The 127,903-nt window shown below is 38.3% G+C and overlaps 10 protein-coding genes and 1 pseudogene across 10 annotated transcripts; all 11 read right to left on the bottom strand.

The window, feature by feature from the left end:
* Positions 1–6,556: 6,556 nt before the first annotated feature.
* LOC146630980 (polymeric immunoglobulin receptor-like) lies at positions 6,557–12,861 on the bottom strand. The gene is made up of 8 exons (XM_085355076.1): positions 12,825–12,861; positions 12,298–12,624; positions 11,573–11,893; positions 11,151–11,447; positions 8,705–8,734; positions 7,852–7,947; positions 7,671–7,747; positions 6,557–6,709 (listed from the first exon to the last, which is right to left on the bottom strand). The coding sequence occupies exons 1-8, from the start codon at positions 12,859–12,861 to the stop codon at positions 6,557–6,559; spliced, it is 1,338 nt and encodes a 445-aa protein (XP_085211202.1).
* Positions 12,862–20,717: 7,856 nt separating this feature from the next.
* Positions 20,718–23,655, bottom strand: LOC146630979 (polymeric immunoglobulin receptor-like). The gene is given in 7 exon segments (XM_085355079.1): positions 20,718–20,967; positions 21,108–21,139; positions 21,368–21,477; positions 21,479–21,623; positions 21,747–22,067; positions 23,050–23,376; positions 23,585–23,655. Coding segments are annotated over 7 exon segments (987 nt in total). The 5' UTR covers positions 23,622–23,655; the 3' UTR covers positions 20,718–20,952.
* Positions 23,656–24,911: 1,256 nt separating this feature from the next.
* Positions 24,912–32,131, bottom strand: LOC146630978 (polymeric immunoglobulin receptor-like). The gene is made up of 7 exons (XM_085356637.1): positions 32,095–32,131; positions 31,557–31,883; positions 30,624–30,920; positions 29,759–29,818; positions 25,473–25,562; positions 25,305–25,387; positions 24,912–25,064 (listed from the first exon to the last, which is right to left on the bottom strand). The coding sequence occupies exons 1-7, from the start codon at positions 32,129–32,131 to the stop codon at positions 24,912–24,914; spliced, it is 1,047 nt and encodes a 348-aa protein (XP_085212763.1).
* Positions 32,132–35,173: 3,042 nt separating this feature from the next.
* On the bottom strand, positions 35,174–47,979 carry LOC146630977 (polymeric immunoglobulin receptor-like). Its single transcript, XM_085355075.1, has 10 exons — positions 47,932–47,979; positions 47,405–47,734; positions 46,778–47,098; positions 46,362–46,682; positions 45,928–46,227; positions 43,649–43,942; positions 39,035–39,070; positions 38,861–38,941; positions 38,692–38,768; positions 35,174–36,066 (listed from the first exon to the last, which is right to left on the bottom strand). The coding sequence occupies exons 1-10, from the start codon at positions 47,966–47,968 to the stop codon at positions 35,959–35,961; spliced, it is 1,905 nt and encodes a 634-aa protein (XP_085211201.1). The 5' UTR covers positions 47,969–47,979; the 3' UTR covers positions 35,174–35,958.
* Positions 47,980–55,252: 7,273 nt separating this feature from the next.
* On the bottom strand, positions 55,253–56,519 carry LOC146630976 (CMRF35-like molecule 3). Its single transcript, XM_085356636.1, has 3 exons — positions 56,483–56,519; positions 55,952–56,278; positions 55,253–55,446 (listed from the first exon to the last, which is right to left on the bottom strand). Exons 1-3 carry the CDS (start codon positions 56,517–56,519, stop codon positions 55,253–55,255), a joined length of 558 nt encoding a protein of 185 aa, XP_085212762.1.
* Positions 56,520–61,225: 4,706 nt separating this feature from the next.
* LOC146630975 (polymeric immunoglobulin receptor-like) lies at positions 61,226–71,301 on the bottom strand. Its single transcript, XM_085355080.1, has 8 exons — positions 71,238–71,301; positions 70,689–71,015; positions 70,115–70,435; positions 69,735–70,028; positions 64,961–64,996; positions 64,787–64,867; positions 64,618–64,694; positions 61,226–62,353 (listed from the first exon to the last, which is right to left on the bottom strand). The coding sequence occupies exons 1-8, from the start codon at positions 71,272–71,274 to the stop codon at positions 62,246–62,248; spliced, it is 1,281 nt and encodes a 426-aa protein (XP_085211206.1). The 5' UTR covers positions 71,275–71,301; the 3' UTR covers positions 61,226–62,245.
* A 5,460-nt stretch (positions 71,302–76,761) lies between these two features.
* LOC146630974 (polymeric immunoglobulin receptor-like) lies at positions 76,762–80,962 on the bottom strand. The gene is made up of 7 exons (XM_085355078.1): positions 80,910–80,962; positions 80,379–80,705; positions 79,767–80,087; positions 79,387–79,680; positions 77,446–77,490; positions 76,991–77,080; positions 76,762–76,895 (listed from the first exon to the last, which is right to left on the bottom strand). The coding sequence occupies exons 1-7, from the start codon at positions 80,944–80,946 to the stop codon at positions 76,855–76,857; spliced, it is 1,155 nt and encodes a 384-aa protein (XP_085211204.1). The 5' UTR covers positions 80,947–80,962; the 3' UTR covers positions 76,762–76,854.
* A 2,700-nt stretch (positions 80,963–83,662) lies between these two features.
* Positions 83,663–90,147, bottom strand: LOC146630973 (polymeric immunoglobulin receptor-like; annotated as a pseudogene).
* A 4,629-nt stretch (positions 90,148–94,776) lies between these two features.
* LOC146630972 (polymeric immunoglobulin receptor-like) lies at positions 94,777–100,764 on the bottom strand. The gene is made up of 6 exons (XM_085356232.1): positions 100,728–100,764; positions 100,266–100,592; positions 98,734–99,054; positions 95,815–95,910; positions 95,653–95,720; positions 94,777–94,929 (listed from the first exon to the last, which is right to left on the bottom strand). Exons 1-6 carry the CDS (start codon positions 100,762–100,764, stop codon positions 94,777–94,779), a joined length of 1,002 nt encoding a protein of 333 aa, XP_085212358.1.
* A 2,452-nt stretch (positions 100,765–103,216) lies between these two features.
* Positions 103,217–111,942, bottom strand: LOC146630971 (polymeric immunoglobulin receptor-like). The gene is made up of 8 exons (XM_085356635.1): positions 111,906–111,942; positions 111,388–111,714; positions 109,932–110,252; positions 109,527–109,826; positions 108,803–108,856; positions 108,332–108,439; positions 108,179–108,255; positions 103,217–103,360 (listed from the first exon to the last, which is right to left on the bottom strand). The coding sequence occupies exons 1-8, from the start codon at positions 111,940–111,942 to the stop codon at positions 103,217–103,219; spliced, it is 1,368 nt and encodes a 455-aa protein (XP_085212761.1).
* A 3,132-nt stretch (positions 111,943–115,074) lies between these two features.
* Positions 115,075–126,947, bottom strand: LOC146630970 (polymeric immunoglobulin receptor-like). Its single transcript, XM_085356634.1, has 17 exons — positions 126,911–126,947; positions 126,395–126,721; positions 125,893–126,213; positions 125,475–125,771; positions 123,892–123,918; positions 123,479–123,583; positions 123,314–123,390; positions 122,959–123,091; positions 120,809–120,968; positions 120,025–120,089; positions 119,492–119,818; positions 118,869–119,189; positions 118,468–118,764; positions 117,462–117,533; positions 117,087–117,188; positions 116,922–116,998; positions 115,075–115,134 (listed from the first exon to the last, which is right to left on the bottom strand). The coding sequence occupies exons 1-17, from the start codon at positions 126,945–126,947 to the stop codon at positions 115,075–115,077; spliced, it is 2,805 nt and encodes a 934-aa protein (XP_085212760.1).
* Positions 126,948–127,903: the final 956 nt, after the last annotated feature.

Raw genomic sequence — 127,903 nt, 5'->3', positions numbered from 1 at the left:
GTGCAGCCTAGGCGGAGTAGTCGAACGCTGATTCACTGAGCGCAGGGCAAGCTAGCGAGACAGAAGTTAAGCTTTCCTTGCAACATGGCAAATTGAACCTCCCCCACCCTCATTCAGATCTGGCGTTTGGAACTATTTTGGTTTTCATGTGACGTATGACCCTGAAGGTAAGCAGTCATGGACTAAAGTAAAACAGTATGTTGGATGTTCCACGCAATGCTCAATTACATGGGTTGGAGCTAGTGTGTTAGCACAGTTAGCTCGTTAACGTGTTGGCCGTCCAGCCCCATGCAGGGGCCATCCACGGTAGCTCGTTAACGGAGACGTCATTTCAAGGAGATTTACGCTGACAGCACTAGTGGGAACACAACAAATACATGATACATGATTCTCCTTATCGGGACCTGATATGTTTAATATGCTGCTGAGAATAAAGCCCAGAAGAAGCGTATAGTATAGCTTTTATTTTGGAAAGAGCCATTTCTCTGTAATAAACTCTCTTTTCCAAACATGAGTGATTCCTCAATCAGATACAGGGCTCGCAAAATCGCCTGCCCGACATCCTGGGGCTAGCGATTTTTCCAGTCGGGCTACCAAAATCTATCTCTGCCCTGCCCGTTGGCCTGTCGTAGGAAGGAAAAATATATGTCAATGCTTTTGCATTCTTTCGGAAATGTAGCTGGGTAATTATGTCATTGGCATCGGTGAGCCACTGTCAATATGTGACATATTGAAATCACGTTTGAATTTGCGCTTGTTTTTTGCTTTCACTTTGCAATCGCGCACGAACTGTGTATAGAGAGCGACAGCACTGATTGGTGATCCTCTGACGTCGTCTTATCAATCGTTAGCTTACTATGCAAACATGACAAGTGAAATCTCCCGCAGCAAGCTTAAACATGTGAGAGGTTGATCACGCAGAGAATCGCTGAGCATCATGTGAGTGCGTGTGTAAAAGCAGCAGGATATATATTGTAGCGGGTCAGGGCTGTTCGGGGTTCTGTTTTTACAGTTATGTTTTGTTTATGTTGCCATAGTGACGGGTGACGCCCTCTCGCTGCGACCGTTTGTCCTTCCGGGGTCAGAGGGCGCCCTGTATGTTGTTGTTGTTGCTGTGCTGTTGCTGCGCTGAGCAGTTAGCTAGCGGCAGTGTTCTTCTGCAGATGTCAATAAACGGCTGTGCTCCCTGGCTAGCTCACGGGAAGTAAGACCAAACAATACCTCCGTCTCCTCCTTGTCTGAGCTCGCCACATTGGTGTCAGAAGTGGGATGATGGTGGCACGCCATGTTCTGACCCGAGTGACTTTTACCCCGCCGGTCGTGACCGGCCGGTGCGCCAAAAGAAGGCACCTGGACATTTGCAGGACTTTGTGTGGGGTAATGGACCCCTTAGGTGGGGGCTATGTAGCGGGTCAGGGCTGTTCGGGGTTCTGTTTGTACAGTTATGTTTTGTTTATGTTGCCATAGTGACGGGTGACGCCCTCTCGCTGCGACGGTGTGTCCTTCCGGGGTCAGAGGGCGCCCTGTGTGTTGTTGTTGTTGTTGTTGTTGTTGCTGTGCTGTTGCCGAGCAGTTAGCTAGCGGCAGTGTTCTTCTGCAGATGTCAATAAACGGCTGTGCTCCCTGGCTAGCTCACGGGAAGCAAGACCAAACGATACCTCAGTCTCCTCCTTGTCTGAGCTCGCCACAATATTTTAACTCTGCTGAGCCAAATAAGACAGGCCAGGGTGAAGAAGTGACAGCCAAAGAAAAGCTTACCACAAAACGGAAAAGTTATGACAAATCAGACTATAAGGCAAAAAGAAAGTGCAGCTTTATGGTTTCATGGACAAAAGAATTTCTGTGGCTGCAATATGACAAGCGAAATAACCAGGGGTGCACATAAGTGGTCTGCAGGTGCGCATTCGCTGTCAAAATAAAAAACGCGCACAAGATAAGAAGTTGCAATGCGTGTTTGCATACATAAGATTTTCAGGAGGAGGACAGACATATGTTTAGAACTCTTAAAGATGTCAAAGAAGCAAGCTCCTTTAAGCAATTACTGTGATGTTCCTCCACCTCCAACGAAATGTCAGAAGGAGTCCGAACCACAAAAGAAGCACGTATTCTCGGAAAAGTAGTTGCAGGAGGTGAGCTGGCTTCAAACAAATGATGAACGCACAGAGATGTGGTGCGGAATGTGCCGTGAAAATTTAATAAATGACAAATTAAAAAAGCATGAACATTTTTTTTGTATCGAAAAAATATCAAACCGTGACACCAAAGTATCGAACCGAACCGTGAATTTTGTGTATTGTTTCACCCCTAGTATTTAACTATATTTAGTAGGGGTGGGGGGAAATTTTATACAGTATAACATTGTGATTTTATGTGGTGATATTATATTGATACAGGGACACCAAATACCGATATATATATATATATATAAAAAACACCCAGCACGCCCCTGCGGGCGGTTTATCCTTCAAGCTCGGGTCCTCTACCAGAGGCCTGGGAGCTTGAGGGTCCTGCGCAGTATCTTAGCTGTTCCCAGGACTGCGCTCTTCTGGACAGAGATCTCCGATGTTGTTCCTGGGATCTGCTGGAGCCACTCGCCTAGCTTGGGAGTCACCGCACCTAGTGCTCCGATTACCACGGGGACCACCGTTACCTTCACCCTCCACATCCTCTCGAGCTCTTCTCTGAGCCCTTGGTATTTCTCCAGCTTCTCGTGTTCCTTCTTCCTGATATTGCTGTCATTCGGAACCGCTACATCGATCACTACGGCCGTCTTCTTCTGTTTGTCTACCACCACTATGTCCGGTTGGTTAGCCACCACCATTTTGTCCGTCTGTATCTGGAAGTCCCACAGGATCTTAGCTCGGTCATTCTCCACCACCCTTGGGGGCATCTCCCATTTTGACCTCGGGACTTCTAGGTTATACTCGGCACAGATGTTCCTGTACACTATGCCGGCCACTTGGTTATGGCGTTCCATGTATGCCTTGCCTGCTAGCATCTTGCACCCTGCTGTTATGTGCTGGATTGTCTCTGGGGCATCTTTACACAGCCTGCACCTGGGGTCTTGCCTGGTGTGATAGACCCCAGCCTCTATGGATCTTGTGCTCAGAGCTTGTTCTTGTGCTGCCATGATTAGTGCCTCTGTGCTGTCTTTCAGTCCAGCTTTGTCCAGCCACTGGTAGGATTTCTGGATATCAGCCACCTCCTCTATCTGCCGGTAGTACATACCGTGCAGGGGCCTGTCCTTCCATGATGGTTCCTCGTCTCCCTCCTCTTTCTTGGGTTTCTGCTGCCTGAGGTATTCACTGAGCACTCGGTCAGTTGGGGCCATCTTCCCAATGTATTCTTGGATGTTCCTTGTCTCATCCTGGACTGTGGTGCTGACACTCACCAGTCCCCGGCCCCCTTCCTTCCGCTTAGCGTACAGCCTCAGGGTGAATAGGATGAGGGACCTATGGATATATATATATATATATATATATATATATATATATATATATATATTTTTTTTTTTATTAAAAATTCTCTTGGAATAATGTAGGGCTCATCTCATGCACCCCCTGAAATAATGTTTGGTGAGCAAACAGATTATATCAGCTCAATCAAAAAGGCATCCAACACACTTGTCTTGCCAAACTTACCTCCTAACTCAAAGCAAGCTATTGCTCTGTCACACTAAAATAAAACTAGGCCCTGGATCTCCTTTCATCTGAACGACAAAAAAGCTAAAACAAAAACATGTGTCTGCCTTGTGATTGTACTATTTTTTTTCCTATTTTGTAATCAATTTCAAGTTGTGGTGGCAAAATAGTTGCCCAGAGTTTGAGAGTGTTGCACACTCAGTGTCCACTTTTTAATACAAGGTGATTGGACAGATCTTCTGACAGAGGCACATAACTAACTTGGACTCATTGCATTCACTTTTAGAGAGATTTTCATTCTAAAAAAATGAAACAAATACTATATACTCAAGCACAAATATACTCATTGGTGTCTCTCTCCCTTCCCTCCAGGACATTTACAGCACCTGTCTCACTAAAAAAGCCCTTTGCATAGCGGCTGATCCCACGCACCCAATGCAAAGCTTCTTCAAGCTGCTGCCGTCAGGGAGGAGACTGCGGAGTCTCCAGGCCAGGACCAGCAGACTGAAGGACAGCTTCATCCATCAGGCTGTCAGGAAGCTTAACTCCCTCCCGATTCTGCCCCCTCTCCCCTCTTCTCCTCCACGGTCTCACTGAACTCTGTCACACACACACACACACACACACACACACACACACACACACACACACACACACACACTCTCTGACTCACTCACTGGCCTGCACCAGTTACCAGTCACTTTGTGGAGCATTGGACTGCCATTACCTCATAAGACTTTGTTGTTACACTATCTCGTACCGTATATTACTAAATCTCCATTTGCACTATTTGCTTATTTGCACTACTCTGCCTGGTTTACACTCAATGTCATTTACCCTTACTTAAATATTGTATATTGTATATTGCATAGCTTTCTTGTTATACGTAAAATTGTATTGTATTTATTTAAATTTTTACTTTTTAATTATTTTATTTGCATTTTTTAATCACTCTCTTATATTTAAATGTTCATTTGCTATTTCATCTAGGGTTTGAGAGTAACGAAATTTCTATTCTCTGTATGTCCTGTACATGTGGCAGAATTGACAAATAAAGTTGACTTGACTTGACTTGACTTGATAAATCCAGGCATATTGCCAATGTGTTTCCAGCAGATAAAAATTAGTCTTTGTCAGTGTGCACAATTTGAGAAGACTTGACTAACTTGGCTTCCAGCTGGTTGTATTCTGGTCATATTTCCATAGCATAGGGAGACTTCTCAGGATATCACAAAATGTTAAAAATTAGAATAATATATCATGAGTGAAGTATTGTGATAATATCATTTCGTGGGGTGACACACTTTTTCACTCCTTAATCCACCAGGAGAGTTTTGCAGAACTCTTACAAAGAAGCATCAGCTCTCATGGGATCAGGAGGAGACACTCATGAGGGCAGCAATTTGGAACACTCATTAAACTCCATCAGCAGGGATTCTAATCTCCCTTCAGTTCACCTGGAAAATGCCTGATCTCTTGTCAGTAAGAGGGATGAACTGCTGTGCTTCAACAGAATAAACAGGATTTTTTCCAGATCTGCAACCCTGTGTTTCACCTGGCTGGGTGAACACGTCCTTGGTTCATAACTGCTCGACTACTGTGAGCAGGCTGCAATTTGGAGGTTTCAGAAAAAGTGAGGGGAGGTGGAATCTGCTTGTGTCTTCAAGGTTGGCTACAGCACAGTGTTAAAAAAGTTCATGCAATCTTTACTTAGAGAGAATTTTTATTAATTGCAAATCTTTTTATTCACCATGGGAGTTTCCTTCATTTATTGTACTTGGTGTTTAAATTCCATCTGAGGCCTGTGCTAGTGAGGTGTTGCAAAACCTTGTTGAACCCATAACTAAAATGGGGCGCAAATGCACACTCTAACTTGAGGTACAGCCCCCCCCCCCAAATAAATAAATACTTAAAATAAGATAAATCAATCAGACGTGTTCTTTTGATTTTTTTGAGCATTCCTTTAATTATTTTGTTGAAAAGAGAAACAAAGGCACTAAGTGTGGACAGCAACTGTTTTTTTGTTAACATCATGTGACAGGTCTTTAATAAAATAAGCATACATCTGGAAAGTCAAAAATGGTTATCCTGAAAAATAGAAACTTTAAACAATTTGCTTTCTAAACAACAATTTATGTTGTACATGTTCTTATTAATATATTTATAACTTCTCTGCCACACTCCATCCTCTGTCATATCATAGGTATACAAAACATTGACAGTATGAAAAACAGTATAAAATAGCAAATTAAAAAGCAAGTTTTGCAATTAACATACACGAAGACCAGTCCATTTCAAACTAATGAGTGATACAATCTGATGTCTTGTCCAGTATATCTATGCACCATAATTACTGTATTCAGAGTTACACTAACACATCACTTGCAGAGGTCAGTGCCACACTCTAAGAACTGACACTGACAGTATAACTTTTGAAGGAGGACAAAAATCTGGTCTCCTCAGAAGAAGATCAAAGCTCCTGTCATCATGCTTCAATAGAAAAGACTGGGCTGGTTTGAATAACCGACCGAGTCAGCAGTTTTGCGGATGTTTCTGTGTATTTTCTTTTGAAATGTTTTATTTTCTTTTTGAATATCTCAAGAATATATTGCCATGAGTTTGCTGATTACGGCAAAAATGTATGTTCTAATGAAAAACACATCTGATCAGTACGTTTTTTTGCACATCTTAAGTAAACAGCATTACCATACGAACGAACAAACCAACCAACCAACCAACCAACCAACCAAAAACTGACATATTGTGACCAGAAATAGATTTTTTTCACGTTACACTCATGTTGATCATTTAAATTTAGGGGTTTCCACAGTTTATATAAAAAGAGCAAATATTTTTATGAACACTTTAAGCAATATTAATGAAAGAAAAGATATGGATCACAGATACAAACTCTTTTATCTTCTGTTGGCTTTATGGAAGTTTCCATTACAGTAGATGTCTTCTGTTGCGTTTGCGGTCATGATTTCATAGACGCCTTCCTCTCCACCTCCATCTTTGCAGATTTTTTGCTGTACGTATGTCATCACAACTTCTTGATTTTTATAAATCTAAAGATGAATCAACACACAATAAACAGAACAATTAATGACACATGTTGCAGAAATCTGTGTTGTTATGGAAACATTTTGAAAAAAATGTTGTCTACACTAGCTCTGTAGCCAAAATAGCCTCATGCTTTCACCAGTGAGACAAGCTGCAGTGTACATATGTGCCTGTCCAGACTCCAGACATATGAAAACTGAAGAAAATACAACTACAAGTTATAAATGTCATTTGTTTAGAAGACTGGGAGAACAAAACAACAATATTAAAAATAGAGTTGTTGCAAAGAAACAGATTCTAAAACATGAATACTTACATTATCAGCACCACATGAATTCTATATCTTTGGTTGTTTAAGTCCAGCCAATACATGAGTTTAGTCACCCCACAAGCTGCACAGATCTGGGTTATGATGGACATATGTTGGAAAAGTGTTTTTTCTACTCTAACACTATAGGCAGAGTAGCTGCTTTCTGTTGCGTAATTAGCACCCAGCCATGAAAGCTCAGAGAAACCTTGATTTATACAATCACCTAAGCTGTGACAAATTGCAACAGTTTGTTCTGCTGCGGAGTTACAGCATATAACATATTTTTTTCTGTTAGTCATTTGTGTTAGATGGTGGCACAATATGCGCTTAATATAAAAGACGTAAAGCAAATAAAAAAAATTGAGAAAAAAGAAGAAACTCCATTCAAAGAAATGATTCAATTTCCAATTGCATTCTTAGTCATCTCACTGCCCTTGAGTTATTCCACCATTGTAGCCACACTACAGCCTGTGTGAGGCTGTTCATAGCTGTAGCAGGACCTTTATCTGCATTCCCACATCAAGTTGCTATCATTGTGTCAGCATCAAAAATAAAAATGTACACTTAATTACAAATTCCATTTGTGCCAAATTCTTTTATATTTTTATATTTTATGCATACAACTCTGTTAATGCTTTACACTTTAGTTTTCTTACTCCACTTTCTGCAGCCCCCATCACTTCCTCTATGTTTTTTCCCTTGGGTGTATTTCTGCTCATGGTGTCATCGGCTTCTGAAAATACATAGTATACATAGTGGTTGTACTTCATTTGCATCTATATTTGCATCTATATTTGAGTGTAAGCATGTCCATGTGTACATGACTGTAAAAGATACCATTAACTCTTGAGCATCTGTTCTTATAAATCGTAACTAGGAGACACATCAGTAGCAGGACAGGAGGTATAGTGTAAACCACATAGAGTGCTGCATCTGAAAAACAGAAACCAAAAGAGAAGACAATAAAAAGAAACACTTTCCAAAACACTTACCATATTTTTCAGGCTGTAAGGCACACTTAAAATCCTTTAATTTTCTCAAAAATCGCTTAATAATCTGGTGCGCTTTATGTATGAATTTTGGTTGTGCTTACTGACCTTGAACCAATTTTATGTGGTACACAGCGCTCAAAAATCTGTCAAAAAATGTTGTAGTACGACTTTCGTAAGCTACGAAGCCGCACCAATTGATGGATTGTCTGAACTTTACGGACACCGTAGTTAGGAGCTTCGCGGAGTAATCCGGGACTAAACTCCACTTCAGGTCCAAAAGTCAAACGAACACTGCGGCATCACTGAGAGTCAAAATCTGTCTAAATTCTTTCTTCTGTAATAAAGAAGAAGTAAAGCAGTGTTGCTGCTTTACCGAGAAAGTACAAAAAATGAGTTGAGTAAAGTTTGACTTATCTGACTGTTATAATCTGGTGCGCCTTATGGTCCGAAAAATACGATAATAACTTAAGAGCAGAAATGTGGCCCTTCATTATGCTTTCATGTTCACTTTTCTTTTCGTTAATAGTTATGTGTATTTTAACATAACACAAACCCACAGATGTTTCAACATATCGGTGTGACATAGACTTTGTCCATGACCCAAATGTGAAAAGGTACTTGTTCTCACAACATTTCTCAGCTGGCATGCACACTAACAGAAACACATATGCAGTTTATATTTTCTATAATAGCTTTACCTGGGATTTTTCTGGTGTGCTGCAAAAAGACTGTAAGAGAAAAACACTCTTAGTGTTGTTACCACATTCATTTCAAGACAGACTTTGTTTTTTCTATTTTTTTTTACAGAATGGCTAGTAAAAGATGACATTTCATCAGATATGACTTACTGATTAAAATAATTTCAACAAAACAAATGTTATACATTCTTTTATATAAAAAGAATGCTTTACTGTCTTTAATATGTGGCTAGTCAAAACAAGTTATAGCATGTGGATTATATTCTCCTCCAATGATGACAGAAGTCTGCACACACCATCACACTGCCTCCACCAAAACCTTTTACCCTAAGTGTGCAGCAATTACTATAATGTTCTCTATATCTTCTCCATAGCTTAACCATATGACCCGAGTCCCGAAAGCAGAATCTGCACTGATTGATGAACATGATGTTCCTCCACATGTTAAGGCTCAAGTGCACATTTTGCTGCCACCAGTGCAAACAACACTATGAGACAAGATACTGGCTGTGTGCAGTCTGTTCCATATTGTCTGGGTAAGGAGGCGTTGGCCTTTTCTACTCACCCATTCACACGAGCACTATTTTCTATGATTAAATGCTTTCTATTTAATACCAGCACACATTCACACTCCAATGCATGCATCGGAGAGCAATTTGGGGTTCAGTATCTTGCCCAAGGATATTTGGCATGCAGCCAAGGATCGAACCTGATTTAAGAGAGATTAGATTGTGTTTCTGTCATGTAGTGATTGCGCTTAACTGTATGAAGCTTATTAGACATTATGAAACGGTCATGGTCCTGGGTCTTTTGAGGCAGCGTTTTGTGTTTCTTCTTATTATTATTAGGTATTCTGTTTGAGACTTTCCTTTTTTGGTTTTGGTTTCTGTTCTTCCTTGGTTTAGTGTCCAGTCAGTGTTCCCTCTGCTCTGTCAGTTTCATGTCTCTGAGTTCTGTCAGTGTATGTTTCCTGTTTTATTTGGTGTCAGTGTATTTAGTTTGCGTCCTTCCTGTCTCGTCATGTCAATTAGGTTCAGCTGTGTCTCCCTCCTTTGTGCAGTTTCCTTGTTATTTATAGTGTGTGTCCTCTTGTGCTTGTTTCTGGTCCATCTGTGTTGTTTCCCTGAGTCACTCTGTATCCCTCCATGCTGTTCTCCCTCCTTGTCGTTCTTCGTGTTACCTCTGCTCTCCATACCCTCGTATTGAGGTTTGTTGTTTAGTTCTTAGCTTTCCCAGTTTAGATTATTTCTTAGTTCTCTTTCTCGCGCCCTTTCTTTTGGTTGTATGTCAGTCTCCTTAAATAAAGCTCACTCACATCTCAGCCAGTGCCTGCACTTTGGGTCCTTCATTCATACCTCAACACAGCTTGCCCCACAAACCGTGACAGAAACAGCGAATTTTGCCAAAGTGCTTAACTTTGAGAAGCTTCCTAACAGTCTGCAGTCTATGAACTAACCTCAGCTAACAATGTTAGCTTGGTGGCGAGTACCCTTCATTAATAGTAATAAAAATCACACAGCATAGCACATCGACGGTACTGAAGTTTTGCCCATCCCATTCTTCTTATGTAGTGGTGTTGGAAGTGCATTCCTGCCCATGCACTGCTGGCTCTGGGTCCATTGTGTAACTTACACCACCAACATTAACAGGATGCTTAATTTAGAGCCTCTTATTGGGTGTTTTGTTTGGGTTTCCAGCAATCCGAATCAGAGAAACTGTGTTAATCCCCGATGGAAATTGAGCTTAAATTTTTAAAAAGAAAAGAGGCGTGGGTCGTACTCAAACCCAGGCCACCTGTTCTCAGCCATGCAATGTATGACTACATGCTTAGCCAACTGAGTTAAACCTACCCCCGACTGCATTTAGTCACCAAATTTGGAGAAGGCATAGAGAGGGGCTAGCCTAACATATGACACAGGAAATGACTGCCGTGTATTCTATTTATTTCAACAAAGTAACTGTATTCTGATTACCATCCATTTAAATGGTAACTGTAATAGAATACAGTTAGATCGTCTTGATGCATTCTCAATCATCCAGGAAAGTAAATCTCCAAAAGTTGATTCTGTTCATCTGGATGTAGCGTTTTCACTTAAATATGCAAATTGTTCAGATTTGAACGAAATTTACATGAAATAAGCCATTTATGGGGTTGTTACAACTAAGTTTTATTACAAATGCGAGGATTGATTGTATAGTGGAAGTTAGAATATGACTGCTTAGAAGGACAAAAATACTTTTGTAGACTCAGACCACCTGTGGTAAGTGAGCCTCCCAGTAGTTCTATTTTTTGTGCTGCTATTTTTTGTGGTGAGTGTAAACATCATATTGACAGTTTTAGTTTTACTGCACTCTTCAGATAGCGGAACTGACCTAAAACATGAACTGACATAAAACAAACGCGTGGCTTAAATTGTATTATCTTATACAAAAGTGTCCAGCATACCTGACAGCTCAATCTTGGTGTAGTTTCCAACTCTCCACTGTGAGTCTGACCCACACCAGTATGTCCCAGCATCAGCTGCTTCCAGTTCTGTGACCCTCACTGTGAAAGAGCTGGAAGCAGCATCATCTTGCAGTGTGAACCTGCTTCGACTCGTCACCATGTCTGTGCATTTGTTGCGGTGGTCTCCCTTACATAGGAACTTCCTGTTATCCCAGTGTTGTGGAGGATAAGGACACTGCAAAGTTAGTGGATTTCCTGCAGTACCATTCATTTTAGTTGAGTTGACACAGCACCACTCTGTCAGATTGAAAGAGAAACATTATTTTCGAATAATCAAATATTTAAGTTTCTTAGAGACTATTTGACAGCAAATAATGTCTTCTTGGCGCTGGTGTAAAGAGCTATCACTGTGATTTTTTTACCTTCAACTTCCAGCTCAACAGCAGAGAAAACATCCAGCTCAGAGTGTCTTTGAACACCACAGAGGTATGACCCTGAATCATTACGAGTCAAACTGTTAATGGTCACTGTGAATGTTCCTAACATTTTGTCATCATCAAGTCTGAATCGCCCATTTTGTTTGGTGTCAGAGGTGATCAGTGCCTGCTGCAGACATGTGGAGGGCTGGTTTCCTCTGCAGATGTACTTCAGGCTGTTCTGGTACTGAGACTCATACGGACAACTGACAGACTCAGAGTATCCCTCATAACTTTGAACTTTGGTCTCAGTGTCACAGCATCTGTCTGTCAAGAAGGTAAACAATAAACAACACCAGAAGATACGTTACAGCCACAAAACTATTACATATAAGACTTAAGTGTTTTTTCCAAGTTAAAGTGCAGTTTTACAGAAGGTCAATTTTGCAGCAAAAATTCCAGATAGTCCTGCACTCACATACCACTGTTTAAAGAAATTCAAATTTTATTTGTCACACACATAATCGTAGACAGTACGACATGTAGTGAAATGCCGGACCATTAAAGTACACTACACTGCTGTGTCTGTATATCCGTATATTTAAAGAAATACAAACTTTTATTAGCCTGAAACTGAAGTCCTTACCTTTAATTTTATTTGTTATGGTATCTTCTCACTATCAATCTATAATTGACTTTTGCAAAGCCACTTTTTTTTTTTTTTTTTTTACCTTGTACTAATTTCAGCTTGACTTCAGTGTAGATGTCTGTTCCAGTTATCGTCACCCCACACCAGTATTTTCCAGCATCCGTAGATTGAAGATCAAACACAGTTGTTGTGAAGATTCGTGCGCTGTTGTCATCATAAATTGAGTATTTGGTTTTTCTTGCTTGTGATGTTGTAATAAGAACATCATCGCTGCCACAGCCGTCCTTACATAGGTACTTCTCATGAGACTCATAACTCTGATCATAGGAGCAAGAGACATTAACCTCTCTCCCCACATATCCAGTCACATGGATCATCCCCACTGCACTGGTCAGACATCTCAGAGAAACTAAGAAGACAAAATATAATGTGAAAAGATCATGTTTTACTTTGTCAGGTCAGCTTTCTTACTAACTAATTTAGTGCTGTTTAAAGAAATATGACCAATACAGAGCTTCACTTACTGTTGCTTAATACTAAAACATACATTTATTTGTTAGTATACAGCTGACTTTAATCTTTATCTGTTTACTTATTTAAATTACTTACTGCAGAAGATGAACAGCAGATTTTGAATGCTCCACATCTTTGTTCATCAAAATAGAAACGTAACAGGAAATATTGTCAGTACTGAAAAGCTTGTGCAGACACTAGGGTCATTTCATGTCATAGCAATATGAGGGGAGGGGTGGAGCTAGACTATCAGGACATCAACATTCTTAGATGGAAGTTCATATAACGGTATTTTAATAATTTGTAAAATAGCTGACATATGACATCTAGTGGTGAAAGAAGTGCTATAAATGAAAAGTCTTGAATCAAAAGAGTTAAATAATAGTATTTAACTATATTTAGTAGGGGTGGCGAAATTTTTATACAGTATAATATTGTGATATTTTCTGTGGTGATATTATATTGATACAGGGACACCAAATACCGATATATATATATATATATTTTTTTTTAATTAAAAATTCTCTTGGAATAATGAAAACAAGAGGGCTTATCTCATGCACCTCCTGAAATAATGTTTGGCGAGCAAACTTATATTGATTATATTGATTATGTCAGCTCAACCAAAAAGGCATCCAACACACTTGTATTTCCAAACTTACCTCCTAATTCAAAGCAGGCTATTGCTCTGTCACACTGAAGTAAAACTAGGCCCCGAATCTCCTTTCACCTGAAGGACAAAAAAATAAAACAAAAAAAAAACCCAACAAAAATTGTGTCTGGCTTGTGACTGTACTAAATTTTTTCCTATTCTCCAACCGATTGCAAGTTGTGGTGATGAAATGGTTGTCCAGTGGATCGCCACTTTTTCTTACAAGGTGATTGGACAGATCTTCTGACAGAGACGCACAACTAACTTGGACTGGTTGCAATGACTTTTAGAGAGATTTTCACTCTCTAAAAAATGCAACAAATACTATAAATTCAGACAGATTGCCAGCGTGTTTCCAGCAGTGAAAATGAGTCTTTGTCAGTGTGCACAATTTGAGGAGACTTGACTAACTTGCTTGCCAGCTGGGTGTATTCTGGTCATCAGAATACAGGGAGAATACAGAACAGGGAGGCTGCTCAGCATATCAGAAAATGTTAAAAATTGGAATAATATATCATGAGTGGAGTATTGTGATAATATCATATCATAGGATAGCACACTTTTTCACTCTTTCATCCACCAGTGAGACCGCATTTCCTCTCCAGCTTATGAGTTATCTGTTTTAAGGTGCACATTTGAGAGTTATACCAGGGAGTCAAGTACTTCTGATTTGAGGCTCTTTTTCACAGCAACTACAGTATCTAGAGTGAAGAAGTAAAAATCTTCCACACTACTCACCTTGCAGAAGACAAAGGGGAGAACCACTTTTCTGCTCTCCATAAAACATTTATCACCTGGTCATCCGTTCTCCCCCTCTCTCCCCCTCTCTTTCTGGGTGTTAGATCTTCTGAGATGACATCTGCCCTCACACCCATCCAACATTCAATTATTGACATTTAATCACCTGATGTCCAGAAATATTGTGCAAAAATTTGAATGAAAAAAGTTGCGTGTTTATTGGTATCTACCATCATGCAAAATTTGAATATGATATGTTAAAAAACAAGACATACGGACAAACAAGCAAACATAAAAACGAAAAAGGATTACATATTCATACCCTTTGGTGAACAAAAAAATAAGAGTCAATTATATTCAAATGTTGCAGCACTGAGAAAAATCTGCAATCTTTTTTGTCACAATTAGATACGTTTTATTGATTGACTTTCTATTAAAGTAACATGCTGACAGTTAAGAATTAGTGTAAACACTGTGCTAGGTAATTTTATATATTTTAGGGTCTATGTTTTCAACTAAAGTCATTTTTCAAATTTAATAGAGATATCTATAATATTTGTCTATACTTATTTATTAAAAAGGGGAACATCCTTTGTCTTTTATCTACATCTTTTTTTTGTCATCCGGAAGTCAATAAATGTTCATCCCAGAAAATTACTCTTACTAATATACCTACAATTTCTTTGGTATACTCCATCCTCCGTCATTTACGTCATCATTTCATAAAGTTAGTAAATTTAATAACAAGCTTTATAATTAACATATAAGAAACCAACACAATACCAATTATTGGGTGATGCAATCTGAAGTCTACATTTATTTCAAATATTGCACTATAAACACTGTATTCAGTGTTGCACTAACACCAGCAGGAGGCTCACTGTGACACAATATCCAGTAAAAAGGAAGGAAGTTGTTTTAGAGGAAAGGGCTGGATGGGTTTGAATAACTGCATATAACTGCTCAACAAAGAAAACACAGACCAATGAACAGTGCATGCTGCAGGGACCTTGATTACTGATGGACACATTTTGGATTTCCCTCCCCTACATATCACTGCAGGCAAAGTAGGATTATTGACTTACAGTTGCAAACCTCTGCCAGTGAGTCAAGTTGGAGTTTCATTCCTCAGTGTTAAAAAGAAAAATGTGCAGATATTTAATAAAAATAGGAGATATAATGAGCATCCAGCTGTGCCACATGCTGAACAAAATTTGCATATTAAACACAACTAACAGCAAATCAAGTTTTCTTGTATCCCATATATTCATAATTAAATGTGTTGTAGGCCCACTACCCTATTAAGACTTAGGACTTCAGTTTTCTTCCACTTCTTGCTGCACCCATCACCTACTCTGAGGTGTTTGACTTGGGGTTAATTTGCTCACAGTGACCTCAGTTGCTGAAAACATACAAAAATACATGTGGTTATTTTAACTTACACATTATTGTGTAAAGGTCTGTGAGTATATATGATACCTTTAACCCTGGAACATTATAAGTTGTTTATAGAACTTATAAAGAATAAATAACTAACACTCATCAGTAGCAGCACAGAGGGTATTGTGTAAACCACACACAGTGTTGAATCTGAAAAATAGAAACCAAAACAGAAAACAGTGGACACTTCCTCAAAAAAATGAACATAACAAACTTTCAAGGACATAACAGCAAAACATGTTTTGACATATTGGCTTACATTTACTTTTAGTTAAAGTAACCATAAAGCCATTACTATAACCAAAGCCAAATATTTATTCTAACTCCTATTGTGGAAATATACTTGTTCTCACAACACTTTTGTTACTTTTTGTTTCTCTTACCAACTTTTTTTTAAAACAAAAATGTTTATAGCAGTGGGTTTTCTTTAATAGAATACTCTGTCTCTTGTTGTGGGCTGCGTGGGCCAGAATTCAGGGGATTTTTGCAGGAAAGTAGGGCCAAGACAGCAGGGTCTTTCTCACAATAACCCAACCAGATGATATTACAGATATTCTTAGTCAACTCTCTGCAGTATTATTGTGAACTGGGCAAGCACAGCACACAGTTCCAGCCTGGTCACATTGCTGTTTTCTTAGAGCAACTAGATCTAGCAGCCAAGATGATCTAAATGTGGAGGACATTTTGTTTTTTTGCCATTGCTCTAGTGGAAACGGTAACACCTCATAACACGACCCCTGAATAAGGCTCAAGTACCCTGTACTTACGTGCATTTTGCGGGCAACAAGTCAGGTTTTTGCAGGAAACAGTGAAACATTTATGATGTAAAACCAGCCATTAAGACGCAAGTACCCTATACTTGCATGCAGTTTGCAGACAACAAGATTAAAGACTAAAGTGTATTAGAAAACAAAGGCTAGCATAAATACATCTGACCACCACCATGCCAGAGTATATTTAGATGTTGTTTGTGCAGACCAGAGCAAAGACCAGCACAGAGATGGGGAATTGAAACAAGGGTGAAGGTTGGCTTGACCACAGATGTGAAGAAGTGAAATCAGGGTGAAGGTTGGATTGAGTGCAGAGATGGGGACACATAAATAGGGTAAAAGTCATTATAAAGAAATAGGAGAGGCAGGTTCCTAATCCAGATGTGACCTCGTCTGACCAGTGGAAAGAGGAGTGAGAAGAGGTTGTGACCAGCCTGTCCACGAACGAGGGAACGCCAAGTCTAAACCAAGGCCTCTCTCCAGCAGTTTTGATGAATTACATTGAAGCACAATTCAATATATAATCCGGTGTAATGATAAATTAGGCTCATTGTCTTTCAGGAAGCTGGGTACAGCTAACTGCTTACAAACTATGTTTTTTTGACTGAGGGAAAACTGCTTGAGGCAAATAAATACTTAAAGATTGAATTAAGGCAACATCCCACTTTTGTCTCAGAAGAAAAGAATCCTCAACAAGAGACCCAAATTGTACTTTAAATAATTTTAAGTATCGTAGCTAAGTAAGTACTGCTTAAGTAATTTTCTGCATAATAGACATTTGACTATTCAACTGACTTTTTATATTACCTATAAAATTAATACAGTGATAATAACTTTTCTCCATTTCTTATTGAAAATTATACAATGATATGTACAATCAATCTTTGGAGAGCATAGGCATCATCTGAGCATATAAAATGGAGACAAGCTGAGTTATTTTCACTAAACTTGAATTAAAAAAGAACATGAAACACTACATTACCATACAAAACAATGCTTACACTCAGAACCACCATAGAATTCAGTTTTATTTTATTTTCAATTTGAAAAATGTCTTTTAGTTTGCAAATGTCCAAAAACTTCCTCAGACTGTCAGCGTACATTCATCGTGTTGGTTTATATTAGCTTTTAGCTGAGATTCTGAGGTTTCTGTGAATAACACACATGTCGATATTTGCATAAAAGACTTGATGGAGGGTCAAACTGCAGTTCATTATTGGTAGATTTCATAACGTCTACCAATAACAAAAATTATTTTCAAGCTGATAAAGTTTGTATTGAAAACAAAACAAGTAAATTACTGCTATGCATTATACAAAAAAATAAAAAATAAAATAAAATAAAAATGGTTGTCACATATACACACGTAAAAATAAACACATAACATTTATATAAATAAAGTAAGCAATATGCTTATAATATATTTTACGACGTTCAGCTGCTACTTGTGATACTAAATGTTTAGAATTCTGCTTCACGGTGCATTACTTAAGGTAAAACAACATAAATGTGTTGAGAAAGGTGTTGTTTTAATAACATTTTCTTATAAATACAAAATCTGTTAACACATGTAATGTTGATTTTTGTATTAGGTATAATGTATTCAGGTGACTATAGAAAGACTAATAAAACAATTATTATTGCTGCACACATTTCCCAGGGTGTTTTCAGATTTTCAATAAAAACACTTAATGTTTGGTAGCTCCAGTTTCCACATCCTTTATCCAATATATCCACCATCCCTCTTCTGCACTTCTGCACCTTTTCAGCTCTTCTGTTCAAGCAATGTCAGCCTTGCCTGTCTACCTCTATCCATTAGACTCCTCAGCCTGAATTGTCCCTTTGACCTACTCATTTCCAATCCTTTCTATTGTGCTCACTTTGTCTTTTTGTCAGTGCCACGTCTCCAAGTCTTACATCACAGCATGCCTCACTGTGTTGTGAACCTTAATATTCATTATAGCTGCTGTTCTTCTGTCACAAATCACACTTGACACGTGTGCAGCCACTCCATCCTGCCTATACTGTAACTTCACCTCTCTTTTGGACTTTCTTGCTTTGTATGGTTCACTCCATGTTCTTAAACTGATCTACTATCACTAGCCCTACACTTTGCATCTTTACTGTCATATATATCTCCAGCTCCTTCACGCACATGTATTTTTCTCCTCAGAGTATACCTACACCTCTCTAGGCTTTCTTCCATCCACCTGGCCCCTACTCTCACTACAGATCACAATGTCCAGCCATAGCTGTCTTTTTAGCCACTGCCTACATTGCATGCCTAACTCCAATGCAGGCAATTGGCGACAGTGTTGGCTGAATTTGGATGCAGGCAATCCTTTCTTAATGTCCTATAAAATACCTGGATTTTAGGCAAGGCTAAATCACTCCAGAATATGGACTTTAACATCTGTGCCAGAATTTTGAATGTCTGACTTTTAAAGCCCTACCTAATAAATTATTCAAACACAATAATGGTACCGCTAGGCCAGTTAGATGGTTTGACTTTGAGGCATTTAATCAGTGGACTGAAATAATAGCCAAATGTACCTGATACCTGATTTTAACGCCTGAGAATTGCATAAGAATATTGATTTTAGAGACATAAGTGTTACTAATCCAGAACTGGCACTGGGCAGAGTAAGAGATTTCTTAGCCAATGTAATAGACAGGGCTGTGTCTGGGTCTCAACCGGGCAGTGTTTTGAACGTCGTTTTGAGAAGCCCATCCCTGGCTTCTGATGTACAGCCTGTTTTAAATGCTAAAGATGAGTACAATACAGATCTGTTTCTTGATGAAATAGCTCAAATGATACAGAATGATGAATCTATCAGTGATGATGAATTAGAGTTTATTGTCAGTCACGTAGAACAGTAGCGGCTGTGCTCGTTTAAGACTGGCCCACATACCATATGACGAGATACTGTTAAAGAAAGGTAAACATTTGTATACAACAAACAATACCCACAACAAGTTTGAATGTGGTCGTGATAGGGCACTGAAACTCTATAACACCCATCTCATATGGCTCATTCAAAACAATAGGTTTTGCTAGCTTTGTTCTAAAATTAGATATCTTGTTGCCTGGATAAACATGTCCCAAAGCATTCAAGAAGAGGGTCACATAAAAGCCGGCGATGTTGTTCTTTTTATTCACCCTTTCTTCCTCTGTCTCTGCCCAGCGGGGAATAAAAGTATGCAGAGACGGGTCATCTGGGCTAATCACACACCGATGATGTCTTTTTATGGAATCCACGAATTAAAGCAGGGGGGCCATCCTAACCATTTCACTAGCACCAGCCTTTTCTGCCCCACTTTTTTTTCACACTCTGTTTTTATCAATAATCACACATTGTAGCTCAGGCTCATAAAATGTTCCTTTCAATACCTCTTCTGCAAGGTCCGCTAGTCTGTACACTGGTGGCTGTCTCCCTATGCGTTCCTTCACGGTAAAGATCTCATCGGTGTAGGTCTGCTCATACCCTTTTCAAAACATGACTCTCAGTTTTGATATTCGTACAGTGTCACGAAAATTAAATTTAAAGCATGTTTTCTTCTGAGGCTTTGTCTTGTAGAGCGTGTTAAAGACCAATTTCTCATTATCGTTATTCACCTCTGCTGGTGCCATTTGGATAGACCTATGATAAGACTTGTTATATGCTTGTGTGAGATCAAGGATGACATCTACGTATCTCCAGGACTTGGCAGATGTTAAGTGCTTCCACATTCTACCCTCGAAGCGTCGGGTAAATCTCTCCATAACGCTAGATTTAACCCTGCTAGCTGTTGAGAAATGCTTGATATTATATTGCTTCATCAGCTGTTTAAAGGTTGTATTATAAAAGCCTTTACCGGTTTGTAGTTTCATAGGGATCCTTCCCGCAGTAAGCATATCCTACAGCTGCCCTGTCTTGTTTGTGAGACATCTAACCCATGCATACTTTGAGAATACATCTATACATGTTAGCAGGTATCTCACATTATCATTATCTGCTGAATATTCAGGCATATCAACCAGGTCGGCTTGAAACTGTCTGTCGATCTCATTCACCAATAATCTATTTCTGGGAAAGTGTATCCTCACAGTTTTATGAAGAGTGTAAGTGTCATCTCCTTCTAAATAACGTGTCACCTGCAATAGTGGTGGCGTTACACCTGTTGCCTCTCCCGCTGCTATGCGTAGCTTATTTACACCACCCAGCCCTGCAGAATGGGCTGGATCATGATATATTTTATACAAGGTGTTTTTCATGATCTGTTTGAGGCACAAATGACTAAGATGTTGATGTTAAGACATCTTTTTATTTAATTCACATTCACAATGAATACTGAACAGCATACATTAAATCTTACGCTTCCCTATGAGTAATTCATGATCATGCGGACCAGTCTCAGTTTAACAGTATCATCATAATCCAGTATGTGGTTGAGCACATCGTCGATGGCTAGTTCTATGTTTAATGATGGTTTAAGGTCATGAAGAACAGACATCACAATGCATGTGGGATCATTCTTAGCCTTCCAGATGTTGTGTGACCAGAGGAAGAGTCGGATGGCAGGGATGAGCCGTGGCGTTCATAGTCTCTTCATTATCTTGTCATAGTGGTCTGCGTAGAAAAACTCAACTGCGTGTCCTCTGTAAAAAATGAAAACCACAAGGTCTTAATTAACACACACGCACACACACACACATGCTAACCTACCATTTATTTATTTAGTGGTCAGACGGTCTTATGATTTTAGGTCTGAAAAAAGTGCATATATGTTACTACTCACCCCTATATCACAGGTCACACATCTCACAGTAACTATAAAGACAATGTGAAAATATTATGTTTTATTTGAAGCAATGTTAGAGCTGTAAAAAGAAATTAGATGACTGGTACAGTCTGTGCTTAGTGTAAAATATGGTATTGCTAATTTTTTTTCTGATCTAACTGCACACAACTAAACAAGCCACAGCCTTTGTTTCTACAGTGGGGACCAAAAGAAGGAACTCAATTAATTTCATTTGCATCAAAAAATGTTCATCTTACCCACTGACAGCTCAATCTTGGTGTAATTTCCAACTCTCCACTGTGGGTCTGACCCACACCAGTATGTCCCAGTATCATGTACATCTAAGTATGTGATCCTCACTTTGATCCATCGAGATGTCTGTGCATTTGTTGCGTTGGTCTCCCTTACAGAGGAACTTGCTGTTATTTCGGTGTTGTGGAGGATAAGGACACTGCAACAGTAGTAGATTTCCTGCAATACCATTTATGTGTTTTGCTTTGACACAGCACCACTCTGTCAGATCAAAAAATAAATGGTATTATTTAATCATGAAGTATTCAAATTTCACAAAACTATTTGACAGCAAATAATGTCTTCTTGGCGCTGGTGTAAAGAGCTATTACTATGAACTCTCACCTTCAACTTCCAGCTCAACAGCAGAGAAAACATCCACGTCAGAGTTTCTTTGAACACCACAGAGGTATGATCCTGAATCATTATGAGTCAAACTGTTAATGGTCACTGTGAATGTTCCTAACACTTTGTCATCATCAAGTCTGAATCGTCCATTTTGTTTGGTGTCAGAGGTGATCAGTGCCTGCTGCAGACATGTGGAGGGCCGGTTTCCTCTGCAGATGTACTTCAGGCTGTTCTGGTACTGAGACTCATACGGACAACTGATGGACTCAGAGTATCCCTCATAACTTTGAACTTTGGTCACAGTGTCACAGCAGCTGTCTGTCAAGAAGGTAAACAACACCAGAAGAAGTGTTACACCCATAAATGGCTATATATAAGGAATAAAATTTTCATATTTCAAGTCATTGTTTTAATGTTTTTTGGTTTTGTTGAGGTTTACTTCTTCTTGACCTCATCGATCTGTTTGATATCCCAGCTGGAGAAGAAGGGTCAGATGAGGCTGGAGTATTTTTCATCAAAGCTTTATTAACAATGCACACTGGGAGATCCCCCTACATGCAGCCACAGCAAGCACCAAGTGGATCTGAGGAGCACCCCTCATACACACCGTTATAGAGTAAGTGGAGGGGCTGCCCTGTGCCACCCCTCTTCAGTAGTTTTCCACTAATTCTATTGTTCAGTCAGCTTTTACTCCTCATTTTCGACAGGCAGACCCCCACTGTCAATAAATTCCTTATTCTACACAGTTACACACCAGAACATATAGCTAAACCAACTAGTTGACAACAAAAGTCCACTATAGTCCTCTGAACAGGGGTTGACAAAGTAATCCCAACAAAACACAGTTATGAATCATTTCCCGTTCTTCTAATCTACAGTCAGACCGTATTATGTAAGTAAACCTAAGCACATTCTATTCTAATCATTTTTTTATTCTACTCACAAATGCTTCACATAGATTTATAAAGTTGTGACTTTTTTCTATCTTGCAGTGCTTGTATGATGGTTTAAATATATTTACTATTTGCATTTATTATTTTATCTCCTCATCAGTTTTTTAAGTGTTGTTGCTACTGGTCTGTAGATGTTTATCTATCAGGCTAAATCAGTGGGATGAATGAATGTGATCTTAATTAAAGATTCAACTAAACCCAACCAGTGACTGTTGAGTTAAACTACAGTTAAACAGTATGTTGATGCTACAGCAGAATTAGCTGGTAATGGCAGTATGTTTAACTTTCTTTATATAATTTTTAATCACTTTAAATGTACAATTCATCCTGTCCATGTCTTTATTTACCTGGTACTAATTTCAGCTCAACTTCAGTGTAGATATCTTTCCAATTTTTGGTAACTCCACACCAGTATTTCCCAGCATCCGTGGATTGAAGATCAGCGATGGTTGTTGTGAAGATTCGTGCTGTTTTGTCATCATGGATTGTGTATTTGTTTTTCATGGAGTGTGATGTGGTAATAAGAAGATCACTTTCACCACAGTCGTTCTTACACAGGTACTTTTCATAAGATTCATAACCCTCATCATAAGAGCAGGAAACGTTAACCTCTCTCCCCACATATCCAGTCACATGGATCACCCCTGCTTCACAGGTCACACATCTCAGAATAACTGTAAAGACATTTTGAAAATATTATGTTTTATTTGAAGCAACGTTAAAGCTGTAAAAAAAAAATCAGATGACCAGGACAGCCATCTAACTTTTCATAACTGGTCCTGCATACTGCTCCTTAACAGTAAAACAGATAAATCTACTGTTTAATCTACATCTGCCTTTGACCTTTATATGTTTATTTATTTATTCTTTTAAAATACTTACTGCAGAGGATGAAAAGCAGGTTTTGGAGGCTCCACATCTTTGCTTTGGCTGATTGAAATTTAAGATTTGAAAATGTTAAGCAGACACTGTGGTCTTTTACAGCAATGAGAAGGGACGTGCAGAGCTGAACTATAAGTACAGAGGGGATGGCGCTTTCTTCGATGTCTCTTCCTCTAAATGTATTTCAGTAATTTATAAAATAGCTGACATAGGCCATCTAGTGGTGAAAGAAGTATTTAGAAGTTAGAAGTGTTAAGAACAGCACTGCCAAAAAAAAAAAAGTTATAACATCTAGGAAATTGTACTTACAGATTTGAAAGTCCAAGCTTTCACTGCAGAAAAGTAAACCTCAGAGGTTTTGTCTTTTATCCTGTTGACTTTAAGCATGCTTTAATATAAAAGCATCATTAATCTCCTGATTTTGTTTCAGTTCCAAAGCATGAATTCAAAATGGGGAGAATTTATAGAGGCCAATGCCAACATGTAGGGAAAAAATCATCTGCACCTCGGGACCTGCACAGATTCTTCTATGCATGGATAGGATAGACTGTCTGTGAGATCGAGGAGCTTCTTCCAAATTCTCCTCTCAGACAACTCAACTGGAGTCTAAAGTTCAGTTCACCGACTCCTTTGGCATTGGCTGCCTTCACTCTGCTGCTCTTGCAAACTGCCAACACATAGTGATAGACCTTAACAGATCCCAGTCCTCATAATAATAATAATAATAATAATAATAATAATAATAATAATAATGGATTGGATTTATATAGTGCTTTTCAAGGCACCCAAAGGGCTTTACAATGCCACTATTCATTCACTCTCCCATTCACACACTGGTGGAGGCAAGCTACAGTTGTAGCCACAGCTGCCCTGGGGCAGACTGACAGAAGCGAGCCATATCGCGCCATCGGCCCCTCTGGTCAACACCAGTAGGCGGTAGGGTAAAGTGTCTTGCCCAAGGACACAACGACCAGGACAGAGAGCCCGGGGATTGAACCGGCAAACTTCTGGTTACGCTTCCCAACCTATCTATTTAAAAAAGTAAATGAAAGTACAGATGTAATCGGAAAAGCAGTTGTGGTGATTATAGTTTATTTAGTTAAAATAAATGAAGATGAATAGAAATCAATGTACTATTAAATGTATTATTATGTGTCGCCAGACTGTATTTTATTTTACTTTGCTTATTTAGTTAGTTCACACTCATGTTGATAATTTACATTTGGAGAATTCTACATTTTTATTTTAAAAAGAGTAGAAAGTTTTATGAACACTCTAAGGAATACTAATGAAATGAAATATATGGAACCACAGTTGTGAACTCAATTCATGTTTTTCTATTATGGAAACTTTCATTACAGTGGATTTCTTCTGTTGTGGGCATGTTTGCGTAGACCTCTTCATCTCTACCTGGATCTTCATGGTGGCTACAGGTGCGTTGCTTTTTGTAGGTCAAGACACTTTCTTGATTTTCATAAATCTAAAAAAGAATCAGCACACAGTAAGCAGAACAATGAACGACACACGTTGCAGAGACCTGGGTTGTTGGAAACATTTTGAAAAAAAATGTCTATACACTGGCATTTCAGCCAAATAAATTTTACATGTTAAAGGTTGTTTGGACTATGAGTAAAATCAGTCATTTCTTTTATTGTAATTATTTATAGTGGAGTGTGTTATAGACGCACAACTCTATTAATACTCTTTCTCTAAGACTTACTCTGCTTCCTGTTGCACCCATCACTTCCTTTGAGCTCTTTGCCTTTGGTGTATGTTTGCTCGTGGTGTCCCCAGCTTCAGAAAATACACAGCATTAGATGTGGTTATGCTAGTTTTTCATGCACATCTGAGTTTAAGGGTCTCTGTTTGTATATGAATGTAACAATACCTTTGAGACATCTGTACTTATAAACAATTACTAGAACACACATTAGCAGCAGCGCAACGGGTACTGTGTAAACCACATAGAGTGCTGCATCTGAAAAATAGAAACCAAAACAGAACACAGTAAAACTGCAGTTTCAATAACAATCTTTCATGGACCTAACAGCAGACCCGTGGACTTACGTAATGGTTTCATGATCTTTGGTTTATACGTTATGTGTGTAACTTAACTGTGGTTACTGGTGCACACACCCACAGATGTTTTAACATATTGGCTTGACCAAAACCAAATGTTAACCATAATTCATGGTGTAAAATGTATTTCTTGTCACAACACCTATCAGCTGAAGTACACAGTAACAAACACGCACGTGTTTCCTGTATTTGTAAAAGTTTCACCCCCATTCTCTGCGACCTGCTGGAGCAGGGGGGCTAGGACTAGGAGGAGGAGTTGGCCGTCCGACTGCGGTCTGGAGTGTGGAGCCTTCCTGCTGCTGCGGAGTCGGGGCGGTCTGCCTCCCCCCACCGCAGGGAAAAGGGAAACACCACCTGGGTCTGGGTGCAGTTCCCCCCTCCAGGGGCGGGGGCACCTAGACCCGGTTTGTAGAGTACGCTTGGGGAGTGTGATCATGTGTACAACGTCTCTTTATGTCTGTCTCCACGTTGGTTGAGTGTGGAGTAAGTGCATATGAGAGCATGAGGGTGGGAATGGATGTTTGTATCTGTGTGTGCCTGTATGTCTGTGTCTATATGTCAGGTTGGGTGTCAGGCGCCACCTCTCTGGGGACATCTCAGGCCCTCCAAGGTTTGGAGGCCTATCTCCCCCTACCACCACTTCCCCTGCCAGTGGCGGACCCCCTCAGACATCGGTGCGTTGGTGGTTCTTTGTGTCCGGGGATGGGCGTCCAGGTACACACCGGCTCACTCCTTGGCGGCCGCTTATCGGGGCCTGGAGCCTGGGGCTCGCTCGGGCCACTTCGGAGGTGGGGTGCCCCCGGCCTCTCGGCCTGGGGCTCGGTCACTCAGGTGCAGCTGGCTGCCGGCGGAGCTCACGGGCGTGTCACTGCAACTCCCCCTGGCTTCTGCTCCGCGGCTGCTGAGTGAGCCCTCATCTGGGACTCTCCTCAGCTCTTTCCGGGACAGTGGCGCAGCTGCCCCTCTGTTGGTCTTCCTTGGTCTCTTGTGTTCTGGGGGCCTCTGGATGTCTGGAGTTTTGATCTCCTCCACACCTGCTTCACGCCCTGGAGGACGGGGCTGTGGCCCCCCCACACCCTCTAGCAGATTATTACATGAAGGAACCTTTTAAAAAACAAAAAACAAGCGCGTCCATGCTCACAGGTGTACACACGGGTGATCACACCCACAAACTACACCCTTTTTGGCTCCTACCTCAAAGCACACTGTGTTCTGTTGATCTTATGTGCTGCACAATAATGTTTAACATTTAGTATTTACTGTCATATTCCCATATATCATTGTGATGTTGTTTATTCTATTACTCTTGTTCTCTTCTGCTTGCTTTCTTTTTTCTTTCTCAGCAGGTGATCCAGGTGATTGATATATGCATTTTTTTTTCTCTGCCCGTTCTGTTGGTTTTTGTCTTTTGCCCTTCTCCCCCGTCCCTCTTCTCAGCTGTTTCTCTTTCCCTCTTTCTTTCTCCCCTTCTTTCCCCCAGTCAAGTCTGTCCCGTATTCAGTAAGTGAAAATAAAATAAACAATAAAAGGTGAATCAAATGGACCATTACGGCAAGGCTGGGATGGTCAATTTGGTAAAGTAAATCCGTTGGGCATCTTTCTTTGCCTTTAGACAACAATTCTGATGGCAAAAGAGCCAAACGGGACAGGCCAAAAAAAAAAAAAAAAAAAAAAAAAAGAATTGCTGGCATATTATTATGACTCCATGTCCTGAGAATCAGGCAGCTACAACACTTTGGTACAACCAGTTGAATGACAGTTATTCCATTGTACACTTTGTCTCGATGTGTTTAACTTCACCTGCTGTGCTATATTTGTAAACCTTCAAAATCTACCTGTAGAAACAGTTGAAATTATTTTCACATAAATACAAACTTCAAACAGTGGACCATGAAGGGCTCAGAGTCTTCAGGGTTTCACTCCTGCACAGGTGTTAAATTTATTTTTAGGATGCAAGACTAGAGTAAAAACTGTCAGTGACCAACACATCTTTAACAGGAGCTGAAGAAGTCGTCAGAATATTATATTGAAATGGTGTTTCCTTGCTTGGACTGAAAACCTGAAAGACTTAGATGCCAGTGCCAGATTATACAATTAAAACTGCATTCATCAAAACATCAGATAAGACCAAACAACAAGACACTGTGTGATGTAAATGAAAAGTTTAGGAAGTACACAGACAGACAGGAGGGGAGGAGAGAACACGGAGAGAAACCACAGACATAACGGGCTGGGGAAAACATGGAATAAAACACAAGGAGGAGAAATGAGGCATGGGAACTCAGATACGTGGAGGGGGACACGGGGTAAAGACATGAGGGGAATTCTAATAAACTGAACAACCTAGGTGTAGAATGACCACTCGGTAGCTTTCTTATGATGCTGCTTTATTGAACGTGTATCCAGCATGGGTTATAACAGCACAACAACAGGTGTGGCAGCTAAGAGAAGAACTGCACATAGACAGCCCTGCCGCAAAGCATGTCATGGTGGCGTAAAGCCGCAACGCCCACCCGCTCGACACAGGCAACCCAGTATATGACACTAGGAACCATAGAATAAATAGAGAACAAATCGACCCAGGACCATGACACCTCGTGTTAGTGTAGGTTTAGTTCAGTGTCTAGTCTGTGTCTGCCATGTTTCCTGTGTTACTTTGAACGTCTGTGTCTCATGTCAGTGTGTCTAGTTTTGCTTCCCTTTTCTCGTTAAGTCTGATTTCTCGTTAAGCTGTGTATCTATCCTGTCTCCCTTTCCCTGATTACGCCAGTGCGTATTTAATCCTGTGTTTTCCATACCCTGTGCTGTAGCATACTTCTTCGTGCTGTGTTTCGTCCTCCCGTGGTCCTGAGGCTTAGTCTAGCTCTCAGTCTGTTTTGTTTCTCTCTCTCGTCTCATAGTTTCTGGTTGTCGTGTTGAGATTTTGGGTTGTTTTTTGAAGTTTGCTTTTGATAAAAAGTTTTTCCAGCAATAAAGCTGCCGTTTTTTGTTCATCCCTCTGTGTTCTGCAAGTCCTGCATTTGGGTCTAAGCTCCTGCCTGCCACACAGCACGCATCATGACATTAATAACAAATAAACAGAATTTAATTTCTCAGGGCAAAAGATGAATTTCTATAGCAGATAATTAAATAACAGATAAGCTGCAAATCTTATTAAAACATGTTTAAAAGGCAGAAATTCATGTCCTCCCTTCACATAGCCGAACCCATCCAGCGGGCTGTAGTGGAGTCCTTGCTGGGCTTTATGTTTGACACTTCTGATCTACAGTGACTGTAAAACTTTACAGTTGGAGATGTTTCATGAGAAATGTTCTATAGCTTAGAGTTAGATGAGGTTTAATCCTGTAACATTTGACAGTTTCAGTTGCTGTGCTTTGTGATACCCTGTCTCTGGACCCTTTGGAGATTTTTTTCTTAGAAGGTAATCAAACAGCAAATAAAATGGTAAATGGCCTGTATTTGTATAGCGCTTTACTAGTCCCTAAGGACCCCAAAGCGCTTTACACATCCAGTCATTCACCCATTCACACACACATTCACACACTGGTGATAGCAAGCTACATTGTAGCCACAGCCACCCTGGGGCGCACTGACAGAGGCGAGGCTGCCGGACACTGGCGCCACCGGGCCCTCTGAATACCTGGAAAAAACTTATCCTTCCTTATGGTGTCACGCTACAGTATTAAAGATGGGTTAATATAACAAAAGAGAGAACCTTTTTAGTCCTTAATAAAGTTCTATGGTATCTCTCACTGCTAAAGTATTGACTTCTGACTCATTGGTCTAATGTAGACATTCATTTAAATACATCTATGCAAACATTTGCATTGTTTTCATTTTGGATTATGCATTTCTTAAAACAAACAAATGGAGTCAGTGGACCAGCATTTGCAGGTGAATCCAGTTTAATCAACCCTGCTGGCACGATTTCAACAAGGTAGAATTACTGGTCGAGCTGGCTGATCCCTGAGAGTGTTCCTCACAGCTGTCCAAGAACTTTCAAAACACTGTAAAAACGCGCATGCGCAGTGCCTTTGTTTTCATACGCACAAAAGAAGAATAAATAAATAAAAAAAAAAAAAAAAAAAGTTTTACCTGGGATTCTTGTTCCCACTGTGGTGCCTGGAGTTACAGTGCTGGTGTGCTGCAGAAAGACTGTAAGAGAAAAAAAAACTCTTAGTGCTCTCAGCAACTATATTTCAGAGACAGATTATAGTCAAAAAAGTCAAAAACACTGGGTCATTTGACCAAATGTTTGTACCAAAACACTTTTTCACGTTTTCTCCATTGAATTACCAGGAAACAGATAAATCAACCAAGAAACCAGTGCTTATTTCTGTTACTGTTTTTCATGGAGTTTCATAGACATTAAATTGGTCATGTTTGTCAATCTGTTTTTAAAACCAAAGGTGATTGTGCTTTTGAGGTTGTAGCGCACAAGCTGTGAAACAGACGTCCCCAGTCAGTCAGCTTGGCTGACTCAATCTTCAATCCACCCTATCTTCAGCCTGACGAAACATTTTTTAACTCTGTGTTTTTAAAAGTGCTACATAAATGAAGTTATTGTTATATATTCCATGGTATCAGTTTTCACAGTATTAATACTCAGGTGATAGTTACACTTTCAAGGTTTGCTTGATTCCTATTTTATATTTGTAGTTAATACATGTGAGCACATAGCACATAAGCTTGTATAACTTAACAAATTCTTACATACAGCAAAACAAAACAGACCCCAAAACAGATTTCAGATAAATGTTCATCTGATAAGTAACGAGTAGGTGAGGTTGTCAGTAGTTCTATTTCGGTGGTGCTATTTGTTGTGCTCACTGTGAGCTTCATGCAGACAGTTTTCTTTTTTCATTTGTTCACACCTCAGACAGCTGAACTGAGCCCAAACAAGCACACAGCTTACACATCTATTAGTTGCATTATATATACAAAATTGTTCATAGCATACCTGACAGCTCAATCTTGGTGTAGTTTCCAACTCCCCACTGTGAGTCTGTCCCACACCAGTATGTCCCAGCATCATCTGCTTCCAGTGCTGTGATCTTCATCATGAAAGAACTGGAAGTAGCATTATCTTGCAGTGTGAACCTCCTTTGACTCACCGCCATCTTTGTGCAATTGTTGCGGTGGTCTCCCTTACAGAGGAACTTGCTGTTATGCCGATATTGTCGAGGATAAGGACACTGCAAAGTTAGTGGATATCCTGCAGTACCATTTATTGTAGTTGATTTGACACAGCACCACTCTGTCAGATTGAAAGAGAAAAGGTATTTTAGAATCACCAGATATTCAGCTTGTTGGAGCTTATGAACTTTGGTCACAGTGTCACAGCAGCTGTCTGTCAAGAAGGTAAACAACACCAGAAGCGTTACAGCCAAAAAATGGTTATATATAAAGAACAAGAGTTTTATATTCAACTCATTGTTTTAAAGTCTTTCACTTGCTTCACATACATGCTTATATGAGGGTTTAAATATATTTACTGTTTGCATTTATTATTTTATCTCCTCATTAGTCACTGATTTAATGTCTTTTGCTTGTTTCACATACATTTATAAAGTTGTGACTTTTTTCCACCATGCAGTGCTTATATGAGCGTTTACTGTTTGCATTTATTATTTTATCTACTCGGGAGTGTTTTATGTCTTATTGTTACTGGTCTGTACATGTTTATCCATCGGGCTTAAGCACTGAGATGTCAGCATAGGAGCTTAAGATTGATTGTACTAAACTGAACCAATGAGTATTGAGTTAAGCTACAGTTTAACAGTATGTTGATTTTACAGCAGATATAGCTGGTAATGGCAGTACGTTTAACTTTCTTTATATAATTTTTAATCACTTTAAATGTACAATTCATCCTGTCCATGTCTTTATTTACCTGGTACTAATTTCAGCTCGATTTCAGTGTAAATATCTATTTCAAATATGGTCACTCCACACCAGTATTTCCCAGCATCCACAGAATGAAGATCAGAGATGGTCGTTGTGAAGATTCGTGCTGTTTTGTCATCATGGATTGTGTATTTATTTTTCAAGGAGTGTGATGTGGTAATAAGAAGATCACTTTCACCACAGTCGTTGTTACACAGGTACTTTTCATAAGATTCATAACCCTCATCATAAGAGCAGGAAACGTTAACCTCTCTACCCACATATCCAGTCACATGGATCACCCCTGCTTCACAGGTCACACATCTCAGAGTCACTGTAAAGACATTTTGAAAATATTATGTTTTATTTGAAGCAACGTTAGAGCTGTAAAAAAAAAAAAATCAGATGACCAGGACAGCCATCTAACTTTTCATAACTGGTCCTGCATACTGCTCCTTAACAGTAAAACAGATAAATCTACTGTTTAATCTACATCTGCCTTTGACCTTTATATGTTTATTTATTTATTCTTTTAAAATACTTACTGCAGATGATGAAAAGCAGGTTTTGGAGGCTCCACATCTTTGCTTTGGCTGATTGAAATTTAAGATTTGAAAATGTTAAGCAGACACTGTGGTCTTTTACAGCAATGAGAAGGGACGTGCAGAGCTGAACTATAAGTACAGAGGGGATGGCGCTTTCTTCGATGTCTCTTCCTCTAAGTGTATTTTAGTAATTTGTAAAATAGCTGACATAGGCCATCTAGTGGTGAAAGAAGTATTCAGAAGTTAGAAGTGTTAAGAACAGCACTGCCAATACAAGAGTTAGGAGATTTAGGAAATTTTACTTATAAAGCTTGCATTGTAGAAAACCAACTCGGAGGTTTTGTGTTTCATCCTGTTAACATTAAGCATTCATTAATATAAAAGCATCATTAATCCCCTGATTTTGTGTCAGTCCCAAAGCTTGAACCTAATTCAAAATGGGGAGAATTTATAGTCTTATGATGACAAGTTAAAAAAAATCATCTTCATTTTGGGGCTTGCACAGATACTTCTAATAAAGACTAACGGACCGGTTATTCCATTATTAATTAGCTCAGAATTAGAGTTAAACAGTTACTTGTACCACTTGTACCACTGTTTATAGACATGCAAACTGAAGTCCTTGCCTTTAACTATGTAATTAAGGTAATGCAATGTAATTCGGTTTCTGATATTTGTTTGCTTTGCATTGTCTACAGAAAACACACACACACGTATAACAACCTAATTCTTGGAGTCTGCCACTCTCATCTGAACATTTATAAGTGTTCTGACCTGACACATTGAAGCGATTGCTGTCAACTCAGATTTCATGAAACCTTAAAAAACATTTACTTTGTACTACTTTCAGCTCGACTTCAGTCTACATATCATCAAATGTTCTGGTCACTGGACACCAGTATTTCCCAACATCCATAGATTGGAGATCATAGTTAAGGGAGCAGGTCTTTTGAGGGACTGAACGCTGGCGTGTTTTTGCTGCCACTGCTCTCTTTCGATACTTATTGCTTAGTATAGTTACACAGGTTTGTGCTATTCCCAGAACTTATATTTTCTGCCAGGTAAGTTGTTTCCTCGCCTTACTCGGTTGGGTGCTGTGCTTTCGGCCATATTTACTGTCAGCTGTTAGTTTCAGCTGTCACCTTCACCACATATGCATTCACAGCTCACTAGCTACAAAACCAACAAGGCTCTCTGGCATTAGAGCACACCTTTCCCTGGCCTTAAGTACTCCTAATTGCTGATTAGAGTCAGCTGTACAAAAGGGTGGCAACTAAGGCAGGAAGACAGCAGGACAAACCCACACAAGGTCAGTTTCACAGGATAACCTGCAAAGGCCGTAACAATGATAATTGTCATTAGATATAGGCAAAGGCAGCTCTGGCCCTTTTTAAAAACACCTTCATCGTTATTATCTTGGGTGTCTGTAGTACTCATCCACCTCAAAATCTGTTCCCTTGATGATGACAAGGAAGGAAGCAGGAACCTGCTGCTTTTTTATTTTTATGTTACACATTTCTTTACAGTACGCTAGTTGTTTTTGTACATTTTTAATTAACAACAAACACAGATAATACATTTTCTCAGACTCTTATCCTGAGAAATCATGAGGCAATTTTATATAATATACTGCAATTTTTATTAAACATACACTAAGCTGCTTGCAAATAAAATGCATTTAGTAGATTTGAAAAATGTGGTATATCAAAAAGTTTTGAAAGAGCTAATTGAGCCAATAAGCTTACACAGAGAAGCTTATTCTACAGAACAACAAAATAAGACAGCCAAAAGCCTGGAGAGCTTTATATTAATTAATAAACAGTTCAGCATCATTGCTCAAACAGAACAGGTGCATTGTGTCATTACCATGATTTTCTTATGTAGGACTGATGTTAACATGAAAAAGACACAGTGGTACAAATTAGTAAACAGCCCAATAACACGGAGTTTTTTTTGCCATCTTGGTGTTTAGAAAGCAGATAGACAAAGGGACTAGTTATGCAAACAAGCACTCATTTGTTAACAACCTATGACTAACAGGTCATTAGGATATATGCATATCGTAGGTAATCTTCTATTCCTACTCTAATAATCAGTGTTAAACAAATACATCACCAGCAGGGGGCTCACTGTGAAACACTAACCAGTAATATTGCACGTAAAGGAAGATAATTTATACAATATGAAAGTTTTGTCAAATGTTCAAGTTGAAAGTTTTGTAGATGTTTCTGTGTATCATGAACATTTTACCTTTCACTGCTGTATTTTTGACTCCAAATGTCTAAAACTGACATTTTCAGCAAAGTGGGGACTTCTTTAAATAGTTCAAAACAATAAACCAAACAAAAACGAATATATAAAATTGAATAAATGTAATGTTTTATTACTGTATGTAAACACATTTGATTGTGTTCCACTTTTGTATTTGTTCACTTAAAAATCATGTGAAATTTTGCATTATTAGATTTTCACATTAAAAAAACAGCAGATATTTTTATGAACACTAAGCAATTAAAATCAAAGCTAGTAACTACAGATGCAAGTGCTACTTCCAGTTAGGTCCATTTATAATTGTTTTTATACCTCTTTGCCAGAACATATTCTAATTATAGTTATACAGTGGACATGGACATAATGCGTAGACTCTCAGCTTTCATTTGAGGGTATCCACAGTCAAATTGAATAAAGAGTTTTGGAGTTTCAGCTTCTTAACATGTGCCAACCGCTTTATAAAGGGACCAGAAGTAACTGGACAACTCAAAGGCTGTTTCATGGGCACGTGTGGGCACTTCCTGTATTATGTCATTATTAATTAAGCAGATAAAGGGCCTGGAGTTGATTTGATGCGTCATGCTTGCATTTGGAATATTTTGCTGTGAACAAACAACATGCATCCAAAGGAGTTCTCCATGCAGGTGAAAAAGCCATCCTTAAGCTGAGAAAACAGAAAAACCCATCTGAGAAATTGCTTCAATGTTTGAAATGATAATATCCTGAGAAAGAAAGAAAGAAAGAAAGAAAGAAAGAAAGAAAGAAAGAAAGAAAGAAAGAAAGAAAGAAAGAAAGCAAGCAAGCACTGGTAAACTCAGCAACGCAAGAAGACTTGGATGTTCATGGAAGACAACTTTGGTAGATGATCGCAGAATCATTTCATGGTGAAGAGAAACCCGTTTACAACAGCCAACCAAGTGACAGCACTCTCCAGGACGTAGGTGTATCGATATCCAAGTCTACGCTGGCGTGGAATGGCTTATGATCCAAAGCATTCCACATCTTCTGTAAAACACGGCAGAGGCAGTGTGCTTGGGCGTGCATGACTGCCAGTGGCACTGGGACACTAGTGTTTATTAATGATGTGACACAGGACAGAAGCAGCCAATGGAATTCTGAGGTGTTCAGACATACTGTCTGCTCAAATCAGGCCAAATGCAGTCAAATTGATTGGGCAGATGGACTTGTACAGATGGACAATGACCCAAAACATACAGACAAAGCAACCCAGGAGTTTATTAAACCAAAGATGTGGAATATTTTTGAATGGCCAAGTGGGTGACCTGATCTTAACCCAAGTGGGCGTGCATTTCATTTGTTGAAGATTTAAAAGAAGGAAACATAGTAACCGGTGATGTCCATGAGTTCAAGACTTGGGGGTGTAATTGCCAGCAAAGGGTTTCAATCATGTATTAGAAATTAACATTTTATTTTCACCTATTTAATTTGTCCAATTACTTTTGAGTCCCTTCAGCTGCATCTGAGTTGTTTCATTTGAAGAACCAAAATGAGAAAATAGTTGTCTCTGTCCAAATATTTATGGACTGAACTGTATCTTCTGTTGGGTTTATGGAAATTTTCATTGCAGTAGATTTATTCACTTGCGGTCAAGTTTTCGTAGTGTACTTCTACATCTACTTCTTCATAGACGTTACTGGTGCTTTGGTCATTGGAGGTCACCACACCTTGATTTTTATAAATCTAAAAAAGAATCAAGACACATTAAACAGAACAAATGAATGACACGTGTTGCAGAGAAATGAGTTGTGGACACATTTAGAAATGTTCTACAATTACACTAAAGCCAGTAGAAGTATTTCCTTATGGTTGTACACCTTAGCAGTGAGTCAAGTTGTAGTGTGGACGTAGGGGTGGGTTTTGATTATAATTTTTCCGATTAGAATCGATTCTAGCTTGAATAACGCGATATTGATTCATTAAAATCCTGAGTTTTTTTTTAACAATTTTTAAGTATAAATTTATTTTGCCCTGAACACCAGAATCTCAGGTTAAACAGCAGGTAAACCGATTCTGCACAAAGACACAAGGACCCGCCGACGCATCAGAGTCAGTGAGATGTCGGCTTTCTCACCTGACGGCATGTACACGTACACGCTGAAAGCCGACATCTCACTGTTTCCGATGCGTTGGGTCCGCGCTTTATTTTTTTTTTGTGCTACATTCAGAAGCTGCAGGTTTTTGTCTCTCTCCAACCAAAATTGAGTGAACCAGCAGCAAAAGAAGATGCAAACTAGGCTTCACATTTTGCTTCACATAAACATCGTCATGAATTCCCTCTTACTTTGTCTCCACCACGATAAAATCACACTTCATGCACAGCTCTCTCTCTCTCTCTCTCTCTCTCTCTCTCTCTCAGTGTACTTCAAGAAAAGTTTCCCATCTCAAATCTTTTTCTTTTTTTTTGCATTATTTGCTTGCTTATTACCCACCAGTCTACCGTAATGTGCTCTCGGCCACTGTTTTTTTAATTTATTTATTTAGTTTTAACTTAAATGACTTCTGACAAAAAAACCTTATTCCTGGTGTTCAATACTGAAGACATGTAAACTTTTTAAAAATTCTGCAAAATTAAAAAATGCTTGGCTCTAATAAAGCCTCTATAACTTTGCTCTGCTCCACTTTAGCAGCATCAGATAATATTCATATGTTGATTCATGTTTTTGTTCGTTTTTTTTCTACTGCTAATTATTTATAAGGTTATCTGCTATAAAAAGCCAGGCCAGGAAAATCTCCTTCATGTTTTTTTGTGCTTTATCCTCAGTTACTTTGACACAAAGGCATCTGCTGTTATGCTTACACCTTTGATAAAGTCTCACAAGTCAACTTTCTTTTTATAAATATAAAAATATGCATACACTGCACTGCCATCAAAATACTGATTCTAGATACAGATTCTAACACATGAAAAAAGGAACTTTTAACACAGCTTTTCCAAACGGCCTAGTTTTAATTTGGATGCTTAATTTATTTACTTTGCACACAGATTTAAAATTATTTCACAAAAACCAAAAACTATAAGCATCAAAAACGATTAGCCTTCTTGATTTAGGTCCATTGTGTATCCTTTTTGCTAGACAACAGACTGCAGTCATTTTTTTTTATAGTTTTCAACAAATCCCACACATATCTCCTGGGCAATCCTGGCCCATTTGTCTTTGTTGCATCTTTTAAGTTCCTCCAGGTTTGATGGTCTTCTGGCATGGACCTTGGTCTTTCGTTCACCCCACACATTTGAAATAGAATTAAAGTCAGGGCTTTCAGCAAGTCAGTCAGAGATGTTCACTTTGGTCTTCTGGAGGTCATTCTTCACCAAGAGTGAGGTATCTTTTGAGTCACTGTAGTGACCCAGACCTAGATGTGCTACTAACTGCTTGAGGTTGTCTTTCATAATATTCACATATCTTTATATCTTTACGATTCCTTCCACTTTCACAAGTTTCCCAGTTCCAGATGCACTGGAGCATCCCTACAGCATAATCACAAAGTTTTCTTTCCAGAGTCTTTGAGATCGTTTCTTTCCTACCTCTCCCAGGCTTGTTCCAAAACGTGTCACTTTCATTGAATTTACTGATTTCACTCCAGTTCTTGACATTTTGAAATCCTGTAATAACTTTCTACATCTAAAAGTATTTTTCTCAAATCTAAACAGATTTGCTGAAGTTTTTGAACTGTTTGTAAACTGGAACATAACCCAGAGTTTTAACCACATCCTTGCATAGCAGCAGTTCTATGGCTGAATGAAAAAGGTCAGTTTTTAATAGGGCTTATTATACTGACTATGATAGTCACAATTGTTGTCTTGTGTGGAAAAATACGCCACCCAGTGGACACTAGAGGGACAGAAAATAATGAACAGAGAAGCAATTCAATGGTCACATGTATCTGTGGGCTGAAGTCAGGAAAGTTTCTGTTAGGCTGCCACTATAGTCGTCTTATAAACACCAGAAACACTGCATTGATTCTGGTATTATTTCCCCCAAATGTTTCTGTGAAAGTGTGCAAATTAGTTTGTTTAGAAATGCTGTGTTAAATTCACTTGTTCTGTTAAAAAAAAAAAAACAGCCCCACCCTATGGGTTTCACAGGGTGGGGCTAATAATTGTGTCCTCATCTGTAAATGAATGTAGACATAACAAATCCAAATGGGAGATCCAATTAAATTCCAGTTGTCCCACATTCCAAACTAATCTTGCATATTAAACCCAACAAACAGTAAAAAGTCAGTTTTTTTTAATCCTAAATATTCATAATTGAGTGTGAGACAAACATACTTCTCTATTAAGACTTTACACTTTAGTTTTCTTACTTCACTTTGTGCTGCACCAATCACCTTCTTTGAACTCTTTTTCCTAGATGCATTTCTCCGCAGGGAGAGAACAGCTTCTGAAAACACACAGCATTAAATATGGTTATGCTGTATTTGCATGCACATTTGAGTGTAAGGGTCTCTCTGTGCATATGAATATAAAAGATACCTTCAATCCTGGAATGTCTGTACTTATAAACAAGAACGAGGATACATATCAAAAGCAGTACAGGGGGTATCACATAGAGTGCTGAAAAACAAACAAACAAAAAACTATTGTTCTCATAACACAGAAGTACACATTGACAGTCATACATATATAATATATCTTTAATTTATTTACCTGGGTTCTTTTTTCCCAGAGTGCTCTGTGGAAAGACTGCAAGTGAAAATAACTATAAGTGCTCTTAGCAACGTTATATTAACACAGACTGTAATACAATGACAGGAGATGATAAACTAAAAATTTATCGCATGCCGCTCACTCTTTCCTTCCTGTCTCATTATGTAGAAAGAATTTCATTCTTATCTTTAGTATGTAGCAGGTCAAATCTACTTGTAACATATGAAATATACACTGTAAAAAAAAATTGTAATATAAAAGTATTTTACTGTGTATTTTACAGTTTTGTACTGTTTTTCTAGAATATGATTAAATTTACATAAATAGACTGTGATTTTACATTTCAAATGTAAATTAACGTAAAATCACTGTAAATGTAATAAAACATAATTTTCTTGTTTTGTAAATGTATTTGTCTGTACATATGCATATTTAGATTGTTAAAATACATTCACAAATGTATCATAATTTCACAAATATTTGTCCTTTATTTGAAAGATTGAACTGTTTAATTCAAATGTAATGCTATGGAAAAATATATAAAATGATTCTTATAAACTTTTTTTACATCAAATGATTATTATTATCATTGTTATTTAGGGCGATCGTAGCTCAAGAGTTGGCTCAAGAGTTGGCAGTTTGCCTTGTAATTAGAAGGTTGCCGGTTCAACAGTCTCTCTCGTTTCATCCTTGGGCAAGACACTTCACCTACTGGTGATGGCCAGAGGGGCTGATGGCGCGATATGGCAGCCTCGCCTCTGTCAGTCTGTCCCAGGGCAGCTGTGGCTACAACTGTAGCTTGCCTCCACTAGTGTGTGAATGTGAGAGTGAATGAATAGTGGAATTGTAAAGCGCTTTGAGGGTCTCGAAAAGTGCTATATAACTGCAATCCATTATTATTTAAACCAACTGTTAACTGTATATTTCTGTACATTTAAGTATTATTATTCATATTGCCGCATTCATTGACCTTGTTTATAGGTAATTTCATTGTTTAATCACATTAAAATGTTCCTAATTTAATGTTTAAAAGCACTTGATAAAGGCAAAATCCCATGTAAAATTAGGGCAACAAACTGTATTGTCATTACTCAAAGTTATTTTCTGTTATTTTCTGGTATTATTTTGGCGCCCCAGCTGCCGAAATATTCCTGGTTTTTTTTAGGATTTTGTTTTTTTTACAGTGTAGAGTGGAGAAAATAATTATTTGATCCTCTCAAATATCCAAATGAACAGAATCAACCTTTTGGGATCTGGATACAATTGTGTCATATTCTGAGGTAGGCTTAGGTAGCCTGGGGACCCTTATTGATACATGCCCTTGTTGGGATAAAAGCAATGACTGCAAAAGAAGTCTGCAACATTTTTATCTCACATTTAAAACAAAACCCCAAACCTTGCAAATCCTGTTGCTGTAAATACTCTAGTTTTCATTACTTTTGATCCTACCTTTCTTTACTCATCATTAAACAGAAACTATCAATTATTGAGCCAACCAAGCCCATAAAATGAAAGCAGTTTGTCAAAGAAACTTATTGTACAGAACAACAAAATAAGACCTCTGCACTAATTAGTTGACTAACAGTTCAGCATAACTGCTTAAAAACACAGCTGCACACAGGTGAATGGTGTCATCGCCATGATTTTCTTAAAGGGAGTAGTCCAAAACTATAAAAAGTCCAATCACACAGGGTTGTTTTTTTTTTTTTTTGCCATGTAGGTGTTTTTAAACCAGATACACAAAGGAACTAATTATGTAAACAAGGACTCTGAGCACTCATTTATTAACAACATGTGACTGACAGTTTGTTAGGAAATAAACACACTGTGGATAATTCTCTATTCCTACTCTTATAATCAGTGTTACACTAATACATCACCAGCAGGGGGCTCACTGTGTACTAATACTGCGTAGTGTGTAGTGTAGTAATACTGCAGGCAAGGGAAGGAAATTGATTTTCTTGGCTTATCTGAAGGATATCCGCCAAAGGCGAGTGCTGGGCTGTTTTCAAAAGATTTCTGTGTATCATGGACATTTTACTTTTCACTGCTCTATTTTTCAATCCAAATGTCTTAAACTGACACCCTAACAAAGTGGGAAATAATTATTTGTTCCTCTCCAGTTGTTTAATTGTAGATTCATTTTAATGGACAGAGACAGAGTATTAACCAAAAATTCTAAAAAGACTAAGTCAAAGGTTTGGAAATTTAACTAAAGATCTGAATAAACATAATACAAAATCTTAAATTTTATCTATCTATCTATCTATCTATCTATCTATCTATCTATCTATCTATCTATCTATCTATCTATCTATCTATCTATCTATCTATCTATCTATCTATCTATCTATCTATCTATCTATCTATCTATCTATCTATCTGTCTGTCTGTCTGTCTGTCTGTCTGTCTGTCTGTCTGTCTGTCTGTCTGTCTATATACATACATACATACATGTATATATATATATAGTCGTGATTTACCAGCAGTACTACAGTTTTTCTCAGTCGCTTTGGTGCGTTTCTCAGAACACCATTAACATTTGCACAGCAGTTAGTGCATTTCCCAAAACAATTAGTGCAAACTGCAAAACCTAGTGGATAGCCTGCAAAAGCACGTCACATGCACAGAATTGATTATCCATACCTCAAAAGCAAGTATCCATGTCAATGAAACTGTCAGTGCCATCAAAATGAAAAGTCTTGACACCATCTTTATGAACAAGATAGTCAAATGGCATTGTCATGTTTCCACTATGACAGTTTATAATTTCAGTGTTTCCCATTGCAAAAACAATTGGTGGCACCTGAAAATGCTGACGACAGCACTATGGCCTACCTGTACAGCCATCTGAAATGTGCAGTAAAGTCACTGTAGATGTTATGGGAGTCTTGGGAGTAACTGAGACACTGAATACGTACGTTTCACATTTCCATTGTGTAGAAGTGTTTGTAATCCTACAGAATTGTGCAAAAGAAAAATATGCTACAGTCACTTGTGCACTGTAGAATACATGTAAACATAAAATCACCCATTTGGTAGAGCTGTGCACTAATGTGAACAATAAACAGCACATGTAACAGTACAGTAAATCATTCTGGTACATCCAGACGTTCCTGTCTGTCTGGCCAGATATTTTCATCTACATCACAACAGATGTTATCCCTCGCAATGCAGCGAGGAAAGTATCTCCTGGAGTGGCGAATCCATCCTCTGCAGGACCCTGCTGTGATGTCGTCACATGCTGCATCCATGGCTGCTAGCAGGGCCATTTGCTCATGTGGATTTCATTTTTCTTGAGTACTCTGTCAATTGTTGAAATTGAAACAGATTCAATATTGCCAAATACCGTGTAATTCTCTATGACAGCGCTTTGTATTTCTCTCAGCTTTATTGCATTGTTTGCAATGACCATTGCACAAATGGCTTCTTCTTGCTGTGGGGTAAAAAGGGGCCCTCTTCCGCCTCCGCGAGGTTGTCTTACAATCCTATGTGGTGCAGAGTAAACTTTTTGTGAAATTGCAAATACAGTACAGTAACATGTGATGTGTCTGAGATGGCACAGTACAGTACAGTGTATTACTGTTTGCATACCTGTTTTCCCTACGGAATGTTTGAATGATTGAACTGACAGTAGTTCTTCCAATATTGGGTTGCACCCTTCGACCAGCCTCCTCCATGGTGAGGCCGTGATTGACAACATGGTCCACAATTGTAGCCCTTATTTCATTAGGAATCCGCCTATATCTGCCTCTTCTCCCTCTTCCCCTTCCCCTTCCTCCCCGCATCCTCACCCCTCTTCCACGGTGCTGACCTTCCATTTTGTGTCACAGAAGTGTAGAAATGGTACACACTACCTCCCGCGCAGTTTATATATGCTTGCCAATTGGGGATTCACAGGATTCATCCATAATTGACAGTGAACAAGTTGTTTGTCATTGGTTACAACTAAACTTTCACACGCCTCCTCATGAGTGACAGCTGTAATTCACCCGAGATCAATTGTTCAATTTCGGAGACATTTCCAGGAACAATGATACAGAAAGGTATAGGATTTGCTTGACAGATGGCCAATATTTGGCATGTGATAACTAGTTCAACAATTTTGTGTGTGATGACTCAAGCAATGGATGTATGACTATTAGTTTTATTGGGAACGACTATTCAGCATCCATAGGTATGATTACTTTTGACTGACATGACATAAGCAAATGGAAATGTCAGAAAGCAGCAGGGAAATGTATGGAAGCAACTGATTCATGTCCAAAATCATTTGCAGTTTGTTCAGAGAGAGGAGAAATTGCTACTATGATGTGCACAAATGACTGAGTGTTGTGGAGGTTGAACTAATAGTTATGAGAATTTCAATTCTGATCTGAGAAACGCACCAAAGCGACTGAGAAAAACTGTAAGTAGGGCTCAGTTATTGTTTTGTGTATTTTATTATTTTATTTTTTGGGTGGGTAGCACTGGGCTAACAGTTTTTATTTGATCACACCTCGGACAACTGTATGATCACCTACACTCTGTTTCCATAATGGAGCTCTAACAAACACATATCCTACAAACACATTTATTGTATTATCATAGTGTGTACAAAAGTGTATAACATACCTGACAACTGAATCTTGGTGTAGTTTCCAACTCTCCACTGTGAGTCTGACCCACACCAGTATGTCCCAGCATCAGCTGCTTCCAGCTTTGAGATTATCACAATCAAAGTGCTGGAAGAAGCATCTTGTAGTGTGAATCTGCTTTGATTCTTTAGCATATCTGTGCAGTTGTTTCGGTGGTCTCCCTTACAGAGAAACTTCCTGTTATCCCGGTATTGTGAAGGATAAGGACACTGCAAAGTTAGTGGATGCCCCACAGTACCATTTATTTTAGCTGATTTGACACAGCAGAACTCTGTATGAATGAAAGAAAAAGGTTATTTCAGAATCATCAAATATTCAACTGATGTAATGAAAACATTCAGATCAGAGTTTCTTTGAACACCACAAAGGTAATACCCTGAATCCTCTTAGCTCAAGCTGGTGATGTTTATGTATGTAATTTTTTTTTTTTTACTTTTTATCATCATAAAGTCTGAATCGTCCATTTTTCTTGTTATAAGAGGTGATTAGTGCCTGTTTCCTCTGCAGATGGCTGTTCTGGTACTGAGGCTCATACAGACAACTAATGGATACTGAATATCCCTGATAATTCAGAATTTTAGTGTCACAGCAGTGGTCTGTCAACAGGGGTAAAAGCATCAGAAGACATATTACACCCATTAAACAGTTGTATATAAAACTTAAGGATTTCATATTTAACTCATTGAACAACTTCATATTTGTAAACTTGTGACAGTTTTCCATCATTTGATGCTCATATAGTGCTTTAAATTTTACAGCACAGAAACAGATAATCCTGAACAAGCAGAAACTTTCTATGAATTCCCATTAACTGTAACTCAGTGTCAAACTGAATTTTACTAAGTCTTTGTTTACCTTTTACTAATTTCAGCTTGACATCAGTGTAGATATCTTCTGAACAGAGACTTGGAGGAGAGAGACCTAATATTTAATAATCCACATTCCACTGTTTTACTCTTTGGTTCAGATGTGGATACTGTATTGTTCTTTCTTTGTGATTTTTTACGTTAAGGTTGTTTATTGCTGGTTTTTAGTTTCTTTTTTGTCTGTTTGGAAGCTGACACAGTCTCAATGGAGATGGGTTTTTGGGGGGGGTAGCAGGAGGAGAGACGCTGCAGAGAGGCGTGTAAGACTGCAACTCTGCTTCCTGGTCCCAACTCTGGATAGTCATATTTTGGGGGGTTTAATAAATTTGTCCATATTTCTAGAAATGAGAGCTGCGCCATCTGAAGTGGGATGGATGCCGTCTCTCCTAACAAGACCAGGTTTCCTCCAGAAGGTTTGCCAATTATCTATGAAGCCCACATCGTTTCTTGGACACCACTCAGACAGCCAGCAATTTAAGGAGAACATGCGGCTAAACATGTCACTCCTGGTCTGATTGGGGAGGGGACCAGAGAAAACTACAGAGTCCAACATTGTTTTGGCAAAGTTACACACCGATTCAATATTGACTTTAGTGACCTCCGATTGGCGTAACTGGGTGCCATTACTGCCGACGTATATTATGATTTTACTGTATTTATGTTTACCCTTAGCCGGCAGGTTTACATTTCCCTCAATGTTGCCTGCTCTGGCCCCTGGAAAACAATATGAAATATAGAGTGTGGAAAATAATTATTTGATCCTCTGCAATATCCAAATGAACAGAATCAACTTTTTGGGATCTGGATACAATTGTGTGTCATATTCCGAGGTAGGCTTAGGTAGCCTGGGGACCCTTACTAGATACATGCCCTTGTGGGGATAAAAGCAATGTAGAAGTTATAGTTTTTACAAGATTTTCTACTGTAGGAGATACAGTTTTTCCAGGAGTTTTTATTGTAGAAGGTACAGTGCTGGTATGCTGCAGAAAGACTGTTGGAGAAAAAACCCTCTTAGTTCTCTTAGAAACTTTATTTTAACACAAGAATCACGTTTTAGTAGAATGACTAGTGCAGAGGGTCCTACCCTAAAAATCTTAAACTATTCACACAACTGAAATTAGATTATTAATTAATGACATAATTAATTAATTTAGTCATTTATGTAGCAAACCATCCAGTAAAGAAGATAAAAAAAAAACTGGCCTCTAGTTCTGTTTGGCATATATTCTGTGCTTTGTGTGAAACACTATGAGGGCAGAGTTGTCATAATTCTATCACACTACAAACAACTGAATCACCAGCCGCAGTGTATGCTTTAAAAGCAGTGTAAAAAAAGCATGTAACTCATAGCTCTGTCTATTTTTCCTTTATTAAAATGTGTTCATCTCACCGACTGACAGCTGAATCTTGGTGTAGTTTCCAACTCTCCACTGTGAGTCTGACCCACACCAGTATGTCCCAGCATCATCCTCTTGTATCTTTGTGATCGTCACTGAGAAAGAGTTGGAATAAATATCATCTTGTAGTGCAAATCTGTTTTGACTCGTCACCATGTCTCTGCAACTGTTGCGGTGGTCTCCCTTACAGAGGAACTTCCTGTTATCCTGATGTTGTTGAGGATAAGGGCACTGCAGAGTTAGTGGCTGTCCAACAGTACCTGTTATTTTAGTTGACCTGACACAGCACCACTCTGTCAGATGGAAAGAGAAAAACTATTTACGATTCAAAAATATTAAACTTTCAGAAAGACTTTTTTTTTTTTTTTTTTTCGAAGAAGCTGTTTTCTTTTGGTTGGTATAATGAGATATTACTATGACCTCTCACCTTTGACTCTTAGCTCAACAGCAGAGAAAACATCATGGTCAGAGTTTGTTTGAACACCACAAAGGTAATGCCCTGAATCACTTTGGGTCAAGCTGCTAATTGTCACTGTGAATATTCCTGACATTTTTACATCATTAAGTCTGAAGCGACCATTTTCTCTGTTGTTAGAGGTGATTAGTGCATCCTGCAGACATGTGGAGGGCTGGTTTCCTCTGCAGATGTACTTCAGGCTGTTCTGGTACTGATTCTCATGAGGACAATTGATGGACTCAGAGTATCCCTCATAACTTTCAATATTGGTCACAGTATCACAGCAGCGGTCTGTCAAAAAGACAAATGTATTAATTTTACAGAGTTTGTAAAATGTATTAGTTTTCTGTCAGCTGATATAATGAGATGTTACTATGACCTCTCACCTTTAACTTTCAGCTCAAAAGCACAGAAAAGATGCAGGTCAGAGTTTCTTTGGATGCCACAGAGGTAACGCCCTGAATCACTTTGGGTCAAACTGCTAATCTTTGTTGTGAGTTGTGTTGACATATTTTCTTCGTCAAATCTGAATCGCCCATTTTGTTTGTTGTAAGAGGTGATTAGTGCCTGTTGCAGACACATGGAGGGCCGTGTTCCTCTGCAGATGTACTTCAGGCTGTTCTGGTACTGGGACTCATACAGACAACTGAAGGACACTGAATATCCTGCATAACTTTCAACTTCTTTCACACTGTTACAGCAGCTGTCTGTCAAAAAGATCAACAGCATTAGAAAACACGCTACAGCCAATACAGATATGATGTTTTATTTAATTAGCTTGCTGCAACAAAATTGTATGTAATGGATCTTAAAAAAACCTGAACTAAACTGAAACATTGATAATGGCTAAAACTGAGGTGCAGGTCATATTTATAGCATTTAATGCAAGTAATGTTCTATCAGTTATATTTTTGTCTGTCGTTACATTGGAACCTATACAATAACAACGGGTTTGTACATATGATTTTACCTCAATTCAACATAAAATTCGATTTTGGGAAAGGTTTATTTACCTTGGACTAATTTCAGCTCGACTTCGGTGTAGATATCTATTCCAAATATGGTCACTCCACACCAGTATTTCCCAGTATCCACAGAACGAAGGTCAGAGATGCTCGTTGTGAAGATTCGTGCTGTTTTGTCATCATGGATCCTGTATTTGCTTGTCACTGGATTTGATGTTGTAATAAGAACATCATCATTGCTGCCACAGTCATTCTTACACAAGTACTTCTCATAAGACTCGTAACCCTGATCATAGGAGCAGGAAACTTTAACCGCACTCCCCACATATCCAGTTACATGGATCACCCCTACTGCACTGGTCACACACCTCAGAGCAACTGGAAAAAGAATGTAAAAGTCAACATGGTAGGTTTCATACTAACAATGTTAGTGCTGTATAACGAAATTACCAAGACTGAAAAAGCGTTTGGCCTACTGCTCCTAAATTACTAGAAGAGATATGTGTACTACTTAGTCTACATCAGCCTTTATATGGTCTTCATATTTTAGTTATTTACCAGTTTAAACAACTTACTGCAAAAGGTGAACAGCAGGTTTTGAAGTCTCCTCATCTTTGCTTCAGTTTGTCCATATAGAGACTTGACAGGAAATTCTCTCAGGTTTAAAAAAAATCATGCCAACAATAGGTGTCATTTAACGCCATAGTAATGTGAAGGGAGGGGTAGAGCTGGACCATCAACACAGATGAGGTGGAGCATTCTTAGTTGGGCTTACACATTCCATCTAGTGGTTAAAGAAGATTTCACAAGCTTTCCATAATAGCATAGGATTGAATAGAATAGCCCTTTATTGTCATTGTACACACTGTTCCAAAAAATAGTAATGTCAAATTATTTTACTGTGTATTTTACAGTTGTGTACTGTTTTTCTAGAATATCATGACATTTACATAAGTAGACTGTGATCTGACACGTCAGATGTAAAATAACATAACATCACTGTAAATGTAATAAAACACAATTTACTTGTTTGTTAAATATATTTTGTTGTACATATGCATATTTAGATTGTAAAAATACATCCAGAAATGTCTCCCATCAGGCCTTGGGACATGTGCTGCTGTTCAGATGTTCTTGTTTTATTGTTTATGGTTACGTTACTTTTAACTGTTATCTTGAATGTTATGTTTACGCCGTGGTGCAGCGTCACTGACAGTTGTTGTTTTGTAGAGAGAGTGCTGTACCATGAGTGACTTCTGTTGTGCTGTTGCTGAACCTTGAGGCATATTGTAGCACTGGCAAGCGTTTTAATAAAGAGCTCCCCCTACCAGCTAGGGGTTAAATAACAAGCTCAATCTCTTTCTGTGAGCTTCTTTGTTAAGATTTCTCTGCATGCCACAATGTAAAACATTGCACGGACACGCTATGCTAATGATATATTTTGAAAAAGAAATGTAGAGGTAGGAATTGTAATTATTATAAATAACATGACGCTAAGCATTGGCCAATGAATGTGAACTAACAACAACAAGGTTGCGGGTATGGCTGCGACCATAGGAAAAAACCCTAATATGAAGGTATTTTACTGTGCATTTTACAGTAATCTTCTGTTCTTCTAGAATATCATTAAAGTTACGTAAATAGACTTTGACTTCACATTTTGAATGTCAAATCCCATGTCAAATTAGCGCAACAAACTCTATTTTCATTACTGAAAATAACTGTATTTTTATGGGACAGTTATTTTCTGTTATTTTACGGTCGTATTTTGGCGCCCCAGCTGCCGGAATATTACCGTTTTTTTAAGATGTTTTTTTCCCCCCTATTTATAGATGATTTCATTGTTTAATCACATTAACATGTTCCTGATTTAATGTTTAGCGGCACTTGAAAAAGGCGAGATCCCATGTCAAATTAGCGCAACTAATTGTATTTTCATTACTGGAAATAACCGTATTTTTATGGGGAGTTATTTTCTGTTATTTCACGGTCGTATTTTGGCGCCCCAGCTGCCGGAATATTACCGTTGTTTCAGGATGGGTTTTTTTAACAGTGCATGTACAATGAAATTGTAAAATTGTGTGTGTGCCACACCAACCATGCCGGCATAAAATATAAATAGTAGACAGCAGGAATCCCTTTTTAAAGAGAGAGCTATTAAAACAAACTACCACTTTACTGCTAAGTAAAAGACACACAGAAAAAATTAATAAAAGTTCAAGTATGAAATTGGTCAAAGTCCGAAGCGCTCCCTCTGACTGCCTACTGCCCCCAAACCCTGTTCCAGCCAGATGATTTCAGCTGGCTTCAGACTGGTATTAAATACTTGGGCATTACATTCCCCCCTTTGATATCTAACATGTTTCAGGCTAATTTTGAACCTCTATTGGACAAGTTCAGAACCAACATAATTAGATGGTCCCCTTTGTTTCTCACCCTTTTGGGCAAAGTTAACATCATTAAAATGAACTGTGCCCAAAAGGGTGAGAATGTAATTACTTACTACAAACACTACAAACACTCCTGCTAAAAATCCCATCAAAATATTTCCATCAATTTGACAAGTAATGTCCTAGTATAAAGCTTAAAAGGCTACATCAACCAGTCAAGTCGGGCGGCCTGGGGGTTCCATATTTACTGTTTCACCATTATGCTTTCATTCTGAGACACATGGTTCACTGGGCCCTCCCTCTACAAGTAGTCTGCAAAGACTGTGTGTGTTCCAGAGTGCTCTGGCATACACACACATCCTTAGGTCATTAGAGAGGTTGTACCTTCTCTTTCAGATGTAAACTGTACATGTTCATGGCATAATTACCATGTTTTTCTTACACAGAAAACAACCAGTGATTTACACGTCATGAGAAAATAAACATATTGCAGTGAATCTTCTATTGTTACTCTAATAATGGTCATCCATCCATTGTGTTCCGCTTATCCTCGTCAGGGTTTGCCTGCTGGAGCCTAATAGGGCTCGAGGCAGGGTAGACCCTGGACAGGTCACCAGTCTATCGTAGGGCTAACACAGAGAGACAGACAACCATTGTCTCCATCCCCAGAATCATCAGTTAACCTAACACCCATAACTGCATGTCTTTGGACTGTGATAGGAAGCTGGAGTACCTGGAGAGAACCTGCAAACATGGGGAGAACATGCAAACGCCACACAGAAAGGCCCTGGTCAGCTGAGTCAAACCCAGGACCTTCTTGCTGTGAGGCAATAATGCTAACCACCACGCCACCGTGTTACCATATGGCCATAATTTACAAAAGAACTTCATGTTTTCTTTAGTAGATCCTGGCAAATTCAGCGTTCCATTATTTTCATGACCAAGACAAGAAAGTATTTGTTCTTGGAGAACCTTCTGATGATTTTTCCTTTAAGTAACATATGGACTCACAAGGCGTAGTGTGAAACTGTGTTGTGTGTTTTTCTATATTTTACACTTTGCACCTCTGTGATATACTTTCCATTACAGTCCAGTGAATATATATGTTATATCCAGACACTGAAAGGGAAGGAAAGAAGTTGATTGTCCTGCTCTTCTGAAGTATGTCTGTCTTTTTTGGGGGGTACAAAACTCTGTTAACTGGAAAAGCAGTTGTGGTAATAAAAGTTTAATTAGGTAAAATAAATGAAGATGAATATAAATCAGTGTACTATTAAATGTATTATTATGTTTCGCCAGACTGTACTTTATTTTACTTTGCTTATTTAGTTAGTTCACACTCATGTTGATAATTTACATTTGGAGAATTCTACATTTTTATTTTAAAAAGAGTAGAAAGTTTTATGAACACTCTAAGGAATACTAATGAAATGAAATATATGGAACCACAGTTGTGAACTCAATTCATGTTTTTCTATTATGGAAACTTTCATTACAGTGGATTTCTTCTGTTGTGGGCATGTTTGCGTAGACCTCTTCATCTCTACCTGGATCTTCATGGTGGCTACAGGTGCGTTGCTTTTTGTAGGTCAAGACACTTTCTTGATTTTCATAAATCTAAAAAAGAATCAGCACACAGTAAGCAGAACAATGAACGACACACGTTGCAGAGACCTGGGCTGTTGGAAAAAAATGTCTATACACTGGCATTTCAGCCAAAGTAGCCTTATGCTTCCTCCAGCAAGTCAGGTTGCAGTATTAATTTATGTCCATCCAGGGTTATAATAACCAAAATTCAGTAAACATTTTTTTTAAGGAATTATAGTTAAGGGTAATAAATGTAACAGCACACAAATTCTATAATCAGTGTTCTGGAAGTGCAGCCTGTTGGTCAATAGCCACTCTTTCATGCCACAGTGTAACAATGCACCATGATACACTTCCTAAAAGTGTACGGTTAATGTCACACTATGATATAGAAGTGAAAACAGGTCAAGGGAGCACTTCTCTTTTAACTCTTGTGTTCAAAACAGTTAGACTACATCTTCCTATTTAATTAAATCGCCAAATAAATTTTACATATTAAAGGTTGTTTGGACTATGAGTAAAATCAGTCATTTCTTTTATTGTAATTATTTATAGTGGAGTGTGTTATAGACGCACAACTCTATTAATACTCTTTCTCTAAGACTTACTCTGCTTCCTGTTGCACCCATCACTTCCTTTGAGCTCTTTGCCTTTGGTGTATGTTTGCTCGTGGTGTCCCCAGCTTCAGAAAATACACAGCATTAGATGTGGTTATGCTAGTTTTTCATGCACATCTGAGTTTAAGGGTCTCTGTGTGTATATGAATGTAACAATACCTTTGAGACATCTGTACTTATAAACAATTACTAGAACGCACATTATCAGCAGCGCAATGGGTACTGTGTAAACCAGCGGTCTCCAACCTCTTTTGCGCCATGGACCGGTTTATGCTCGACAATATTTTCACGGACCGGCCTTTAAGGTGTCGCAGATAAATACAACAAAATAAAACTAGTACCGGTACCGAAAAAAAGAAGATTTATTCATAACACACGTGAAAAGACCCAGGAAAACCAAGTTAACGATAAAAACGAAAACAAAATAATGCTGAAAACCGATAAAAACCCTCAAAACCATACATTTCACACCTGAGCCTCAACTCTCGCGGCCCGATACCAAACGACTCACGGACCGGTACCGGTCCGAGGCCCGGGGGGTTGGGGACCGCTGGTGTAAACCACATAGAGTGCTGCATCTGAAAAATAGAAACCAAAACAGAACACAGTAAAATTGCACACTTTCAATAACAATCTTTCATGCACCTAACAGAAGACCCGTGGACTTGCGTAATGGTTTCATAATTTTCGGTTTATAAGTTACGTTTATAACTTAACTGTGGTTACTGGTGCACACACCCACAGATGTTTTAACATATTGGCTTGACTTACATTTACTTCATGTAACCATGAAGCCATAACCAAAACCAAATGTTAACCATAATTCATGGTATGAAATTTATTTATTTATTTATGGAAATGACTGAAAGATTAATTGGCTCTGTTTTGAGTTTTGTTCAAAAAAGAATGACTTCATATAGGGAAAAATATATATCACATATGCAGGACACCTTAAACTAGTTTTTTAATTAAGCAGCAAGGCAGAACAAAATCAGGTCTGTATCAAGACACGAGGACTAAACCCCAATTCAACCAGACCCAGATTGTCAGGGTCCTGGGTCTCCTGACCCAGCGTGTTTAGTTCTTTGTGATTTTTGTGTGAGTTATTCTATGGTTTCTAGTTTTGATCCCTTGCCCTTCATGTTTCTGTGTCTCCTCGGTTCTGTGTAAGTCTGTGTCATACTTCCTGTTTTACTTTGAAGGTCCGTGTCTTATGTGAATGTGTCCTGCTTTGCTTCCTTGTCTCGTCAGTCCTGATTTCTCCCAGCTGTGCCCTCCTTCTGTGTCTCATTCCCCTCATTACTTCCCAGTGTATTTAAACCCTGTGTTTCTCTGAGTCAGTGTTGTCCCTCAAGCTGTGTGTTTCCTCGTGTGCCTCTCTGCAAAGTGTGAGTTTATATTTTTTTTAGTTTAGTTTAGTATGCTTTTCCCCTGTCAGCAAATAAAGCTGAGTTTTTTGAGTTCATCCCTCGAGTCTGAGTGCCTGCATCTTGGGTCCAACTCATGCCTGCCACACAGCGATTCATGACACAGATCTGATCCGGAATTAAAACAGGACTACAACAGTTCAAAATCAGGACTACTTAGGATTTAACCAAGCCAGAACCAGAATCAGAACTAGATGATAGCAGCACTAAAAATCATCATAGACCTGCACTACACTTATATATATATTTTTAATAAAAACACAAACACTTTTTTAATTGTAACATCAAATCAGACTAAATTTTTTAGGTTGATAAATATAAAAAACATTCGTTAACTTTAAGAGTAAAGAGAGAAACTCTGTATTTCTTAACTGTAAATGGCACCAAATTGTATTCAAAATTGAGCCACACTTATGGAGCTCCACAATTCTTTTCCTGGTGTTTTGGTTGACAATTCTTGATTTTCCCATTTCAAAGAAACAGGCTTTGTGTTTTGCCTTATATGCATCCACAGCTGTGCCACCAATTTACTCACATGGACTCTACTAACCTATCAGAAGCTTCTTCAGCTCAGAATGAAATCGTCTGGAGTTTTCTTATTAATTAACAATAAACTTAGTGGATATGTACTCCTAAATTTGATGAAAGCGATAAAAAATAGACCGCTCTGTCTCTCTTTATTCTGACATTTAACTAATTCAAAAGATATTTCAATATTTATTTATCCAAGACAGAACAAGTTTCCTCTAAATTGATGTTGTACAGTAAAAAATTTTTTTTATAGTGTTTTGCATAAAGTGTGTGTAAATATCTGGTTTAAACTGTGAATATACTGCTGTGTATTGAAATTCCTCTTGTTTTGCATAGAACTATACTGAACAACATACAAAGCATAATATATAAAATAACATCTACCAGAGTTTTTTCTTTGAAAGAAGCCCATTATGTCCATTCTTGTATATCATTACTGAAACCGATTTATTTAGCCGTGGAGGGTAACAACTGAAAATATGAAATAAACATACATATAAGCTAAGACTCTAAAAAAACAGCACTGTTGTTCGGCTTTTCATTTCGCCATTTGTTGATTCACTTGAAGAACAACTAATGTAATATGGGTCAAGTGATCAGTTTGATATCAATCTTTCGTGATACACCGTCATATTTACATTATTTTTACAGTACGAATGATTTGCTTTGGTACCTGGTCAAACTTCAGTTCTCCTCTGTCTGCCTCGCTGCGCTTCTCCAACAGCACACTCGCAGGTAGCAGCTCCCCCTGCCCCCTCGCTCAGTCGCTTAGGCTACGTTCACACTGCAAGCGAAAGCGCATCAAATCCGATTTTTTTGACCCTATGCGACCCATATCCGATCATGGTATGACAGTGTGAACGGCACAAATCCGATATTTTCAAATCCGATCTGGGTCACTTTCGTATGTGGTACTGAATCCGATACATATCCGATGTTTTAGAAAGCGACTGCTGTTTGAACGGTCAGGTCGCATTAAATCCGTCTTTTACGTCACTGACACAAGACAGACGCCAATTATCAGCGCCAGAGAAGACATCGCGAACGCTTCTCTGGCCATCCCGTGTAGATATCAGTGAAACTGTTGGGAAGACAATGTTGGAGAAACGTGAACATTTTATTTGTACTGTATAATCTGCAGATTCTGACAGAAATCTGCAACTATCCTTTGAAGCACCGCTCCTCTCTAAAACAGCAATAAGGATCATTATTAGGTTATTTACATTATTATGTAAATGACAAAATAATCGGATTTGATCAAAAAATCGGAATTGAGCATTAAGACCTGCAGTGTGAACGTAGCCTAAGTGTCTGAGCTCGGATCATACCAATATTAGGGGGGATTTACGCACAGTCGTAAATTCGTCCATTTTGTTTGGTGTCAGAGGTGATCAGTGCCTGCTGCAGACATGTGGAGGGCTGGTTTCCTCTGCAGATGTACTTTAGACTGTTCTGATACTGAGACTCATACGGACAACTGACAGACTCAGAGTATCCCTCATAACTTTGAACTTTGGTCACAGTGTCACAGCAGCTGTCTGTCAAGAAGGTAAACAGCACCAGAAGCGTTACAGCCAAAAAATGGTTATATATAAAGAACAAGAGTTTTATATTCAACTCATTGTTTTAAGGTCTTTCGCTTGCTTCACATACATGCTTATACGAGGGTTTAAATATATTTACTTTTTGCATTTATTATTTTATCTCCTCATTAGTCACTGATTTAATGTCTTTTGCATCATGCAGTACTTATATGAGCGTTTACTGTTTGCATTTATTATTTTATCTACTCGGGAGTGTTTTATGTCTTATTGTTACTGGTCTGTACATGTTTATCCATCGGGCTTAAGCACTGAGATGTCAGCATAGGAGCTTAAGATTGATTGTACTAAACTGAACCAATGAGTATTGAGTTAAACTACAGTTAAACAGTATGTTGATTTTACAGCAGATATAGCTGGTAATGGCAGTACGTTTAACTTTCTTTATATAATTTTTAATCACTTTAAATGGACAACTCAACTTGTCCATGTCTTTATTTACCTGGTACTAATTTCAGCTCGATTTCAGTGTAGATATCTATTCCAAATATGGTCACTCCACACCAGTATTTCCCAACATCCACAGAATGAAGATCAGAGATGGTCGTTGTGAAGATTCGTGCTGTTTTGTCATCATGGATACTGTATTTATTTTTCGAGGAGTTTGATGTTGTAATAAGAACATCGCCACTACCACAGTCATTATTACACAGGTACTTTTCATAAGATTCATAACCCTCATCATAAGAGCAGGAAACGTTAACCGCACTCCCCACATATCCAGTCACATGGATCACCCCTACTGCGCTGGTCACACATTTCAGAGCAACTGTAAAGATAATGTGAAAATGTGTTTTATTTGAAGCAACGTTAGAGCTGTAAAAAGAAATCAGATGACCAGGACAGCCATCTAACTTTTCATAACTGGTCCTGCATACTGCTCCTTAATACTAAAAGAGATAAATCTACTGTTTAATCTACATCTGCCTTTGAACTTTACATGTTTAATTATTTATTCATTTAAAATACTTACTGCAGATGATGAAAAGCAGGTTTTGGAGGCTCCACATCTTTGCTTTGGCTGATTGAAATTTAAGATTTGAAAATGTTAAGCAGACAATGTGGTCTTTTACAGCAATGAGAAGGGACGTGCAGAGCTGAACTATAAGTACAGAGGGGATGGCGCTTTCTTCGATGTCTCTTCCTCTAAATGTATTTTAGTAATTTGTAAAATAGCTGACATAGGCCATCTAGTGGTGAAAGAAGTATTTAGAAGTTAGAAGTGTTAAGAACAGCACTGCCAATAAAAGAGTTAGGAGATTTAGGAAATTGTACCTATAAAGCTTTCACTGCAGAAAAACAACTCAGAGGTTTTGTGTTTCATCCTGTTGACATTAAGCATGCATTAATATAAAAGCATCATTAATCGTCTGATTTTGTTCTAGTCCCAAAGCTTGAATCTAATGACGACAAGTTAAAAAAAAAAATCGTCTTCAACTTGGGGCCTGCACAGATACTTTAATAAAGACTGAACTAAGACGAACCAGTTATTCCATTATTAATTAGCTCAAAATTAGAGTTAAACGGTTATTTGATTCTGCAGCAGAAAAAAAACAGATAATCTTATACCACTGTTTAAAGACATGCAAACTGAAGTCTTTGTCTTTAACTAAATATATTTTTTAATTTTACTAACTTTCAATATACAATGGAATTTTGCCCAATCTCTCTTTAATGTCCAAAAGGGTAGGGTGTGTATGGGATTTCCCATGCACCACTGAATGCACCGTAGGTGTGCATGTCCGCAGCTTCAGCTCAGAGTAAAACAGCCGCCGAACAACTGACAGTGCGATTATAAGACCGTAAATTTGATGTTGTATTTCACTCAGTTATGTCTGTGTTTAGCCATGAGTGTATTTGATGACTTATCAGCAGTTTTTTCTGCTTCTGTTAAAATGAGGTTATGCATAAATGGCAGTTCGCTAGCAAAAGATTTAATTCCTAACTAGCTTCTAGCAGAGAGGTTTGTTGTTATTGTGTTGTTGTTGTTTCACAGGATAACCTGCAAAGGCCGTAACAATGATAATTCTCATTAGATATAGGCAAAGGCAGCTCGGGCCCTTTTTAAAAACACCTTCATCGTTATTATCTTGGGTGTCTGTAGTACTCAACCACCTCAAAATCTGTTCCCCTGATGATGACAAGGAAGGAAGCAGGAACCTGGTGGTTTTTAATGTTACACAGTTCTTTACAGTAAGCTATTTATTTTTGTACATTTTTAATTAATAACAAACACAGATAATACATTTTCTCAGATTGTTATCCTGAGAAATCATGAGGCAATCTTTATTACACATATAAAATGCATTTAGTAGATTTGAAAAATGCTATATATATATATATATATATATATATATACACACACACACACACACACACACACACACACGTATGTGTATATATATATATATATATATATATATATATGTGTATATATATATATGTATATATATATATATATATATATATATATATATATATATATATATATATATATGTATATATATATATATATATGTGTGTGTATCAATCAATCTTTATTTATAAAGCACTTTTCATACAGAAAAAATGTAGCACAAAGTGCTTTACATAGTTAAAAGCAGCCCACCCCACCCTCCAACTCACTCCCCACACTCTCAATACACATATATCCCCCCACCCCCACCCACACACACATACACACACGCGCACACTTAAAGAGTAAAAATTGGGCTGGGCTCGCATGAGCCAAGTGAGGAAACATTATAACAGAGAACCGTCTGCACCGGGAGCCGGTCACAGACCGCAGCCTCCGGGCTGGGCACACAGCAGGAGGGAGGCCAAGGAGCCCCCCAACCAGGCTGAGAGGACCCCAGAGACCAGCAGCCACGGTCAATAACAGCCCCGGTGCAGAGAGCGCCCTCCGAGGAAACACTGGAGATATGACGCAATACGATATATACAGGGTAAAATGATAAAATAAATAAGAACAGGATACAATATAAATATAAATATAAATATAAATAGAGTAAGAAGATTAAAAAATGAATAAGAATAAAATCAAAAAATATTAGGTAAATCCTAAATTAATAATAGAATAACAGGATAGAATAAATAAGCATAAAAAATAAATAAACGCTAAGTAAAAGCTAAATTAAAAAGGTGGGTCTTGAGCCTGTTCTTAAAAACATGTACGTTCTCTGCGGCCCTGAGCTCCTCCGGCAGGCTGTTCCACAGACGAGGACCATACCACTGAAAAGCTGCCTCTCCGTGAGTATGTGTCCTGACTTTAGGGACAATCAAAAGGCCAGTACCAGAGAACCTCAGGGTCCGCGAGGGTTCGTATGGTAAAAGCAGATCTGAGAGATAAGAAGGCCCAAGACCATTAAGACATTTAAAAACCAATAAAAGAACTTTAAAATCGATCCTGAAACACATGGGGAGCCAGTGCAGCGATTCTAAAACCGGTGTAATGTGGGCCCGCCCTCTGGTCTTCGTCAGCACACGAGCTGCCGAGTTTTGCAAGAGTTGTAAAGTTGAAATATTCTTAGGAAGACCAGAGAGCAGGGCATTACAGTAATCAATGCGACTGGTAATAAAAGCATGCATCAGCATCTCCGTGTTGGCCCGAGAGAGAATAGGGCGGACTCTGGCTATATTTTTTAGATGATAAAATCCAATTTTGGTTACATGTTTAACATGTGGGATAAAACCAAGCTCAGAGTCAAAAATAACACCCAGGTTTTTCACTTGTAGCGAAGGACATAGTGAAAATGCCTCTAATTTAGACAAGAGTTTCTCTCTCTGAGCCTCAGGACCAACAATTAAAACTTCAGTTTTGTCCTGGTTAAGCTGTAAAAAGTTTTCTGCCATCCAAGATCTTATATCCAAGATACAGTTAAAAAGGGCATCCATTGGTCTGGTGTCATCAGGAGACACGGAGATGTACAGCTGCGTGTCATCAGCGTAACTGTGGAAGTTCACTCCATGCCTCCTGATGACACTGCCGAGAGGCAACATATACAAATTAAAAAGTACAGGGCCTAGAACCGACCCTTGAGGCACACCACATGTCATTTCATGGATCTTAGAGGAGCATGTATCCATACTCACCATAAAAGATCTGTCAGAGAGATAGGAAGTGAACCAGTTGTGTACAGCACCAGAGAGGCCCACCATGTGTTTCAGTCTGTTTAAAAGAATAGCGTGGTCTACTGTATCAAAGGCTGCGCTTAGATCCAGTAGCACCAGGACTGAGAGCTTTTGGGCGTCCCAGTTACATCTAAGATCATTTAAAACCTTTAGGAGAGCAGTCTCTGTGCTGTGGTTCACCCTAAATCCAGACTGGAATATCTCCAGGATCTGTCTATCATTGAGAAAATCAGTAATCTGAGTAAAAACAAGTTTTTCTAAGACTTTACTTAAAAATGGTAAGTTGGATACAGGTCTGTAGTTATTAAAATCATTACAATCCAAATTGCTCTTCTTCAGAAGGGGCCTCACCACTGCCGTTTTAAAGGCAGCAGGGAAGACACCCAACTGAAGAGAGCAATTCATCATGTATAAAAGCTCAGCCTCAAAAAATCCATAAAGTGTTTTAAAGAGTGAAGAAGGGATTGGATCTAAAAGACATGTGGTGGGTCTCACTGTGGAGAAAACCTTCTGAAAGTTCTCAGCATTAACCAGGACAAAGCTGTCCAGTGTCTCCTCAGGTACAATCGAGCCCTCAGATGTGTTTACAATCATATCGCGATTAGATAAAATATCAGATCTGATGGCGCTGATCTTTCCCCTGAAGTGGTCTGCAAACTGCTCACAGAGCGAGTCTGTGGGGGTTCTTTTGGAGCTTTTAAAATCAGGGTTAAATAAATGATCTATGGTGGAAAAGAGGACCTTGGGATTATTTTTGTTAATACTGATTATTTTGGTGAAGTATGAATTTCTTGACTTCCTTAATGTATTATTGTACATTTTAAGTTGCTCGGAAAATATTTGATGGTTGATATTATTTTTATTTTTCCTCCATCTCCTTTCTGCTGCCCTGCAATTTCTTTTGAGTTTTTTGACTTCTTCGTTTCTCCAGGGTGATGCATGTTTTACGTTAATCTTTTTGGTGGTGAGTGGAGCAACGGAGTCAAGGCTTTTCTTCAGTTTGCTGTTAAAATAACTAAAAATCAAATCGCAGGGTGCAGGTAAAATCACAGGGGGGCATTTGACTAAAACCCTGGTAAAATTTGCAGCCACTTCAGAGGTTAGATAGCGCCTCCTCACAGTTCGCACTGAGGTCTTCCGCTGAATAAAACCGGTGATGTTAAAAAAAAAAACACACACAGTAGTGGTCAGAGACAGCCAAGTCAACAACAGAGGACACGCTGGTGGACAGCCCATGGGTGATGACCAGGTCCAATATATATATATGTGTGTATATTTTACTTTCACTGCTGTATTTTTGACTCCAAATGTCTAAAACTGACACTCTAACAAAGTGGTGACTTCTTTAAATAGTTCAAAACAATAAACCAAACCAAAAACTAATATATAAAATAGAATAAAAGGTAATGTTTTATTACTGTATGCAAACAAATTTGATTGTGTTCCACTTTTGTATTTGTTCACTTAAAAATCATGTGAGATTTTGCATTATTAGATTTTCACATTAAAAAAACAGCAGATATTTTTATGAACACTAAGCAATTAAAATCAAAGCTAGTAACTACAGATGCGAGCGCTACTTCCAGTTTATAATTGTTTTTATACCTCTTTGCCAGAACATATTCTAATTATAGTTATACAGTGGACATGGACATAATGCGTAGACTCTCAGCTTTCATTTGAGGGTATCCACAGTCAAATTGAATAAAGAGTTTTGGAGTTTCAGCTTCTTAACATGTGCCAACCGCTTTATAAAGGGACCAGAAGTAACTGGACAACTCAAAGGCTGTTTCATGGGCAGGTGTGGGCACTTCCTGTATTATGTCATTATTAATTAAGCAGATAAAGGGCTTGGAGTTGATTTGATGTGTCATGCTTGCATTTGGAATATTTTGCTGTGAACAGACAACATGCATCCAAAGGAGTTCTCCATGCAGGTGAAAAAAGCCATCCTTAAGCTGAGAAAACAGAAAAACCCATCTGAGAAATTGCTTCAATATTTGGAGTGATAAAATCTAGTTTGGTACATCCTGAGAAAGAAAGAAAGCACTGGTAAACTCAGTAATGCAAAAAGACCTGGATGTCCATGGAAGACAACTTTGGTAGATGATCGCAGAATCATTTCATGGTGAAGAGAAACCCGTTTACAACAGCCAACCAAGTGACAGCACTCTTCAAATTGATTGGGCAGATGGACTTGTACAGATGGACAATGACCCAAAACATACAGACAAAGCAACCCAGGAGTTTATTAAACCAAAGATGTGGAATATTTTTGAATGGCCAAGTGGGTGACCTGATGTTAACCCAAGTGGGCGTGCATTTTATTTGTTAAAGACTAAAAGAAGGAAACCCAGCACCTGGTGATGTCCATGAGTTCAAGACTTGGGGGTGTAATTGCCAGCAAAGGGTTTCAATCATGTATTAGAAATTAACATTTTATTTTCACCTATTTAATTTGTCCAATTACTTTTGAGTCCCTTCAGCTGCATCTGAGTTGTTTCATTTAAAGAACCAAAATGAGAAAATAGTTGTATCTGTCCAAATATTTATGGACTGAACTGTATCTTCTGTTGGGTTTATGGAAATTTTCATTGCAGTAGATTTATTCACTTGCGGTCAAGTTTTCGTAGTGTACTTCTACATCTACTTCTTCATAGACGTTACTGGTGCTTTGGTCATTGGAGGTCACCACACCTTGATTTTTATAAATCTAAAAAAGAATCAAGACACATTAAACAGAACAAATGAATGACACGTGTTGCAGAGAATTGAGTTGTGGACACATTTAGAAATGTTCTACAATTACACTAAAGCCAGTAGAAGTATTTCCTTATGGTTGTACACCTTAACAGTGAGTCAAGTTGTAGTGTAGACGTAGGGGTGGGTTTTGATTATAATTTTTCCAATTAAAGTCGATTCTAGCTTGAATAACGCGATATTGATTCATTAAAATCCTGAATCGATTTTTAAGTATAAATTTATTTTGCCCGAAACGCCAGAATCTCAGGTTGAACCTCAGAAAAATTTCGACAACCACCAAACAGCTAAAACAGTAAATGAGAGCAGGTACACAGATTCTGCACAAAGACGTTAAGGACCCGCCGACGCATCAGAATCAGTGAGATGTCGACTTTCTCACCCGATGGCACGTACATGCTGCCGGGGCTGAAAGCCGACAGCTCACTGATTCTGATGCGTCGGGTCTGTGCTTTGTGTTTATGTCTTTTTTTGTGCTACATTCTGAAGCTGCAGGTTTTTGTCTCTCTCCAACCAAAATTGACGGAACCAGGAGCAAAACAAGATGCAAACTGGCTTCAGATTTTTGCTTCACATGAACGTCATGAATTCCCTCTTACTTTGTCTCCACCACGATAAAAATCACACTTCATGCACAGCTCTCTCTCTCTCTCTCTCTCTCTCTCTCTCTCTCTCTCTCAGTGTACTTCAAGAAAAGTTTCCCATCTCAAATCTTTTTTTTTTTTTGCATTATGTGCTTGCTTATTACCCACCAGTCTACCGTAATGTGCTCTCGGCCACTGTTTTTTTAATTAATTAATTTATTTTTAACTTAAATGACTTCTGACAAAAAAACCTTATTTCTGGTGTTCAATACTGAAGAAATGTAAACTTTTTCAAATTATGCAAAATTGTGTCTCTAATAGAGCCTCTGTAACTTTGCTCTGCTTCACTTCAGCAGCATCAGGTAATGTTCATATGTTGAGTCATGGTTTTCTTCAGTTTTTGTTCTACTGCAGAATATTTTTAAGGTTATCTGCTATAAAAAGCCAGGCCAGGAAAATCTCCTTCAAGGTTTTCTGTGTTTTATCCACAGTTACTTTGACACAAAGGCATCTGCTGTGATGCTTACACCTTTGATAAAGTTTCACAAGTGTCAATTTTATTTTTATAGATATAAAAATATGGATAAGTGTGATCACTTATCCATATTTTTATATCTATAAAAATAAAATTTGTATATGTCTATTGTATATTGTATATTGTATATGTATATGTCTGACTGTCTGAGGCAAAATTTCCCATCGAATCGAGTCGTGGTTCAAATCGAATCTTGGATCAAATCAAATAAGGACCTTAGGAATTGGAATCGAATCGATTCTAGAAATCAGTGACGATACCCAGCCCTATGTACACGTCTGTCCTTGAGATTGTTTCTTTCCTACCTCTCCCAGGCTTGTTCCATAATGTGTCACTTTCATTGAATTTACTGATTTCACTCCAGTTCTTGACATTTTAAAATCCTGTAATAACTTTCTACATCTAAAAGTATTTTTCTCAAGTCTAAACAGATTTGCTGAAGTTTTTGAACTGTTTGTAAACTGGAACATAACCCAAAGTTTTAACCACATCCTTGCATAGCAGCAGTGCTGTGGCTGAATGAAAAAGGTCAGTTTTAATAGGGCTTATTATACTGACTGTGATAGTCACAGGTGCTGTCTTGTGTGGAAAAATGTCGCCACCCAGTGGACACTAGAGGGACAATAAATAATGAACAGAGAAGCAATTCAATGGTCACATTGGCTGAAGTCAGGAAAGTTTCTGTTAGGCTGCCACTATAGTCGTCTTATAAACACCAGAAACACTGCATTGATTCTGGTATTATTTCCCCCAAATGTTTCTGTGAAAGTGTGCAAATTAGTTTGTTTAGAAATGCTGTGTTGAAAATCACTTGTTCTGTTTAAAAAAAAAAAAAAAAAAACACCTGTGAAAATATTTTACAAAAACATTCATTTTCATAGGGTGGGGCTAATAATTGTGTCCTCATCTGTAAATGAATGTAGACATAACAAATCCAAATGGGAGATCCAATTAAATTCCAATTGTCCCACATTCCAAACTAATCTTGCATATTAAACCTAACAAACAGTAAAAAATCAGTTATTTTTTTAATCCTAAATATTCATAATTCATTCATTCATACTTCTCTATTAAGACTTTACACTTTAGTTTTCTTACTTCACTTTGTGCTGCACCAATCACCTTCTTTGAACTCTTTTTCCTAGATGCATTTCTCCGCAGGGAGAGAACAGCTTCTGAAAACACACAGCATTAAATATGGTTATGCTGTATTTGCATGCACATTTGAGTGTAAGGGTCTCTCTGTGCATATGAATATAAAAGATACCTTCAATCCTGGAACGTCTGTACTTATAAACAAGAACGAGGATACATATGAAAAGCAGTACAGGGGGTATCACATAGAGTGCTGAAAAACAAACAAACAAAAAACTATTGTTCTCATAACACAGAAGTACACATTGACAGTCATACATATATAATATATCTTTAATTTATTTACCTGGGTTCTTTTTTCCCAGAGTGCTCTGTGGAAAGACTGCAAGAGAAAATAACTATAAGTGCTCTTAGCAACTTTGTTTTAACACAGACTTTAATACAATGGCAGGAGATGATAAACTAAAAATGTATCACGTGCCGCTCACTCTTTCCTTCCTGTCTCATTATGTAGAAAGAATTTCATTATTATCTTTAGTATGTAGCAGGTCAAATCTACTTATAACATGTGAAATATAGAGTGGGGAAAATAATTATTTGATCCTCTGCAATATCCAAATGAACAGAATCAACTTTTTGGGATATGGATTCAATTGTGTCATATTCCGAGGTAAGCTTAGGTAGCATGTGGGGATCTAGCCTGGGGACCCTTACTAGATACATGCCCTTGTGAGGATAAAAGCAATGACTGCAAAAGAAGTCTGCAACATTTTTCGCTCACAGTTTAAAGTAAATAAATAAATAACCCAAAACCTTGCAAATCCTGTTGGTGTAAATACTCTATTTTTCATTACTTTTGATGCCACCTTTCTTTACTCATCATTAAACAGAAACTATCAATTATTGAGCCAACCAAGCCCATACAATGAAAGCAGTTTGTCAAAGAAACTTATTGTACAGAACAACCTCTGCACTAATTAGTTGATTAACAGTTCAGCATAACTGCTTAAAAACACAGCTACATAGAGGTGAATGGTGTCATTACCATGATTTTTTTTAGCGAGAGTAGTACAAAACTATAAAAAGTCCAATCACACAGGGTTTTTTGCCATGTAGGTGTTTTTAAACCAGATACACAAAGGAACTACTTATGCAAACAAGGACTCTGAGCACTCATTTATTTACAACCTGTGACTGACAGTTTGTTAGGAAATAACCACAATGTGGATAACCTTCTAGTCCTACTCTTATAATCAATGTTACACTAATACATCACCAGCAGGGGGCTCACTGTGACAGACTATCCAGCAATACTGCAGGTAAGGGAAGGAAATTGATTTTCTTGGCTTCTCTGAAGGATATCCGTCAAAGGCGAGTGCTGGGCTGTTTACACATTACACATATCTGTGTATTATGGCCCTGTTACTTTTCACTGCTCTATTTTTCAATCCAAATGTCCTAAACTGACACTCTAACAAAGTATATATATATATATATATATATATATATATATATATATATATATATATATATATATATATATATATATATATATAATGGAATGCCCTTTAGGAAAATATTATATATATATATTCCAACCAAAGTCTGAATATATAGAATGATCTTCTGCATATATAGAATGAAACTTGAATATATACAATGATCTTTTGAATATATAGAATGAAACTTGAATATATACAATGAAACTTGAATATATACAATGATCTTTTGAATATATAGAATGAAACTTGAATATATACAATGATCTTTTGAATATATAGAATGAAACTTGAATATATACAATGAAACTTGAATATATAGAATGAAACTTGAATATATAGAATGATCTGTTGAATATATAGAATGAAACTTGAATATATAGAATGAGCTGTTGAATATATAGAATGAAACTTGAATATATAGAATGATCTGTTGAATATATAGAATGAAACTTGAATATATACAATGAAACTTGAATATATAGAATGATCTGTTGAATATATAGAATGAAACTTGAATATATACAATGATCTTTTGAATATATAGAATGATCTTTTGAATATATAGAATGAAACTTGAATATATACAATGATCTTTTGAATATATAGAATGATCTTTTGAATATATAGAATGAAACTTGAATATATACAATGATCTTTTGAATATATAGAATGAAACTTGAATATATACAATGAAACTTGAATATATAGAATGAAACTTGAATATATAGAATGATCTGTTGAATATATAGAATGAAACTTGAATATATAGAATGAGCTGTTGAATATATAGAATGAAACTTGAATATATAGAATGATCTGTTGAATATATAGAATGAAACTTGAATATATAGAATGAAACTTGAATATATAGAATGAAACTTGAATATATAGAATGAAACTTGAATATATAGAATGTATGAACCTCATTTTTAGAGATGATGTGTTTCTGAATTCTCTGCCTTTACAAAATGGCATCAGCTGAACTATTTCAGTACTTTTTAGAGCTTGACAACTGTTTTGCGACAGGAGGAGTCAGGACGCCAGGTCAGGGGGGGAAATATCATCACCCCCACCCGAGAGTGGGTACATAGCCCCAAGTGCGATAGGAGAAGGATCGTTGAGTGCCAGAGGACCTGACCTGAAAAATAGGATCATGGCCAAGCTTAAAACCTGGATCCCCCACAGCCAGTTACCAAGATTACGTGAAGTACCCTCAGAAGGTCTGCTAGATGATGTTAATGCAGCACTACGGACAATACCTACAACCACGATTACCGACACTAACAAGCTGATCTACAATACGGCAGCAGTGATCAGTGAGATGCTTGGCTACAAGTTGAACAGCCACAAGGGGCAGTACCCTCCATGGAGAAGGAGGCTAGAAAGCAAGATCAAAGTAGCACGGAGGGAGGTTAGCCAACTAATGGAGTTGCAGAAAGGTGCGACAAAGAAGGTGCATAAGACTCACAGCCTTGGCCAGCCGCTTGAGGAGGTACACCAGAGAGATAGAAGGCAGGAGAATAAACCAGCTGTTCTCCACAGAACCAGCAAAGGTGTACTCTCAGTGGCAAGGGAACAATAATAATAAGAGAACAGCACCACCAAGGCTGGAGACGGAGCAATACTGGAAGAGCATATGGGAGAAGGACGCAACCCAGTGGCTAGTGGATCTGAGGGCAGACCATAGCGATCTCCTTGAACAGGGTCCAGTAACCATCACAGTGGCAGATATCCAAGAAAGGGTCTCCAGTATGAAGAGTTGGACAGCACCAGGGCCCGACATGGTTCACACCTACTGGCTAAAGAAGCTGACTGCACTCCACGAGCGTCTGGCAGCACAAATGAACCAGCTGCTAGTTAACGAGAGACACCCGGAATGGCTAACCGAAGGTCGGACGGTCCTGATCCCCAAGGACCCCAAGAAGGGACCGGTCCCCTCCAACTACCGACCAATAACCTGCCTCAGTACCACATGGAAGCTCCTGTCAGGCATCATATCGGCTAAGATGAACAGGCACATGGGTCAATACATGGGCGGGACACAGAAAGGAATTGGCAAGAATACCAGAGGCGCAAAACACCAGCTACTGGTAGACAGAACAGTCAGCCGAGACTGCAAGACCAGACTGACCAACCTGTGCACTGCCTGGATTGATTACAAGAAGGCCTATGACTCAATGCCCCACAGCTGGATACTGGAATGCTTAGAATTGTACAAGATCAATGGGACCCTAAGAGCCTTCATCAGGAACTCAATGGGGATGTGGCGCACAACACTAGAGGCCAACTCCAAGCCCATAGCACAAGTCACCATCAAGTGCGGGATCTACCAAGGAGATGCTCTGTCCCCACTGCTGTTCTGCATAGGCCTGAACCCCCTCAGTGAGATCATTAACAAGACTGGCTACGGATACCGACTACGGAACGGAGCAGTTGTCAGCCACCTCCTGTACATGGATGACATCAAGCTGTATGTCAAGAGTGAACGAGACATCGATTCACTGATCCACACTACCAGGCTATACAGCAATGAGATTGGAATGTCGTTCGGACTGGAGAAGTGTAGTCGGATGGTAACAAAGAGAGGGAAGGTAGTCAGAACTGAGGAGATTGAACTACCAGAAGGCAACATTGCAGACATAGAGGACAGTTACAAGTACCTGGGGATCCCGCAGGCGAATGGGAACCATGAAGAGGCCGCTAGAAAAGCTGCAACCACCAAGTACCTGCAGAGGGTCAGGCAAGTCCTGAGGAGTCAGCTGAATGGTAAGAACAAGATCCGGGCCATCAACACGTACGCCCTGCCTGTGATCAGGTACCCTGCTGGGGTAATAGGCTGGCCAAAGGAGGAGATAGAAGCCACTGACATAAAGACAAGAAAGCTCCTTACCATGCATGGAGGGTTTCACCCCAAGTCCAGCACCCTGAGGCTGTACGCTAAGCGGAAGGAAGGGGGCCGGGGACTGGTGAGTGTCAGCACCACAGTCCAGGATGAGACAACGAATGATGCCCCCAAGGGTGGTGGAGAATGACCGAGCTAAGATCCTGTGGGACTTCCAGATACAGATGGACAAAATGGTGGTGGCTAACCAACCGGACATAGTGGTGGTAGACAAACAGAAGAAGACGGCCGTAGTGATTGATGTAGCGGTCCCGAATGACAGCAATATCAGGAAGAAGGAACACGAGAAGCTGGAGAAATACAAAGGGCTCAGAGAAGAGCTCGAGAGGATGTGGAGGGTGAAGGTAACGGTGGTCCCCGTGGTAATTGGAGCACTAGGTGCGGTGACTCCCAAGCTAGGCGAGTGGCTCCAGCAGATCCCGGGAATAACATCGGAGATCTCTGTCCAGAAGAGCGCAGTCCTGAGGCAGCAAAAAGTTTTGGTAGTGATTTACCAGCAGTAGTAAGGCTCAGTTGTTGTTGTTTTTTTGTTTTTGTTTATTTATTTATTTTATTCTTTGGGTGGGGAGCACTGGACTAACCGTTTTTATTAGATCAAACCTCAGACAATTGAATGATCACCTACTCTCTATTTCCATAATGGAGCTCAAACAAACACATATCCTACAAATATATTTATTGTATTATCATAGTGTGTACAAAAGTGTATAACATACCTGACAACTGAATCTTGGTGTAGTTTCCAACTCTCCACTGTGAGTCTGATCCACACCAGTATGTCCCAGCATCAGCTGCCTCCAGCTTTGAGATTATCACAATGAAAGTGCTGGAAGAAGCATCTTGTAGTGTGAATCTGCTTTGATTCTTCAGCATATCTGTGCAGCTGTTGTGCTGGTCTCCTTTGCAGAGGAACTTCCTGTTATCCCGGTGTTGTGAAGGATAAGGACACTGCAAAGTTAGTGGATGTCCCACAGTACCATTTATTTTAGTTGATTTGACACAGCAGAACTCTGTATGAATGAAAGAAAAAGGTTATTTCAGAATCATCAGATATTCAACGGATGTAATTAAATACACAGTAGCTTTGACTGCTCACCCTCAACTTCCAACAGAACTGCAGAGAAAACATTATGGGCAAAGTTTCTTCGGACACCACAAAGGTAATACCCTGAATCCTCTTGGCTCAAACTGGTGATGTTCACTGTAAATTTTTTTAACATTTTATCATCATCAAGTCTGAATCGTCCATTTTCCTTGTTGCCAGAGGTGATTAATGCCTGCTGAAGACATGTGGAGGGCCGGTTTCCTCTGCAGATGTACTTCAGGCTGTTCTGGTACTGACGCTCATACGGACAACTAATGGATTCTGAATATCCCTGATAATTCAGAATTTTGGTCACAGTATCACAGCAGTGGTCTGTCAACAGGGGTAAAAGCATCAGAAGACATGTTACACCCATTAAACAGCTGTATATATAACTTAAGGATTTCATATTGAACTCAAGTTTATATTTCTAAACTTGTGACTGCTTTCCATCATTTGATGCTCATATAGTAGTTTAAATTTTACAGCAGAGAAACAGATAATGCTGAACAAACAGATACTATCTATGAATTCCTTATCTTTAACTGTAACTCACTTTCAGTGTGCAAAAGAAGTCTTTATTTACCTTTTACTAATTTCAGCTCGACTTCAGTGTAAATATCTTTTCCAGTTCTGGTCACTCCACACCAGTATTTTCCAGCATCCGCAGAATGAAGATCAGAGATGGTCGTTGTGAAGATTCGTGCTGTTTTGTCATCATGGATCCTGCATTTATTTTTCCTTGATTCCGATGTTGTAATAAGAACATCACTGTCACCACAGTCATTCTTACAAAGGTACTTCTCATAAGACTCGTAACCCTCATCATAGGAACAGGAAACGTTAACCGCACTCCCCACATTTCCAGTTACATGGATCACCCCTACTGCACTGGTCACACACCTCAGAGCAACTGGAAAAAGAATGTGAAACGTTTTTGTGTGTGTATTTTCTTTGTGGTCATCATGCAAGATTTCATACTAACAATGTTAATGCTGTATAACGAAATTACCAAGACTGAAAAAGCATTTGGCCTACCGTTCTTCTAAATTACTAGAAGAGATAGATGTACTACTTGGTCTACATCAGCCTTTGATCTTTATATTTTAGTTATTTACCAGTTTAAACAACTTACTGCAAAAGGTGAACAGCAGGTTTTGAAGTCTCCTCATCTTTGCTTTAGTTTGTCCAAATAGAGTCTTGACAGGAAATTTTCTCAGGTTTAAAAAAAATGATGGGAACAATAGGCGTTATTTAATGCCATAATAATGTGAAGGGAGGGGTAGAGCTGGACCATCAACACAGATGGAGCATTCTTAGATGGGTTTCTGAAATAGCTGACATATGCCATCTAGTGGTTAAAGAAGTTTTCACAAGCTTTCCATAATAGCATAGAATAGAATAGAATAGAATAGAATAGAATAGAATAGCCCTGTATTGTCATTGCACATGTACAATGAAATTGTGTGTGTGTTCCACACCTGCCGGAATAAAAAATAAATAGTAGACAGCAGGAATCCCTTTTTAAAGAGAAAGCTATTAAAACAAACTACCACTCTATTGCTAAGTAAAAGACAGAGACAAAAATTAATAAAAGTTAAAGTATGAAGAAAAAAGCAGGAGCAACTGAAACAGGCTGCATGCTGGTTGACATATGCGTGCTGCACAAAGAAGCTGGAGGTGTAGGACCTGATTTACCTGAAGCTCCAACCAGAGGGCAGGGGGTCAAACAGGTGGTATGCAGGTTGCAAGGGGTCACCTGTGATGGTCCTGGTTTTCCTGAGACAGGAGGAGTTGGTGATGGCCTCCAGAGGTGGCAGAGGGCAGCCACCCCTGGTGCCTTCCTGTTCTCAGTTGTGGCCCCTGCGTGCCAAACACACAGGGAGTAGGAGAGCACACTGAATCGGACTGATTGATGCCAGTTGGTGAGCAAGTCTTTGATCCAGGAGAATTTCACAGGGAGAATCTGAGGGTGGTCCAGTTTGGCATTATGGCATAGGTGTCAAACTCTGGCCCGTGGGCCAAATTTGGCCCGCAGCCTAATTACATTTGGCCCGCGAAGCCATACCAAATTACTATTAGAGCTGGCCTACTGGTATTATACAGCTAATATATATATTGTTTAGTATTAAGCTTTGCTTGTTCCATATTCAGTTTTTCAGCAAAACGTGTTTGAGTTCATAAGAAAAGATTCATTCTTATATCTGGAGGAATAAATATATTTCAATAAATATTAATGTTAGCCCGTGACTTTGTTCCAGTTTTGAATTTTGGCCCACTGTGTATTTGAGTTTGACACCCCTGCATTATGGTGTTGAATGTCAAGCTGTAGTCCAGGAAGAGCAGACAGACTGAGACTATGAGTAAGCACTTGCAGATAGTAGGAAGGAAAACCTTCCTTTTAACAGGAACAAACCTTCTGTAGAACCAGATTCAGGCAGCCACCTACTGCGACTGGTTGGGGTGAGAGGAGGAAGACAAGACAAATGCACAAGACACACAATAAATGGCACTGTTAATAGCACTGGCACTGTTATAAATTATGTCTCAAAAGAGCCATAATTTATAATAATAAAATTGACACCACAAAATGTTCAAAGTTGTAAAAATGCCTAACTAGTTAGATTTATGGTTTATTTTGGCGTTGTAAGCCATTTTTAATAAAAACTTGTCAAGTAGAATTAATTACATCCTACACACGTATGTAAGGCTGGCATAACCTTGATCATAAACCTGTCAAAGATGACTGTAACTAAGGTGGATGATAAGGTCTGTGTAGAATGCCCAGAAAGTTATGTGATTCATGGGTTGTACTTCATGGAGGAGGAAAGGTACAAGGAACCTCAGTCAACATAAGTGAGGGTTCAGGACGGCTCTCGCTCTTTCTTACTCTGTCAATCTTTTTTCAGCTTTTTTTTCCCCTCTGTTTTCTTTTTGTCTTCTTTTCTCTTTTTTCCTCTTTTTTTCCTCTCTGGCACTTTGTCTTCCACATATACATATGCGTAAGGCTCTACACCCCAGGGTCCCTTTGCTTTGTGTTGACTTGCTGTTCTGTTTGTTGAGATGTTATGTTGTTTATATGACAAACCCTGTTATTTTTCAGAGGATGTTTTTGAGTGATTTGTCATTTTGCCTATATCATTTTTCTCATACAGTAACAGTTGTCCTTTTTTTGTAATTCATCCCACATTTCTTCTATTTGGATACCATTATGGTTTAGAGTTAAAGGCTGTGGAAAATTGCCTCTTGCCTATGTGACTAAATCTATGGAATACTTAAACACCTTCAGCCTGAGGCAGTTTGCGACAAACCAACAGCTATCACATGCTAAACCCACTGCTACTCTTTAAATGGTCAAACTCATATGTCTCTGGAATCAGTCAGTTCTGTTTCTAGAGTGATATTGATTACATAAAATGCTAATGTACACTGCAGAGTTTAGAACCCAAATACAGACACATGGAAATCTAATGCAAATGAGCCTTCATTTTGGGTGGTAAAAAAATCCATAAACAGAAGAGTAAACAGGATCTAAAACTGGCTGGAAACACAGAGAGGACATTAATAACACTGGGAAAACAAAGACAAAGGACAAGCAGGTCAAGGTCACTAGGGAAAGTGGACACAAGAAGATAACAGTAATTTTAGACGGTGAATCAGGAGGGGAAGTAAACTAAACATGAGGCATTACAAATAAGAAACTATCAAATTATACACTATTTAACAATAACCATAACTAAATAGGGAAATATAAGCACATACAAGATACAGCCTCACATAGAAATTTAGGTTCACACTTCTTGAAACTGAGGGTCTCCATCTGTCTAACATGTGTGTTGTTTGAAGTTAGGGCTGCCATCACACCCAGAGTCAGAGATTCACACACCTCTCACTCTGTCTCACACATCGGTTTTCTTGCGAAACTGAAAAATAATTTCACAGTTTTAATGAAGTTATTAACTTTACTGTATAAACATGAAATCTTGCATTCTGTTCAGAGTAATGTCACAGGTCAACAGCAGCATGGTCGCTCTCCTATTCAGTTAGTAAACATGTTTACAGAGAGACATTCTTTGTCGTGATGCAACTCTCATGATTCCCATTAATAATCCCAATGATCTTTGCACATTACCCAAATGTGCAAAGAATTTCCCCCATTTACAAGCTGTTTTGTTATTCAAAGACATGCGTATCTGTGTATTCAAAGAATAACATGAATATGATGATAATTGTAGTTCAATGCATCAAGTTCTGTTTCTTCCTAATTCATAAACACAGTGGACATTTGAAGACATCACATAGAACAGTGTGTGTAACATAAGCAACAACACAAATAACCTTATGCAAGAAGGTCAACAGAGACCAACAACTGATTTCGCTTCTCTAGTACATTTTAGCTCCTATTCTGTTCTGTTCTTAGTGTTAAACAATGAATATGTTATTTTCTTCTGATCACACTCCAGCCAACTGAACCAACGTATCTATTTTCTCATTTTACTCACTTTCAATGTACAATTGAATTTTAGTTTGCTTTTATTTACCTGGTACCAATTTCAGCTTTATTTCAGTGTAGATAGTTTTCAAAGCTCTGGTCACCCCACACCAGTATTTCTAAGCATCGGTAGAATGAAGATCAGGGGTGGGAGTTTTGAAGACACTGTTATGTTATGATGAATTGCATATTTGTTTTTCACTAGATTTGCTGTTATAATAAAATCATAATCACTGCCACAGTGATTCTTACACAGGTACTTCTCTCAAGGTACTTCTCATAATCCTTATCAAATGTATTGTAAAACTATTGAATTCACACACTTAAGAAGCAGAGTAAATCAAATATTTGATTAGAACTTTTTTAATCCAAAAGGAAATTGGTGTGCCTTTTATATAGTCAGTGCAATTAAAAATAAAGTCACAGGATTCACTTTACACCAACTAAGCTATCACAGTGCAAATAGGCAGAAAGTGACACAGTGAATAAAATTAATGCATGAGGTGAGACGGTGAGATGGACTGTCCCCGAAGCTGAGGAGTTTTTTTTTCCAGCATCCTCCTCTCTGACACACTACCTCAGCTACCTTTACCCCGCTTCTCCAGGAGACTGCACACACACACACACACACACACACACACACACACACACACACACACACACACACACACACACACACACACACACACACACATATATATTTCTGTCATCTGGAAAGTCCATGATAGTTAGTCAGGAAAATCAAACCTACTATTTTAAACAACTTACTCTCTAAATAGCAATTTATGTTCTATCTCTAAAATGAGAGTTATTATTATTAATTTTATAAAGTTAGCTTTTAAAATTAACACACATGAAGAGAATCTGATAACAGTTCATGAGTAACAGGATTCTTTTCCAATACACTTATTTAAATACTCCACCACAATAACTGTATTCACTGCTACACAATAGCAGTGACATTGAAAGCTAAGGAAGGAAGTTTAATTTCCTGGCTCCTCTGAAGGATGTCCATCTGCAACGGGCTGGAGGTGCTTTGAAAAACTGACCAGTTAAACAGTTTTGTGGACATGTGTTTTATTTTCTTTCTTTTTTCTTTGAATGCATCAGTAAAATATAATACTAAGCTAAACAAAAATAATTCTACTGTTAAACTTAAAATTAATTCCATGCACTTTTTTTTGCTTTGCTTATTAATTCTCTTTACACTCATGTTGATAATTTATATTCTGGTTTTTCTACAATTTTATAAAAACAGCAGATTTTGTTATGAAAATCAAGCAAAAAACAAAACAGTCTTCTGCTGAAATTTTGTATCACGGTAGATTTTTTTTTCTGGTAAAGTTTTGATAGATACTTCATCTCCACCGATATCCTCATAGTGGCTACCAGTCATCTCAGCTTCTTGAGTTCCATTAAAAACAACAACAACACAATAAACAGAACTATGAGTGACATGTATTACAGACACTTGGGATTTCATGGAAACATTTTTGAATGTTCTATTGTAGCACTACAGCCAGTGTAGAATGTTTGTCATTGTATGTCATTGCATACAAGTGTATACCTCCACTACTGAGGGAAGATACACGTATGTCTCTCCAGACTTGTAATATATTTAAAGAAAACTGAAGAAAGTACAAACAGTTGATACTTCTTTAAATACAGAATCTAAAACACAAAGACTGAAATTATCAAAACAGCAGCACATAAATTATGTATCCATGGTTCTGTAAGTGCAGGCTGCTGGCCGATAGCCTCCCCTATGTGTCACAATAAAAGACTGCACTATGATATACTCATTCATCAACAATTAATGTCAGAAACCCACATAGAACTTAAACAAGGCCAGGGGAGCACTTCTCTTGTACATAAGTTATTTTCTTGAATACATAATTCAAGTTTCCAATTGCAATTATATTGACCTTTGTGACTTTCAGCTGTTTGCCCACTGTCACAGAACGAGACTGAACCCATGCTATAGTGTGGACTTCATCAACATTCATACATCACTTTGCTATTTTCTCAGCATCAAAAATAAAAATGTATGGGCAATGACTCCAAATGGGAGACTTCATGAAATTCCAGTTGTGCTACATCACAAATAAATTTTACATATTAAATGCAACTAAAAATAAAAATCAGTCATTTATTTTATGCCCTATATTTATAATTAAGTGTATTAAAGAAACAAAACTCTATTAAGGCTTTAAACTTCTCTTACTCCACTTTCTGCTGCCCGCATCACTTCCTCTGAGCTCTATAGCTTATTTTGGGTATTTCTGCTTGTGGCTTCATCACCTAAAAACAGAGCATTAGATTTGGTTACACTTTTTTGCATGCTTTTCCATATTTGAATGTAAGGATCTCTCTGTGTATATGAATGTAAATGATACCTTTAACTGTGGAACATCTGTACTTATAAAGAATAAACAGGACACACATCAGTAGGAGCACAGGGGTTACAACGTAAACCACATAGAGTGCTGGAGAAAACAAAACAGAACACTGTAAAAGCATTTTTAAAGCAAGCATTTTCCAAAGCATTCAATTTTCACAGGCATAACAGCAGAACTGTGGGCTTAGTTTACATAATGGTTTCATTATCTTTTTATTAAAAGTTATGTGTATTTTAACTTAACTGTTGCATTGATGCACACATCCATACCTATTTGATTTTTAATTTGAATTAGATTTTTTTTTACATTAGCTTGAATTAAAGGCCCAGCATGCACTCAAAACCACATGTTAACCCTAATTATATTGTGGAAATGTACTTATTTTGCTATTACTGTTGTCATAGCATTTAGCAGCTAACTAACAGACACATATACTGTATCTTTAGCTTTACCTGGGTTATTTGTTTCCAGAGTTCCCAGAGTGTGCTGCAGAAAAGCTGTAGGAGAAAGGAACTTTATTTCAACAATGACATTAAAAAAATGACCACGGCAACTCACACATCTGTGGGATTGCTCTGTTCTATGTTTCAGCCTATGATGTTGATGCCAACATGGCACGACTGAAGGGATATTTTGAATCCTACAAGAATCCCAAACTGTTGTTCCAGTCAACTGAATCTAACTAAAAATTAAAATATAGGAAAAAGGCACAACCACTGTCTAGATCAGCACTACTGTTGCAACGCAACCAGAAATACCGTCTTTGGTTCCTTGCTATACTCCTAGATGCTGAGAGCAAAGGTTTTGTTCTAGATTTCATGGTGCCAAAAAGTCCTTCACAATTGTTTTCCTGATACTGTAGCAAAGAGAAGTGTACAGGAAGTGTACAGTACACAGTGATATGACCCTCAAAGTTGACACAGTTTTCAACACAACTTATTCATATTCAATAAACCTGTGCATATTGTGTTGATAAAACATGACTGACACATGTTTAGATGAAGTAAGTTGAGCTCTTGGAATTTTTTGATCCTTCACAATTTTGTCACTTTATTCCAACCTTATTCAATAACTTTCACCCCATTCATTAATTTTCACTTGGTCACTTAAATACTACATGTTGTCTTCATATTACATAATGTTCAACAAAGTCTAGAGTCTGGTTAACATAAAAATTTAATGGGTTTACAACAACTTCTATCTTCCTTTATCTGGATTGCAGGGGGGCTGGGCCATAACCTGGAAGTGATAGGGTAAGAGGCAGGGTAAACTCTGGAGAGCTTGCTAGTCTATCACATGGAGACAAACAATCATTTGCACTCACATTCACGCTTATGGATTATTTAGAATCACCAATTAATCTATCTCTAATAACTGCATGACTTTTAACTGTGGGAGGAAACCAGAATACCCAGAGGGAACCAACTGCACACTAGCAAGATTGTGGATTTGAACCCAGAACCTTCTTGCTTGAGGCAACAGCACTAACCATCATGCCACAAGCTGTCAATTGAGGCTTAACAAAAGTAGGAAAGCTATGAATTACAAGGCTTGATGCAGAATTTTCTGTACACTATTGTCCTTGACAGGTTAAACCATAATACATAGCGATAGCATACACGTGGTGTGTGTGTAGTTTTCTGTCTTTCATAACTCCAGTGATTTTCCTGCAGTTTGAAATCTTGTGTGATCTTGTGAATTTAATGTAGCTGTCGATTGTACTCAAGATGTTATGAGAGTTTATAAATGACGAAGAAATAAGGCTATTAAAAGGCAAAAAAAGTGCAATGATAGCCTTTTCATTGTATAAAGACATGAACGACTAGCAAAAATGACTTACAATTTTGAACATATGGAATAGGAATTGACTGCTAAAGAGCAAACAATATAAGTGTTAATAGTTAATTCAGCAAAACTAATTTTCTGTAATTGTAAACAAATATGGTTTAAAACAGCGCTTATGTTGTTGCCATAGGGTTTAGAACAGTAACCTTAATCAGTACATCACAGAGTCTGTGGCATCACTACTTTGAAAGTGACCATTCACACTAGGATCCCTCATACTTTGGCCTCCACTCTTCAAACTATATAAAGCTAGCTGATTGGAGAAGCCAGGATTCAGCTTCAAAAGCAGAGTTACCTGCAACTGTGTGAATCTGCAAACAGATGACTTCTTGCATGCGTGGTTGCTGAGTTCTTAGCACTGATTTTGAATTTACATGCAAAGAATTTAATTCACAAGTGGCAGTGAATACCTGTTCCAACAATTATTATTTCAGAGTGATTTACCAGCAGCGGTAAGTTTGTGGTTCGACAACTGAACTGATCTCAAGTAAGAACATAGCATACAAATCTATTCATTACATTATCCCATATAAAAGTGTCCAACTCACCCGATAGCTCCATCTTGGTGTAGTTTCCAATTTTCCACTGTGAATCTGACCCACACCAGTATGTCCCAGCGTCAGCTGCCTCCAGCTCTGCAATCATCACCAAGAAAGAGCTGGAAGAAACATTATCATGGACAGTGAACCTGCTTTGATTGGTCATGTCCATGCAGCTGTTGTGCTGGTCTCCCTTACAGAGGAACTTCCTGTTATCCCGGTGTTGTGGAGAATAAGGACACTGCAAAGTTAGTGGCTGCCCCACAGTACCATTTAGTTTAGTTGATTTGACACAGCAGAACTCTGTATAAATGAAAGAAAAAGATTATTTCAGAATTATCAAATATTCAACTGATGTAATTAAATGCACAGAAGCTTTGACTGCTCACCCTCAACTTCCAACAGAACTGCAGAGAAAACATCCAAGTCAAAGTTTCTTTGGACACCACAAAGGTAATACCCTGAATCCTCTTGGCTCAAACTGGTGATGTTCACTGTAAATTCTTTTAACATTTTATCATCATCAAGTCTGAATCGTCCATTTTCCTTGTTGTAAGAGGTGATTAGTGCCTGCTGAAGACATGTGGAGGGCCGGTTTCCTCTGCAGATGTACTTCAGGCTGTTCTGGTACTGACGCTCATACGGACAACTAATGGATTCTGAATAGCCCTGATAATTCAGAATTTTGGTCATAGTATCACAGCAGCGGTCTGTCAACAGGGGTAAAAGCATCAGAAGACATGTTACACAAACAGCTGTATATAAAACTTAAGGATTTTATATTCAACTCAATGAGGAAGTTTACATTTCTAAACTTGTGACTGTTTTCCATCATTTGATGCTCATATAGTGGTTTAAATTTTACAGCAGAGAAACAGATAATGCTGAACAAACAGAAACTACCTATGAATTCCTTATCTTTAACTGTAACTCCTGAATCCCTGTAACTCGCCGTAACTCGCTTTCAGTGTGCAACAGAATTTGATCAAGTTTTTGTTTACCTTTTACTAGTTTCAGCTCGACTTCAGTGTAGACATCTTTCAAAAATTTTTTCACTCCACACCAGTATTTCCCGGCATCCATGGAACGAAGATCAGAGATGGTCGTTGTGAAGATTCGTGCTATTTTGTCATCATGGATCATGTATTTATACTTCACTGGGTTTGTTGTTGTAATAAGAACATCACCCCTGCCACAACTGTTCTTACAGAGGTACTTCTCATATGATTCATAACCCAGATCATAAGAGCAGGAAATTTTAACCTCTCTTCTCAGATATCCAGTGACATTGAGCACCCCTACTGCACTGGTCGCACATCTCAGAGAAACTAGAAAGATAATGTGAAAACAACAAAATAATTTTAATTTTGTCATGTCAGCTGTCGTGATAGCAATGCTATTGTTGTATAAAGACATTACCAAGAACAATACCGGGTGTGTCATACAGCTCCTCAGTACTAAAAAAGTAAAACGTACCATTCAAACTACATCTGTTGTTAATCTTTATATATTTACTCATTTAAAGGACTTACTGCAGAGGATGAAAAGCAGGTTTTGAAGGCTCCACATCTTTGCGTTGCACACAATATTATGCACACAATAGGAGTCCCTTCTTGCCACAGGAGTTTGAAAGGAGGGGTGGAATTCGACCTTTAACACAGAGGAGGTAGAGCATTCTTACTTGGGCTTTCCCTAAAAGTAAGTAGCAGTCATTTTTGAAACAGCTGACACATATCCTCTTATGGTAGAGGAAGTATTCAAACGTTTTACATAAACATCACTGTTAAAAAAAGTGAAACAGCTACATTGCATGAAATTAATTTTGTATATCTGAGAAACATTTGTGTTTGAAGATTATTGTGCTGTGTTCTCAGTTCATTAATTTCCTGGTTTGTTAATATTCAGAAAACAGTCTTAAAAGTGACCATTACACCTGTCTCATTGTCATTCACGCGTTCTCTCTTGCCTCTACTCACTTCCATTTGTCTCCTTTTCAGTGCATTTATTTTTTAAGGCAAGCTTCTTGTCTGTAAAACTCTCTGTGAAAAAACAAAAAACATACCTTGTATTCCAAAGTTTTGTAAATTTAGGTCGACTTGCAGCCTAGGTTTTACTCGTTCCACATGCACTTGTGGACACTCTTATGTTTTCAGCATGAAATTAGTTATAGGAAAAATATGGTTTCAGCTAACTTTTATTTATTGCACAGAAGTCCAATAACAGCACACTGCTCAGGTTTAGATCAGGGAGTCTGTCTCTTTCATGCCCCTCCAGGTTTTCTTAATTGTTCATGTGAGAGTTAATGTCTCCTTGTAAGATGACAGAGTCCCCACACGAAATAAATTCAAGAGGTCTGGGTATTCTGAACTGTCAGCTGTTGCCTGCCGCCTCTCACAAAGGGCAACTCCAGATTTGAACAGAATTCAGGCCCTCTCCTAGAGACTGGTTCAAGAGCTCAAGCTGTGTGTTGAAATGAGCTGAACTATATCTAGCCAGGATCAGGTTTATTATTGTTAGTGTTATCAGAGTTTGCCAGTTTACATAGTTTAAAGCTCATTAGCTCCTCACCATGTAGTGCCATAGTCTTTAAATAACTAGGGGGAAAAAATCCATCCATCCATTTTCTTATCCAGTTCAGGGTCTGGAATGTATCCTAGATGTCATAGGCCAAAGGGCAGGGTAAACCATAGCGTGTCTTTGAACTGTGGGAAGAATCCAGAGAGAACCCATACAAGGTTGGAAACAGCATTCAAACTCCACACAGAAAGTAACTTTTGGTAACTTTTCTACATATTTTTTCAGACTTTTTTTTGACAATTCATCAGCTGTTTCTTTCAAAACAGACCTCTTCAGCACATTTTGCTATGTAGCACAACTAGTACAAGACGTCTGTACTCAAGGTCTGTTGAGTAAAATTAAACATTTTTTACTCTGTGATTAGCAGGTAGGTGTGACTGTGAGCTGCAACCTTGCAGTTTTGGGATGTAGTATGCTGAGCAAACTCGTTAATGTTGGCTGATAACTTGTCAGAGTGAAGGACTGAATGCTACAACAACTTGTGTCAACATTTCCACAAATTCAGAGATTACTTCTTCACTCACAAATAGATTTAAGCAGTCTCACCAGTGATATATGCTAATATCCAAGAGAAGAGGGTATTTGAAGTGATAAAACAGCACCAGCACAGTGCTCACAGTGACACATTAACAAGTGACACTGAAAGTGTAACTTTTGAAAAAAAATATTTAATTTTCTTCAGAGGAGGTGGAAAAAAATAAAGTTCATGATGTTAGTCAAGCAGCAACAAATTCTCTACAAATCTGAAAAGGTTGGATTAGTTTGAGTAACTGATCAGGTCAAGAGTTTTGTGGATTTTTCTGTTCCTTTTCTTTCGGTGTATTTTATTTTTACTTTACATATCCCGGGAATATAGTGCTATGCTCTTGTTTACTAAGGCAAAAGGCTAATTTATGTCAACTAATGATATGAAGTAATAATAAATGTACAATAATAATAAAAATATAATAATGTTATTATAAATTTAAGCTAAATACAGCATTACCATGCTAATAAAATAAAAGCACTGCACCTGGTAATTTTCAGTTGCAACAAACAGAAAGAAAAATTACATGAAAATTGCAATTAGTAAACATAACTTTTTAACATTTCACTGCTCGATTTCTGCCCAAATATCTGGAACTGAAGGACTCTTACAATGTGGCAATTTACATTAAAATAGGGCAAAAATAAACAAAAGATTTAAAAATGACTGTTCTATAAAACTTTTTACTAAATGGTCCAACATTGGAATTCATTTTGCTTTGCTTATTTATTTACTTTGCACTTGTGTTAGTTGTTTGCATTTGAGTTCAATTTCATGAAAAGACTGCAGATTGCTGTTAACACTAAGCAATAAAAGTTAAAGCTAATAGCAAAAGAGTAAGAAGTGATGATAAAACAGAAAACACAACAAAGTTTCACTGAGAAAATAAGACGGCTGGATCACTGTATGTTAAGATTTGTTGTGTAACTGTTAATGATCAATCAAGTAGATTAATCTCTATACAGGTAAGACCAACGGTTTGACCTCATATTAACACTCTGTTTGTTTTATGTCTGTGAAGGTTCATCCAGGTCATTGCAGTCTAAGGAGCTGGAAAGAAAAGCATCTGGAAGTTTCTTGAACATGTTTTATCTCTCATCCGAGAAGCGTCTTCAGTTCTAAGAGCAATTGGTGGAATTCTCTAAAGTCCAGACATGTTTCTTTCCAAACTCCTTAGACTGTTTATTTTCTATTGGCTTTGTGGAAATTTTCATTACAGTAGATGTCTTCAAATATTGTGAAGTTTTCATAGTCTTGTTCTTCATCTTCATATTGGGCACAGGCACTCTGTTGTTTGGAGGTCTACTTCTTGGTTTCCATAAATCTATTCAGACACCAGTTAACACACACAATGTTAGTTATGTATTTTGGAATCTATTATGAAGCAAAGATTTTAAAAAGTATTTTCCTGCATTCAAACTAAAGTTGCCTTTTTTAATGCAAGTTTCCACCAATGAGTATAACAATGGCTATATGCTCATGATTACACACACACAGGCAAGCTTATATATCTCAACTTACATTTACTCAAGTGCCTTGAGGTGTGACTACTTTTGTGATTTTGTTTTATAATAAACAGAATTGAAATTAGTGCAAATAAGTTGCATGGTGCCAGACATTTTTCATTGTATATGAATATACTGGTTGGCTGAGCAATCTTCGCCCAGGTAGATAACTCTGATATTGCTTCACCTCAGCAATATCAGAGTTACAGAGGTTTTATGAGGGACATAGCTGAAGGTTTTGTAGTTTGGCAGAATTTGGCCTAATCTGTGAAAGTTTTAATTTCTTCAGCATTGAATAGCAGAAATAAGGCTTTGTCAGAGGTCATTTAATTAAAATAATTAAAAATCCGCAACCGACAACATTGTACATAACAGTAGATTGGTGTGTAATAAGCAAGGGAAAAGGCAGAAAATAGAGACTTTTGATGGGAAACTGTTCTCGGAGTACACAGAGAGCTCTGCAGCAAGTGCAATTCTATCGTGGTTGAAGAAACATACCAAAAGTTACAGGGAATTCGTTACAATGTTTTTCCAAATGTGAAGTGTAGTTTTGGTCTTTTGCTGCTGCTTCAGTGAATTTTGGTTAGACAGTTACAGTTTCGGAATCTGTGAGATGTCTGCTTTCAGCACTTAACAGCATATCCATGTACGTTGAACAATCCGTGCTTTGTGTTTACATCTTTTGCTGTCTTGACTGTGTTTGGTGGTTGTTGAACGGTTTTGGGAGCATTTAGCTAAGATTCTGACGTTTTTGTAGGTAATTTCCTCCAGAGATCTCTGAGATATAATGCTCTCAAGAATAATGAAGTTAGAGAGAAAACCCATAAACAAAATGGACTGACAGTTATCAATGTCTCTGTTCAATACTTTGCTTCAGAACCAAACATCTTGAGTTAGAGTAGGTCAGATACGAGGACCGGACTGAAACTGAATGGAGAAAAAAAACACACCCAATGAATAACTCTGAAAGACCTTCAGAATTCCTGGAGAACTGTGGCGTAAGGGCAATTTAAAAAAATTACAAGTCTGGGCCTTTTTAAACAAAACATAAATTATTAATGACTCGAGACTTTTGCACGGTATTGTATTAAACACAACTAAGAATCAATTTGTTTTTTGCGTTATCCTGTAAGTTTATGGTGAGACATGTTATAGATATGACACAATTTGTACTTTAGTTTTCTTACATCATTTTCCATCGCATCAATCACTTCCTCTAAACCTTCTGCCTTGGGTGCATTTGTGTCCACAGTGGCTTCATCTTCTGAAAACACACAGCAGAAAACACGGTTATGCTCTTTTCGCATGCACATTTGAGTGGATGACTTTCTGCATGTGTATGAATGTAAAATATACCTTTTACTTTGTAATGTTTCCACTTGTAAACTACAACCACAAGGATGCCTATCAATAGCAGCAGCACAAGGGGAACGGTGAAAGGAACATAAAGTGCTGAATCTGAAAAGCAGAATGCAGTAAAAATACAAACTTCCTTTTTATGGTTTTCTTAAAGACACTTAGCAGAACTGTGGGTTTAGATTATATTTTATTAATAGTTGCAGCTGTTGACTACTGGTGCACACAACCATAGCTGTTTTTGCACTTAGGGTCATTTTGGTGTGACGTACATTCACCCCCAAGGGACTTACTGTAACTGTAGCCATGAAAAAACAAAAGTAACCAAAGCTTATGGAGTGATAACATACTTGACCTCACAACATTAATGAACTGAAAAACACATATTGTATATACTGTACCTTTAACAGGTTGACCAAGAGTTTGTGTTTGAGCTTTTCCAAGAGTTTTCATTGTAGAAGTTTGAGTTTTTACAAGATTTTCTACTGTAGGAGGTACAGTTTTTCCAGGAGTTTTTACTGTAGAAGGTACAGTGCTGGTATGCTGCAGAAAGACTGTTGGAGAAAAAAAAAACCCTCTTAGTTTCTCTTAGAAACTTTATTTTAACACAAGAATCACATTTTAGTAGAATGACTAGTGCAGAGGGTTCTGACTGATACCTATTAAATCCGGTTCTTTTGGATTCTTTAGGGCCAAGAAAGACACGGCTCAAAAGTGGTCTTTTTACTTTAAAAAATGATCTTTATTTTACATATCCGGACAGTAGCGGTTTTTGATACGGGCGACACGGGCGATTGCCCGGGGCGGCATCGTGGTGGGGGCGACATCATGGGCATCAGCAAAAAAAAAAATTGCTCGTACTCATGCTGCCCCGACGTCAGCCAGCGCATATTGGGAATGACATAGGCACCGATCAGTTTTCTATCGTCCATTTGCTGGGAGTAAGGGCGCCCTCCGTTTGCGAGGTGCGCCTGCTGCTTGCGGCACAGGGAGGAGAGGGCAGGGCATCGGGGGATTCTCTGGCTGGCTGGAGCAGCATCTAATAACCAACTCGCAAAATAAAACAAAATAAAAACAAAACAACAAACACGAAAACACCAGATATTATGATACAGATTTATAATTTGCACCGATGTTTTTTCGAAATTCTGTATGCGAAAAGTGAGCGCGAGAGCCCTCAGTGCGCCTGCTTGCTGCTGAAGTCAAAGTAAACTTTATTGTCATCTCCGCTACATACAGTCCAGTATATAGAGAGACGAGACGACGAGGCTCCAGTTACAACAGTGCAAGTAACCAAACAGTAAATATAAGAAGAGTAAGAAAATAAATATACACTTTAGGACTAGGGATAAAGGGATCAATAAATGGTAAATGGCCTGTATTTGTATAGCGGTTTTCTAGTCCCTAAGGACCCCAAAGCGCTTTACACAACCAGTCATCCACCCATTCACACACCCATTCACACACTGTGTGATGGCAAGCTATGTTGTAGCTACAGCCACCCTGGGGTGCACTGACAGAGGCGAGGCTGCCGGACACTGGCGCCACCCTCTGACCACCACCAGTAGGCAACGGGTGAAGTGTCTTGCCCAAGGACACAACGACCGAGACTGTCGGCAGAGGGAGTGTTCGCCTGGGGCGCCAAACAAGCTAGCACCGCCACTGTATCTGGATATGGAGACCTTAGCACACAACACACAACCCCAGGTCTGAAGCACATGTATAGGAATTTCTTTTACTTATGTATTAATCACATTATTTTATTGTATAATGCCTTGGTGCCACTGGATTTTAACATGTCTGACACCCATACTGTAAGACAAATGGTGGAGGTCTAGTAAGGAAGTTGGGGGAAGCAGACCAGAGGAAGAGTCTTTTGTCTCTTCGAGGACTCTGGGAGGTAGCAAGGGAGTGTGAACCTTAAGGTGTGAAACAGCTATGTACTGCCTTTTGTTCCTGAAGAAGCTATTTAACTGAGAGCCATGCTAGGCTCAGTGAGAACTCTGCTGACCGTATGTCCCGCGGACATGCAGGGGCTCCATCAAGCTTGGTTGTCTGTTGTCTTTGTGCGTTTGGATTAAAGAATGTTAGCTACCGCTCACCGCTCATCTGCAGGCTTTATTTAAATGGAAAACTTCCACAACACACAAACGGAAGCCTAGTTATTTATATACTTGCTACTACGTCAAACCACACTTTAAGTTTCGATCAAACAGCCTAGTTGGTTTCACTTTCTAGCTGCAAAAGCATGCAGTTTCCTGTCAGCCTGCAACCTAGTTTTACACTGAAGTCTGGGCCTCTCATAAAACACACTAATCAGCATTCAGATTATATATTTTATTTCCTAACATACCCCAAGAATCTTAAACTATTCATACAACTGAAATTAGACTGTTAATTAATTAATTACTTAATTAATGTAGCAAACCAGCCAGTAAAGAAGATGTAAAAAAAACAAAACAAAAAAAACCCCCACAAAAAACTGGCCTCTAGTTCTGTTTGGCATATATTCTGTGCTTTGTGTGAAACACTATGAAGGCAGAGTTGTTATAATTCTATCACACTAGAAATAACTGAATCACCAGCTGTAGTTATGCTTAAATAGTAGTAACTCATAGCTCTGTCCATTTTTCCTTCATTTAAATGTGTTCATCTCACCGACTGACAGCTGAATCTTGGTGTAGTTTCCAACTCTCCACTGTGAGTCTGACCCACACCAGTATGTCCCAGCATCTGCTTCTTCTAGCTTTGTGATCCTCACTGAGAAAGAGCTGGAATAAATATCGGCTTGTAGTGCGAATCTTCTTTCACTCGTCACCATGTCTCTGCAGCTGTTGCGGTGGTCTCCCTTACAGAGGAACTTCCTGTTATCCCGATGTTGTGAAGGATAAGGGCACTGCAGAGTTAGTGGCTGTCCCACAGTACCTGTTATTTCAGTTGATGTGACACAGCACCACTCTGTCAGAATGAAAGAGAAAAACTATTAAAGACTCATAAAATATTCAACTTTTTTAAAAGTCTTTTAGAAGAAACTGTTTTGTTCTGGTTGGTATAATGAGATATTACTATGACCTCTCACCTTTGACTCTTAGCTCAACAGCAGAGAAAACATCATGGTCAGAGTTTGTTTGAACACCACAAAGGTAATGCCCTGAATCACTTTGAGTCAAGCTGCTAATTGTCACTGTGAATATTCTTGACATTTTTACATCATTAAGTCTGAAGCGACCATTTTCTCTGTTGTTAGAGGTTATTAGCGCCCGCTGCAGACATGTGGAGGGCTGGTTTCCTCTGCAGATGTACTTCAGGCTGTTCTGGTACTGATTCTCATAAGGACAATTGATGGACTCAGAGTATCCCTCATAACTTTCAATATTGGTCACAGTATCACAGCAGTGGTCTGTCAAAAAGATAATTTTATTAATTTTACAGAAAGCAGTGTTTTCTGTCAGCTGATATAATGAGATGTTACTATGACCTCTCACCTTTAACTTTCAGCTCAAAAGCATAGAAAAGATGCAGGTCAGAGTTTCTTTGGATGCCACAGAGGTAACGCCCTGAATCACTTTGGGTCAAACTGCTAATCTTTGTTGTGAATTGTGTTGACATATTGTCATCATCAAGTCTGAATCGTCCATTTTCTTTGTTGTAAGAGGTGATTAGTTCCTGTTGCAGACACATGGAGGGCCGTGTTCCTCTGCAGATGTACTTCAGGTTGTTCTGGTACCTTGACTCATACGGACAACTGAAGGACACTGAATATCCTGCATAACTTTCAATTTTTGTCACACTGTTACAGCAGCTGTCTGTCAAAAAGATAAATAGCATCACAAGACATGCTACAACCATAGAATAGAGATATGATGTTTTATTTATTTAGCTTGCTGCAACAAGATTGTAATGATCTTAAGTAAATCTTAACCAACTGAAACATTTATAATGACTAAAACTGAGATGCATCAGTAGGTGATATTTTTAGCAGTAAACGCAAGTAATGTTTTATCAGTCATGTTTTTATGTGTTGTTACCTTGTAACCTTTACAGTAACACATGGTTTATATACACAAATTTCACTTGAATTCAACAAATAATTACTTTTTGGTAAGTCTTCATTTTCCTTTAATAGTATGTTGATTCTATAGCAGAAATAGCAGGTAAAAGCAGTAGATTTAACTTTCTTTTTTAAATTCAGTTTGTCCATGTGTTTATTTACCTGGTACCAATTCCAGCTCAACTTCAGTGTAGATTTCTTTCCAATTTCTGCTCACTCCACACCAGTATTTCCCAGCATCCGTGGAATGAAGATCAGAGATGGTTGCTATGACGATTCGTGCCGTTTTGTCATCATTGATCCTGTATTTGTTTTTCCGTGATTCAGATGTTTTAATAAGAACATCATCATCGCTGCCACAATCGTTCTTACACAGATACTTCTCATAAGACTCGTAACCTTTATCATAGGAGCAGGAAATTTCAACCTTACTCCCCATATACCCAGTCACATGGTTTACCCCTACTGCACTGGGCACACATCTCAGGGCAACTGTAAAGAAAAGACAGTATAAAAAATATTTCATTTATTTTTTCATTTCAGCACTCATACTAGCATTGCTACTAATGAAAATACCAAAATCAACAAAAGGTGTGGCACTGCAAATAAATATTTATACGTTTAATCTAGATTTACCTTTAATCTTCATCTATTTACTTATTTAGTCATTAAAACAACTTACTACAGATGGTAAACAGCAGGTTTTGAAGGCTCCACATCTTTGCTTTGCTTCGTAGAAATAGCAATTTGACAGGAAATAAACTGAAAATGTGACGCCCACAGTTTGTATATTCACATCTAGGTAATGTTTAAAGGGTTTTGCCTTGAAGATTTTTTTATGATGGTGTGTGTTTCAATACTAAACACAAATGAAAAAAATAAATAAGAAAATAACAAAAAAAACCCCTCGTAATTCTATTTTTTAATCAATAAATATGCACAGAGTATTTTTTGTGTAAACAATAATAAAGAAGTCTGGATCACAAGACAGTGAAAATGTTGAGCAACAGCGGTACATTGCTGTGAATCTCGTATAGTGGTAAATGTGTTGTTGCTTTAATGATATTGTAATGCTGTGAAAAGTGAGAAACTGCACTGGCATTTACATGTTGTCTATAGTTGTTTGCATGTATCATATCACTAACATTCATGTCCCCCAACTCGACCCTGTCTGAACTCTCCCCGTCACCTCTCCTGTGGACTGTCCTTTGCTTTGGATGGTTGATTGCAGGTATTTAAATTCATCTACCCACACTACCTCTGGTCCTTGCAGCTTCACTGTTACAACTCTCTCACTCTTGTTTTCACACACATCCTGTTTTGCTTCGACTGTCTTTCATTTGTCTTTTTTCGGGAGCCTGCCTTGACTTTTGCAGACTGTCTTCCGTTGGCTCCCTGCTTTCATTACAGATCACAAAGTCATCTGCAAACATCTTAGTCCACAGATATTCCTGCCTGACCTCATCTGTCATCCTGTTCATCACCATTGCAAACAAGACGGGGCTCAGAGCCAACCGCTAATGTGATCCCACTCCCAATGTCACTGCTACTGCAAACCCCACCACTGTTTCACTGTCCTCACACGTCTTCAACCATGTGCACATACTTCTCTGCCACTCCTGATTTCCTCATGCAGTACCACAGTTTCTCTGTTAGCACCCTATTATAGCCTATACCCCCTAATGAATACAGATGCAGTGGTCGGGAATCGAACCGACCTGAAAGCGTGTAGTGTCGCCACTATGCTATCCAGCTGATTTCACACCTGCGGGCAGTCTATCTTTTAAGCTCGGGTCCTCTACCAGAGGCCTGGGAGCTGGAGGGTCCTGCGCAGTATCTTAGCTGTTCCAAGAACTGTGGTCTTGTGGACAGAGATCTCGGATGTTGTTCCTGGGATCTGCTGGAGCCACTTGCCTAGCTTGGGAGTCACTGCACCTAGTGCTCCGATTACAACTGGGACCATTGTTACCTTCACCCTCCACATCATTTCCAGCTCTTCTCTGAGCCCTTGGTACTTCTCAAGCTTTTCGTGTTCCTTCTACCTGATGTTGCTGTCATTCAGTATCTCTACATCGATCACTACGGACGTCTTCTTCTGCTTGTCTACCACCACTATATTCGGTTGGTTAGCCGCCACCATTTTGTCCAACTGTATCTGGAAGTCCCACAGGATCTTAGCTCGGACACCACCTAGGGTGGTGGAGAATGGCCAAGCTAAGATCCTGTCCTCGAGAACATGTGGTGGGTGAAGTCAACAGTGTTCACAGTGGTAATCAAAGCACTCGGTGCAGTTACCCCCAAGCGAGGTGAGTGGCTCCAGCAGATCCCAGAAACAACATAAGAGATCTTTGTCCAGAAGAGTGCAGTTCCAGGACAAAGACATTGCGCAGGACACTCAAGCTCCCAGGCCTTAGTAGAGGATTCAAGTTTGAAGGATAGACCATCTGCAGAGGCACAGCAAAATCTCCAGTGTTAAATTAACACTAGAGAGTGTCTATATGGGTCCACACCTCTGAGTGTTAAATACAACACTGTTGAGTGTTAAATTAACACTTTTGACAGTGTTATATGTTTAAAAGTAGTCAGTTTTGAAGACTAACAATGACTAACACTGAGCAGTGCTGGTTTTCTAACACTGGAAAATAACTCAAAATGTTAGAAATATTCCAGTGTTAGAAAACCAGCACTGCTCAGTGTTAGCCATTGTTAGTCTTCAAAACTGACTACTTTTAAACATATAACACTGTCAAAAGTGTTAATTTAACACTCAACAGTGTTGTATTTAACACTCAGAGGTGTGGACCCATATAGACACTCTCTAGTGTTAATTTAACACTGGAGATTCTGCTGTGAAGAGGGGAATTTATATACATTTTTAGTGAAAGTGAATTTTTTAATTTCAACTTTAGTCTTCATGAATTGCTCACTTTCTATGTAAAATTGAATTTTGCCGATTTATTTAAACTGAATAAAGAAAAAACTAATTTCCAGCATCCATAGAATGAAGATATGGAGATCAGAGGGAAAATATTTTCAGTAATGAAAAAAGTTATGCAAGAATTACAGGCTATTTCATGTCATAGCAATGTGAAACCCAAGTCATAGCTTAACTATAACCACAGAGGGGATGGCCCATTCTTAGATGGCCCTTCCAATAAAAACATTGTCTTTTTTATATTTATAAAATAGCTGAGACATGCCATCTAGTGGTGAAAGACGTTTTTAGAAGCTTTGCACAAACAGCACAGCATATAATTAAAAGTTTTGTAGTAAAAGGGTGAGTAAAAGTATTTAAGTATATTTAGGAAACTGTACTTAAAGAATTGTAAGTTCAATCTTTCAGAACAGAAACATGACCCATGGGAGTTTTATATGTTATTATTATTACTCATTCATTAATATAAAAGTAAATAAAAAAAATAAAAAATAAAATCAGCTGCTACATTTTTGTGCAATATTTAAAAATATAATTTAGTTTTTTCACAATGTTTTAAAAGCAGAGCAGATATTTTTATGAACAGTAAGTAATAAAAATGAGAGTAAATGTATAGATCACCGCAGATGTGAAGTCCGTTTAATTCTGTTGACTTTATTGGAATTTTAATTTTCATTCTAATGAAACAGTTAGAAACACAGTAACTGACATCCATAAGTCTGGAAAGGATTAGAAAGAAATTTTTAAGGTTTTAGAAAACCATGGTGAGAGCCATGACAGAGAGAATTTATATCTGCAGACTTTAATGTGCTTTAGCGTTTAGTTGAGATGAAATTATCATAGTGGCTTATTTGAACATTGATGTAGATGCTGAAAAAAACAGACTCAAAATTGCTTTTAATTTATTACTACCACTGTTACAACATACCCACCACTTTAATCCTTTAATTACACTTTGGATTTTGTTCTGACATGTAGTACAGAAACCTGAGATCCCTTTTTGTTTGATAATTTCTTAATTACATTTAAATTTTCAATAAATACTATAATAAAGAGAAAACTCCAACAATCAGATGACCTTATCCTGAAGACACTCCCTACAGAATCATAAGAATGCATTTTTAAATCATTGTTCTCTCTGTGCAGATCAAGATAATGTTCAACTAAAGTGCAAGAAAAACAAAAATCTGGAACAAGCAGAACAGAAGGGAAAAACAAATATGCAAAAAAAAGCTGGACAAATAAGAATGATGACACGCAGACAAACTAACAAAGACCAAGGGGAAAGCACACACACACACACACACACACACACACACACACACACACACACACACACACACACACACACACACACACACACACAATCCTGTCAGATCATTAGTTATTATGAAAAGCTTGTTAAAGTCAAACATTTGATGACACACAAATAAAAAATCAAGTAACAAATAAACTAAAGATTTACAACCCTGCATTTATAAATGTATTAATACCCATTAGTAGTGGATGCATTCTCATCGTTTGTCCAACATATTTATTTGAAAAACTCCAGCAGAATTCAGTGTTACACTGAAACATCTCCAGCAGAGGGCTCAGTGTGAGATAATGAGTGACACTGAAAGGAGTGTTTTCCTTTTTTCAACTCTTAGTTTCAGTAAACTAACTTTCAGTTTACTGGAAATTAGAAACAGGTAGTCTGGTTTGAATCGCTGACCAGAGAGCTGTTTTAGAAAGACAATGTAGTGCAAATTCTGAGTTTGTTAACCCAGAGATGAGGGTTTTCAATTACAGAAAGAATCCGTTATTTCAATAACTCTGATTCAGTTATTGGGGTAACAGACTCTTGACTCTCTATGACTCCTGCCCTCCTGCTTCACCTGAAGCAGCTGTCTGTATTTCCTCATTCATGCAGTCACATAGCGCGATCACCTTAACGATTTATTATCAGCTTATCAGCCTGGCACATAATCCAACACAAAAAGGGGACTAACTAAAAGCACACCTGAAAGTCTATAACTGACCAAAATCACTAAATATACATGTCACATTACACTACATGTCATGTTGAAATATGTTCACACTCTGTATTTTATTGTTTCATAAGGCAAAGGAGCTTGTGTGTGTGCGTGTGTGTGTGTGTGTTGGGGGGGGGGGGGGGGGGGGGGGGGAGACAAAAAACAACGACACTATTGCTTATTTAAATCAACCTATATATACATATATATATATATGAAAAAAATATATAAGACACAAACATGTAATTCTATTTTTTAATCAATAAATATGCTCAGAGTATTTTTTGTGTAAACAATAATAAAGAAGTCTGGATCACAAGACAGTGAAAATGTTGAGCAACAGCGGTACATTGCTGTGAATTTGGTGCTAAAGATGATTTAAGCAGGATAATCTGTATTCACTTAAGACCCACAGTTTAAGTACATGTGCATATTTATCTTTTGTTAGCTTTATGGTAATTTTCATTGCTGTATAGTTCTTCAGTTGTGAAGTTTTTGTAATCTGGTTCATCTCCGCCTGGATCATCAAAGTGGTTCAAGGCACTTTGCTGTTTGAAGGTCACCACAAATTCTTGATTTCCATAAATCTAAAGAATCAACGAAAATAATCAGAGGCTAAGGAACCACACACGCTGCAGAGAATCTGGTTGCTGTATATGGTTATACACAGGCTCGTATAATAATGTCTACTCTTATTACAACAATTATAATAAAAATATTTTAAATGCAGACGTTTTACAGATGACAAATATTGACTGAACCACAGAAGTTACAAATTGTAAAACTGGATGACTCCCACACATCATAGCACGACTATAAAATCCATTAATTTGCAGTTATTGCCACATTATGCTAAAGAAGCATAAAACAGGCTGAGTGAGCTTTTCTGTTAAATTTTCACTTTTCTGTTCTAAACATCACAGTCGTCGACACCACTCTATAACATTTATTTTGATCACTAAGTCATTTTCAGTTTAAAAGACTCCTTCTGTGCAAGCTCTCCTCAGGCGTCCCTGAGATAACAAGTTTATTAGTCCAAACCAAATTAGACTAATAACCAGTTAGCTGGTCAATGTCTCAGTTTAATACCAATAATCTTGTTCTAAAGTTCAGACTGCTTAAAGATTTCAGACATATTTCCAAAGAAATGAACACAATTTCCAATTCCAGTTTTAGCTATTCAAACATCAGCTTGCTACTGTGTTCACTGTGACAAGAATATAAAATATAACATTTAAAAAATTTAAGTTGTGCCACTCTATAAAACACGTGTGTGTGTGTGTATATATATATTCATGCTTTGGACTTACTTCGCCTTCTTCTGCATCTATCACGTCTTCTGCTTTCGGTGTATTTCTGTTCATGACAGCTTCAGTTTCTGAAAACTCAGTGTAAGAATTTTTTAAGCTCTTTTTGCATGCACATTTGAGTATTTTGTCTGAATATGTGTGTAAATATAAACTATAGCATACCTCTCACGTTGTAACATTTGTACTTATAAATAATAACTAGGACACATATTAGTAAAACCACAGGGACAACAGCGTAAACTGCGTAGTGCACCGCTTCTGAAAAACAGAAACAGCAGAACAGAATAGAAAGTTCCTTTTTTAAATTAAAGTAATATGTATTTTAACATAACTGTTGATCACAGGTGCACACTTCCACAGCTGTTTTGACACTTAAGAGCATATCCGGTCTTTAAGTCTGATTCTATTAGTGGTTTCTGGGTCCAAACTCTGCTTCAGGTCACAAGGTTTAAGGAACACTGGGACATCACTGAGAGTTAATAACTGTCTAAATTCTTCCATCTTTAATAAAATGATCAGTGTGGCTGCTCTACCAGGTGTAACAATTCAGTTTAACGTCCAGGCATTCATAAAAACACAATTTATGAAGTTATATGGAGTTTGAAGTTAGCAGGGATTTAGCTCGCTAGTTTCCACCCAAGCATAATATATAATGCTCTGACCGAGGGATTTAAAACGTACAGCTCTGCTATCACTTCCATTATAAATGAAGAAAAAAACATTAAACCGTACTGACGTTTGTAGGGTTACTGAAGTTAGGTTACCTGGTATATAATGATGTGCTACGTGGTGGCTAGCTACGCAGCTATGGTTAGCATAATATAAACACAGTAGCACAGTGAAGCTGGAGGATTAACGCTAACTTTTTTCCATTCGGTAACCGTTAGCATGAGGGTTCCCGATGGTTAGGGACAAATGCAATCACATGGCAGGATGCTGTAAACGGACCAAACTTCAGTCAGGAGAACAACTGAGATAATCCATCCACAATATGAGGTTAGTCATTAATATACTGCTGCATGGGCTGGGCTGTAGTTACGTAAGGTAAGGTATAAGAGCTTAATTCAATTCAATTTTATTTATATAGCGCCAAATCACAACAACAGTCGCCTCAAGGCGCTTTATATTGTAAGTTAGACCCTACAATAATAGATACAAAGAAAAAAAACCAACAATCATATGACACCCTATGAGCACTTTGGCGACAGTGGGAAGGAAAAACTCCCTTTTAACAGGAAGAAACCTCCAGTAGAACCAGGCTAGGGGGGGGGGGGGGGCATCTGCTGCCACCGGTTGGGGTGAGAGGAGGAAGACAGGATAAAGACATGCTGTGGAAGAGAGACAGAGATTAATAACAAGTGTGAATCAGCAGAGAGGTCTATTAACACATGTTGAGTGAGAAAGGTGACTGAAAAGGAAACGCTTAATGTATCATGGAAATCCCCCAGCAGCCTACGTCTATTGTAGCATAATTAAAGGAGGATTCAGGGTCACCTGATCAAGCCCTAACTATATGCTTTAGCAAAAAAGAAAAGTTTTAAGCCTAATCTTAGAAGTAGAAATAGTGTCTGTCTCCCAAATCCAAACTGGAAGCTGGTTCCACAGAAGAGGGGCCTGAAAACTGAAGGGTCTCCCTCCCATTCTACTTTTAAATACTCTAGGAACAACAAGTAAGCCTGCAGTGCGAGAGCGAAGTGCTCTAATAGGGTGATATGGTACTACAAGGTCATTAAGATAAGATGGGGCCTGATTATTTAAAACCTTGTATTACAGGGGCAGGATTTTGAATTCAGTTCTGGATTTAACAGGGAGACAATGAAGGGAAGCCTATATAGGAGAAATATGCTCTCTCTTTCTAGTCCCTGTCAATACTCTTGCTGCAGCATTTTGGATTAACTAAAGGCTTTTCAGAGAGAGCTTTAGAGCTTTTAAAGCTAAAAGCTCTAAAATGAATAGTAGTAAAAATGAGAGAGGCCAACAGTGATCACTACCTTTTTTTAGGGGCTTGTTCAGATTAACTATAACAAGATATAAAGCATTAAAACATGTTTAAAAAAACAGCCTTAATAAATGCAGAGTAGTTTGGTCCTGGAAGCAGGGTTCATTATGTCATCACTTAAAGACCGGATTGACTTGGTTTAATCCCAGGGGGAATTATCTACATTGTAAACATGAAACTACACACATCCCCTAAAAATAACTAAATTTTTGTTGTAGTCACATAACAGCAACTCAGTGCTTTTAGATACGTGAGTATAGGTAAGACAACCAGCTGAAGTGCAAAGGTGTGATTTAAGTGACCAATGTCATGGTTTTTGGAGAGGCATAACCATTTTTAGGGGAAATAGAGAATCGTCTGAAAAAAGAGAAAATTTAACACATGCACACACACACACACACACACACACACACACACACACTGAAGCCAGCAAAAGATTTGGGAAGTGATATGTCTAAGTATAAGTAAGTGGTGTTCTCAGTAGTCCTAATTTTGGCAGATTGCTTGCAAATTGTGTGATGCATGGTGCTGCTGGTTTTGCAATTATTTGATCATGTCAGATAACTAAACCATAAACCACAGTCCCATGTTTAGTGGGGTCCAAACAAAGATGGAACTTTCAGCTCTATTAATTTTGCTGTCATGTAAATGGTTGTTCACCTTACCCACTGACAGCTCAACCTTAGTGTAGTTTTCAACTCTCCACTGTGAGTCTGACCCACACCAGTATGTCCCAGCATCAGCTGTTTCCAGCTCTGCGATCATCACCAAGAAAAAGTGGGAAAAACCATCATCTTGCACTGTGAACCTGCTTTGACTCGTCACATTTGTACAATTGTTGCGGTGGTCTCCTTTGCAGAGAAACTTGCTATTATCATGATGTTGTGAAGGATAAGGGCACTGAAATGTTAGTGGATATCCTGCAGTCCCACTTGTTGTTTTTGACTTGACACAGCACCACTCTGTCAGATTGGAAAACAAAAAAATATTAAAGGATGATCAAGTATCAAACCATATAAAAGAGTCCTTTAAAAAAACAAAAACAAAACAATGACATATGAGATATGACTATGACCTCTCACCTTTGACGTTCAGTTCAACAGCAGAAAAAACATCCAGGACAGAGTTTTTTTGGACACCACAGAGGTATGTTCCTGAATCACTTTGGGCCAAACTGGTGATGGTCATTGTGAATTTTCCTGACCTCTTATCATCATTAAATTTGATTCTACCATTTTGTTTGTTGTCAGAGGTGATTAGTGCCTGTTGCAGACACGTGGAGGACCGCTTTCCTCTGCAGATGTACTTGAAGTAGTTCTGGTACCGAGGCTCATACGAACAAATGATGTCCCCTGAATATCCCTCATAACTTTGGATTATGGTCACAGTGTTACAGCAGCTGTCTGTCAAAAACATAAATTGCAGTAGAAAATGTGTTATAACCACAGAGGAGAGGTATAATATTTCATATTGAGCCTATTGTTTATTGTATGTTTAAAGTAATAACTTTCCTTCACAGACATTTGTGCACTCAGCCATCGCCCTATCCATTAGTTTTATGTGTGGTTATTACTGTTTCCTATTTATATGTGCAGTTCATTCCCTTTATGGGATCTTAATAAAGATCGATCCAGGCTGTCATATGTCATGTGCAGCCATGTTATAAAAGCAAGTCCAGTGGTCCCTCGTTTATCACGGGAGTTGCGTTCTAAAAATAACCCGCAATAGGTTAAATCCGCAAAGTAGCCAGCTTTATTTTTTTACAATTATCATAGATGTTTTAAGGCTGTAAAACCACACTTTAGACAGTTTTCTAAGACAGGCATGAACATTTTCACACTTTTCTCTCTTGTTTAAACACTCTCAAACTTCAAATTTTCATAGAAAAATAAGTCCAGTATTATAGAATGAAACCAAAGATCAAACCCTGTTTTCAGGTCCAGACCATGAGTATAGAGCAGCTGCCAGAGAATGCAACATTAATGAATCAATGGTACGGAAGTAGAGGAAGCAAGAAGAGTGAGTTGAGTAAAGTTTGCCTTATCTGACTGTTTTGTTTCACTTAATGCACCTTCTGGTCCGAAAAATACGGTAACTTCTAACTTCTTTAGCATGTCCAGAAGTCCAACTTTTTGTGCAATGGTTAGCATCTTCCTCTGCCTCTTAGGTGCTACCGTAGGTGCCTTTGACTGTGCAAAACGTTTCATCGACATTATTGTGTTTGTGGGGGAGAAAACTTACAAATATACAGTACAGCACTTCAGAGTCACACTGCTAGGGATCGAAGATTTATGTAAATTTGACAAGCTGGACACATTCTGCACTGTGCAGAAGACACGGCGTGAAGGAGGCTGATTGACAATGGTCTACAGCCGATCAGGGCGCAGAACACAATGCGCTGTAAAAAAGTCCCCCCCAAAAAACAAGCATGCAAAATTGCACAAAAAAAAATCAGTGAAACAGAGAGGCCGTGAAAGGTGAACCGCATTATAGCGAGAGACCACTGTAATCCTTTACCAGTTATGTTTTGATTTACTGTACATTTATATGTATGTATATATGTCTTTTATATGTGATTTTTTTCTTGACTACAAATTTGGAATGCTTTATTTACCTGGTGCTAATTTCAGCTTCACTTCAGTGTAGATATCTTGTCCTGTTCTGGTCACTCCACACCAGTATTTCCCAGCGTCCTCAGATGTAAGATCAGAGACGGTCACTGTGAAGGTTCGTGCCTTTTTGTCATCACAGGCTGAGTATTTGGGGTTTTTTTGTTGTGATGTTGTAATAAGAACATCATTGTCACCACAGACATCCTTACACAGGTACTTCTCATAAGACTCATAACCGTGACCATAAGTGCAGGAAACATTTACCTTCCCCCCCACATATCCAGTCACAAGTATCACCCCTCCTGCACTGGTCACACATCCCAGAGCAACTGTAAAGTAAAGAAATTATAAAAAAATTATATAATTGTTTATTTTTTCATGTCAACATTCATGAATAATAATACAATTCCTAAGTCCAATAAAGGGTGTGTTATGTTTTTTTTTTAGCTCTTTAAACAACTTACTGCAGAGGGTGAAGAGCAGGTTTCGAAGTCTCCACATCTTCGCTTTGGCTCATCAAAACAGAAACTTGACAGGAAGTACTCTTAATACTAAGAAATATTTTGCATGCAGTGGGGAAGCCTATCAGCACAGAGGGGACTACACATTATTAGGTGGCTGCGTATTTTAAAACGTGTAAAATGGCTGACATGTGCCACCTTATGGTGAACACGTCTCATAAATAGCACTGTTCAGTTTAAAGTCTTGTGCTAAATAAAAATATTTAAATGTATTTATAAAACTTTGCTTATATAATCAAAACTAACATCACTGGCTAAAAGCTCTGAGTGTTATATCGTATTATTATAACTTATTCATTAATATAAAACCAGCAATTTTCTTTTGTAATTAAAAACTTATCTGCTGATTTTTGTTCTCTTTTAATTAATTTCTTAGTTACTGTTTGGTCAATAAGCCAGGAATTTGTACAAATACAACTGTCCCTGTATTTGGTAAAGCAGCTAACTAGTCCTATCAGATGATACTAATGTAGTAAAATTGATCAGTTTTAAGTTTAAAGTTATGAAAATACAAAAATAAATGCTGCAACTATGAACTTCGCTGCAGCACTTTACAATGCACCAATGTCGCAAACTTTCTTAACATACCCGTAAACACAAACTGTCAATTACTGAGTCAAGCAAACCCATACAATGAAGCCACTTAAGCCATTTTGTCGCAATAGCTTGGAAAGAAAAAATAAAACTGGCTGTTAACAGTTTTCATATGTTTCAAAATTACTAAGTAGAGATTGACAGACTATTCGTTTATTTTTCTATTATTGATAAAGTAACTTCTTAAGTATAAGTAGTTGAAAAATACATCAATCCATTTTCTCTCTCTCTCCCTCTCACGCACACACAAACACACACTAAATACCAGTTGGAGTTGATGGGTGTGACAGGTGTGGTGACACCAAAACAGATGTCTTGACTGTGTTTTTGGTGTTGGAGCACAGTTGCTCAGGAAGTCTGTGTTTAAGTTTTGGTGAGTAAAATTCTACTATTTTATTCGTCTGTTGTGTAGCAACAGGTGTGAGTTTGATCTGCATGGGTGATAGCATTGGCTGATAGCTTAAGTCAGTGTGTATGACTGAATATTACACATGTGATCAACATTTTCATGAATACAGAGATTATTCAGTCCCTCTCAGATAGGTTATTATCAGTGTCTGCCTGTCATACTGCATCCATTTGGAATTATATTTAGCTTTCTGTTTTTATGCAGTGAGCACAAACCACAACAGATTTGTTCATTGATAAATTTTAGGTGACTTTCCCCATTCTTAATTTCGTTGTTCTCATGACAATGACAATAAAGTTTCTGATTCTGATTCTTTTAGCAACTTGACACATCTGAATGTAGCGTGAAAACTGTGCTTTTATTTTTCCATTTTAAAGTCTTCAGTCTCCCTTGTGATGTGCTTACCACGACTGCCATTTCCGAATTTCATGGAAAGATTTATCGAAAAAGAGGAACATGTTTATTTTTGTCATGTTTGTTTCTGTCTGGAAAGTCCAAAATGTTCACGCAAGAATATAGAATAAAGTTATTTTTGCTCTTACTAAAAGGTCCATAACCTATTATTTGATGTGATCCATCAAATCCTATGTTTAGTGTGTTTAACTGTAATTAGTGATTAAAAAAGGTTATAACATTAAGTATGGCATTTCTAAGAATATCAAAACATAAAAATTAAAGTTTTTCAATAAATATGCACGAATCTTAATACCTGTTAACAAGTTATGCAATCTGAAATCTTGTCTCAATTTCTGCAACACAATTACTGTATTTGGTGTTAAGCTAAAACAGCACCAGCAGAGGGCTCAGTGTGACACACTAAGCAGTGACACTAAAACTGTTTTTTGAAGTGGTTTCTGGCTTGTCTGAAGGAAAAAAAACCTACTACTCTTTTGCCCTCATTGGACAGTTATATGACATCTTATGAAGAATTGCACCCTGATTGTTTGCTTTTTTTTTCTGTAAAATCGTATCCATTATCCAGCTCCATTTGCAACAAACAGAAAAAAGCATCATAAAATGAAAACTCCAAACTGTAACCTTTTATGTTTTACTGCTCTATTTAAATCCAAATACTTTGAATGACCAGAATGTAACAATGTTGCAGCTCAAATAAGGCAGAAACAGTTAAACATATTGTTGAACTTATTACTATATGAAACAACATTAGATTTCATTTTGCTTGCTATTTATTTACTTTGCTCTCATCTTAGTAATTTAGTTTGAGTTTTTCCACAACGTCAGAAAAAACACTAAACAATAAAAATTAAGCTATAAAAACAAGTCAAGCTACACACGCATAAAGAGCTTTTCAGTGTGACAAAGAGAAGGCTGTTCATTAAAATTTGTTGTTCAACAGTTAAAGAGAAATCAAACAAGTTAAAATCTGTATAGGTGAAACCCACATTTTGACATGAAATGCATACTCTGTTTATCTTCTGTGGAAATTTTCATTACAGTAAACTTCTTCAGATGTTGTGAAGTTTTCATAGTCTGGTTCATCTTCACCTGCATCGTCATAGTTGTTACAGGCACTCTGTTGTTTGTACCTCACAACTTCTTCATTTCCGTAGATCTATTCAGAGACCAATGAACAACACATGATGTTATGTCATTTTTTAAAGCAAACATTTTTTAACAATTTGAATTCTGATAGAAAAATTACAAAAACAGATGATGCTTCAAATATTGCTGCAAATAAATTACATAGTTTAGTTTTAAGGTCAAAAGAATTTTAAAAATCTCAAATTAGATGCTTTTCACACATTGTAAGCTAAACCACATAGACAGTGTAAAGTTCGGCTCTCTAAGTGTAGCCTGTGGGCCAGTGGCTGTCCTCAATAACATTTCATGCTACCCCCAAATACTTCAATGAGCGAATGCGCTATATTTCTTTAGTCAATGGTTAATTTCACACTACAGAAGTGCAAAACCAACCAAGGGAGAACTTCTCTTTTTTTCCCTCTTCTGTTTTAACATCTTAGCTAATTATATCTCCCTAAAACTGTTAAGTATTGCTGATCACTGGTTGTTCGCTTACTCACTCACTAAGTTTGTCCAATCTGTCTATGTGGGTTAATTGGCACTCAGCCATCGTACATTTTGAGAATTCCTGCCACAATTTCAAGATGAGCATCAAAGTTTTGTGTCATCTAATCACTATCATGCGGTTTCTTTATGGTAATGAAGAACAGATCGAAAAGCGTTTAAGTGATGATGGTGATTTTGAATGTGATAACTTCCTCATTTTATCATATATTAGTACTGAATAGTAACATTGTGGGACCGGAGGGTGTGTTCCAACTACAGGGGGGATCACACTCCTCAGCCTCCCTGGGAAAGTCTATGCCAGGGTGCTGGAAAGGAGAGTTCGTCCGTTAGTCGAACCTCGGATACAGGAGGAACAATGCGGTTTTCGTCCAGGTCGCGGAACACTGGACCAGCTCTTTATCCTCTCCAGGATACTTGAGGGTGCATGGGAGTTTGCCCAACCAGTCTACATGTGTTTTGTGGACTTGGAGAAGGCATTCGACCGTGTCCCTCGGGGTGTCCTGTGGGAGGTGTTGCGGGAATATGGGGTGTCTGGCCCATTGCTATGGGCCATTCGATCCCTATACAACCGTTGCAAGAGCTTGGTTCGCATTGCTGGCAATAAGTCGGACTCGTTCCCGGTGGGTGATGGGCTCCGCCAGGGCTGCCCTTTGTCTCCGGTTCTGTTCATAATTTTTATGGACAGGATTTCTAGGCGCAGCCAAGTGGAGGAGGGCTTTCGCTTTGGTGGCCTCAGAATCTCATCTCTGATTTTTGCAGATGATGTGGTTCTGTTGGCTTCATCGGGTGAGGGCCTCCAGCTCGCACTGGAACGGTTCGCAGCCGAGTGTGAAGCAGCGGGAATGAGGATCAGCACCTCCAAATCTGAGGCCATGGTTCTCAGCCGGAAAAGGGTGGAGTGCCCACTCCGGGTCGGGGATGAGTTCCTGCCCCAAGTGGAGGAGTTCAAGTATCTCGGGGTCTTGTTCGCGAGTGATGGGAGAAGGAAGCCGGAGATCGACAGACGGATTGGGGCTGCAGCTGCAGTAATGCGGACGCTGCACCGGTCCGTCGTGGTGAAGAGGGAGCTGAGTGTAAAAGCGAAGCTCTCAATTTACCGGTCGATCTACGTCCCTACCCTCACCTATGGCCACGAGCTGTGGGTAGTGACCGAAAGAACGAGATCGCGGATACAAGCGGCAGAAATGAGCTTCCTCCGAAGGGTGGCTGGCCTCTCCCTTAGAGATAGGGTGAGAAGTTCGGCCATCCGGGAGGGGCTCAGAGTAGAGCAGCTGCTGCTCCACATCGAAAGGAGCCAGCTGAGGTGGTTCGGGCATCTGACAAGGATGCCCGCTGGGCGCCTCCTGGGTGAGGTGTTCCAGGCATGTCCCACCGGGAGGAGGCCCCGGGGCAGACCCAGGACACGCTGGAGAGATTATATCTCTCGGCTGGCCTGGGAACGCCTTGGTATTCCCCCGGAGGAGGTGGCTGGGGAGAGGGAGGTCTGGGCCTCTTTGCTTAGGCTGCTGCCCCCGCGACCCGGCCCTGGACAAAGCGGATGAAGATGGATGGATGGATGGATGGATAGTAACATTGTGGATGAATCTGAATGAAAGATTCAAACATCAGTTTGCTATCAGTAAAATAACAAAAACCATGAATAATAAAAGCTGATTTGGTATATCGTGAAACTCTACCTGATCATTGTTGGGATTGGGATCATTATCATGCTAAAACCTCTCTTGACATGTCTAGATGACATTAAAGCTTGGTTGGCTCGAAACTTTTTAAATTTTAATAAAAAGAAAACAGAAGTGTTGGTGTTTGGACCCAGTGGTCCCTGTGAGTCCTCCTCTGTTGTTTTAGGATCCCTGGAAGTCTATTTTAAATCTGTCGTTACTGACCTTGGTTTTAAGTTGGACAGTGATTTTAAATTGGACAACCAAATCAGAGCAGTGGTGAAGTCCAGTTTTTATCATTTAAGGCGACTGGCAAGACTAAAATCTTTTCTTTCGAGGCAGCACCTTGAAACAGTGATCCATGCTTTTATTTCTTCCCGCCTGGACTACTGTAACTCACTTTATGTGGGGGTCAGTCAGTCATTGCTCTCACGTCTGCAGCTGGTTCAAAATGCGGCTGCACGACTCCTAACAGGAACTCGAAAAAGAGAGCATATAACCCCCGTGCTGGCCTCTCTGCACTGGCTGCCTGTGTCTTTTAGAGTTAATTTTAAAATTCTTATGTTTGTTTTTAAATGCCTACACAGTCTTGCCCCGCCTTACCTCTCTGAGCTTCTTCATCCCCACATACCCTGTCGGTCTCTCAGGTCAGCTGACCAGCTGCTCCTGGAGGTACCGAGATCCAGGAGGAAGCTCAGAGGGGACAGGGCCTTCTCTATTGTGGCTCCAAAATTATGGAATAATTTGCCCATGCATGTTAGAGAGGCCCCTTCACTGTCCACTTTTAAATCACGTCTTAAAACCCACTTTTATTCCTTGGCTTTTAACCTCAGTGAGACTTAGTTTCTTTTTTTAATGCAGTAGTTATTTAATTAATGATTTCACTCTTCTTTTATTTGTTTTTTATTTATATCTCATGTAATTTTATTTTACAGTTCCAATGTACAGCACTTTGTGTCAGCTGTGGTTGTTTTAAAGTGCTTTATAAATAAAGTTGATGATGATGATGATGACAAATGACCTTTTGTTAGAATTATTTCCAGATGGTATTGAACGATAGATCAAAATCTGATGGTGATTTTCTGTGTTCATAATTCCATCAATGTTAATAAGATCCCAAAGACCACTTGTTTGAATTCAGCCCCAAACAACAACAGAGAGTACTGTTGTACTGTTCTCTCCGTACCTCCCCTGCACCTACTGATGACAGTTTGAAACACATTCATAATTTTCTTATAAAATTTATCATCCCATAAGACTTATAGTCACTAATTGTCAGTCCAGTTCTTGGATAATTTGGCATACCTCTGCCTTTTCTGTTTCCTTCGATTGAGAATGACTTCTTGACAGGCTCACCCCATGAGTTTGATGCATTTTTTATGCTTCTGTGATCAGTGTTGGGGAGTAACGGAATACATGTACCACCGTTACGTATTTAAAATACAAAATATGAGTAACTGTATTCCATTACAGTTACCGTTTAAAAAGGTGGTATTCAGAATACAGTTACTTTGTTGAAATAAATGGATTACACTGCGGTACTTTCCTGTTTGATATTGTTGCGGGTCAGGACTGTTTGGGTTTTGTTTGACAGCTACGTTCTGTTGTTCCAGGCGGCAGCGTTACGGTTGCCATGGTTACAGGGCGACGCTCTCTCTCTCTCTGCGACTGTGTGTTTCCTGGGTGAGAGAGCGCCTTTTCGTTGTTGTTGTGCTAAGCTAACAGGCAGAATGCTACAAGCATAGCTCTAAAGAATGTAGCATCATGGGCAGTGTAGTCCGTGTTGCAGGGAGAATGGACTGCCATACACATTATGTGTCTGTGAGCGCGAGGAGGGAGAAAAAGGGGAGTGGAAAGGTACGAGTTGTCATCGAGGAAAAACGGCAGCTGGAAGCATGTAAATATAATAATAACCACTTCAGCCGAGAAGAGTGCCTGACGAGCCCAGTTGTAAGTAAGCTATTAAGACTCGACTGTACACCGTGTTCGTGTTTTCCTCCGAAAACAATAAGTTCCGTTGGAGCAGCCTTTCGACACCTCTCTCTGTCTCTGGCAAGCAGAGTTGACTCACACAACAAAGTAAAGCTATTTTTCGGCTACGAGCCAACAGGGACCCCGCTGTATTAGTCAGGGGTCCCTTTACTACAGTTCGGAGTCGCGGACCTTCAGTAATAGTAATAAATCACACAGCAATAGTACATTCACGTTGTTGTAAAAAGCATGATAATATATTAAGTAATCCAAAGTATTCAGAATACGTTACTGTCATTGAGTAACGTAACGGAATACGTTACAGAATACATTTTGGGGCATGCATTCTGTATTCTGTAATGGAATACATTTTAAAAGTAACCTTCCCAACACTGTCTGTGATTCACGGGTCAATGTTAGGTGGCTTAACGATAATATTAAAAACATTTACTGTGAAAATAGTCAGATAAAGGGATTGGACTGAGAAGGAGGGAAAAAGCGGCCAGTGTCTGAGGAAGATTTCATAAAGACTTTTAAGATTCAGAAAGCCCGAAGAACTTTCAAAAATTACAAGAAATGAGGGATAGCTCAAGACGTTTGCACAGTACTGTACTGAACTCATTTAAGAAAAATAAAACATTGCTTGTTTGTACATAGTGAGACTTGTCATAGATAGAGCACACTGTTAAGGCTTTGGACTTTAGTTTCCTTACGTTATTTTCTGCACCAGCCGTCACTTCCTCTAAACCTTCTTCGTTCTCTGCATTTCTGTTCATGACAGCTTTACCGTCTGAAAACACACAGCATAAAACATGGTTGTGTTCTTTTTGCATGCACATTTGAGTACATTTGCCCATAAAATATACCTTTTACTTTCTGATGTTTGCATTGATAAACTGTAACCACGAGGGCACATATCAGTAGCAGCAGCACAGCGGGCACAGCATAAACCACATACTGCCCTGCATCTGAAAAGCAGAAACCAAAACAGAACCCAGTAAAAGTACAGACTTCCTTTTTACACTAAGACAAGTTGAACTGTGGGCTCAGATGGTAGTTTTCTTTTTATATCTATTTTTTTTAATCTATTAATAAAACATAGACCCTCTGCTGTTTTGACACTCATTTTACCATGGTCTACATTCACTCCCAGGGGACTTGCTGAAACTGTACTCAAAAAACTATAACTATTTCCAATTGTAACCATAAAGTACGTTATCTCTCCATAAGCTATCTCACATAACTGATCAACAGTACAGCACACACTAAAAGACACATTGTATACACTGTACCTTTATTAGGTCTATTTTGAGTTGTAGTTTTATTGTGTGTTGTAGTTTTTCCTGGAATTTCCATTGTGGAAGGTACAGTGCTGGTGTGCTGTGGAGACACTGTTGAAGAAAAAGACTTTCAATGTTCTTAGAAACTTCATCATAATACAATAATCTATTTTAAATTGAGTGAACAGTTTCAGAGAGATCCAGATTGGCTTTCACTCTTAAACTATTCACTTACCTGAAATCAGATTCTTTGTTTGTCAATTTATACATTAAAATAGTCAGTAGACCACTTAACATCTATGGTTTTATATTTAGATATATAGTTTAGTGGAACACTGATTAAAATGATTTAAATACAGAATATAAATATTTGGTTTTCCTGTTTTTTTCCCTCTCTGCTCTATGAACTTTAATAATTACCTTTAACCTCCAGCATTCACTTTTAGCTCATATAACTAAGTACAGAATCAGAAATGGCATTGGAGTGTTTGTAAACTTTTATTAACCAGATAATCTTAGAAAATTTTTTAACAAATAAGCTACATAAAGATTAAAAACTTCAAATGATAGTTTGGTGTTAGGGTAAAAATATGACTTCTAAAAAGTAGTTCACTCTGGTTGTGTTAAGTTGCTGGACTGCACCAACCTCTTGTTCTATGTTTGGCACTACAAAAAAACTGAACCACCATGCACAGTCTATATTTACACACTGGGCTGCAAAAAAGGATGTTACTTACAGCTCTGGCCATTTTATTTTTGTGTACACAAGTATTCATCTCACCAACTGACAGCTGAATCTTAACATGGTTTCCAACTCTCCATTGTGAGTCTGACCCACACCAGTATGTCCCAGCATCATCCGCTTGTATCTTTGTGATCGTCACTGAGAAAGAGTTGGAATAAATATCATCTCGTAGTGTGAGTCTGCTTTCAATCATCGCCATGTCTCTGCAGCTGTTGCGGTGGTCTCCTTTACAGAGGAACTTCCTGTTATTTTGATTTTGTGAAGGATAAGGGCACTGCAGAGTTAATGGATGCCCTGCAGTACCTGTTACTTTAGTTGACTTGACGCAGCACCACTCTGCCAGATTGAAAGAGACAAATAATTTAAAGAGTTTCTTAGAGAGCCTTTTAGAAGAAATTATTTCCTTTTTGTTAGTGTAATTATGTAATTATAACCTCACACCTTTGACCTTCAGCTCAACAGCAGAGAAAACATCCAGGTCAGAGTTTCTTTGGACACCACAGAGGTATGACCCTGAATCACTTTGAGTCAAATTGCTAATGGCCACTGTAAACTTTCTTAACATTTTTTCATCATCAAGTCTGAATCGTCGATTTTCTCTGTTGTTAGAGGTGATTAGTGCCTGCTGCAGACATGTGGAGGGCAGGTTTCCTCTGCAGATGTACTTGAAGTTGTTCTGATACTGAGAGTCATATGGACAACTGATGGACTCAGAGTATCCCTCATAACTTTGGACTGTAGTCACAGTGTCACAGCATCTGTCTGTCAAGAAGGTAAAGAGCATCAGAAAAGAAAAGAATAGAGAATAGAGATATGATATTTTATATTCAACATGCTGCAACAAGTACATTTTAAACAAACCAAACATAATTGCTATATCTGATACCCAGCTCTATCAATGATAGATCTTAATAATTAGTTAAACTGTAGGAATGTCATAAAGACATAATGTCTTTACTAGGGATGGGTATTGATAAGATTTTCACGATTCCGATTCCATTTTCGATTCTGTTTAACGATTCGATTCTTTATCGATTCTCTTTAAAAAAGGAGAACACTAAGGTCGAATAGCTTAGAACTTTGTTTTATATCTTCTCTTTGAACAAGATAGGAGTAACATGGCCTTACAAACCCGACAGTGAGATCTTAAGAGATCCACAGCCTACGGCTCTTCAATGTGGTGTCACAGGGTCCCCAGGAAAAAAAATTGTAAATGTAAAATAATAAAATAAATATTCTTCTGTAGCAATAATAAAGTATAACATAAATTATTCAGTAGCAATTACACAAGAATATCCAGTAATGTCCCTGCCTACAATTAAACACATTCACTTACCGAAAATCATCTGCTGTGGCAAATGGGTGCAAGCCTTTTACCACAAACTTAGTCACTGCTCGGTGACATTCGTCTATCCTGGCCTGAAAGGAGACGCTACCGGTAGACTGCAGCGACAACTGCCAGCATCTGAGCCAGCCAGACCATCCGTTCTCATGAAATATAACCAAACTTTTGAGCGTTTGAGCCATTTAGGCGCCGTGTTTCCTGCCAGGTAAATGGCGTTCTGCAACGTGGTGACGTCATTCGGGGCGACTGGAATCGATAAGGGAATCGTTTGCAAAAATGGCAAACAATTCCAAGGAATTGAAACAGTGGGAACCGGTTCTCAACAAGAACCGGGTTACGATACCCATCCCTAGTCTTTACTATACAATGTAAAGTACCTTGAGGAGACTGGTTTTTGTGACCTAGCACTATATAAATAAAATTAAGTAAAGTCAAGTAATTGTTTACCAGTTACATTTTATCTGTTCTCACCTTTAAGCTCTACAATCATGAACATCTTCTATATATGAATTTTACTCAACTATAATTCATTTTTTGGAAGTCTCTGTTTACCTGGCACTAATTTCAGCTCAACTTCAGTGTAGATATCTTTTCCAGTTATGGTCACTCCACACCAGTATTTCCCAGCATCCTCAGAATGAAGATCAGAGATGGTTGTTGTGAAGATTCGTGCTGTTTTGTCATCATTGATCCTGTATTTATTTTTCCATGATTCCGATGTTGTAATAAGAACATCACTGTCACCACAGTCGTTCTTACACAAGTACTTCTCATAAGACTCATAACCTTCATCATAGGAACAGGAAACTTTAACTATACTCCCCACATATCCAGTCACATGGATCACCCCTACTGCACTGGTCACACACCTCAGAACAACTGTAACGTAAAGAAAATATAAAGATCATTGTTTTGTTTTTTTTGTTTTTTCCATTTAGGCATTCAAGCTAGTATTGTTACTGCTCTGTAAAGAAAAGAAAAAATCAGGAGTAGTATTTAAGTACACAATTAGTCTAGATTTATCTTTAGTCTTCATCTTTTTTACTAATGTACTCATTAAAATAACTCACTGCAGATGGTCAACAGCAGGTTTTGAAAGCTCCACATCTTTGCTTTGCTTCATAGAAATAAAAACTTAAGAGGAAATCCTGTGAATAAATGACGCCCATAGAAGTTATAGATGCAGAAGACTTTCACTTCTGCATTTTGAGCAATTTTTTTAGTCCTTGCACAATTGCATTTTTAATGTGGAAACTCTTGTCATTTAGACTGATTAGACTGGTAGTAAATAAACTGACTTTTTTCTTGTGAATTATTTGTGTGAGTATTATTCTGAGGTTTACACTAAAAACAGTTCCTATGAAGTTGGTAAATGTAACATAGCATTTTATTTTCCTTTGACTGAGGGGGACTACAGCCTAATATCATAAAACAGGACAATAACTGAACAAATATTCGCTAATGTTAGATTGTGTTAAAATCATTTTGGATTTATGTGCAAGATCCACTTTGAAGGTTAAGAGCACAAGTTACCATGGTGCAGTGGCAGGACTGAAGGAAAAGCCAGAGTCCAGAAACAAAACAAAACAAAAATTGTCCTGGAGCTCTCCTTGGCCATAAAACAAGACACAGGTTTGAAACACAATAAAACAGCAAGAAATACTCAGTCCTTCAATACAAAATGTTCAGGCGGCCAGCGCGGCAACTAGAAGAGGCTGCCCAGGCCGCAGTGCAAAACTCAGGGGTGAGACCAGTAGCTGCAGACAAAGGAAGTCTGGAGGTCAGCCACGAGGCCAGTGGGAGAGACAAAGTAGATCTGGAGGCCAGTGACAGAGATGGCTGGCAAAAGAGAAAGCCTTCAAAGCCTGCCATCAAAGAGACTTGGCCTCCTGCAACATGGAAGCCTTGAGTGCTGGTTCTAGGTGCCTAGGAAAACCAGGTGCTGGCTCCTCTGGGTCCAACACATCCTGGTGGAACCGGACCCACTGGCTCAAGCTCAGACTGCTAAGGTGCTGGTTGCTGTGTTGGCATGATGGACTGAGTGGATGTTTTAGTGGTGGATAAGCTAGCTGGCACAGGGACTGAATATCCCAGAAACTTAAAAAATTACTACATAGGAGTGAGGTCGCAGTGTTTAGAGTCACAATTATTCTTCTCTTTGTCAAACAGGTGTGCTCAGAATGTGGTTTTGCTACTTTGCTCACTTTATACTTATGTTGCTACTTTAATTTAATTTAATTTAATTTGTGGTTTTGCACAATTTCAGTGCAGATAATTAATTCTAAGCAATAAAAAATACTGTGAAGGCTTGTGTCCATCCCCTTGATTACGATACTGCATTACAAGCATACTTGTCATCACAATCATTTGCATAGATACTTCTCTATGCAAGACTCATAACCGTGATCATAGGCGAAGGAGCTTTTTTCTACTCTTTTCTTCTAAAACACATAGATTTATGTACGTAATCTATATTTATTTTTCATTTTCATCTCTCTTCTTCTCTACTTCTTAAGCCATTTAAACAACTTCTTGCAGAGTGTGATCAGCAGGAAGTCTCCACATCTTGGTTTCTGTTCATCAAAACAGAAACTTAAAATGAACTATTGTTAGAATATTACACACACAGTAGGAAAGCCTAGACTATCATCACAGAGGGCAGTGGACATTATTAGTTGGTCTTCCGATGAAAGCGATTTAAAAATTTTTAAATGGATGACTTGTGCCACTTAGTGGTGAAAGAAGTACTCACACACTTCACATAATCAGTACTTTTAAAGTGGTGATATCTTGTGATACTTTATTGATCCCATCCATCCCATCCATCTTCATCCGCTTTATCAGAGACCGGGTCGCGGGGGCAGCAGCCTAAGCATAGGTCCCATCCTTTATTGATCCCACAAGGAAATAAAACATTTTTGTGATACAGCACCAAAATAAAGAAAAAAAGTTCATGTACTACAGGCACATATTGGGGATATTATCGTGAGAAAGTGGAAAAAGTTACATTATCCAAATGTCAAGGGATCAAGGTGCAAGCAAGATTCAAACACAGGACTCCAAGTCGAAGGCAATGCATCTATTTACAGGGAAATAGACAGAACTCCAAAAGGGTCAAAACAGTAGCAAGAGCACAATCTCATCAAAGGCTTTCCACACACTCCAAAAAATTTCCAATCCTCTGGCTCATTCCGCACAAGGCCAGCTCACCATTCTGTGTGAGGGAATTTTCCAGCCAAAATCTGAGCATAAGGAAAAGGCAGGTCAGGGCCTCTTATACAGTACATGTAATAAAAGGTCAGGAGCCAACGGAGTGGTCAGGACAGGTTTTAGCTGGGAGACATGGAAAACACTGTGAATGTTTTCCATGTCTCCCAGCTAAAACCTGTTCTGACCACTCTGTTGGCTCCTGACCTTTCATGTTCTAGGGTAACTTTTACTGGGCAGAGACAAGTTTAATCAAAGATGGACAAAGATGATTTCAGCAGCAAGGGAATCACTAATGTACTTTTCCATTACTTCTCTTTCAGGTCTTGACAACCTGTACAGTCGGCTAGTGAGCACAGTTGCCCCGGGTAATAGGTTGATAATATAACTGTAAGACGGAGAAGTAGAGTTTCATTAGAAAGCAGAGTTGGGCTTATCCCCTTGTTTTACACAGTATTACTGTTCAGGTAACCGTGCAAGTACCTGTGGTGGCTTTAGTCGCTGTTTTTTTCCATCCTGAAGTCAACAACCATCTCTTTTGTTTTGCTGACAGTCACAAGGAAGTAATTTTTACTTGCTCTGTTTCAAGTCAATTACCTGGAAATCACAGACCCTGAAAATGTGGCAGTTTATGGTAAAATAGGGCAAAACAACCAAGTTTCATTTTTCTTTGCTGATTTATTCACTTGACACTCATGTTTACATTTGACATTTGAGGCTTTTCACAGAATGAGAAAATCAGTGCAGATTATGTTGTTAACACTAAGCAATAAACATGAGAATAGAGACAACAGCAAAGGAGTAAGAAGTGAAGCTATATATGCATAAAAAGCAGTTATTTCACATGGTAACACAGAGTCCGTGAGAAAGCTGATTATTCTAAGATTTCTTGGCATTAAAGAAAAATTCAACAGGATAATCTCTATACAGGTGAGATCCACTGTTTGACCCCAAATGCATGTTCTGTTTATCTGTTATTGGCTTCATGGACATTTTTATTCAGGTAGATTTCTTCTATTTTCATAGTTTGGTTCATCTCTGTTGTCTGGACGTCTCCTCCTTACACATCACAACTTCTTGATTTCCATGAATCTATTCAGAGACCAATGAACAACACATCATCATGTGTTGTTAATATCTTTCCTACGTTAGCACCACTGTCAAATTAAGATTATTGTCTTGTCATCTACAGCAGTGAATACAACAGTAAAACCACATCTATGCACACTCAATATGAAGACTTCAGCGGAATTATAATAAAAGTCTGTGTGGTGTATCTGTGTGTGCATTAACTGACACACGATAATCCAACATTTTGAACACCTCTGGCTCATACAGTTCCTCCAATTTCAAGGTGAGCACCAAAGTTTATTATAATCCAATCACTATCCGTGATAAATGTTAACAGTTATTGCCTGCTTCTGATTCATTGTATTCAATAATGGTTACAAATACATTACATAATACTATGATGTGATAGTAATGATGACGATTTGAAATTTTATTACTTCATCATTTTATACTACGTTTGTGTTGAACATTGAAATTCATTGTGAGTTCTTGGCTTAAACATAAAAAAATGTTTTGTGAGGCCTTTTAAGCAGCAAATGGGCCAAGGGGGCTCAACAAACAGATTCTTTTTCTTGAAATACTCAGGCACAAAAACCGAACTGAAAAGAAGTAAGCAGCCAGTGTTCAAAAAAAATTCTGGAGAACTTTAAAAAATGACAAAAGTCTGGATACTTGGGAACAGAGATGGGCAGTAACGTGTTACTGTAATCCATTTACTTTTTTCAAGTAACGAGTACAGTAAGGGATTACTATTGCAAAAATGGTAATTAGATTACCGTTACTTTCCCGGAAGCACGCTGCGTTACTGCGTTACTAAAACCGTGATTTTTTGCCATGTCTCATGACAGTGACGTAAGCGAGTGCGACGTTCGTGACAACAGAGTATGAGCGTGCAGCGTTTAAAGCGTGGAAGTACTGACCTTACTTTGAGTTTGATTCCATAAAAAGTGACAAAAACATTAGTGTCCTTGTGAGTGGGAAGAAAACTTCTTTTAACAGCGAAAAAAAAACCCCTAAACTTCAAAGCAAGCACCGAGTGCGCAACGACGTAATGTGAAATTCACAGAGAAACTCGCGGATTCTTCCACTGACCGCTGCGGTACACCTACACCAGGGCAAAACTTCGCCTGCCCTACTCCTGCTTTACAGGGGAAAATAGAGCAACAGGACCGCTGAGTCTTTGACTTTATTTATTTTATTTATTTTCTGCTGTGTTTTACTTGCATCTATTTGAAAGAGTGAGTGTAAACACAAAAAAATATTTTATTTTATGTGCTGGAATGTGCAGAAAATAGGTTTAAATGTTAAACTAATTTCTTCCAGTCAGAGAATGTTGCATATAATTAAATTTTTTGCTTGATGCATAAAGTTAAAAGATTAAAACTAATAAAACAAGTTTTAAAAAGAGACTTTTCCATTTGATTACATTTTGTATGATGGATTATGCAGAAAAAGTAGAATTGGGCTGAAAGATTTATCACCTGTTCAGGTTGTCGTGTTTTTAAAAAGTAACTAAGTAATTAATTAATTAATTACTTTTGAAAATAAGTAATCAGTAAAGTAACGGGATTACGTTTTTGGGGAAGTAACCAGTAATTAGTTACTGATTACTTTTTTCAAGTAACTTGACCAACACTGGTTGGGAAGCAAAATACACAGAAGTTGCGGGGTGGCTCAAGACTTTTGCACAGTACTGCACTGATCGCAGCTAACAATAAAATAAATTTGTTGCATTATTCCATTTGTTTATAATAAGGCTTGTTATATATAGAGGACACTCTTAAGGTTTTGGACTTTAGTTTTCTTACGTTATTTTTTGCTGCATCTGTCACTTCCTCTAAAGCGTCTTCATTTTGTGCATTTTTGTTCATGACAACTTCATCTTCTGAAAACACAAAGCATAAAACATGGTTATCCTCTTTTTCCATGGACATTTAAGTACATTTTTGCATGCATGTGAATGCAAAATATACCTTTTACTTTCTGATGTTTGCACTTATGAACTATAAATGCAAAAACACACATCAGTAGCAGCAGCAGGGGAGGAACAGTGTAAACCACATAGTGTCTTGCATCTGAAAAGCAGAAAGATAAAACAGAACGGAATAAAAATATAAACATCCTGAAACATTCACACTTTCAGGGACACACAACAGAACTGTGAGCTCAGGGGATACTTTTTGGGATTTACTAGTGCGCACACCCACAGCAGTTGTGACACTCGGGATCATTTTGGTATGACTTACATTCACTACTTTCCAAAAAATAACCATAACTCACAACACTGATCGTCAGAAGTACACACTGAAAGATACTTATTGTATATACTGTACTTTTAATAGGATTACTGGGAATTTGTGTTGACATTTTTCCAAGCGTTTCCACTGCAGAAGGTAGAGTGCTGGTGTGCTGGAGAAAGACTGTTGGAGAAAAATACTCTTAGCAACTTTATTTTAATACATCAATCTTATTTCAGTTGTGTGAATAGTTTCAGTGTCCTGACAGCCATCCCCATCAGAACCGTAGAGCTGCAGTTATTTTGGCTCACTCTGACACTTTTCACAAATTACCCCCGTGTTTCATAATGTATACATATAAAAGTGATCCTGTTTTTATTTTTAATCATTTTTACATGTTTATTTTTTTTTATCTACAGTAGACCGGGGTTGGTTGTCACATTGCTTGTTACTGTCACATTAGGTATTGGTATTTTAATAATATGGCTAAATAGGACTTCTGGGAGGCTGTGTCTCTACTGAAGCCAGCAAGAAGACAGCTTCACATGTTTTGTTTGTTTTTTTAAATTCTCTTCAAATATTTTTATTGTGAAGCACGAATAACAATTACAAATCGCCCCATTGGCTGACGTTGCTTCCTTTTTACAGTTTTGTCATCAAGAAAGGGGCAAAGCAAACAAGCAAACAAAAAACCCCAAAACAAACCAGAACAACAAAAACAAAACACACAACCAAGACAGTGGAAAGTAACAAAAAGGGTGGTCAAAACAAACGAACGAACGAACGAACGAACGAACAAACAGAAAAAACAAAACAAAAAGTAAAGAAGAAAAAAACCTTCCTCCCCACACCCTTCCCTTATCCCAGAGTGCTATCAGCTTATTTTAACCAATGGTGAAGTCCACAGACTAGCTCTCATTTGTTCATAGTTTCCAGGTACTCAATGAGTGGCCTCCAAATCTGATCAAAGTCCTCCAGTTTAGTTGGCAGTTTTCTAATAATTCACACCACAAACAATAGAACCAGCATGCACAGACTATGTTTAAACAGTTAATGTGGACTGAAAAAAAGATGTAATTCTGTTAATTTTATTTTCATTTAAATGTTTTCATCTCACCAACTGAAAGCTGAATCTTGGTGTAGTTTCCAGGCCTCCTCTCTGAGTCTGACCCACACCAGTATGTCCCAGCATCTGCTTCTTCCAACTTTGTGATCACCACAGAGAAAGAGCTGAAAGAACCATTACCTTCAAGTTGGAACCGGCTTTGATTGGTTATGTCTTTGCAGCTGTTGAGCTGCTCTCCCTTGCAGAGGAACTTCCCTTTGTCCTGATGTTGTGGAGGATAAGGACACTGCAAAGATAGAGGCTGTCCTACAGTACCTTTTATTTTAATTGACTTGACACAGCACCACTCTGTGGAGAGTGAAAGAGAAAAATATTCAAATCTATTAAAGACTCTTTTAGAGGAAAGTGTTTCCTTTCAGCTGATTTAATTAAATATTATTATAACCTCTCACCTTTGACCTTCAGCTCAACAGCAGAGAAAACATCCAGCTCAGAGTTTCTTTTAACACCACAGAGGTATGATCCTGAATCATTTTTGGTCAAACTGCTAATGTTTACTGTGAATGTTCCTAACAGTTTGTCATCGTCAAGTCTGAATCGTCCATTTTGTTTGTTGTCAGAGGTGATCAGTGCCTGTTGACGACATGTGGAGGGCCGATTTCCTCTGCAGATGTACTTCGGGTTGTTCTGGTACCGAGACTCGTATGGACAAACGATGGACTCAGAGAATCCCTCATAACTTTCAATTTTGGTCACAGTGTCACAGCAGCTGTCTGTTGAAAATGCAGACGGCATCAGAAAATGTGTTACAGCCACAGAACAGATATGATGATTATATTTAGGTTGCTGCAACGAGATTTTCTGTATGGGATGTTAAGAAAAAATCAACCAAACTGAACCATCTATCGCATCAGTATTATCAGGTCATATTTACAACAGAAAAAATAAATAATCTTTTGCCAGTTACGTTTTTATCTGTTGTCACCTTTTACCCTTTACAGTCACAAATGTCTCTTATATATGATTTTGACTTGAATTCAAATAACTACATTTTGAGAAGAATTATTTTATTCACCTTGCGCTAACTTCAGCTCGACTTCAGTGTAGATATCTTTTCCATTTCTGGTCACCCCACACCAGTATTTCCCAGCATCCTCAGAATGAAGATCAGAGATGGTTGTTGTGAAGATTCGTGCTGTTTTGTCATCATTGATCCTGTATTTATTTTTCCTTGATTCCGATGTTGTAACAAGAACATCACTGTCACCACAGTCGTTCTTACACAGATACTTCTCATAAGACTCATAACCCTCATCATAGGAGCAGGAAACGTTAACCTCTCTCCCCACATATCCAGTCACATGGATCACCCCTACTGCACTGGTCACACATCTCAGAGCGACTGTAAAGAAAAGACAGTATAAAAAAATATTGTTTATTTTGTCACATCAACATTTATAATAGCATTGTTACTGCTGCATAAACAAAGGGCTGAGATCAACAGAAGGCATTGTGTTCTGCTCTGCACTACCGAAACGTATTTACAGATTAATCTACATCTACGTTTGGTCTTCATCTGTTTACTATCTACTCATTTAAATGACTTACTGCAGATGGTGAATAGCAGGTTTTGAAGGATCCCCATCTTTGCTTTGCTTTGTAGAAATAGAAACCTGACAAGAAATATTCTGAAAATGTCACACCCACAGTTTGATTTCCTGAATGTCATGGCAATGCCAAAACCTTTAACTTCTGCATTTAGGTCACGTTCTTTTATACTCTTTACTCTTTTTTTATGTGAAAATTGTTAAGCCGGTAAGGAAGAAAAGGCTTTTCTCTGATTAACTGAGTGTACGCATCATGTCTGAGGTTTAATCTGAAAATGTATTTTTAATTCAGTTGTTAAATTTAACGCAGGGTTTTGTTATCCTGTCACATAGAGGCACTACAATCTAATATGAGAAAGCAGGACAATGATTGATCAATATTCAAAAATTTTTCATTGCATTAAAATTGGCCCAGATTTGTATACTATACAGGATTTGCTTAAAAGGCTTTGAGCATTAGTTACCATGGCAATACAAAACCCATGTAACACCAAAGTTACCTGTATGAGCCATAATCCTGCATTGTGGTACAGGCCTTCTTTAAAAATAAACTTTATTAACAATTTTTTGTATCAGCATATTTCGCATTGCTATCAGATGTTATTGACACCTATGTATCTGCATAAACTGCAAATGTGAAACTCCTTTTTCTGCATTTCTCTTGATCACTAATCAGCTCCACGTGCTCTACAATGACAAGTTTGCTTATTTTGCACAAAATAATGTGAGAATGTTTTGTTCTAGGAAGCTTGAGGAAGCTGCCCATGTTAAACTGTGACTATCACCAGTTAACATCCCTGCATGGGTTCACCACCACCTCCAGTGCCGCGTCAGCACCTGGGCGTGAGGACGCAACACCACTACGTGTCCCAGCCGCGAGAGACCGTGCTAGCAGGTCCCGTGCCACTTGTGTCCTAGCTGGCCCCGAGAGTTGCTTTGTCCATGCTGCCATATAAACCTTAACACTTTCAAAATGTACCAAACTGAATACATAACACTAATCAATAAATAAAACTACAATATTGATCATGATAATAAAAATACCAACAATTGTGACATTCAAAAGACGCATCACTTTTCAGCTACCAAACTCTTCTTCTCAGTTTTATGAAAAGTCAAATCATCTGACGAGCCATCCCATCCTCCTGACGCAGGGAAAAAACTTTGACCGGACAAGAACTAGAGTTCCCTGTTACACCACTTAACCCTGTATGAACATGGGGCATTTGTTTTAATGGCTTGTGGCAGAACCTGGACAGACTGCCAGTGGCACGCTGCTTTGCCGGTTTTCTCTTTCCCTGCTCCTCAGTTTTCCACCTTGACTCTACAGAATGTAGCTTTGCGGCCTCAAAAACAGGTGTTAGAACAAAGTCAATAACTTAAGTCTGGTAAACATCTTTGCTAAAAAATTAAAGAAGTGAATGGAGGAACCATTGTTCTGACTGTGCAATTTTTGGCTGGTCACAAGTAGGGTGGCTCCTTCTCACTGTTGTTATTGTTGTTTCTCAGTTTTCTCTTTCACCATTTCTTGTTTGTCAGCCTTAGTTAAAGGTTCATTGCCTTAATGCTGGGCAGATTTACTGGAAGGGTCACCAATGGAACATTTACAGTTTCACTTCCTTTACCCCAAATTCCCTTAAAACTTTGAATTTTATTCATGTAATAACATTTTACTGTCTTTATTATTTTAATATAGCACAAAGTTCATCAAGGTTTGTACAAACATAGTTGGTAGAAACATCCTCTAAAGAACATTTTACTTTTTTTACTTTGAGTACATTTCGGAGCCTGTACTTTTCACTTATACTCGAGTAAAGAAGTTGAATCAGTGCTTCAACCTTTACTGGAGTATTCTAAAGACTAGTACCTGTATTTCTACTTAAGTGCAGAATGTCTGTATTTATGCCACCTCTGGCCCTTCCTTCAAAGGCATTTTAACATTTGTTTCACTAGCAGGGACCAGACCCTCATTTTTAGTAGCAGATGGCTTGAGCAGAGTTGAGGCTGCAGTGGTGACTCAGGCCGGGCAGATTCCCATGTACTAATGATAACTGAATGAATTAAAAAAGAATAAACAGCTTGTAGTGCTGGGAAGGGGTCATTTATAGACAGAGACTCGGATGGAGCATGTGTGGAGGTGTGGTCCTGTTCCTGATATTCAGATACATTTTCCCCAAAAAGTAGCTGACATATGCCACCTAGTGGTGAAAGAAGTTTGCACAGCCTTCGCATAAGCAGGGCTTTTAACGTTAATACCCTTGATTGATTTAACAAGGAAAATTATTATATTACAGCCGCAGGATAAAGAATATAAATAGTACAGAGTTAACAACAAAGTTAAAGGCACAGGCGCACAGCATTACTCTATAAAAGTGCAAAAATTTAAACCAATAATATAGAAAAAGACTAAAACTAATTATAAATCCAAGATTTGCATGACAGTACTGTGATTACACTAAAGTTCCACTGTTGAAATATTTTCATAGATATGCTTATTTATTTATATCAATGTAAGTACGTCATGGGTGACAACTGCTACACTGTTACATACATCGGATGGTTCTATCCAATGTATGGAATTAGAATAAACACTGTATTTCCTTTTATCTGTAAAATCATATCAATTAACTGCCTTTGTCAGAAATGTTTAATTGCAACAAATATAAACGTATCATAAAAATAACTTGACTTGTGACTGTTTATGTTTAAATGGGGCAAAAACAGACAAGAATGACTAAAATTTTATTTTAATTTGCAGATTAATTTACGTTACATTGATGTTAGTCATTTGCATTTGAGGTTTCCCACAGTTTGTGTAACTGTTAATGTTAAAGACAAATTAAACAGGATGATCTCCATACAGGTGAGAGCCAAAGACTGACCTCAAATGCACACAATGTTTATCTTCAATTGGCATTATGGAAATTTCCATTACAGTAGATTTCTTCAGTTGTGACATTCTCTAAGTCTGGTTCATCTTCACCTAAATCTTCACAGTCATTACCGGCACTCTGCAGTTCGGACGTCTCCTTATTTGAGTATATCACAACGTCTTGACTTTCATAAATCTATTCAAACAATGAACAACACATGATGATGTTATGGACGTTGCTTGGAATAACAGTGATAAAAATTAAGAAAGTAAAAATTAAAAACAGTAAAATGTAAGAGAAAAGTGCAAATTGTATTAATAAATAATATGTACAGTTAGTTGTGTTGCCCAGTTTGGTATAATAAGGCTTGTTATAGCTACAGCACACTATTAAGTCTTTGAACTTTAGTTTTCTTACTTTATTTTCTGCCACACGCATCACTTCCTCTAAAGCATCTTCGTTCTGTGCATTTCTGTTCATGACAGTTTCATCTTCTGAAAACACAAAGCGTAAAACATGGTTATGCTCTTTACAGATGCACATTTGAGTACATTTTTGAATGCCAGTGAATCCAAAATGTACCTTTTGCTTTCTGATGTTTGCACTTATAAACTATAACTGCAAAGACGCATATCAGTAGCAGCAGCAGGGGACGAACAGTGTAACCCACATAGTGTCCTGCATCTGAAAAGCAGGAAACAAAACAGAAACATTACACTTTCAACTACATAAATGCAGAACTGTGGGCTCATATTTTCTTTTTATCAATATTTTTACATGTTATCATAATTATTTTATTTCTGGTGTGCTCACCTACAGCTGTTTTTGACTCTCAGGATCATTTTGAATGACTTACATTCACTCCATTCCAAAAATTAAACATTACTTTTGGAGTAGGTACATATTAATCAACAGCAGTTCATACTGAAAGACATCTTTAACAGGTTTACCGGTAATTTGTGTTGAAGTTTTTCCAGGCATTTCGACTGTGGAAGGTACAGTGCTGGTGTGCTGGAGAAAGACTGTTGGAGAACAATACTCTTACTGCCATTAGCGACTTTATTTTAATACAAGAAGCAGAATCACAATATTGTATTAATCTTAGAGGAAATTATGTGGTCACAATTGTTTCAAGACAGTAAGAACTTTAACTGTAACTATATTAAACAAAATAATACAAAGTTACAAAATATAACAAAATAGCTCTAATAAATGCAAAAAGATCGCTACACATGTACAATGACAAGGGCTATTCTAGTCTATTCTATTCTAAATAGCACTAATTAGAAATATCCTAGTATATTACACAAAATTAAATGTGTATGTAGTTGTCATTGAGGTGCCCCTCAGTGTCAGTGTCCACTGAATGCCATGAGTCATGTGGAATATTCACCATCTATGGCTTATTCAAGAAACATATGGTGACACTGACAATGATTTAAATTTTAAATTTAAATTGAAGTCTTATCAAAATTACAGTGTATGTCTCGTAATCTGTTTTACATATAAAAAGTGGTTCTATTTAGATTTTTCTCATTTTAACATGTTTACTTGTTCATATGTAAATCTAATATTTGTCTTATGAGACAAATTTTTTAAAAGTTTCACTTTCATTTAAAAAATAGCTAATTATATACACAGATTAGAAATATTTATTTTTTCTTTTTCTTCTGCATTGTATGCACTCTAAAAATTTCTTTTAATATTCAGCATTAGCATTTAGCTCACAGCACAAAGTACACAATCAGAAATTGCACTAAAGTGGCTGTACAGAAGTCTTGTTTCAGCAGATAGGATTAGATAATTTACAAATAAAGATCAAAAACTTCAAATGGTATTTCAGTATTATGGCTAAATATGACTTCTGAGAGGTTGTAAGACCTATAAGTCAGCAACACTGCACAACCCTTTAGTTCTGCTTTCTTCAGTGCTTTGTGTGAATAATTGGGTATGCAGTTTTCTGTACTGCTTCACCACAAATAACTAAACCACCATCCACAGTCTATGTGGACTGAAAAAAGGACATAACTTACAACTATTTATTTTTATTTTCATCTAAATGTGTTCATTAGTGACTATTTGTGAACATCACAGAGAAAGAGCAGGAAGAAACATTATCCTGTAGTGTGAATCTGCTTTGACTGGTCATGTCAGCTGTTGCAGTGCCTGTCTTTCTCATATATATATATATATATATATATATATATATATATATATATATATATATATATATATGTACATATGCACATATGCAAATAGTAATATTTCATGAGAAAAAATAATATTTTGTTAGAATAATAATAATAATTAGTTCATCGTATGATTATTTCCTTTAACATCTATTAGCTCTGCGAGGCTGGAGGAGACTGTGTCTATATTGAAGCCACCAAAAATGTAAGTATGCAGTGGTAAATGTGGTTTTCAACAGTCCTATTTTTACGCCTGTGTACTCAGTCATCACACTGCAGATGACACGATGACATGAAACATTGATGCGATAGGCTGAGAAAAGGGTGTAACTTACATCTCTAAACATTTTATTCATGTATTTCATGTACACAAGACACATTCATCTCACCAACTGACAGCTGAATCTTGGTGTAGTTTCCAGGCCTCCTCTCTGAGTCTGACCCACACCAGTATGTCCCAGCATCTGCTTCTTCCAACTTTGTGATCACCACAGAGAAAGAGCTGGAAGAACCATTACCTTCAAGTTTAACCCTGCTTTGACTGGTTATGTCTTTGCAGCTGTTGCGGTGGTCTCCCTTACAGAGGAACTTCCTGTTATCCCGATGTTGTGGAGGATAAGGACACTGCAAAGTTAGTGGATGTCCTACAGTACCATTTATTTTAGTTGACTTGACACAGCACCACTCTGTCAGATGGAAAGAAAAACTATTTGCGTTTCAAAAAATATTAAACTTTCTTAAAGACATTTTTTAGAAGAAGCGGTTTTCTTTTGATTGGTGTAATGAACTATTATAATGACCTCTCACCTTTGACTTCCAGCTCAACAGCAGAGAAAACATCCAGGTCCGAGTTTCTTTGGACACCACAGAGGTATGACCCTGAATCATTTTTGGTTAAACTGCTAATGTTCACTGTAAATGTTCCTGACATTTTGTCATCATCAAGTCTGAATCGCCCATTTTGTTTGGTGTCAGAGGTGATCAGTGCCTGCTGCAGACATGTGGAGGGCCGGTTTCCTCTGCAGATGTACTTTAGACTGTTCTGATGCTGTGACTCATACGGACAACTGACAGACTTAGAGTGTCCTTCATAACTTTGAACTTTGGTCACAGTGTCACAGCAGCTGTCTGTTGAAAATGCAGACGGCATCAGTAAATGTGTTAAAGCCACAGAACAGATATGATCATTTATATTTAGCTTGCTGATTGAGATCTTAAGAAAAAAACGAATACAGCTGAACCAATTATAAAGTGTATGTTTGTGTGTGTGTGACTGTGTGTGTTGCTGTTTGGAGAAGACTTTATTTACCTTTTACTAATTTAAGCTTGACTTCAGTGTAGATATCTTTTCCAGTTATGGTCACTCCACACCAGTATTTCCCAGCATCCACAGAATGAAGATCAGAGATGGTCGTTGTGAAGATTCGTGCTGTTTTGTCTTCATGGATCCTGTATTTGTTTTTCACTGGTTTTGAAGTTGTAATAAGAACATCACTGTTGCCACAGTCGTTCTTACACAGATACTTCTCATAAGACTCGTAACCCTGGCCATAGGAGCAGGAGACATTAACCTCACTCTCCAGGTATCCAGTCACATGGATCACCCCTACTGCATTGATCAAACACCTCAGAGCAACTGCAAAGAAAGTATTACACATATTTCACTGTTTAATTTGTTATGTTAGCATTCACAGTAGCAATGTTAGTGCTGTATACACGATGGACAAGGTGTGGTATTCTGCCCGTTACTGCAAAAACAGATCTTTATATTTAATCTAAATCTACCTTTGGTCTGTTTATGTATTTACTCATCTAAACAACTTACCACAGATGGTGAACAGCAGGTTTTGAAAGCTCCACATCTCTGCTTTGCTCCGTAAAAATAGAAACCTAAACGGAAATGTACTAAAAGTATGACCACATCAGTTTGAGTTCCTGCATGTCATGGCAGTGTTGAAGCCTTTAACTTCTGCATTTAGACAACATTTTTAAACTCTTACATTTAGATCATTTGTATTGCACATACAGTACATATGCAACATTTTGCTTCTTTTTGTTTTATTGTCAAATGATTGACAAATATTAAAATAATTTCATAGTGCACAAACATACTAGTTCTCACAGCTCTTAAGTAAACAAGAGACGCACACACATACATACAATATGTATGGTTGAGGACACTCCAAAGTCCGCGGATGTGCTGCAGTGCCATTTTTTCCATTTGATTTGAGAGTGTTGTAGGGCAGCTGGCTGGAAATATGTTCTTATGTTAACTTCTCCTTGCCTTTAAAACTCAGGTGGAGTTTCTGAGCTGGCTTCTCTCTGCTGCTCCGCTCCTGGGTGGAGTTTCTCAAATGAAACAATCCTTCCTACACTTGCCTAGTCGTGGAGTATATCAAGCTGGAAGTTGCAACAGTTCTCTTCTAGATTGTTGTTAGTATGTGGTGACTATTAGGCCATCTCTGTTACCTGTTACTTGCAAGTACCTGCTTGTTCTAACCCAGTCTTGTCTTACTTCTCCTAGTTACCTGCTCCACACCATCACAGAACCCTTGAATATCTGGAAACCTGTTGCCTGTGGAAACCTTCAGTTCTACTTACCAGCTCTAACACCAGCTTTCTGTAATCTCTCATAGGAAGGACTTACATGTGCAATAACTACCTCCGAGGCTCCTCTCACTCCTAACAAAAGTAAGACTATTAATCACTGTCTTCGTCATGAACTCCAATTAATCCTTTGTCTCCTCTCTAACAGAGTTCCCATATGCCAGTTTGTAATGATGGTGAATTCTACCACAAACTGCTTTCAAACCACAAA

The sequence above is a fragment of the Diplotaxodon limnothrissa genome, linkage group LG6 (genome assembly GCF_057381915.1).
Source record: "Diplotaxodon limnothrissa isolate DT_005_m linkage group LG6, D_limnothrissa_male_GT1.1, whole genome shotgun sequence".
In the NCBI taxonomy this organism is placed as follows: Eukaryota; Metazoa; Chordata; class Actinopteri; order Cichliformes; family Cichlidae; genus Diplotaxodon; species Diplotaxodon limnothrissa.
Note: the sequence above shows the minus strand (reverse complement) of the source record. Positions and strands in the feature narration are given on the sequence as shown.

Coding starts and splice junctions, on each gene's coding strand:
- LOC146630970 (XM_085356634.1), bottom strand. CDS start 126,947: ATGTGGAGCTTTCAAAACCTGCTGTTCACCATCTGTG. Junction 125,772..125,892: donor TGTTGAGCTGGAAGTCAAAG/GTGAGAGGTCAT, acceptor TCCATCTGACAG/AGTGGTGCTGTGTCAAGTCA. Junction 115,135..116,921: donor CAGATGCAGCAAAAAATAAC/GTAAGAAAACTA, acceptor GTCTCTGAATAG/ATTCATGGAAATCAAGAAGT.
- LOC146630978 (XM_085356637.1), bottom strand. CDS start 32,131: ATGTGGAGCCTCCAAAACCTGCTTTTCATCATCTGCA. Junction 31,884..32,094: donor CCTGCTTTTCATCATCTGCA/GTAAGTATTTTA, acceptor ATGTCTTTACAG/TGACTCTGAGATGTGTGACC. Junction 25,065..25,304: donor TGGGTGCAACAGGAAGCAGA/GTAAGTCTTAGA, acceptor ATTCTTTTTTAG/ATTTATGAAAATCAAGAAAG.
- LOC146630977 (XM_085355075.1), bottom strand. CDS start 47,968: ATGAGGAGACTTCAAAACCTGCTGTTCACCTTTTGCA. Junction 47,099..47,404: donor CGAGCTGAAATTAGTCCAAG/GTAAATAAACCT, acceptor TCTTTTTGACAG/ACAGCTGCTGTAACAGTGTG. Junction 46,683..46,777: donor TTTTGAGCTGAAAGTTAAAG/GTGAGAGGTCAT, acceptor TCTTTTTGACAG/ACCGCTGCTGTGATACTGTG.
- LOC146630971 (XM_085356635.1), bottom strand. CDS start 111,942: ATGTGGAGCTTTCAAAACCTGCTGTTGACCATCTGCA. Junction 110,253..111,387: donor TGAGCTGAAATTAGTGCCAG/GTAAACAGAGAC, acceptor CCTTCTTGACAG/ACAGATGCTGTGACACTGTG. Junction 103,361..108,178: donor CGGCTGGTGCAGAAAATAAC/GTAAGGAAACTA, acceptor GTCTCTGAATAG/ATCTACGGAAATGAAGAAGT.
- LOC146630980 (XM_085355076.1), bottom strand. CDS start 12,861: ATGTGGAGCATTCAAAATCTGCTGTTCATCTTCTGCA. Junction 11,448..11,572: donor TGTTGAGCTGGAAGTTGAAG/GTAAAAAAATCA, acceptor TCAATCTGACAG/AGTGGTGCTGTGTCAACTCA. Junction 8,735..11,150: donor CACCAAGATTGAGCTGTCAG/GTATGCTGGACA, acceptor TTTCTCTTACAG/TCTTTTTGCAGCACACCAGA.
- LOC146630972 (XM_085356232.1), bottom strand. CDS start 100,764: ATGTGGAGACTTCGAAACCTGCTCTTCACCCTCTGCA. Junction 100,593..100,727: donor CCTGCTCTTCACCCTCTGCA/GTAAGTTGTTTA, acceptor TTTACTTTACAG/TTGCTCTGGGATGTGTGACC. Junction 95,911..98,733: donor TGTTGAACTGAACGTCAAAG/GTGAGAGGTCAT, acceptor TCTGTTTTTCAG/AAGCGGTGCACTACGCAGTT.
- LOC146630976 (XM_085356636.1), bottom strand. CDS start 56,519: ATGTGGAGCCTCCAAAACCTGCTTTTCATCATCTGCA. Junction 56,279..56,482: donor CCTGCTTTTCATCATCTGCA/GTAAGTATTTTA, acceptor TTATCTTTACAG/TTGCTCTGAAATGTGTGACC. Junction 55,447..55,951: donor CGAGCTGAAATTAGTACCAG/GTAAATAAAGAC, acceptor CCTTCTTGACAG/ACAGCTGCTGTGACACTGTG.
- LOC146630974 (XM_085355078.1), bottom strand. CDS start 80,946: ATGTGGAGCCTTCAAAACCTGCTTTTCATCCTCTGCA. Junction 79,681..79,766: donor AGTTCTGTTGGAAGTTGAGG/GTGAGCAGTCAA, acceptor TCATTTATACAG/AGTTCTGCTGTGTCAAATCA. Junction 77,491..79,386: donor CACCAAGATGGAGCTATCGG/GTGAGTTGGACA, acceptor TTTCTCCTACAG/CTTTTCTGCAGCACACTCTG.
- LOC146630975 (XM_085355080.1), bottom strand. CDS start 71,274: ATGAGGAGACTTCAAAACCTGCTGTTCACCTTTTGCA. Junction 70,029..70,114: donor AGTTCTGTTGGAAGTTGAGG/GTGAGCAGTCAA, acceptor TCATTCATACAG/AGTTCTGCTGTGTCAAATCA. Junction 64,695..64,786: donor CAGACGTTCCAGGATTGAAG/GTATCTTTTATA, acceptor GTGTGTTTTCAG/AAGCTGTTCTCTCCCTGCGG.